Source organism: Monodelphis domestica, chromosome 8 (assembly GCF_027887165.1).
Source record: "Monodelphis domestica isolate mMonDom1 chromosome 8, mMonDom1.pri, whole genome shotgun sequence".
Lineage (NCBI taxonomy): Eukaryota > Metazoa > Chordata > Mammalia > Didelphimorphia > Didelphidae > Monodelphis > Monodelphis domestica.
The window spans coordinates 249,296,502-249,427,526 of NC_077234.1; the positions used below are offsets into that span (position 1 = coordinate 249,296,502).

The 131,025-nt window shown below is 38.7% G+C and overlaps 3 protein-coding genes and 2 long non-coding RNA genes across 18 annotated transcripts; 2 read left to right on the forward strand and 3 right to left on the reverse strand.

Annotated features, from left to right (window-relative positions):
• Nucleotides 1–12,949: 12,949 nt before the first annotated feature.
• Nucleotides 12,950–32,633, reverse strand: LOC103099479 (uncharacterized). 10 transcript variants are annotated; one of them, XM_056807099.1, is made up of 9 exons: nucleotides 32,493–32,627; nucleotides 31,183–31,273; nucleotides 19,801–20,011; nucleotides 18,939–19,075; nucleotides 18,539–18,616; nucleotides 16,988–17,061; nucleotides 16,628–16,735; nucleotides 15,985–16,035; nucleotides 12,950–15,505 (listed from the first exon to the last, which is right to left on the reverse strand). In XM_056807099.1, the coding sequence occupies exons 8-9, from the start codon at nucleotides 16,013–16,015 to the stop codon at nucleotides 12,969–12,971; spliced, it is 2,568 nt and encodes an 855-aa protein (XP_056663077.1). In that variant the 5' UTR covers nucleotides 16,016–16,035; nucleotides 16,628–16,735; nucleotides 16,988–17,061; nucleotides 18,539–18,616; nucleotides 18,939–19,075; nucleotides 19,801–20,011; nucleotides 31,183–31,273; nucleotides 32,493–32,627; the 3' UTR covers nucleotides 12,950–12,968. The 10 variants fall into 10 exon arrangements, with proteins under 10 accessions (XP_056663077.1, XP_056663079.1, XP_056663076.1 ...); XM_056807101.1 differs by lacking the exons at nucleotides 18,539–18,616; nucleotides 18,939–19,075 and adding an exon at nucleotides 16,222–16,329; XM_056807098.1 differs by having other exon boundaries at nucleotides 18,539–19,075.
• A 16-nt stretch (nucleotides 32,634–32,649) lies between these two features.
• Nucleotides 32,650–66,055, forward strand: LOC103100621 (uncharacterized). The gene is made up of 5 exons (XR_001624047.2): nucleotides 32,650–32,912; nucleotides 33,258–33,396; nucleotides 34,813–34,881; nucleotides 43,641–43,750; nucleotides 64,942–66,055. It is a non-coding gene; the product is annotated as an uncharacterized LOC103100621 (long non-coding RNA).
• Nucleotides 45,920–52,049, reverse strand: LOC103100453 (uncharacterized). The gene is made up of 2 exons (XM_007500775.2): nucleotides 51,950–52,049; nucleotides 45,920–49,309 (listed from the first exon to the last, which is right to left on the reverse strand). The coding sequence occupies exon 2, from the start codon at nucleotides 49,295–49,297 to the stop codon at nucleotides 45,944–45,946; it is 3,354 nt and encodes a 1,117-aa protein (XP_007500837.2). The 5' UTR covers nucleotides 49,298–49,309; nucleotides 51,950–52,049; the 3' UTR covers nucleotides 45,920–45,943.
• A 9,369-nt stretch (nucleotides 66,056–75,424) lies between the features above and the next one.
• On the reverse strand, nucleotides 75,425–82,618 carry LOC103098694 (proline-rich protein 36-like). 3 transcript variants are annotated; one of them, XM_007500763.3, is made up of 4 exons: nucleotides 82,500–82,618; nucleotides 78,981–79,075; nucleotides 78,161–78,212; nucleotides 75,425–77,922 (listed from the first exon to the last, which is right to left on the reverse strand). In XM_007500763.3, the coding sequence occupies exons 3-4, from the start codon at nucleotides 78,189–78,191 to the stop codon at nucleotides 75,449–75,451; spliced, it is 2,505 nt and encodes an 834-aa protein (XP_007500825.2). In that variant the 5' UTR covers nucleotides 78,192–78,212; nucleotides 78,981–79,075; nucleotides 82,500–82,618; the 3' UTR covers nucleotides 75,425–75,448. The 3 variants fall into 3 exon arrangements, with proteins under 3 accessions (XP_007500825.2, XP_007500828.2, XP_007500824.2); XM_007500766.3 differs by having other exon boundaries at nucleotides 78,981–79,088; nucleotides 82,500–82,609; XM_007500762.3 differs by lacking the exons at nucleotides 78,981–79,075; nucleotides 82,500–82,618 and having other exon boundaries at nucleotides 78,161–78,344.
• On the forward strand, nucleotides 76,260–102,728 carry LOC103099356 (uncharacterized). Of its 3 annotated transcripts, XR_008913907.1 has the most exons (3): nucleotides 76,260–76,665; nucleotides 80,667–92,312; nucleotides 95,019–96,345. It is a non-coding gene; the product is annotated as an uncharacterized LOC103099356 (long non-coding RNA). The 3 variants fall into 3 exon arrangements; XR_008913906.1 differs by lacking the exons at nucleotides 80,667–92,312; nucleotides 95,019–96,345 and adding an exon at nucleotides 102,103–102,728; XR_471063.2 differs by having other exon boundaries at nucleotides 80,667–96,345.
• Nucleotides 102,729–131,025: the final 28,297 nt, after the last annotated feature.

The window sequence follows — 131,025 nt, forward strand, 5'->3', positions numbered from 1 at the left end:
TCAGTGGATTTTTTTCTATTTCTATTTTCTCCTCTTATTCAAAAATGCCAATGCAATTCTCTCTGATAATTGATTGCAAAATGGTATCTAGGCTCTTTTTTTATTATGACTTCCAGGTAGTTCAATGATTTTTATGTTATCTCTCCAAAAGAGAACAAGAACACCAAAAGGGTAACCTGAGTGCTATGACCAATATTGAAAGCATTGTGTAAGAGAAAATATCACAAGACCTTGGTTCTATAGTCTTATTTTATCTCTACATTGATTCTAAACCTCCAGATTAATTTCACTCTTCTCCAATAGAAGTTACTACATGACCATTTCTCCTTCCATTGTCCCCAACCTATGGTTAATGATTTTGGTTGTGAGAAGAAAGAAAAAAAAAAGAAACATCTGGACTCCTAGTATATCCAACATATAAAACCTTAATCAGTCCATAGAAATATGAATGTTCATAAATCAGAGATGAATTAGAGTAAGACTAGACCTTCTAGAAAACTCTAGATTGAAAGGCAATTCTACTAGGCTTATAGTCTATGTTTGTGCTAATGGAATCTGCCAAAATCATAGTAGATTCCAAGGGTGTGTTGGTAAATGTTTAGTAACTGTGGAAGCCAGGGAGAAGGCACTTGAAACTTTTAAGTTTAATATGCATTATTAATATTTTCTTAACTAAATTAATCAACAAAACAATAAATCTAAACTTGATTTATTTGCCAGATTCTGAGATGTCAATTATCACTCTGAAAATTTAACAAACATCGTTGGTGAGCTAGTTGAAAATAACTTTAAAACATCCCTGAAATACAAAAGTATAAAGAGTTATAAGGGCAAGGGGACCATGGATCTTTGCTCCAGATCAGGAAATGAAGAAAGCCCCCATAATACTTTACCATGAGTTTTCTCCTTGCCTAGACATGCACTTGCCCTAGGATATGCTTCTTCTCCACTGTGGCTACCTTTCTAGTCCCAGGCATGTCCCCTCTCCTAATTCTACTTACTCCATTCCAACAGTATAGAAATATCCTGTCAGCAGGACTCTGACCTAAGTAAGTAAAGTAAACTCAAGCAAGTCTCCCCATTCCTACAACATGGAGATAATCTCAATTGTGCTTGAAGCAAGCTTCCTTTATCCCGTATATCAGTATATATATATATATATATATATATATATATATATATATATATATATATATATATATATATATAGAGAGAGAGAGAGAGAGAGAGAGAGAGAGAGAGAGAGAGAGAGAGAGGGAGAGAGAGAGAGAGAGAGAGAGAGAGAGAGAGAGAGAGAGAGAGAGGGAGAGAGAGAGAGGGAGAGAGGGAGAGAGAGAGAGAGAGAGAGAGAGAGAGAGAGAGAGAGGGAGAGAGAGAGAGAGGGAGGGAGAGAGAGAGAGAGAGGGAGGGAGAGAGAGAGAGAGAGAGAGAGAGAGAGAGAGAGAGAGAGAGAGAGAGAGAGAGAGAGAGAGAGAGAGAGAGAGAGAGAGGGAGAGGTTGCTAGCTACATCTATGGCAGTGATATATGGGAGAACTCAATGCATAGCACTTGACCTCTGTGAAATTTACTCAGTGTTAGCCAACTGTTATACATGCTAATGAAAAGTCACACATTTTGCTGTGGAAGGAACTGATTTATTCAAATAGAACAATTTAAAAGAAAAACATATACCATAGCAGGTTGTCAGGTAGCCAAAAATAGTTCATCTGATCTCATCTAGCAAATATGATAAAATATAGTCATTTATTTATCTGATGCTGCTTCCAGAGTTGTGCTTAATTTATTAGGATTTTTATAAACGCATAACTTTCAGTTAATAAATGTAAAAGTCTTTTGTAATATATAGTCCAAAAAATTACACTGTTGGCCTGCACCTGTCTGTCTGGTTACATCAAAAGGTATCTAACTGCTTAGTTACTTGATCTATTTTGTAAAATGAAAACTTTGTCTGGGGGTGGAAAATGAACATTTGAAAAGGCTAAGCAGGCTCTAATGTGTCCTTTGGTGATCTTAACCTTTCCACCCTTGACTAGTGAGCTCTAAAATTATTCGTCTTCATCTAGGGTCCTGCACATCTCTTGCAAAATTATACTAGGACTAAGTGTTGATGAATAGGTTGGTGACCTCTGGAAAATTGCCAGGACCATTGTATCTAGTCAGAGAGTTATTCCAGTTGCTAATTTTCAGTGTCAGAAAATGTTGGCAAGAATGGTATTCTTGGGGACACTGCTTTGCATGCTTACCATTACCTTTGCTTGTTAAAGAAAGATATCTCTAGTACTTACTTTCAGCTACGGTCAGGATTCCTAAAATAATTTCATATAGACATTCTTACAAGCAGCTTCATGTTGCCTCATAGAGGAAATAAATAGATGAGCTTTTAGGAACTTTCCATTCATTGAAAGGATATTATTGTAAGATAGCAATGAAGAGGATATTAAAGAGCATTTCTGAAAAGTTCCACATAGCAAAATATAATGTGTAATTATAAGTAATGGCTATCTCTATGACTAGGGTAAAATGTTGACCCATTGTTGACAAATTTGGCATTCTATGTGCCTTCTCTGAATCTTCATTCAGGCCATTCCCTACATATGTAACACAGACTTTCTTCATATCATATTGGGTAGAGAACTGATCTGATGGAATGAGGACTTCCTTTCTTTTTGATATGCACTCCATCATCTCTACCTTTTAGAATTCCTAGTTTACTTCAAGTGTCTGCTTAAATGTCACTTCTCTGATGAGATGAATATCTAGGAATCTTCTCTCCTTCCTTCTTACCCTCTTCACCAAGGCTAGACTAATTCCTTCCCTAAGAGGGAAACATAATAAAGGAGCAAGGGAGGTAAAAGCCTGGAACTTTTGAATACTGGAGTAGATAGGGACTAGTGTTATTGACCAGCTGATGTATTGAAAGCTTTGTCTGGCTCCCTGACCCACTTGAAGAGTGACCATCTGGATTGAATCTGCTGACCCAAAGAAACCAGGTAAACTGAAGTCATCCTCCTATTCCCCAGTCCCTTGCCTTATAGCTGCTTGGCATACTGACATCAACTTACGTTTAAATAGTGTGTATTTGTTATCTGCATTTTTTGATGAGTTTTTGCCTCCAGATAAATGCAAGTTTATTTTTTCATTCCAGTCTGAGAAAACAATGGCTACAAAGTTAGTGGGCCATGTCATGACATCAGGCAGAGTGACAAAGAGGAACCTTTGGGCAAATGGCCTTAGATTTAGTCAAAAGCTTGTATAGGTGATCCCTACCCTGAGTCTCTCAAGAGGAGCATCTCAAGGAAGCCATCCTCAAGAATACTCAACTCCCCTACCATTGATACAGTTTCCTGTTTGTCTCGGGAGGTATTGGGGTTTCTGGTCTAAAAGCTTTAAAGATAGAGTTGGACCTTTGGTTTTGGCAGATGTCCCAAGTTCTCAGGAATCATCCCATCCTGCACTGGTGGCCAGATTCCCTCTCCTTATGGGGACAAGGCAGGTGGTGGGTACTAGTGGTACTTTATAATACTAATAAGAGTAATATATCCTTGTAACAATAGTAGCAACAATAACAAGAACAGCTACCATTTAGGTGATGTTTTATGGTTTGCAAAGTCCTTTACAAATTTTATCTCATTATGTCCTCATAACAATATAACAACACTAAGAATTCATTCCATGTCCAACATTCCATCCAACCTAATATCTAACTTCATCATGAAATATCCTTTCTATTGTATGCCTACATAAACCTTCTCTTATTAACTGACAACCTTCTGCACAAAGCCTAGTTGATAATGTTCCCTATATGATATGACTAGTATTCACACATGGGTAAGACATAGGAATCCTGTGACCATATGATGAAATATGTGAAGGAACAACTCATATTTTCAAAGCAACAAGAATGCTGATGTTTTCTGGTGATATCATCACATTGTTTCCATTAAGTCTGCTATGTGAAGGTCTGATAAAGCATGCAATCTCCTCCAGCATATGACAGAGTATTCAGTCCTTCAAGGCATTGATGTTTGGGTGACAGATTCCATCCTGGGATCCACTATTACTGCCCAGAATAATTCCAATAAGCTCAAAATTATAGCCCTAAATTGAGCGACCAGGTTTTTGGAAACCTTAGCTGAGATAGTACTCCTTTCTTTTGAGAGGAAAGAGGAACTCTGACCTCAGACTTTTGGCTTAGATCCCAAAGACTTAAGTTTTGACTAGTTTTGAAAGACAAGGTCCTCATACATCCTATCCCTGGGCTAGGAAACCATGCATCTACTCTCATTTCCATAAAAGAATATTCTGTCTGACCTCTGAATCCTAGTTAGAACATACTTTTCCTCTCTCACAGTCCCCATCAGGAGGCAATCTCTTTTGGAACACAGAACATCCAGTCAGCCAAGTAGTTTCACAGGCATTATCTTTTTTTTTAATTCAGATTCTTGTTCACCAAGGGCAAGAGCAAACCTTGGTACAATTTAGGTTAGAAGATTCCTGTAATTCCTATTTAATCATATGTGTTAAAATTTTATCAGTCAGAAGGCATCTATGTGGTTCTGTGGATAGGGAGCCAGACCTAGAGATGGGAGGTCCTGGGGTTCTGGCAAAGAGGGCTAGTTTTGTTTCTTCATTGCCTATTCCAATTGCTTCAGTTTCCTTCTCTGCTCTTCTTGTTTTATGTAGCATCTCTAGTACCATATTAAATAATAGTGGTGATAATGGGCATTCTTGCTTTACCCCGGATGTTAGGACGAATTTTAGTTTACCATCATTACATATAATGCTTGCTGATGGTTTTTAAAAGATGACGTTCATCAGTTTAAGTAAGGTTCCATTTATTCCACTGTTTTCTAATGGTTTTTTTTTTTATAAAGAATAGGTGCTATATTTTGGCAGATGCTTCTTCTGCATTTATCGAAGTAATCATATTATTTCTGTTGGTTTCATTATGATCTGGTCAATTTTGCTGATGGAGCACTCTTCCAAGCTTGCAGAGTGCTCTTCTCTGGTACTTGGGATAGGCTTGGTTGTTTTCATTTTCTACAGCATGATCCTACTGGCCTGCAGCTATTTTGCCCAGCTAGATTCAGCACTAATATTCTGAAAGGAAAAGGAACTAGAATTACAATAAAGAATAACCTACTTAGCAAAACTGAGGACAAACCTTCTTAGGGTGGTGGGAAGAGGAATAGATATTTAATGATATAAAGGACTTGATTCCAAGTATTCCTTTTTTTTTTAAACCCTTACCTTCTATCTTCAAATCAATACAATGTTTTGGTTCTAAGAAGGAAGAGCAGTAAGGGCTAGGCAATGGGGCTTAAGTGACTTGCCCAGGGTAACACAACTAGAAAGTGTCTAAGACCAGATTTGAACCTAGGACCTCCCTTCTATAGGCCTTTCAAGTATTTCTGATGAAAAAAACAGAGCTGAATAAAAAAACAAATCAAAAAAAACTGACATTCAAACACAAGACTCCAGGGAAACATAAAAAGGCAGTAAGAATCTAGTTGAGTTGTGAAATGGTCCAACTATTCTGGAGAACCATTTGAAGTGATAGTGCAAAAGGCTATAGACGTGTGCCTACCCTTTGTGGTAGCAATACCACTACTAGAATTGGAGTAGTGAGGAAAGCCCTGAGGCAAGGATGGGTTCCCTAGCTAATGCCCACTCTCTGGAAGGTCTGGAAGGAAGAAGAGAGGAGAGGCAAGTAGCCCTATCATGGACTGAGAGCTAAGGAGGGAAACAATATATAGCACCATCGATTTAGAATCAAAAGGTATGTTAGGGGTCACTGAGGCCCAGATAGGGCAAGTGCCTTGCCTAGGTGACAAAGCTCAAAACGGAGCTGAGGCAGGATTTTAACCAACTCTTGCTAAATCCAAGCCCAGGACCTCGTCACTATAGCATGCTGTTGGCAATAGTGGCCAGAGTAAGGAATGTTCTGTCTGAGACTTCAGAGAAAGGGTGAGGAGAGCCAAAGAATAGCTTAGATTGGCAGAACTCACTGAAATTCATATTCTACACCATTTCCTTTACCTAAAGCCAAGATGATACAAAATCAAAGGATCATTTCATGTGAGTGTCTCTATTGGAACATCAGCTTCTTGAGACTTACGATGGAAAATTGTATATCCTTCCAGGCTGCTGAAACTGAAGATGACAGGATGTATCTTTTCTTTTTCTTTATCTTTTTTCTTTGGTTCTCTGTCTCTGTCTCTGTCTCTGTCTCTGTCTCTGTCTCTGTCTGTCTCTGTCTCTCCCTTTGCTGTTTTTTGGGAAATGGTTAATGCATATTTTTACATGACTTCATATTTGTGATGGGTTTTGTATTTTCTTCCTAATGTGGGGGGAGGGAAGATAAGATAATTTGGAACTGAAAATAAAAAACTGAAGAAAAGACAGTTCTAAATTTTAAGAAGAATGTGAACTCTTGAGGTTAGCAATGGTGTATTTGCCTTTCTTTGTATGCCCACAATGCCTGGCATATTGTGGGTGCCCAATAAATGCTTGACTGACTGGCTACCCCTTGAGTGAGGCATTGGGTCTGATGTCAGAGGCTCTACTCCCAGATTCTATTCTGAGGGCATAAAGGCTACTTTCAGAGGCTCTGGTCTTGAGCAGCATGATAGATGGAATTTATTCCTAAGATCACTCTTCCCTTTCTCTAGTCTTTATTCTCTATCCCTTTGCAGCCTATAAATGTGATCAGGAATTCAAATATCTTCCGTGGACAGATGACTCTCAGATTTACGTATCTAGGAGGAATCTTTGACCTGAAGTCAATGTTTTTTTATTCTATACATCTTTAAGTGGATCTCTAATGGGCATCGGAAACTTCAGACATTCAAATCGGAATTCATCTCCCTGACTTCCTCCAATCTGCTCTCCGCCAAACTCCGCTGTGTTCTTTTGAGGGGCATCTTTCCAGTCACACAGATTTAAAACTTTGGACACCTTCAACTCCACTCTCTCCTTCATTTCCGATATCCTATCATTTGCCAAGTCTCATAGGTTCGATCTGCATAGCAATTCTAACAACTCTTAGATCCCCCATACCTATTATTGCAACTACCTCCTAATTATACTAATGGCTTCTTTCATATAGTTATCAAATTATTTTCATAAAGCATGAGTCATGTGAAGAAGAAGAAAGGAAGGAAGGGAGGGAAGAAAAAAGTATGAAGTAAGTACTTAATATGTGTCAGGCACATAGTATATATTTATAAATATTATCTCGTTCCATCTTCATCATATCTTCCGCAGTTTTATAGTTGAGAAAACTGAGATGGAGATTAAATGATCACACAGTTGTAAGAGTTGGAATTCATATCTGAGGGCAGGTCTTCCTGACTTTAGGCCAGCACTCTACCACAGCTACCTCTGTGCCACCGAGTTAGGTGCCTGACCTTCACTATCTCATTCCAGCCTTATCTGTCCAGGTTTATTTGACATCATTCTCTTTCATGAGCTCTGTATTCAGGTCTGACTAGGTTGCTTTTAATTGAAGTCAGCATTCCATATCATTCCCCTGTTTCTTTGTACAAGATAGAACCCATGTATAAAATGCACTCCTTCCTCAATTTCCTGTTATATAACATGGTTTCCTTCAAATTTCAAGTTAAGCCTCCTAAAGAGGCTTGTCTGAGCCTAGTTATTGGATTTTTTCCTCCCTCCCTCCTCAAAGAATCATATGAATACTTATCTGCACAAATTAGTATTCCCTTAGTAAAAAGTAAACTCCTTTAAGATGGGTAATGGTTTTCATTCATGGGTGGATAGCTCCCAGACCTACTACCATGTGCATACTTGGTGAGTTCTTGTTAGATTGGTTTGGAGTACCAATGAAATCGTGGATCCAGGAAGAATTGAAACATTTAAGAAGGAAACTACCTTCTGACAAATGAACTTCAGTGAAAAAGGCCATTTAGTTTGAATAGGGAGTATTTGAAGATATTTAGTTACAGAATAAGATACCTGCATTTCATTTTTATCTAAGAGGATAATAAAAGCTAACATACTTGGACAAGAACATTTTGTCAACTATCATTGCATCTACTTTTCCATCATGTTGCTTTCATAGTAGTAAAGATGAAATCTTTCTTAAATAGATAGTTGAATTAGTGAGATTGTAAGGTGAGTTTATTCTTCATTTCCAAAAAGATATCTATTGATTTTGGACTGAGTAAAATTCTCAGGAAATTATGTATAAAAAACCAATGTGTGCAATGAATAAGATTTCCCCATTAATGTCGGCTACAATTTGGGAGATATATTAGGATGGAAACATTTCAGAGATAAAGATTGGAAAAAAAACTACACTTAATCTAAACATTTGTTTTGATGAATAGCCTTTATCAGTGTGTTGTTTGTACATTTGATTCTTTCACATGGCTGCTGCAAGAATTTCTCAAGCAAACAGCAGCTCATATTTATATAGCACTTCAAAGAACACAAAACAGTGTACATAATCTTGCAGTTGAGCCTCACAACAAAACTGTGAGTTAGATATGACAGGCATTATATCAATTTTCAGGGCAAAAATCTATGAATTAGAGAGATTAAATGACTTGTCCATCATCAGGGAAGTGGTGGTGGTAGGGTTCAAACCATCTTGATTTGAAGTATAGGCAATCACAATAATAAAACCATTCTTTTTAAAGTAGCCACATTAAAATGCTTAACACTATTAACCCTTAACACCATTGGGATTTCTAATTGATTCCATGGAAATCTAATATTTCAGGAGCCACACTGACTCTGCCATTGTTGTATATATTCAACAAAGCATTCCACCTGGGAAACCAACATATGATGTTTGTTCAGTCTCAAAATGCATGCTCTATATAGAAGAATTATAAAGAAATTAATGCATATTTCTTTGCTTCAAGCTCTTCTAAGACTGTGTTAAAGCCCTAGCATTCATTTCCTCCTTTATGTTACATAGATCTATCCTATGTCTTTGATCTTTTATATTATCCTATTTGAATCTATTTTGCTAATTGCACATTCGATCTCTTCATCCTATTGGAGAACCATAAATCTTTCAAAATCTAATTTAAGCAGTGGATATAGCACCAGTCCTGGAGTTAGGAGGACCTGGGTTAGAATCTGGCCTCAGACACTTCCTAGCTGGATTACCATTGGCAAGTCATTTAATATCAATTTTCTAGCCCTTACTGCTCTTCTGCCTTCAATTTAATATTTATTATTTCTAAGGCAGAAGGTAAGGATTAAAAAAAAAAGCAATCTAAGAGCCAGAACAAGGTGTGGAAGTAGAAAAAGCACTCAGCTGAGTTCTCTTAACATTTCTCTCCAAATAACTTTAAAATAATGCCTCTAATTGAATTCCAGAATGACAGTCAACAAAAGGTGAGGAGACATTTTTCCAGTCCAAGAATACAAAAGAGATCTGTGACACAGGGGCACCATAAAAATCAGCCACTCACTTTAAAGATGAGGATAGTGTGGTTCAAGTGAGCTAAGTTACTTACTCATTGTCACATAGCTAAGAACATATGTCCAAACAAATATACTCTGAGATAATGTGTTCTAGGAGAACTTTATATATAAGCATTTTGATATTGAGGCAGAAAATTATAGGATCATAGATTTAAACCTGGAGGAGACCCAAGAGAAGTGATTGAGTGTTTACTATGTCCCAGGCACTGTGCTAAGTACTATGGCTATAAATTCCAAAAGAGAAATATAATCCCTGCCATCAAGAAGCTTAAATTCTAACAATGGAAGCTGGCCCAAGAGGAAAGAGTTTTGGTCTGTAGAGGTACAAAAATGGTGAGTAAATATAAGGTCAGTCAATTGACACATTCTTTCATGAGGTAATAATACTATTGATATAATTACTGTACCCATGAGAAGATATAAATTGGAGTTGGACAAATGAAAAGAAGAAAGGATAAACACCTAGAAAGGAGTGAATGCCTTGAATGGACAGCAGGATGAGATGGAAAGGAAGTGAACTATTCTTGACAAAGAGAACTAACTCATAATCAAATAGGCTGTGCCCTATGGCGCATTAAGGTAACTATATTACTTTCCTAAGGTTTGGGGGCAAGATCATGGAGGTTCAGGTTGCAGAAGTCTAGGTCCAATGTGAGTGTGATTGTTCAAGTGGGGAGAACTGAGGTGGGTACATCAGGCAGAGAGAAAGATGACTTGCATTATGGGATGTGAAGATGAAGTCTATTCATTTGATATTACATAGGAAGTAAGTGGCAAAGACAAAATCTGAATCTAAGTTTTCTAACTCCAAATTCAATGAAATTCATGGACCTTATGAATTTGTATTTGTATATAGAAAGGATAAATGAAACCTTCTAAGAACTCTGTGAGATAAGGTAACTTTGTGGGGGAGGAAAGTGGTTGGTTAAAATACCTGGGACTCAACAACATAGACAAATACTATCTTCAACTGTTGAGGAGATATCATTCTTGGAAAATTATATGAAAGTCAAAAATGAGAATGTTGATACATTAGATCAGTGGGAAATAAGGGGTGAGGTTCCTGTGACCACCAAAAGCTCTAATCTTTTACTAGAGATTGCTGAAAATACACCTTTTTACATATAATCCTTTATAACAAAACATTAATTCTGATAATATGCTCTTTTCCTAACTGAGTATGAAATAACCCAAAAAAATGTGGTACACAAAATAAAACCAATAACATGGAAAACATTTTTTTTCATTAATCATTCCTTAGAATTCTATGACCTATTTGCTAACATGATGGCAAACCTATGGCACAGGTGCCAAAGATGGCACATAGAGCACTCTCTGTTGACAAGAAACCACCTGCCTCCCCAGAGTTGGTAACTTGAAAGGCAGGGGTACTCAGACGGAGCAGCTCCCTTTCCCTTATCCTTCATTCCTTATGACATTTTTTCACATCTCCCATTCCTCTGCACAGTAGCATAATGGGAGCCCACAGAAGGTAAGGTGGGTGGTTCAGAGGCAGCAGAAATGGAGGGGAGCAGAGAGTTTGGACCATTCCCCTCCCCTCTCTACAGTCACTGAGGACATTCCTCGCTTCACCTGCCCCTCCACCCAGCAGCCCAATGGGAGCACTTTTTTCCTTCGCTGTATGGGGTAAGAGGGGGGCAGGACATGCCCAGCACTTCATGTGGGAGGAACAGGGCACACAGTCACTTCAGAGGATGGGCATAACCCTCAGTCTTGGGGGTCAGGACCTGGTAGTCATTTTCTAAGTGGTTTTCCATCAATGTTGAGATGTGCTAACATCTCTTGGAAAGGGGAAAAAATAAAGAAAATGTTCACTTTTCATAACACAAAAAAAATTACTGTACCATTCTTAAAACTAAAGCATTTTTTAAGCTGAAGGGTGTTGAACTATATGCTATACTGCTATAAACCTCTCTACTTTGGTTAGTCACTGCTGTCAGAAAACATGAGCCTGGTGAGGTTTCAACATCATCTTAGAACCCAAACTTGCACCACGCTTTGGAGTCAAAATTGCAACACAAAACTTGAGTTTTATAAGCAAACAATTAAAATATGGAAAAACAATGAATGGGGATTGGGGAAATTAAAAAAACACAATAATGAATGGAAAGAGAAGAAGACCAGTAAAATGTCTTATAGGATACCAGCTGCTCCACAAATTTGTCTGTAGTCTCATTTTTTTCCTCTACTGTGCATAACGAAAAATATGTGCAGTTGCCAATGCAAAAGTGAAAATAAGGCTACCAATGAAATTAGGTGAATGCTTGAAGTCAAGAAAGTTAAATGTGAGAATGCTGAGCATTGAGTGTATAGGATCCAAGCTTACTTATAGTGTTCTTTCCACTTGTCCATCTCTTTGCAACAGAAATCATATTACTCTTTGGACAACCACATAGAGTGAAAAAGCCAAGGAAATAGTCAGCTACCTAAACCATTGGAGAAAATTAGGAGCAATTATACCTTCTTTTGGAACAGAAAGGCATATAGCCACCATTGTTCAGGATAACTATGGCCCTGTGGACCACACCGTCTGTGAGGTTTTCTTTGCAAAGATACTGGAGTGGTTTAGCATTTCTTTCTCCAATGGAATAAGGCAAATAGAGGTTAAGTGACTTATTCAGGGGAAAACAGGGAATAACTATCTAAGACTGGATTGAACGCAGGTCTTTCCAGCTCCAGACTCAACACTCTATCCATTGGGCCACCTAGCTGCCCTGTATTCTGAAAATCCAATTCCTCTTTGAAATGATTAAAATATAGATTAGTACTTTTCTGTTTAATTTCTGTGTGAAGATTCACTCTGGTGTTAATTATTTATACTTGGAAAAGCTTAACTGTGCTTTCAATAACTGCATTTGCATCTCACATATTATGCTACAATAATTAGAAATGTTACCCAGTTCTCAGAGATGTAGACGACTTTGGAAGTTTGTTACTTGCCAGCCTCTGAGTACTCCATAGAGAGGATGTAAACCTGTGCATACAAATACCAGATGAAGTTTCCATCTTTCTGAAGAGCTGGCAGCCAGGATGGATTAGACAATGCAATCCACAGTTTAAGATCTTCACCTTTCTTGTGAAGATAACCTGATCTAAAAAGGTATCCTAACTAAAAGACATTATCTGTCAACAGAGGAATGATAAGTTCATGTCTTGACATAAAAGGAGACCCATGTACATCAAGTCCTTACCGTATCTTATGGGGTGAATCACATACAAGGTATAATCATACTGCTGCACTGGGAAATGTGGGAATAATTCATTCTTCACTAAAGGAATATAAAGGAGAGAGAAAGAGACATGGCAGCTTATTATTCTGCCTGCTTAGAAGAGTGCATTAGTATAATTACATTATGAATCAGTAAAAAAATAAAATCCAAGTTATACCTGTATGTAAAAGTCAACAACTAACTCAGAAGGAAAAACAAAAGATATTTTCCAAAAAATACACCAAAAGTCAATTACTTTAGGAAAGAATGACACTTTAATTTTCCCTCCTCTTCATTTGATATCTCTCCAGAAAAGCTTTGAAAATTCCCCCAGATTCCACTGATTCTTCTTTTCTCTTGGACATTTTTCCTGGTAATAGTTCTGGACTTTTAGTCGTTTTTCTCTGAGGTGACTGATGATGCTGATCATGGCTACAGTCAAGCCATGAGACCAGAAGAGATTCAGAGGGCATAGGTTCTGAACAGGATGATGAAGGAAAAGCAGGTGAATAATATTTGTGGTGGGGCATACCAAAATTTGTGAATGGGAGGTAAATGTCAAGAGATGTCTTTTGTGGGGGAAGTCTGAGGATAAATTTAATACCCATCCTTATATCAGAACCGGGAACAGGTGTTGGAATAGCCAACAGTTGTGCTATTGCTTCTCCATTCATTTTATCCAAATGAGGACAGCCATGTGGAATCCAGGAAGCACAGAGGATACAGACAATATAATTTGAACAGAGGCGGGTTCTATCCTGAAAATGAGTACATTCCTTCATCCTCTTAAGAAGAATTTGCTTTCTAATATCATTTTTTATTTCTTCCTGAGGGATAGAACTTATGATGTTATTCATAGTATTTTTGTGGACAGTACCGCCCTCAACTATATATGGTTTAATATAATTAAAATACCACGAGGATTCTTTATTCTCTGTTGTCTGGGTCTGGTGTTTGGGGACTGACAAAACCTTCATCTGTTTGTCTGGCTGTGGTAAGGCTGTGGCATCATGGTCATGATGTGAAGGGATAGGGTCTCTTGGAGTATCCAGCTGGTCATCAGAGATTGGTGGATTCATTTGTCTATGTTTAGAGCTCAGTGGAGATATTTGCTGAAGGTCTAGTGCTAGGGAAAATGTGTCTGGATCTTTGAGCAATGGAAAATGTGTGGTGCAGTGTTTGGGTGCTTCTGAAGCTTTGATCCATTGTTTGGGGGTTGGAGATGTGACCTGTTGTGTGTTGCCCAGAGGTAGTGTGGATTGATGGTCAGGGTGTGAGTAAGTAGAAGCCTGATTATTGGTATTTTGGGAAGGTGTATCCCAATGTGTGGGGTCTAAAGCAAATGTGGGATAATTTCTGAGTTTTAAAGGAATTTTAGCTCTCTTGTCAGGATCTGGTGTAGCTCTTGTCTGGCAGTTGGAACATGATGAAATTCCATCCTGCTGTTTAGATCTTCGTTCATATTTAATGCTATGGTCAGTGCCTTGTATAAATTTGACTTTGTGGTTTAGTCCTGAAGCAAAATGAACTTGTGATTTAGGACCCATTTTAGCCTCTCTCTGTTGCCATTCGGTATCCAGAGAAGATTTAACCTTCCGGATTGGAGATAATAGAGATTTTGGCCTCTGATCTGGCACAAGTTCATCATTACTTGGGCAATTGGGGCCCAGAGAAAACTCAGTATAGATATTAGAGTCAGGAGGAAACTTAGCTTGGTATTCTTGATCTGGTGGAATTTTGGTCCACCTTAGGTCAGAATCTGGTAAAACTTTAGTCCAACGCTCAGGACCTGGTGGAAGTGAGACTTGGTGGTTAGGGACTAACTTTTTCTCAGTTTCAGGATCCTTTGGTCCTAATGGATATGTCGCCCAATGTTTGGGATCTGAAGCTTTGACCAACTGGTTGAAGTTTAGTCCACCTTTAACACTTTTCTCTTCTTTCCTTTCATCAACCTCTGGTAGAGGACTTGCCCTCTGATGTGTGCCTGGTTCACCACAGGCTTTAGAGCAAGAATCAGAACATGGCACTGGTTTACCTTTGGCTCTGTATTTGTGACTGAATATCTGCAATGGTATTGGAGAGATTATACCCCTTTCATAGTGCCTCAGGGTCTGTGGTACTTTAGACTGAGGATTATAGGATAGAAGTGGAGTAGTTGTGACCTTGGTCCAGTGGTCAAAGGATAGAGAAGGTATACTTTTGACCTTTGTTTTGCTGTCTATATGGGATGTAACTTCATTCTGATAGTTAGGGGATGGGGAAATTGTGGGCCAATAGTTGAGGTGTTGTACATTTTCAGCCCAGTGGTCAAATCCTTGGGGAATCCTAGGAAAGTGTTCTGGGTCCAGTGAAGTCTTGTTCCAGAGGTCAGGGCTAAGTGGAGGAGTTATAGAGTTTTCTGAGCATGGTAAAGCTATAGCACTAGGTGTCCTTGCCCTAAAATCAGGAAATGGCAAGGAAGGAATTGTGCTTCTAGCCCAATGTTTAGTGCGTGATAATTGTGTGGCTGTAGGCTTGGCAGAGCCCAGATGGTCAAGATGGGGTAAGGGTACAGCCATTGGCTGATTCTCAACATGGGATAATTGATTAATTGGCATCTGGTGTTTGCTGCATGATGAGGGAATAGATGTGTTCCTGTGGCCAGGATGGGGCAACACCTTGATTTTGGCTTGGTTTTGTTTTAGACGTGGCATTATCAAAGGCTTGGACTGATGTTCTTGTTCATTTAACAATATGGTCCGATTTGAGGAACATGGTAACGCGTCCATCTTGGCCCGATGAGGAAGGCCTTTTCCAGGGAGTTGGGCTGAGGCTGTTGATGGAGAGATAATGTGAGTGAAGTAAGGAAAAACACATTAGCCAAAGTAAAGGAACACCATGCAAGCACAATTTATGGGCAGAGAAGCTGAGAAGTAGAAAGTGGAATCAATACAAGAAATTCAACTGTAATAATATCTGACATTTCTGTTACAGTTAGCAAAGCACTTTCACATAGGCAAGGTAGGCTAATTTGCCAGAATTCCCTTTTGATAGATGGAAAATTGGAGTTCAGAGAAGTTATGTGAATTGCTCCAAGGTCACATGGCTATTAAATGGCAGAGCTAGAACCAAAACTTTGATCTTCTCATTGTTATGATAAAGCTCTTTCAGTTACAGTTTTTGAAGACCTCTAACTGCATAGAGTAAGTGTCAGATGAGTTACCCCCCAACAATGGGCACATAGGTTCACAAGGAGAGCAGAAACTGAGTGAGAAAATATGAGATGTACACCAAACACTAAGTAGCTCTTACCATTTGGCAAAGTCTTCTGTCTTCTTTTCATTGTGCTGTTGGATGTTTCTCCTTGAGAAAATGTTTTTTAAAAGTATGATCAGATGATGCCTCCCTTTGCTCTCCCATGTACTAAATTCAATTCACTGGGACTGTTCTTTACACCTAGTTGTACTAATCCTAAACAACTTTTTTTAAATTCTATTTCCATTGTTCATATCACTGGTCTTGAAAATATATTTTGAATGATATCCTCACCTTTCCTAAAAATGAGAAATAGGTAAATCTGATTAGTGACCTTCTGTCCATCCTACTTCCATCCTGAATCATCCTTCTTCAAGAAGAACTGGATTTGGTTTTGCTTGGCTCCAAAGGACAGAAGTACAAATTTAGAAGTTACAGAAGGGAAGATTTTCGTTTGATATAAGGAAAATACTAAGATTAGAGCTATCCAAAAGTACAATGGGTAGCCTGAAGAGAGAGGGTAAGTATTACATTATCAATACATATATTTTTGGTTGAGATTCACGGTTTGGGGGATAATTAAAAATAGGATGGAGAAATGTTCATTTCTTCTACCCTTCTATGAAAAAATTCTTCTTAAGAGCCCTGACTCTATTTGTCCCCTCTAGCTCTTCAGCCCCCATTCCAAATTATTTCTCACCAGTAGGAGTTTCAAGCAGAACAGGAAACAGGTTATTCTAGACCTCCAAGGATTAGGAACCAATATCAGCTCAATTCCAATTGATGATGATGGAGATAACAAACTTCCCTAATGCAGGATGATGTATAATGGATTAATGAATTCTCTATAAAAAATAAAGCTGCTGAAAAAAAAATCAACCTGTCTAGAAATACAAGAGTCTCTCATGAGAAGGCTATGGCCTAGGATGAGAAGAAAACAAGAGGAATGCTTCTTCAGACACCTCTACAGGAACTGGGCCCTTGCAGTCTTTGTTCCCAGAATATAGGTGACTTCTATTCACACATTCTTAAAGTACTAGTTTTATTTTTCATTGTTTACCTGTAGCCAGAATTGCTTCATTCATCTGTAAGGGCCTAGCCAGGATAGATTCAGAAATAATACTATTACAGGACCTGCTGGTACATAAAACAATAATAACTTGCATTTATGTATAGCATTTTAAGGTTTTCAAAATACTTTCCCCTCCAATAGATCTGTGTGAGGGTGCGTAAGTACTATCATCCCCATTTTCCACATGATGAAATGATCTTTCAGAGGTTCAGTGACTTGCCAGCTCACAATTGCATGGATAGTATTTGGAAAAGCATTTGAAGCTAGGCTTAGAGAACTATTCACAATGCCATGTTATCCTCCATAATACACAAATAATTATGCTTGGAATATGTATCAAATCCGGACATTTCCTAATGTTCCATATCAACTAGTTTCTCCAAAAGAACCATCCAATGCAATATGATGTTTCCTGGAAAGCACTGAATACTTGAGTTTTTTAAATCCAAATTTGGTTTTTATGCCACTGGAAAGCATCCACTCTATGAGGGGAGGAATTGTGTCCTATTCATCTTTGAATCTCCAATAGCTCCTAGCATAGGACTTTGAGCATTAAGTAAAAAAAAAAAAAAAGAGTTAAATCATTTTTAGTCAGGAAACAGTAGATAGGAGAAACTTTATAAGGACTTCTGTTGAATCTTGGGATAAATGTAAAAGAGAAAAAGAAAAAAACAGCATTGTTTCATGCCTGTGTTTCATGTTTCCTTTTCTGATAGAGAATGGAATTCATATATAAATATTTTCCCCCTAAAATCAAGGAAACATAAAATGGGAATATGAGAAAACATCCAGAAGAAAATTTTCTTTTTCAATGTCCTTTTCTAGAAAATGTCCCATTTGTCACTGTAATCCATTCAATCATAGCAACATCCTATCCTAAAAGTGCTTACGGAGCATTAGAACGGAAATAATTGCTTCAGTAAACTCCATATGTAAACCTAACCTCAGCTATCCATTTGTGAGCCTTTGGGACCAATGGTCATGAGTAAAAGAACCTAAATAACTCAAAGTATCCAACCCATAACCCATTTCTAGCCCAGGTAATTGCAATGAAAAAGCTTCCTTATAAATGGGAACTCCAACATGGCAAGTTATTTATCTGTAACTTATAAAATCATATCCTGTTTTATATCCCCAGGATCTAGAGAAACAAAAGGGAAGGCTTCTAGCAAATCAGATTGTGAAATGAATCATAGGTTTCACCTCCAAAAAAATTGCCATTAAGTTTTCTAATTTACATAATATAATTAACACTATCACAAAATATGGATCTATTTTTTTTAGGATCACAAAGATAGTTTAGGCATCACTAGTCTAAGTCACAGGGTCATCCACCTCAGAATCCTAATGTCCCAATATTATATAGATGTGAAACTGGAAGAGACCCTAAAGTTCATCACATTCAGCCCCTTTGTTTTGTAGATTATGAAACAGGCCTCAGATTCGTTCAGTCTCACCAATCATCAATGACCAAGAACAGACCTAAATCCTATAGAGAGTCCACATGGTTCCCAGTAGATTACCTTAGCCAGGACCTACGTTTTCAAGGAAACAGAAGGGAGCTTCTTTTTAGCTCCTAGTAATTCCATCAGATTCCGAAGGCATGCCCCTGTGGAGCTAGATAAAATATCCTTTTATTCTTCCATTTTTGCACTCTAAGGAAATGTCTATCAAATTTTTCAAGTGGTCTTAATAACTACAATTTTCCTAAACATTCTTCCTCCCAACTCCCAACTAATTAGTTTCCAGTACAAAAAAGGGATTATTACTATTACAAATAATAAGCAACTATGGGGGGGGGGGTCAGTTAGTACCCATTTCCAAAAAATTTACTTTCTTCCTCTTGAGGGAACGGTACCTGAGAGGCTGAGAAAACCAGGTGTTCTTCAGACATCTATTCCATGATTGAGTCTTTAGTCCCCAACCCCAGATTAATTACCTGAGATCCTCCTGGAATTGCAGAGCAACAGCTTTGCATTTAACCATCTACATTCTGTTTCTTCACTTATCTATAGAATGTTAATCAATACAAAAGGTGACTCAGAGAAGATCTATATCCTTCAAGGCTTCGCTCAACTATAGAGTAGAAACATAGAGGCTAATCACCAAAAAGGAAACAAACAAACAAACAAACAAAAAATCTTCACTACCAACACAACCAGAAGGGCAAAGAGGAGAAAAGGACTTCTTTCTGGAGCCCCATATTGTGGCTTAACCCCTAGCTATCTGACTGTGAGGCAAGTCATACTTTGAAATTTTAACAACGTACCACCCACCACCACCACTACTGTACTACTGTTATCTTTGCTGACTCCAATTGCTATAGCTTACTACTACTACATTATTAGTATTGCTGTAAATGCTAGTGCTCAATTCCATATTTCTGGCTTGAGACTGTCTAAAAGCATTTGCATAAATTATCTCATTAAAACTTCACAATAACTTTATGTGCCAATCTTGACCATAAATGTCCCAAAAGTAATTGAATAGTTATCTCAACAGTGTGAGTTAGGCAGATTATAGCCCACACATGCTTTCTAATTCTATGATATACTTGTCCATGCCTTTGAATGAATCCTTCTAGTGAATCCACCCAAAGCTCTGGAGCCCTTCCTCTAGTTCTTTTAATATGCCAGGGGAAGCAGTGCAGAACTCTATCAAACGGAGTCTCTTTTAATAAACCCTCTTACTTACTTTAGTTAGTTATGCATATCATTAACTTTGAATTTCAGGCCACTTGTCATGCAAAAATCATCATTGATCATTTGTCACTATTTGATACACATAAGGAGAACACCTACCATTCTTCTCTGCATTGTCCTTAGGATAGCTTATAATTTTAATTCTTCCAATTCACAGCCATTTAGCAGGGAGAAACTGGTGTTAAAAAGATGGGTTTCAGTGGCACTGAGCAATTGGTGATCATTGAAAGTGCAGAACAATTTTCCAAATGTGATCCTGACTGATCTCTTTCTTCTCAAATCTGAATTCATCATTCCCCATCTATAGCACCTGTGCAAGATATATTTATAGAGATATTTTAGAGATCTATTTATAGATAGAGATAAGTAGGTAGGAAGGTAGGGAGATAGCAAGATAAACAGACAGACAAATGCTTAGATACATAGATAGAGAGACAGACTGACAGATAGATACATAGATACATAGACAGACAGACTGGCAGATACAAAGATACATAGATAGATACATAGATAGACTGACAGATAGATAATAGACAGATAGATATGTAGATTGATACATACATACATAGACAGACTGACTGACAGATAGATACATACATACATACAAACATAGACTGACAGATAGATAATAGATAGATAGATAGATGGATGGATGGATAGATAGATGGATGGATAGATAGATAGATAGATAGATAGATAGATAGATAGATAGATAGATAGATAGATGGATGAATAGATGGATGGATGGATAGATAGATAGATAGATAGATAGATAGATAGATAGATAGATAGATAGATAGATAGATGGATGGATGAATAGATAGATGGATGGATAGATAGATAGATAGATAGATAGATAGATAGATAGATAGATAGATAGATAGATAGATAGATGAATAGATAGATGGATGGATGGATGGATAGATAGATAGATAGATGGATGGATGAATAGATAGATGGATGGATAGATAGATAGATAGATGGATAGATAGATAGATAGATAGATAGATAGATAGATAGATAGATAGATAGATAGACTCTTAATGAGCTTTCTATATCTGGTCCACGTAGTCCAAATATAGGGCTTCTAGACAGTAGAATCAAGTATGGCAAGTGATTCATCTCTTAATCAGATCCTAGCCCATGTCTATACTTAAAGCCTACATGAAAGCAAGGAGGAAGCCTCCAGTCAATCTTCTTATGCTGAGAATATGAAAATCAGGAAGACCCAACTAATACAAAGAAATTTAATATATACCCTTTTGCATCAGTGTAACAAAAAACTGTTTCTGTCAAATTTGAATTTTTTTTGTATGTACATACAGAATTAGACACAGCATTGTTTGTTTGGTTTTTTAAGGCCAGCTATTTTAAGAGTGATTTCCATGCAGTCTTTTAATCTTACTGTGCCAATTCAGGATCTAATAATTATATCTAAGTATAATTGCTATTTTTAAATCTGGTGGTATTTCTATAAAAATGTAGCCTAAAGTATCTTTGTTGCTTAAAAATTGGTGACAAAGTGAAATAAATACAGCAGAGATATAAAGTAATGATGAAGATCAGAATAATACTTTTCTTTTGAATAAAACTTTATGATTTTCAAAGCGCCAAATGTGGCATGGTAGAGCCTATATTTAATTTGTTTTTAAACCCTCACCTTTCATCTTGGAGTCATACTGGCTCCAAGGCAGAAGAGTGCTAAGGGCTAGGCAATGGGGGTCAAATGACTTGCCCAGGGTCACACATCTGGGAAGTGTCTGAGGCCAAATTTGAACCTAAGACGTCCTGTCTCTAGGTCTGACTCTCAATCCACTGAGCCACCCAGCTGCCCCCTTAGTTTTTTTTTTTTTTAAATGAACTCACTGGATCATTTTGGCAAGATGATGAATTAAAAGGTTGATTTTCAGACAGTACATCAAAATAACATGAAATACACCAAATGCAGTAATGAAAATAATAATAAAAGAAAGGTAAGTTTCTCATTTTAACAAAAGAAGGCTATTTTTCTGATCTACTAAATTTATGATTTGTTTTGAGGTAATGATTTATATTTTTTTAAATTTTACTAAAAATCATATTTTTTCAATGATGATTTTCTTCATTCTTTCAATTTAACACTCATATGTTTCTCTTTTTGAAGTATTTCCATGTCAACTAACTATTCAGTTAGTTGACATGGAAATACTTCAAAAAAAAAGAAGAAAATAAGCAAAAAAAGCCAATGCTAATATGATTCTAGGCATAGATGAGGTATTTCATTAAAAGCCAGAAAATAGAAAAAGAATAGGTAGAGGCAAAAGGACCTGATGGGCAAAAGGTCAAAAGTGTTAGGATAAGGAAAGGGGAGAAGAATGATGATCTACAAAAGACTAAAAAATGTGATAGAGGAGGGAACAAAGCTTTTGTCTTCCTCCCCCTCTACAGAAGACCTGGGAAGAATTAAGACACTAATTGTTATACTATATAAATGGAAATAAGATTCTAGAATAATCCAAAATGTAAAAGCAGTAAGGGTAGTAGAGAAGTAAATTAGCCCATCTTGGAAAACATTGCCACAAATTAATATTATCCGAGTGAAGAGAATGGATATTTGGGCAGGGCAAGAGGTATTCTGAATATTTAGGTAGGAAGGAAAGAAGGAAGGAAGAAAGGAAGGAAGGGAGGGAGGAAGGAAGGAAGGGAGGAAAGGAGGAAGGAAGGGGAAGAGGGAGAGAGGGAGGGAGGAAAAGGAATAGTTTAGACCTTATGTCTCTTCTAGATTATTATAATAACAAAGAATGATCTTCCTGCTTTCAGTCTCACCCTGCCTCCAAACTATTCTCTCTATAGCTGCCAGACTAGTATTCCTAAAACAAATCTGATCATACCATGGTCTAATTAAAAATTTCCATTAGCTCCCTATTACTTGTGGGATGGAATATAAGATCCAAAAGATTTTAAATCTTTCATTTTCTATTTTCCACCAAATTTTTTCTAGTCTTTTTTTATATTACTCACCATTATACTCTGTTTCAGTCAAACTGGCCTGGTAACTGTTCCTCGAGCACAACATTCTATTTCCTTCATGTGTGGAATGTTCTTCATCCTCATCTTCACTTCTCAGAATCTCTAGCTTTCTCTAAAACACAGCTCATAAACCTCCACCTCCTACACAAATGCTTTCCTGAATTCCCTAGATTTTAGGACTCGTTCTTGAAATTGCCTTGAATTAATTTTTATATTAATTTTGTAGAGTTGACTTATCTGTGTATGGGTTATAAATCCCCAGAAAAATGGAAACTTCTTGAAAGAAGAGATGTTTTTTTTTTCCTTAGTATCATCATTGCCAAATACATAAACTAAAAGTTTGTTGAACTGAATTAAAAACATAACAGCAAAAATGAGGGGCAGAAACACTTGTTATTTATCAGATTGTTTCAAAAAAGCAAGAATGGCAATTATCATTTTAGGTAAGAAAAAATATAATCTGATAATATCAAGAGTAAGAAATTGAATATGCATTTTGCTTCACAACACAAGGTCAATGAAACAATATCATTATTAAGCACACATATACACACACCCAACAATAGCATTTCTAAGAGAAATTTTAAGCATTTTAAAAGAAATTATCAAATTTCAAAATGGTATAGTTATGTAATGGATTTTAATAGTTATCTTTTACAGTGCATAATTTTTTTAAAATAGATAAATGCAAAATATAGAATTCAATATGTTGTTGGATAATTATATTTGAAAGATTTTAGCAACTTTTCTTTTTTTTAGGATATGAAATAACTTAATATTTAAAAATTCAGAAAAGTCATGTTGTAGGGTATAAAATTACAAATAAATGGGAGAAGGCAAGAAAAACTAAGTAAAACAATAAAACATAGGTAAGTTAAAAAATATAGGAAACATAAACCTAAAGGTAAGCTAAATAGTGTCAAAGAACAAATGATGGAATATATACATATATGTGTTATATTTGTATGAAATTGAAAACATTTGAAAACAAACCAAAATCTATCCTCAAAAAGAAAAAAATCATTTTCTAAAAGCATACATATATTAACAAAATGGTAAAAGAGAATATTAATAAAAGAAGGATGCATTAAAAGAGAAAACTAAAAAGAAAAGATGAAATTAATGTATAAACTAAAATATAAATAATATAACTGATAAGCAACTAAGTTACATTTTGGAAGACAAAGCAAAATTAAATACTAATAATGAAAGATTTTTAAAGGTAGATAATTGTATGCTAACAAAGAATTTTTAAAAATCTGATTATGGATAAAATGGCCAAAATATCAAATGAAAAGATGGTAACAAACCCAACAACAGAAAAAGAAATCAAGGAAGACATTAATGAAATATCTAAGGGGGAAGAAGGGAAAATCCTACTATCAATGGATTTAAGTGGTAAGTAGAATCTACAAAATATATAAAATCAGTTGATTTGTATGCTGCAAAAGTTATTCTCACTAATAGAGAAATAAGACACTATGCCAATATAAGGCCAATATAACAATCTAAAAAGGTATAATGCAGAGAAAGGCAATCACAGAATAATTTCACTAATGTACATAGGTATAAAATTTTTTTCAATAAAAGGAAAGAGATCACATCTATATTATAAAAATCCATTGTTGGATTTATATTGCACTATTGATGATACAACTAGCATAATCTATATGTGCATGGGAAATGTATATATGCATGTATCTGCTGTTCTGGACTTGTGGTTTGTTTGATATAGAGATCCATAAAAAGGAGTTCTATCAATGCAGATCAGCATAATTTTTTCCTCTCCATTATTGTAGTTCACATTTTTCTGAGGCCAGGTTAAGTGATTTGCCGTGTTACACAGTTAATATGTGTTAAAGGCAGGACTAAAAGTTGTCTTCCTGACCACAAAAGGAGCTCTTCAACCAATACACCAGACTGCCTCTTACGAATATAGTAGTTCTCCCTTATCCAAGGTTTCAATTTCTACAGTTTTAGTACCTGAAGACCTGGTGGGAGGAATGGATCAAAGGTATTCTCTCTCTGAGACCAAGGTCTGTCTGTGACAGCAGTCAGGCTTTCACAGTAGAGAGAACCTGTCAACCCTTTCATTTGGAGGGGTTTTTAGGTGCCCATGGAGGAAGATAGGGGTTGCTGTTGAGTTTGGAAGCCACAGGAGTACCAAGATGAAGGGCAGAAGTGGGGAGAGAGAGACCATATGTTAAAGTAAATTAATATAGGTGTTAAAAGATAAAGCAAGAACCATCTGTACAATATTATATTGTATTAATGGTGATGATGTCTTACAGTATATTTAATTTATCAATTGAATTTCATCATATGCATAAGAAAATAATGTTATATATGAGGTCAGCAGGTATATGTGTGGTTTCACTCATCCAAGTTATGTCTTAGAAAGTATCACGATTGTAATAATATAAACAACAAACATCACATATTTTTATCAATGTATGGAGGAAAACTTAACAAGAAGCACATGCCTGCAAAGACTCTATTTTAACAGGTTCTGTACTAGAAGTTTTTTCTATAAGCACAGGAATAAGCAAAGAAATATTAGATGAAGAAATGAGATTAGATAGAGACAGAGACAGAGTCATTGAGAGAGAAGAGAAGAGAAGAGAAGAGAAGAGAAGAGAAGAGAAGAGAAGAGAAGAGAAGAGAAGAGAAGAGAAGAGAAGAGAAGAGAAGAGAGAGAAGAGAAGAGAAGAGAAGAGGAGAGGAGAGGAGAGGAGAGGAGAGGAGAGGAGAGGAGAGGAGAGGAGAGGAGAGGAGAGAAGAGAAGAGAAGAGAAGAGAAGAGAAGAGAAGAGAAGAGAAGAGAAGAGAAGAGAAGAGAAGAGAAGAGAAGAGAGAAGAGAAGAGAAGAGAAGAGAAGAGAAGAGAAGAGAAGAGAAGAGAAGAGAAGAGAAGAGAAGAGAAGAGAAGAGAAGAGAGAGAAGAGAAGAGAAGAGAAGAGAAGAGAAGAGAAGAGAAGAGAAGAGAAGAGAAGAGAAGAGAAGAGAAGAGAAGAGAGAAGAGAATGGAGTACTTGGGAAACCTCAATCTAGAATAAAATATTGTGGTAGGATCAGTGGTTTCCTAATGCATCTTTCCTGACCCTGACATAATTTCCTTAATGTCCATCAGTAAAAAAGTATCTTTCACCTCACTGGGGACCCAATATTGTATTGCTTTAATTGCATGGATCAGGTAACTGTGAGGGCTTACATATGGTCCCTGATTGGGACCAGAGAACCCAATCCTTGGGCAAGCCTTGTCCCCTACTCCAAATAAATCTAATATATCATATCCATTTCCATTAGGAACTTCATCCATTTCCTTGCATATCCCCATCAGGGAGCTGGCTGCAAAAAGAATTCATCTTTATTAGGGCAAATTTTACTAACTCCCCATCTCAGCCACTAAAAAAGGGACAAAGAGCATAACCCTTCAGGAGACTCAAACACATTTAGTTGGCTCAGAAAAAAAGAGGTCTTTAGAGAGTTCTGCTAGGATTTGGAAGTCCAAAGCATCACCAAATCACATCATTCAAAATCCATTGCTCTAAGGACTACCTGGGTTTTAATTTGAACTTCACCTACAACCACCTCAGCTCTGCCCTGACACAGTTCCATCCTGCTCCTTCAGGTGCTGAATGAAGATGAGAAAATTACAATCTCAACCATTCTAAAGTCCATTACAAAAATGTGTGAATCTTGAAATTTCTCAGACTTGTGAATATTAAAAGATTCTCAGACTCTACCTTAGAACATTTGGTTAAGACCATTCCCCATTTTAAACAGTGAAGCTACTTAGATCTAAATGTGAGAACTCTACTTAGATCAAAAATGGGAAGACCTCTACCCCACCCATTCTTAAGACTGCTTTTGGGGAGAAAACTCCTTGCTGAACAATGAAAAATACTTACACCCATACTTAAGCCATGCCTATTTTTAGAATTAATATAAAGGGGTGCTAAGTACCTATTAAAGGTCAGGCAACTTGTAAACTTGCCAAGACAAAAAAGGTGAGAAACTTACTCAGAGATTCTAACCTACTCAGGTATGGATTACTAAAAGGATTAATCTACTCAGCTGTGAATTCAGAATGGGCTGTCCTTTGGAAAACGTCTACTGTGATTGGTAGATGGAAGAACTTAGGGGAGGTGACATAGGAGAAAACCCCCTATATAAGAAAAGGATAGCCTGTTGAGAAGAGAATCTCTTGAGATGAAGAGTCTCTTGAGAGACAGGCTCTAAGGAGGTTGTTGAGAGAAGGACAATCTCTAAAGAGGTCTCTTAAGGGAGGCTGACTCTGGCTGGAACTACCTCTGAGGAGACTCTGTCCCCCTGAATCCTCGCTTGAACAGATCTTATGGTGAATGATTAAGGATTGACTAATATTTTCTTTCAGGGCTTAAGCCTGGGTTGGCCAGGGCTGCCTGGGATGGACTATTTTTTCCTCATTTCTTTCCTTTTTTTCTCTCTCTCTCTTTCTTTAATTCCTATTTGTATTATTAATTAAATTCTCTATAAAACCCAGTTGACTTGGGTATATTCATAATTGGGAATATTTCCCTGGCAACCACCTTATATTTGATTTAAAACAAGACACTGTGGTGAAAACATATTTCCTGTGGTTACAATTTACTCATCCACTCTTTATCTACTACAATTTAAGTCTTCCACCATTTTAACTATTACAGTTTATGGCATTCACTCTTTTAAATGCCACAAATGTTACTGAACCTCATTGGGTTCCTCAGTGCTGCTAGACAATCCTACTCTACCTCCCTATCAACTCACTATCCCACGCTCCCCAACAGTTCTTCCAAACATGTTTCTCCCTTCTCAAATATCACATATGGATTCCTTTCCCTACTTTCTAAGCTGAGAATCTGACCTCAGATTTTACAGAAGAAAACAACTGAGCCATTCAACTTGAGGTCTCTCTTCTCCCTTCTTCCTCATATGTCATGTACCTTTCTTTTCTGCCACTCTCTCCTCCTCCATCTTTGTCTCACAAGATAATGTATCCTTACTTCTTGACAACTCCTCTACTTTAAGTAATCCCATTATCCTATCTCCTTCAACAAATTACTCCTTTTCTCTTTCACTTCTCCATTTTTCCCTCTTTACTGGCTCATTCTCTACTGCCTAAAAATATGCCTATATCTCAACTGTCTTGAAAAAACTATAACTTGATCCTTCCTTCTTTGCTATGGTACTATAATCTTCTGTCCTTCGTAATTGACTCCCCCAAAAGACTATCTCCAACAGGCACTTCTACTTTTTCTCCTAAATCACTTCTTAACCCCCATCTGGCACTGAAACTGCTCTCCAAAGTCTCCAAAGTCATTAATGATCTCTTAATTGTAAAATCCAATGGCTTTTTCTCTATTTACATTCTCCTTGAGCTTTCACACACAAAAAAAGCTTTGACACTTTTGATCTTTCATCCTTAATATTCTCTTCTCTCTAGGTTTTCAAACTCTCCTAGTTTTCCTCCTACCTATCTGGCCACTCTTTCTCTGTTTCCTTTGCTGGATTCTCCTCCAGACCATGCCCTCTAACTATAGATGTCCCTCAGGGTTCTGTCCTGAGCCCTCTTCTCTTCTTCTTCCATACTCTTTCACTTAGAAATCTCATCAGCTCCCAGGGATTTAATTATCATCTCTATGCTGACCATTCTAAAATCTACCCATTCAGCCCCAATTTCTTTGTTGACTTTCAAGCTCACATTTCCAGTTTTCTTTCAGACATCTCAAACTGTATATCCAGTATACATCTTAAAATCAATACATCCAAAACCAAACTCATCTAAATTACCCTAAACCCTTTCTACCTCCTACCTTCCCTATTACTGTAAAAAACACAACCATCTTCCCAGTCCTTCAGGCTTACAATCTAGAAGTTATTCAAGACTTCTATCTTTCATCCCCCATATCCAATTTATTTCCAAGACCTGTAAATCTCACCTTTACAACATCTCTTGAATACATCTGTCTTTTATAAAACTGCCACCACTTTATTGCAGGTTCTCATCACCTCCCACCTGGAATAGCCTGCTGGTAGATCTGCCTGCCTTAAGTTTCTCTCTATTTCAATCTGCCCTCCATTTAGTTGCTGAGATAATTTTCCTAAATCATAAATCTGATCATATCACCCTCCACCCCACCCCTCAATACATTCCAATGCCAGGATCAAATGCAAAATGCTTTGTTTGGCATTCAAAGCTTTTTATAACCTACCCTTCTCCTATCTTTCCAGTCTTCTAACACCTTACTCCAACACATTCTTAGATCCAATAATACTGGCATCCTGGCTTTTCCTTATATAAGGTACTCCATCTAAGCTCTGGGCATTCTCTCTGGCTGCCCATTACCTGGAATGCTCTTCCTCCTCCACTCCAACTATTGACCTCCCCATCCTCCTTTAAGTCTCAACTAAAATCCCACCTTCTATGGAAGCTTGCCCCAACCCCTCTTAGTTCTAATGCTTTCTCCCATATAATTATTTCCTATTTATCCTAATATATTTGGTATATATATTTGTTCATATATGTCTTCTCCATTAGACTTTTGAAAGCAAAGACTGTTTTTTGCCTTCTTTTGTAACCCCAACACTTAGAACAGTAGCTGATACATAAAATAAAATTAATAAATGTTTATTGATTAATTGGTTGGTCCCTGAAAGGTGAGACTTTTGTCCATGGTGTAAAATTCAGTGCCATGTGAATACCTCATTTCATCTCAACATGGAACCTGAATTGAGAGTGCTTAAATTAGAGCCATATTTTTAACAACTCTACAATAGGATTAACATTTAATCAGGTATATTATCCATATTTCTAAAGAGAAAAAAAAAAGAAAGAGGAAACAATAGAAAAGGAAATTCCCTTTAAAAATAACTGAAGGGGGCAGCTGGGTAGCTCAGTGGATTGAGAACCAGGCCTAGAGACTGGAGGTCCTAGGTTCAAATCTGGCCTCAGACACTTCCCAGCTGTGTGACCCTGGGCAAGTCACTTGACCCCCATTGCCTAGCCCTTACCACTCTTCTGCCTTGGAGCCAATACACAGTATTGACTCCAAGATGGAAGGTAAGGGTTTAAAAAAAACTGAAAAAAAAAATAACTGAAAGGGCTGATAGCTAGGTGGCTCAGTGGATTGAGAGCCAGGTCTAGAGGTAGGAGGTACTAGATTCAAATCTAGCCTCAGACACTTCCTAGTTGTGTGACTCCAAGCAAGTCATTTAACTCCCTTTGCGTAGCACTTACCACTTTTCTGCTGTATTGATTCTAAGGTGGAAGGTAAGGGTCTAAAAAAAAAATAAAAATAACTGGAAAATGTATAAAATATTTGGAAGGTGACCTACAAAAACATTCTCAGAACTTATATTAAGTAGAACTACAAAATGTCCTCTACTAAAATTTTTAAAAATTAAATAATTAGAAAAAAGTTATTTATACTAGATTATATAAGTATAATAATCTAAAAGCAAAAGAATTACTATACTATATATGTTAACATATATTTAGTGCTATACCAGTTTACCTAGAAGTTATCTTATAAAACCAAATCAAGCAAGTTTTACAAAATTAATTTAGATGAACAAAATTCTAGCAACTCAAGGGAAACAGATGGGGTGGGAAGGAGCACTGATGATTGGAGCCTAATCATTACTGGATTTCCACATAACATGATGTAAATCCTCAAAATTATTTCATGATGGTCCAAAAATAGAACAGTTTATTAGAGGAATTGAATAAATAAGCAAGATCTAGAATGAATTGAACACAGTACCCCATTTTAAGAAAACCCAAGAACATAAACTGCTAGATAAAGGATTCCTTCTTAGGTCAGAACTATTAGAAAAACTGGAAAGCAGTTTGGTGATTCCTTTCAACAAGCATTTACAGTTTCTACTTCAAAGAGCTTATATATTCTACTGGAAGAACACAACTTTTAGTCAAATAAGGGAAAGCTAAGAAGACCCTAGCACATTGGGTAGATCCATTGTGAGGACAGGCATGAGTAGGCATAGACAAGTGTTACACAGGAAGGGACAATTATGGAAGAGAGTGATCTACATTGGGGGGAAGGGGGAATACCTACATAATTACTTTGAATATTGGAAGTTCTTAAAAATCCTCAAAATGCATTCTATGCATGCACAAGGTTATCTCAGAATCATAGCGGTTTTTAAAAATAATAATAATTTGCAGAGAGAGGCACTTACCTTGTCAAAGACCCAAAATTGACTATCATTTAGAACAACTAAGATTCCAGTTTCTGTTTCTATTTTAAACAATAATTCTAGCAAAAAAAAGGAGTGTATCAATCCAATATGACATCAGTTATTTGTTATAATTTAAAAAAAAAGATAATTCAAAAGCATAATTGTAAGCAAGAGTAAGGTGTTTCTATATATAAAACTGGTAATTTCATAAAATTGAGAAAAACTAGATAACCAAACTCCCAATATTTACAGACCTGAGGATTCAAGTAATGGGTGAATCTCATGTGAAGGGTCCAACCAGCTTCAAGTAACATAGATTGGAGGCTTAGCTCAACAGTGGATTCCCTGTTAAGAGACAAAGCCATGAACAATAGAATAGGTTAGTAAGAATAGGTTGTACCATTCTAGAAAGAAAAATATCAATCCCATCGGATAGTCTCCTGTTGGATTGAATCATTGATAATCACGAATTAACAAGTAGGAAGTTGATTCTGCAAACAGGAAACAACATATGCTGGCAGAACAGGTTTTTCTTATCTTTATACTCTTTGGTATGAGGAAATTCCATAAAACAATAGAAGTAGGGAAGAAAAGGAATGGAAAAAAAGAACAGGAGCTTTAAAAATGCATAATAATAATAATAGCCTTGCATCTTTGCCTTCCTTGCTTTCCCATTTCCTGAAATTTTGCTATACTGTTAAATATCTCTATAAAACAAGATACTGAGGCAACATAGAAAGTACTTATCAGAGGTGTGAGATTTTCTTCATGGTGATCAAGAAAAATAATTAATTAGCTCTTGATCCTTTTAAATCAGGAAGAAGGAGAGGGACAGAGCTAGAAGAAAGATGGGGATTCATCCAAAAGAATCATGCCTACATTCCCCAAATGGACAATATCATAGGTGAAAATGTAGCTAGAATGGTCAGTCAGTGAATGCATACTGCACTTTCAAATATATACTTTTAAAATGATCATGTACCATTCGGTGTTAAGATAAGTTACAAGTTCTCACCCTTGAGTCATTTACAATTTGGAAAGATGAGGTGATGAAATGAGATTCAAAAATCTGAATCACATTGAGTATATAAAAAAACTGATTGAATATTGCAAGCTGTAGGATACAACATGGGGTCAGAAACAAATATAGAAGACCAAGAAATGATACAAGAGGGAACTGATGTGATCATATGTCCTACAGAGAGTAAAGTTTTGAGCTTAGGGTTTAGGATTACTTTCTTAAGAGACAGAGAATAATTTCCCTGAATGAGAGATGAAGATGAACTTAGTCACACTGATTTATATTAGGCATGATTATATTCTGGGTAGTCAACAAAATGCTGCTTTCTACATATGAGCCAACCTATTAACATTTGTATAGTGTTTTGTTTTGTTTTGTTTTTCTGCTTCCAAGTGATTTCACATTTCCCACTGCATTATATTCATGCACAATTTCCAATACAGAGATTGTGAAGGAATTAGAATATCCACTTTATAGATGAGGCAAATGACATAGCTAGCAGGGTAAATGCAGAATCAAAACAAGAGACTGCCAGAGACTCACCTTTCTTCTAGACTATGCTGTCTTTCAAGGGTCTCAATTTATCTGGAGATTAATCTTTCCAGAGAGAGAGAGCTCAAAGGCTACAATCAGATTTTTGGATCTTTGAGAAGATAGGGATAAGGAAGGGACATAATTACATTGGAAGATTACAGTTGGTAGTTGGATTCCATGACTGTTAAAGCCTGGAGAATGTTGAGAATTTTTTATTTTCAGATGAAGGACAGTAATAGCAAAAACAAACCTGAGCTTTGATCCTACTTTGTTGTATTTCCAGGAACATATGATTCCTATGTCCATTCAGTCAATCAGGCAGTTGGTCAGTCATTTAATAAGCACTTATTAACTACCTTCTCTATGCTAGATCTTTGAGATGTAAAGATAGCTCACTAATTCCATATTTGATGAAGGGAATAAAGAAAGGTGATGAGGAAAACTCTTCTTATTTATTACTATTGTTAATTATCATCATGATAACCAATATTTATAGAGAGCTTTACATTTGAAAAGCACTTTACATATATTAATTTTTTCTTTACAAAGATCCTGTGGGGTATTTTAGGTATTGTTTTTATTATTTTAATTGGCGAGATGTAAAGCACTCTAAGGTGTTATTATAAAATTTACTTTTGTTCTTGTCTTAGAAATTTTGTATTCTCTTCAAAGAAACAAGATATCAAGATTGTCAAGATTATCCTTTTCTGAAATGTTAAGTTTTCATGTATATCAAAGAATATAATTAACTCACACTTGATTCTTTTAAATCAGGAAGAGGGAAAGGATTAGAAGGAAGGCTGAGATTCATCTGGAAAAATATTGACTAGATTATTCCCCAAATGGACAATTTCATGGATGAAAATGCATCAATAGTAAAGGGAATAGCATATAAAAGAAAGCAGTCTAAGAAGTAAGTTTGAATAGATTAAAAGAGTTTGTATTCTATATAGTTCGTGGTGCATTAGTCCCTGAAATACTTTTCAGCTCTTAATTCCTCCTTGATTTATCCCACTACCACTGATGAAACCTAGATATTTTCTTCCGATTTCAAAACACCTTCCACAGCTTCATTTTCTTTTCCAAGTCTCTTCTTTATTAGGAAATGGCCATCTCCTTATTACCAAGAATCACATAATTGTACTTTCAGTGGAGAAGGGGAAATGGACAGAGCAGGAAGCATCTTGCATTGTGGGAACCATAAACATATCATTCTCATGATTCAAGTCTTTAGTGAGGAATAAGAGCTGGATTACTTTTGTGGATTTTTCTGTCTCTCTAATGAGTTAAAAAGTAAAAATTCATTATTTAGTCAAAAATTTCTCAAGAGATTTTGAAATAAATTTGAAATAAATACTGTTTAATGAATATTCACAAATATTATATATACACTGACATATGTTTATGTATTTTATTCAGTAATGTTAATATAGTTAATAGAAGATGAAAAGGGATTGCTCATTTCTCTGCATTTTTTCTCATATGTACTCAAAGTTCATTCATTTAATGAATGCTTATTCAGTGCCTATTATATAAAAAGATACTATAAATATGTATTTATTTATATACACAAAAATGAAGGACTTTTAAGGACCTTAAAATATAATAGATAAGAACAGTCCCTGCAGAGAGTGGGATAATGAATCTATTCATGAAGAACACAATTATTTTCCTTGTTACAATTGAGATTGTGTAAGAAATTTGTAGTGGATCTAGTTAGCAAAATTCTGTGACTTTCCCCAGCTCCATTTAGTGTCTACTGAGTGAAAGCAAAGGAAACAAACTGTTGGAGTAATCCAGGGTTGATATTTGGAAAGACATGCATGTTGGCCAAGTAGAGGACTTTCGTTCATTCAATAAGCATTTATTGTTTCTAACATGTGCTAGGCATTGTGCTAAGAACTGGACAAAGGTAGAGGATAATGTAGAGTTGAACTGGTTCCCCAAAGAGTGATAGAGCAGAGAGAAGAATTTAGCTGAGGGGGTGGAATGAATGGAGTTCATATAAGAACAAAAAAGAGTGTTAAAGATTATAATGTATATAGAAAGATAAAATTATAAAATGTTATGAACAGATAAAAAGAAATTTGTTGAGATGATGAAAGTCTTGAGAAAAAACTGGAAAATTATATTGGGAAATGGTCATATTTCAGTCATTTTGTACAGGGAAAATCTAGTGCATCATGTTCTGAAAGTAGGAGTGAATTCTCAAAGGCTAATAATGGTGATAATTCTATAATGATTTAAGGTCTTCAAAAAATCTATATATGGTACCATATTTAATCATTACAAGAATTCAAGACATATTGTCTTTATTTTCTGATTTCAGGAGACCAGTGGAGAACAGAAAAAGTAAACTGAGACTCAAAAAAGGAATTTGACCCATCTCACACAACTAGTAAGTTTCTGAGACAAGATTTAAACCTGGATCTTTGTCTCCAATTTTTTATCCATTATACCATGCTACCTTTTCAGATCTGGAAAGCTTTAAACTAAGACTTGGAAAAAGGGCCTCAGAAGAGCAAACCCCAAAAAGGTGATTTATTACCAGATAGTTGGTCACAACATTATTTCTCTTTGGCCACAATATTTAATTATGTAAGAGCTAACATATGCAGAAGTAAAGAGAGTATTTACACCATCAAAAATCATTAGAACATCAGCTTCTTGAAGACAAGGACTATCTTACATTTATCTTCCAATTTTTATCAGTGTCTGAAACATTAGGCACTCAGTCAGTACATTTTATTCATTGTCATTCTATCACTCACACATCTTTGAATTTCAAATGATTAATTTAATTATTTTATTGTTATGCAAAACACACTTCCATGTTGGTCATTGTTGTAAGATCAAACTCATACATAATCAAAACTCCAAAATAAAACCAAAAATAACCACTTGTGAAAGATGACTCCAACAGATCTTTCTCTGAAGGTGGATAGCATTCCCAGTCATATGTCTTTCAGGATTGTCCCAGATCATTGTATTGCTGAGAGTAGCCAAATTTCCACAGATGATCATCAAATGATTAATTTTTTAAATTTTATTTATTCCTCAAATAAATACTAGGCAGCTTGATTACTGAATTTAGGTGTTATAAAAGCCTTTTTGTTAGTATCAATTCTAAGACAGAAGAGTGGTAAGGATTAGGCAATTGGAGTTAAATGACTTGCCCAGGATCAAACAGCTAGGAAGTTTCTGAAGCCATATTTGAACCCAGGTCTTCTCAACTCCAAGCTTCATGTTTTTATACACTGTGCTATCTAGCTGCCCCAAAGAAGGAAGAGTATGAGGAGGAAGAGGCAGCAGCTTATAGGCCATTATGATCTTTTAAAAAATATATCATTTCCTTCCAGATGTATTTAATAAATGACATTTGAACATTTTTAGAAACTTAGGATAATAGGATGTTGGCTAATGAGCAACTAGCCTATTCTTGAAGTATATGCCTACTTGTCCCACTGGTGATTCAAGTGAAGGCTTCCAAAAATGTAAGATGGCATGTAATGGCATGTTTAGACATCCTCTGTTTCCTGTTGGATTATTGTCTATTGATGAAAAACATTTCAGTTAGGTGCTGAGCTAACATTGAGTATAAGAATAGACTAAATTTTGGAGTGCAAAGAAGAAATACTTTAAGTCTTAGTAAGTATGGGAGAAGATCTATTCTACTGGTCATATGGCTATTGCCACATGGTTCTGCTGCCTCTACCATCCCAATTGTGTTGATCTTTTCCTGATTATAACTTAGTGAGTATTGGAGAAGGACAGACTAGCCTTGTGAGCTTCAAAAGGTCAAAAGAACCATTGGAGGTCCAATAATCAGAATCCACAATAAAGCCTGCCAGTAGCCAATCTCGGTAAAGCACTGGCATATCCCTGAGAATCAACCTACTTGACCCAACCTAGTAGAGAATCATTTTAGGAGCTGTGTTCTTTAAGCAAAGACATATATGCAGCATATAAGACCACCCAGAAGTGGTCTTGAGATGGAGTGAAATGTTTGAAGCAGCCACATTACGTCAAAGCCCATTCTTGAGAGATGATAGTAGGGGAGGATGTGCTCCTGGTGTAGGAAGTTTTTGTATCTCAGTTCTTGCTGTGTCTTCTCAGTAAATTGCAAACGCTAATTAATATTCATTCCATATCAATGATATTGAAGAGATAATTGGTCAAATTAATATTGGAAAATATCAGAAAAGAACAAACCAATAAGGTAACTGAATGAATTATGCTGGGGAAAATCTACTAGATGGGGACTTGTGAACTAGAGAAATAGAGAGATAGTATAGAGAAATATTCATAGTCTAGTATAGTATAGAGAAGAAGAAGAGTAGTATAGAGAAATACTATAGAAAGACGTCCCCAACCCTTGTTAACTCTCTGAGAAGCAGTAGTCTTGCTCTGGAAACCTGACCTACAAATAAGAGTACAGTTCAAGAAAGTAAGGTCAGAGCCTAAGCACAAAGCAAAATTTCAAAATATCATATTTTTCCCTCAAAATAAAAAAGCCAAGCAACTTGAGTACTGAATTTTGATGTTTAAAATTGAGATTTAAATTAAATGTTCATTTAATTTAGTGTTAAATTAAATTGATGTTACATTTGATGTTTAAAAGGAGTAGCTAGGTGGGATAATGCCAAGCATGCAGTCAGGAAGACAGAGGCTCTTAAGGTTGCAGTTGCCTGGTACCTTAGAAAAATTATCCAAAAGACTAACATCTGAACAGAAAGGGAAGGGTGGAGAATTAAATAGATTTCCAACAAGCCTCTATCAAAGAGGATATACACAGTGTAAGAGAAAGAATAACAGTTAAGACATCCAAAAATTCACAAGAGAAAAATAATCCCTAATATTTTGTGTATTTCCTAGCATGAAATAAGTATTAAGTGCTTCTGACTGAATCCAAAAAAGAAGCCAGTGGCATAAAATGCACAAAATTTAGGAAATTAGCAAGATGAGTGAGACATCCTAATGCCAATTAGGACCTAATTTTACCATTTAGGTACTGCTGACACTTGGAAGGATGAGAGTGATGTCCAGAATATGGCTCTGGATAGCTATAACTCATTCAAAAGAAAAGATAAATACAAAGAAGACTGGAGCAAGGTTCATTGTATGAAAAGAAATTTCACTAATATGAAGAAATCCAAGAACCACAGAAGGAAAGCATGGAGAGCATTTAAGTAAAGATCAAAAAGAGAACAGAAATGTGTTTTTTTTTAATCAAAATGATTTTAAATGATTTTAAAATCAAAATATGATACAGTTTCTGTTGTTGTTCAGTCCCTCCTGTCCAAATCTTTGTGAGCCCATTTGTGTTTTTCTTAGCAAAGATCCTTCTCCAGCTCATTTTACAGAGAAGGGAACTAAGGCAAATAGAATTAAGCAATTTGCCCACGGTCACACAGCTATTAAATGTCTGAGGCCAGATTCGAACTCACAAAAATGGGTCTTCCTGACACTAGGCACAGCACTAGGTCTATTGCGCCACCTAGCTGTCCTAGATACTACAAACTACCTGAACAAAGAAGAGGAGTTTGAAAAGAGCCCAAGCCTAGCACAGTAGTAATAGAATCCTTCATTTATCCACACATCTTTTGGTCTTATCTGATAGCAGTGCGGCTAATACCTTCTTCATTTAATCATAATTTAGTGCTTCAAAAAATGAGGAAAGCAGAAAGGAGAAAATCATTTTCTAGATTTGACCTGCTTCGTGGAGCAGAAATGATCTGATAAGAAACGGCCACTCAGTTCTAGAGTATGTGATGCAAAAGAAGAAAGCAAAGAATAATCTGACCAACTTTACGTTTGGGGCAAGAAGTCTTCCAGTAGTTCAGAGGAAAGACAGGGAAGATCTTATAGACTAAGGTTTGACGGGGAAAGCGAACCCGAGCTAGAATGGGAAATTTTCAAGAATAAAATGCTTAATCCAAAAAGTAAGTCTGAAAAGATTGATGTGGATACACAGAAAACTCACCACCCAGGCGAGATTTTCTAAAGATATGTACAGAAGAGGGAAAGATGGGTGAGTAATAGAGGATCAATAAAGGGTCACATCGTTCTATAAGGATAATGTCAGGAATGTAATGCTCAGAATGAACTATGCCTAGAAAGGAAAGCGAAGGAAAACACAAAGTTTGCTTTTTTAAAAAATAGATCATTTTTTAACTAGCTAGAATAAAAAGATACATTAGGGGAAGGGGAGGGTTATAAAAGACACTGAGCCATTGCTCAGAGTAGAGAAAACGTTGATGACTAATGAAGATAAGACCCAGCTGTTCAAATCCTACTCTGCTTCTGTTTTCTTTACTAAGACTGAAAAGGACAGAACAAAATCGCTAATAGAGAATTGATATCCAGAATGGCTAAAGAGCAGAGAGAGCCTGGCTGCCCTTGATGAGTTCAACTCATCTGACCCAGATAAATTACTTCTTCAAGTATTGGCAAAACTGAAGGATATGATTACTAAGCTACAGTCAGTGATATTCAAAAGGTCACGGAGACCATGAGACGGAACACTACAAAGACTGGGGAAGGGCAAATGTCTCCATTTTGGAAAAGGGAAGAAAATGAAATCTGTAAACTCTAAGCCAGTGAGCTGGATTTCAAACTTTGACAAAATGTAGACTGCCTTTATAAGGGACAAATGACAGATACACACTGTCTCACTCGAGCTTGATTTACACTCTGTAAAGGGCTATCCTCTTCCATATTGGAGTTTAGTTTGTGCCTTGGAAAGGTGAACAGATTTTACTTAAATCTCCTAAACATTTCAGAGTGTGAGGAGCTCTCTTGCATACAAAAAGTCCAGACAAACAGCTGAGGTGTGAACAGAAAATAAGTTTATTCTCGGGGTATAAACTGTCTCTGTCCTATTTTTCTACCCATTTTCATGAATGGACCAATAGGAGAGACTTGAAATTTAAAAAACTGGAGAACCTTGGAACCTAATGTTCTTTGGTAATTACTGGACAAAAGAAAGGCCTTTCTGTGCCTAGCTATGGTCCAACCTGAAGAGATGGAAATTTGAGGAACGTGCTGTATGGACATGTTGAGTAAGAACAAGGTCTCTTGTCAAGGGGAACCTGCCCTAAACAAGGGAAAAGGCTAACTCTCAGGAACTTGCTGGAACGATCCTTCTCTCTCTCTACTCCTGTCTGGGAAATAGTAGACAAGAATCAAGCCTACAAAGGGCGTAAAACTGAAGACGCTTCAGTCAGTCCTAAAACAAGGCTCCTGGCTCTTTCTGAAAGAACCTAGTGGAACCGCAACTAAAGATTGTAGTTAAATCTGAAGACGGAGGCAGTGGAAACTACAGCTACCTAGTGAAAAGCCATCCAGATTCAAAGAAACCATCTCCAGAGGAGAGATGTAGAAGACAAAATGAATTAGAATAGGGAAAGCTGTATGAAACTGTATAGAGGGACTCTAGCATTAAAGTTGTTTGGACATATAGAGATGGTGCAAAAAGTGTTTGGACAAATGTGGTGTTGCAGAAACCCTCCCCTGGATATTGGAACCCCAAAGAGGTGCTCTTATGCCTCCTTTCTTCTCTTGCGTTTTCTCAGAGAAACTAGAAATCTTTCCCTCTTGTCATAGAGTCTATTTATTGTTCATCTTTTTAGACATAGTGTCCTTTGCTTTTATAGGGTTAATTACTGGAAATTATAATGGTAGATTTTGGACGTAAGGTTAATTGAGATTAATAAATATCAAAATACCTCAGTATCAATCTCCCTACTCACTTTATTTTTTCTAAATACAAGTTGGGAGGGAACAATTGGGGGAAAGAATACCCAGAGAACTGGACAGCGACAACTAATAATGAAGAGGGAACCACTATTCTCTTTTCTCTACCAAAGGCTATAATAACCTTTGAACTGAAAAGGAGAAAACAAAAATGGCTAATAGGGAGTTGATATTTGAAATTACTAAGTTGATGGAAAGAGAATCTTGCTGCCATTGTAGAATTCAAATCATCTGCCCTAGATAAATTATATCTGACCCTAAGGTGTTTTATTAGAGCATTTTGTCCGTGTGAGGTTTCAGAACTAAAAATTACAGTACTGAAAATCCTTTGACGTCACTTTCCTGAACAGATAAGGAATTGTTTACACTGGTAAACCCATCTAAGCAAAGAGATAGTAGTGGGTTGGGGGAAGTTAATAGGAATCTTGGAATGACTTTTCTTACCACACTTCGCCCATCACTGCTACAAATTATTAAAGTTATGGTTAATGGGCATCAAGGAAAGAAAGCAATGATTACAAGGAAACAGCATGATTTCAGCAAGGACAGACTCTGCCACTAATTTTTTACAGAATAACTAAGCCAGTAGATAGATGTTGTAGATTTACCAAAATCTATCAAATTGTTTAGTAATATCTCAAGCTATTCTTGTGAAAAATATAAAAATATACAAGCTAGACAATATTACAATTAAATAAATTTCCAACTTGTTGAATAACCTGATGAAAAAGGGTAGTTATTAATGATTCAGTGTCAATTTTGAACAAAGACTCCTGTGGTGTATACAAGAAAACTATGCTTGACTTCTCTGCTATTTAATGTTTTCTACTGCCTTCTCTGATTTCCTTAAAGCCTGAGTTAAAATTCCACCTTCAAAGGAATCTGCCTTATGATAAAGACAAAAGAAACTCAGCTATAGTCCACTCTACTCTCAGGGTACCCAACATCCCTTAGAAGCAACCAATTATTCAAGCCATAATTGTGAGAAAGAAAAAATAATTATTTGGTTTTCCTTAGTCAGGAAGTCAGGAATCTTCAATTCAGGTGCACAACCTACTTTCCTTACCTGTTTAATATAAAGGTCTTCTACACCTAGTAGTTTTTCCAATTGACTCTTTTGAGAGCTGCCAGTCAACTCCTAAAAAAAAAAAAACCCAAATAAACAAACAAACAAACAAAAAACACTTCTCCACTTCTCCACATGTGCAAATCTCCTGTCTCACTACATTCACTTTCTTTTTTTTTTAACTGAATTTTTGGGGGGTTTTCCAATTACATGTAGAAGTAATTTTTGACAATTGTTTTCTGGCATTTTGCAATTCAGGTTCTCTCCCTCCCTCCACTCCTCCCTAGATGGTAGTTTGATATGTCTCATCAGTGGCTTTATGCAATACAAATTTCCATATTCTCCATGTTGTGATGAAAAACACATATTATGTATACAAATTTAAAAATTCATGAAAGAAATAAAGGATGGCACACTTGATCTGCAATCAGATTCCAACAGTTCTTTCCATGACTGTGAATAGCATTTTTTGTTTGTTTGTTTGTTTGTTTTTTAAATTATCATGAGTTCCTGGGGGTTATCTTGGAAACTTATTTTGCTAATAATAATTTAGTCTTTCACATTTGATCATTGTATAATATTTCTATTGTTATATACACTGTTTTCCTGGTTCTGCTCATTTCACTTTTCATCAGTTCATTTAAGTCTTTCCAGATTTTTCTGAACTCATCTTGTTCATTTCTTATGACACTATAGTTTTCCATTACAATTATATCACTCAGTTTGTTCAGCCATTTTTCAATTGATAGACACACCCTCAGTTTCCAATTCTTTGCCACTACAAAAAAACCTCTAAAAATATTTTTGGACAGATAGGTCCTTTTCCTTTATTTCTAATCTCTTTGGGATCGAGAGTGGTATGGAGAGCTGGATCAAAAGATACTCATAGTATTACTCTCCAGAATGGATGTATCAATTCACAGTTCTACCAACAATTCATTAGTGTATCAATTTCCCCACACCCCTCCAACACATCATTTTGCTTTTTGGTCACTTTCCATTCTCAGACTGGGTGGTCAAATTTCTCCATTGAGCTATTCTCAATATCTATTGAAAGCTTCTCTCTTCTGTAACAAACACTAAGCTAGCAATAGAAATTGTTTAATTCATTTCTCGGTCTGACTTAATTCTAGTGCCTTCCTTCTGTGGAGCTGCAATTTATCCTATATATATATCATTTGCATATGGTTGTTTGCATAGTGTCTCTCTCATTAGACTTTGAGTTGCTTGAGAACAGATGATCTTTAAGAAATGTTGGTTGCCCAGAATAAACTCATAATTCTATCACAGTTCATAATCCATCAAGACTCCGCTTGGATGCTGAAAGTTTTGTGTAGTCTTCTTGATTCTCCCAGGTGCAAAGTTTTCTCCAGCTCCTCAAATATTTAATCAAAGCACAATATTCCTCCCTCCAACCCTCATTTTACATTATACTTTTGATCTTACAGGAAATAAGGAGTCACTCGAGTTTATTGAGTAGGGGGATGACATGATCAGACCAAACTTTAACAAGATCACTTTGGCAATGGAGAAGAAGATGGATTGGACATGGGGGAGGGCTGAGGTAAAGAGATTAACAAGCAGATCATTGCAATAGTCCAGGCATGAGGTGATAAGGACCTGTACCAACATAATAGCTATGTGAATGGAAAGAAGGGGTCATTTATGAAACAGATTGAGAAAGTAGAAAAGACAAAACTTGGACAGATTGGATACACGGAGTGAGTGCAAGTAAGGAGTTGAGTACGACACCAAGGTTATGAGCCTTGGGTGACTGGAAAGAGGCTGGGGCTCTTTATAGTAATAAAAGGTCAGGGGGATGATTTGAGGAAGAAGATAATGAGTTCTATTAGGGAAATGCAGCATTTGAGATTTCTATGAGATGTGTGGCTTCTTGCCTTGGCTTAAATGATATTTTATATTGGGCCACCATTCCATGATAAAGTGTTTTAATGTCAGTTTTTAATAACTAATCTTTCAAATGAAGATAAGTGTGTGTGTGGTATAGGTTGATAAACCACATATATGTATTAAAAAACAACTGGTAAGCTTATGAAACCCTCTGATAGGACAGACCACCAATGGAAAATTTTGATTAAAAAAAGCCTTGTCATTAATTTGTGTCATCAAATCCCAAACTGATTGATGAATAAAGAAGATCACTGGACACCAAATCAGAATTTGGGTCTAACCAGCTGACACTCCTGGTAATATTTGGTGCCCGCAGCCTCTAGCTTGAACTTGAGGTAAGCCAGCTCCTGCATTTCCCCTGCTGGAGCCTCAAATACCAGCTATATTCATCATACACTACTCATCGAGATTTGTCCCCTTGCCAGGCAATCATCTCAGAGGGAGATACACAGCCTGTGGCTAGATGAAGAGGAAGCCTTGTTATGGAGTCCCACGACAAGATATATTCACTGAGAAGTCTTGGAAAATCAAATTGGTAATTTATTCCTAGTAGAATTTAGTGTTTATACTGCTTAATAGATAATATGAACTGATTTCACATATATATGTTTGATTGCTCTCAATGAGAAATGTACATGGAATTGGTGATCCCATTGTACCAGTTAGCATAGGTCATGATAAATTGGGTTTGCACCTGCACTGGACTGTTAATCTAAAGTTTAATGAACTTCTGCCATACTCTGATAATATCCCCAAATTCTCAAAGTCCCAAGTCACTGCTACTCTAAGAGGGCTGTGGATAGAAATCTATATTACCTTTCATAATGCCTTGTTGAATCTAGGTGGGATTGTTCTAGGGTTCCTTGCTATGGGGAAAAATTATCTCAGAAACTGTACAGTGATAGAGGTGAACAAAAATCCTTTGGAAAAAAATCAATAGGAGGTCAAGTAGGTAGCACAATGGATAGAGCATAAGGCTGGACTTGGGAGTTCTGGGTTCACATCTGATCTCAGACACTGCCAAGTTGTGTGACCCTGGGCGCTTCCTTCCATTTGCCTAGCCTTTGCTACCAAGACAGAAGGAAAGGGTCTGCTAACAAATCAATCTCGGGTACTATGGACAGCTTCCAAGGTTATTAATTCTCCACGAATATTCAAAGTTAAACGTCTCTTGACCCTCCAGCAGGGAATGCTGATTAGCCCTGGTGTCAGAGCAATTAGTCTTTTTCTAATCAGTGCCTGAACTACAGCCACAGATTCCTCTTTCTCTATCCTTTACCAAATGATGTGCTCTCTCTTCTCCAAGAAAAATCATCAATTCCGTATCCTAGTGTGAATCCATGGATTCACTTTGAAATTTTTAGCCTATCAGAAATCTTTATCCCTTTATATCAGGCTGGAGCCTTAGTCTCTACCTATAGCACTGGATGAATTATTATTCATTTTAAATGACAAAACAAAAATTAGGAAGGAAGACATAGACTTAAGTCCTGGTTTTGATGCATAATATTTGGGTTCACTATATGTAAGTTATTGAGTGCCCCCCCAGTAACTCTAAAAATATAATGAATGGATGATTTTCATTGGTGGGCTCCCTCTGCCAGCAAAACTACAAGTCACTAAAAGAAAAACAATTTCACCAAAATCTTCCCCAATTCATTCATTGTAACACTGACTCATTTAATCTTACCACTAATAATTACACGAGATTGGAATTTTGTTTTGTTTTGTTAAACTTTACTCACTGATAAAATTAGGGATTAGTGAACACAATAATTAGTCTTTAATGATCAAATTCATAGAAACAACCTCCCCTGCTTAAATATCTGAAGATCCAGGTGGTGGCAGAACCTCGGAATAACTGCCATCTAGGACCAAATACCTATTTGCAATTGTTGAATTTCTCAAATTGCTCCTTCCCTGAGTGGTTTTCTACAAGGGAAAATGATAATGATTTTAGTCAGAATGTTGCTAAAAGGACCGACTCCCCTGACACTCATGCATCTGGCCCAAACACATTTCAGCAGATAACTGGGAATATATTCAGCAACATGTAACTCATCTTAGCTTGTCCACTACACTTGTTAGGTCCATGAACAAGTTTTTTTACCCAGCCTCCATATCTTTTATAGATGGGTAGGAGGTGAGACGCCATATGTCAGATGAGTTTTCCAACTCTCCTGAGGGATTTGGTACCAGGACTGAGAGGAAATGAGCTCCAAGTTTGGAGATCTTAATAAGGATGGTTTATTTATTATAGGTGAAAAGATTCCATAATTTCTACCTCCTATAAAACTATGGACATAATTTCTTTGGGGGTGAGGGTTTGAGGTAAATAAATCAGTAGAAGAAGAATGGCAAATACCATTAGTGTCTTTACCAAATCATATGAGTAGGGAGAGTAAAATAGAAACTATTCTGAAAGGGGGGGGGGGGGAAGTATGATGGAGAATAGAGGGAATGAAACTTTTCTGCTCCATAAACCATTATTCACTCTGAGTGCAATCTGTCTCCCAGAAGGTTGAAAAGGGGTAGAAATGAAGGGGAGACTATGGAATTTCTTCCTCCTCTAGGAGGGTCCAAAATTAGCTGTCTCATGAACCCATGAGAAAAATCAGGTTACATTGTCTACTGGTATAACTATAACAAATAAATAATACAAAAATCAGGTGTAATTTTTTCAAATATATACACATAAGGCCAATTATTTTAGAAGAGGTTGCTTGCTTTAATGCATTCTTTTATTTTGAAATTTCTCTAGTAGGGTTCTGAAAACTCCAGGAGGTGTCTTTGGTCTTACTTCTATGATGTTATTGCTCTTGAAGGGTATTTTTCTTTCAAATGGCATCTGATTTACAAATTTAGTTTTCTTGTATGGCTGAAAATCATTATTTTGTCTGGACTGAAACATGGTTTCATATAGACTTTGAAAAGCTGGTAGTCTAGGTGGCACAGGCTGTAAAAGAGATAAGGCTGGTGGATGGTATGGTGAGTGGTAAGGTAAATTATAATGGTTTGGGGAGCACTTGATGGGGGATGGCTTTTTTTGGGACACTTGGAGAACAAACTTGATACCCATCTCCTGATTAGACCCAGGTACAGGTATTGGTATAGCCACCAGTTGTGCTCCGCAATGATCTTTAGTAGAATTAGTGTGGATACAGCCATGGGGAATCCAGGAAGCACAAATTAAACAGATTGGATAGGTACATGATAGTCGTGGACCACGCTGAGTCTTAGGACATTTTTTCATCTGCCGTAGGAGAATCTGCTTTTGTACATCAATTTTTATTTTCTCTTGTGGGATGGAATTGATGATGCTGTTCACTACTTTATTAGAGATATTTCCAGTCTCAGTAGAATATGGCTTAAAGTACTTAAAAAACCATGGATCTGCATTTTTCTTTGCCTGGTCCTTAGGAGGGGGGTTGAATACAGTCTTACTGAATTCTGGATGAGGAGATAGTCGATCTAAAGATTCTTGATGGAGATTGGTCAGATTCTTTGCCTCAAGTGGAAATTTGATCAAATTCTCAGGTCCACTTTTAAGGGTAGCCATTGTGCCAGGGCCTAGTATATCACCAGAGTCTTTTTCCTGGATTTCTGTAATCTCAAATTTTTGGTCAGGGCTTGTTAAATATGTAGAGATAGACTCAACTTGATCTTTGGATTTTGGAGAAAGCTCTGGCAGATAACTAGGACCTGGTGGCTCCTTGAACTGGTGATCAGGTCCTGATAGAGTAGGATCCTGATAACTGGGAAGCATTGCATCCTCTTTCTCATCTTCAGGATCTGGTGCATCATCGGCTTGATGTTCAGGACTCAGTTCAGTTGTGGACTTTGGGATAACATCCAATGTAGTCCCAGCCTGCTCATCATCACATTCTGGAGCAGCCTTGACGTGGTCACTGGAGTTCAATAAAGATTCGTCCCTCTCATCCAAGCCCAAATCAGGCTCACAGCATTGGTCAAGACCTGATTCAACTTTGGTCTGGTGGGAAGGTTGTGACTGGGGGCTGGTATTTTGAAGATCATCTAGTGCAGCCTTATCTGAAGCATCTGAAGCAGCTAAGCCTTGGTGGTGAAAGTCCAACAAAGACTCTGTCCCATCATCTAGGTCATGGACAGACGCAGAGAAGCAGGTACCATCCAGGGCATCTTTGGTCTGGTAATTACTCTCTGATAGGACTTCCGTTTGGTCATCATTCGTTATTTCAGATTCAGTCCTATGGTGAGGTTCAGGTAAAGATAAGACTTGACAGTCAGGGTGCAATGGAACCTTGATCTTCTCATCAGGGCCTAATGGAAGTGTGACCTGGTAGTTGGATTCTGATGAACTCTTGGAAAACCAGTCAAGGCATATTGAATCCTGGGCCTCAATGTCTTCATTCTCAGTTATTTGTTCAGAAATTGGTAAAATATTAGTTTGGTGATAAGAACTTATTTCGTCACTAGTCTGGTGGTCAAAATCTGGCTTCCCTTCAATAAAATCGTCAAAATTTAAAGAAAGCATTGTCCTGGGCTTAGGAAGTGGTGGTAATCTCATCTCACAGTTAAAAGTTGGCATAATCTTTACCCTCTCTCTAGGGTTCTGGGAAGCTTTACTCTGTTGTTGGAACCATAGCTGATCTCCAGCGCAGTTGTTGGGACGCAGTAAAATATCAGTCAAGTGGTGATTCTCTGAAGCTGTGCACTGATGCTCACCACCTGACAAGATCGTGTTGTGGTCTTCAGAGTCTAAGAAAGACACATCCTGATCCTCCACATCCAGTAAAGCTTCAGGCTCTTGTTGGCTGTGGTCCTGTTCAGCTACAATGCAGTCAATGAGCTTTGATAAAACCTCATCTGGAGGATCAGGACCAGGGGAAATAGTATGACTCTGTTTGGAGACCGCTGGGACTTCAGACGAAACCTCTGGAGTTGTAGCTTCTGGGGCAGAGGGTGGTAACAAATTGGATGTCCCGTGAATCTTGAGAGGGGGACATTTTGGAATCTCAGCTGGGAGATCAGGGCATGTAGAAATAGCCTCTGCCATTGGTGAGGATACAGCCATGGCCCTTGCCTGTTGATCATGCTCTGATGGTTCCATAATTCTATTTCTGCTCTTTTGCTTGTGGCCTATTAAAGGCGTGTCTTTGGCTCTGGCCTGGGGTTGACTCGGACCTTGATGGGTTGGCACAGCTGTGTCTCCAGTCTTCTCGGTGCGCGGTGAAGATGGAACCTTGGTGGCCTGCTGATGAGAACGTGATGATGTGGTTCTGCTCCTGTGAGGCTGCCGCTGAGGTTTCCCGCAAACGCCCTGGGAAGTGGCCTGTTTGTCCCTACTCTTAGGGCTTGATGACATGTCGGGCGGCTGATTCTGATAGACTAAAGACACCTCGGGGACTTTCACTTGGTAGTTGGGGATGAGTATTGGTATAGCTGCGATCTTGAACTTGTGGTTGGAATATGGTGGCGCTTCCCCTTGGAAGACAGGACAGGGCGGAGACACGGGACTGACGTGATGGTATGCTGGACGCTCAGGTACATGACCACATCCCTGAGCCATCTTGGAGTCTGTGTGAGCCTTGGAATGGGCGTTGTTGACTGGTGGCTCTTGATTTGGAAGATCAACCCTGAGCGAACCTACCTGGTATTGAGGGCACGACAAAGGTACAGCAGTTGTTCTGGGTTTGTAGGCAGGATATGGTAAACGTAGAATTATGGTTCTCGGCCGAGGTTTGGGGCATTGCGGCGTCACGCTCATAGCTGGTTGGTTGAGATGAGGTAAGGAAATGACAGTTGCCTGGTGCTCCGCCTTGCCTAATTGTATCGCTATAGACCGGGGCTTGGGATGCAGGGAGGGCACAACGGAGGTCCAATGCTCAGAACGAGACAATTTAACTTTGGGCTGGCTTCTGACTATAGGTATTGGCACCGCTCTGTGACCTTCCACTAGCAATGGAGCAAAATGATGTTTAGCCCTCGGGACCAGCACCATCTTTTCCTGATGTTGAGGAAACGGGGTCAAGGCTGCTGATGAGAAACTGTATGAGCGAGGACCAGCAAATGCTACACATGATACTACATACCCGGCATACATGAAGAAGGGTAACTGTGGAATGGGGAACAACGAAAGGGAGAAGAGAGACAGTTACTGACAACAATAAGAGCTTGGATTTATGACACTTCATGGCGCTCAAAGTGCTCTTACATATTCTGCTTCCTGGGATACTTAGAACAACCTTGCAGGAGTAAATGGGGCAGTTACCAGTTTCTGAGAAGTTAAACAATTTGCCCAGGGTCATGAAGCTAGTGACTGACAGTGGCAATACATGAAACTTGAGCCTTGTCTTTAGGAAATGAGTTCTCTTTCCCACAATATCTCACTGGTTCTGAAGACCAGCTCCTTGGGAGCAGTAGCAGAAATATGGAAACTATAAACATGGCGCCCCATGAATTCAAAAGGAGAATACTGACTAAAATCAAAGAAATGTATGCCAGAGATACATGAAATGACTCAAAGTCAAGTTCTCAGCATTTGTCAATGTCTTTGATCTCCTCCCATTGATCTAGATGGAGATTTTTCCCTTCAAAAATAATGTCAAAGTAACTCCCCTAAAAGTGACCCAGAAAATGATACTCTGGGAGGCATCTGGGTAGCTCAGTGGATTGAGAGCCAGGACTAGAGCCAGGAGGTCCTAGATTCAAATCTGGCCTCAGACACTTCCCAATTCTGTGATCCTGGGCAAGTCACTTAACCCCATTGCCAAGCCCTCACCACTCTTCTCCCTTGGAACCAATACACAGTATTGATTCCAAGATTGAAGGTAAGGTTTTAAAAAGAAAAAAGAAAAGAAAAGAAAAGAAAAAGAAAAAGAAAATGATACTCTGTCTTCAAAGATAACCCTATCTTGGGGAAAAAAAAAAGCACAAGCCCAAACCAATTCCTCTTGTCCCTCATCCCTGTAATTGCTCATTTATTTAAGATTATAAAATATCCTATAATCTACACAGTTTTCCCACAGTTTTGAAATAGCTAAAGTTGGTTATTGATCTTTCTATACCAGCTCATTCATATCAAGGTATACATAGGCATAAAAAGAAATATTCTAGGGAAATTTTAATCATAATCCTACACCATGTACCAAAGTAATTAAGTTCTATGGGAAAATTTTCTGAGAGATATAATTTCAAGGGATAGCCCTCTTCACTCCCCAGAATTATACCAAGTTTCCCAAAACCAGCTCTAATGTTGTTGGGGTGATCTTGCCACCCCCACCTTGTTTCAACAGGTTCTAAAAGACGTTTATGATTACTTTGAAATTATTCTAAAGATTTAGTGATTGTTCATAGATATTTGGAAACAAAATATATATCATTGAAACAGGACTTGGAAGTTTCATGAACAGATCACCCAGACCTAGGTCCACATATGCTTCTTAACTTTTTGGGAATAGTTAATAAGAATTTGAGGGAACAGTCCAGCAATTAAATCTGATATCTTCTCTCTTTGTCTATCTATCCCCAATCTCACTGCCAGCTTTGTCACTTCACTATAAAATATTTAGCCAAGTAGCAGCATAAAGACATGTCACAGAAATTCCTGGGAAACATTAGATTTCTTGGATGAATCCTATATGCATCCATCAATATTTGTAAGCCTCCACAAACAAAAGCAAAAGTCAAGAAAGCTATTGTCAATAGATGTTTGATCAATCCTCTCTACTCCTAAATGTCAAAATCTATTTGAAATCCAACCTGACTAGAATTCTGTCTCCAATACAATTAAGAGATCATGTGCCCCAAGCACAGAAAAAATCAGTGTGAGATTCCTTTAGAATAAATCCAACAAGACCCAGATTAGAACAATAAAACCTGCCCACACACACACAAAAAAAAAATTGTCATGCTTTCTCATTTCTCATTCAATATTTACTCAAAGCAAAAATTCATTTCTCATGATCTTATTGTGAATTGACACTGAGAAAACAACTGCTAGAACTATTATTTTAGAAGCTTTATTTCCCTGAGTTTTGTCTCATTTCCTGACTCTATTGCCTCTCACCTACTGCCCCTTCTTTCCAAAGCATGCAACATCTCACTTCCCAAAGGTTCTCTCTAATGTAACTTTTTTCTCCATTTTAGAATTTTCTTTTTTCTTCCTTTCTTTTTTATTTTTGTTTATTTCTTCTTTAATGCTGCCATGTTTGACAATCTTAATAAGTATGTATAATTTAAACAGTTCTCATCACCCTTTAAGTAACACAATCCAAGGGTCTAGTTTTGCAAAAGAGTCAGAAGGTAGCTTTCCAGTTTCAAAAAGAACCTTTCAGTATGATATCCTGAACTCTGTTTTCCTACTGTGGAGCTCAGACTTCCAACCTGTTCCTTCTCCTACCCTTGGCCTCAAAAAAATGTTTATCACATCCATCTCTAGGAATTTCCAGAGACTCTAATCACTTCACCCTTAGCCAAAGCCCTGCTCCCAAAGAGCCCTCCTCCAATAAGATAGTTGAGTGTATAGATATAGATATAGATATAGATATAGTTATAGATATAGTTATAGATATAGATATAGATATAGAGTTATAGTTATTGAATATCTCATAGGATGTAAAGTTCAAAAACCAAGATTAGTCAAGTTCTATATGGTTTCCCTCTGTAGGATAAAGCTAAATAACTGGTCAACTCTTCAATAACAATAAAACAACTAAGGGAAAAATCAGTAAGTTTAGGAAAATTTCACTCTTGCCTGAAAAGACTATTTCCTGGAATGAAGAGAAGCCTAGATGAGCTCAGGAAGACACCTATCTACACCAGGTCTGAACTACGGTCATTTATCCTAGTTGGGGGTCCTGAGGTCACCTTGACATCATAGAGCACAGCAGCCCATTGTCAGCATGCAATACCCTAATCCTCTCCAGGGAACCAATCAATGTCAGAGGGACTCAGAAATAACTTTGTCCTATAGATTCTGTTAAAACACAGGATTCAAATTCCCACTCTATGACTGGATAACAAACATGGAATTTCCCATTAGTTTCATCAACTGGAATAAAATACAAGATCTTTCAACACGAGTTTCAGTATCTTTTGAAACATGCACACCTCCTGAGCTTTTAACTCCAGTTTCAGTTACTCTTGTCACACTGAGGAGACATTTTATAACTTACTTCACTTGTAAGTGGAATTTATATTGAAAACAAGTTTTTAAGCACTTACTACATCCAAAATATTATGCTTGATGTTATGATGTGAAAATGATTAGCAATATAGTCTGTTCTTGAGGTTCACAATTCCAGCAGATGGGAAGAAAATGGTACACAAAGGACTATAAGAGAGGCAATGTGGTGAGATAGAAAGAGAACTCACCTTGGAGTCAAGAAAGAACTGGATTTAATTTTTTTTCCTTCACATATTAATTGTATGAACCAGGATGGTGTTACTTAACTTCTTTAAACCTTAGTTTTCTCATCTATAAAATGGGAATTATATCCTCACATTCATGTGAAGGTCAATTGAAATAATTTTTGTAAAGTGCTTTCCAAAGTGGAATGAAACAAGGAAGGAAGGAAGGAATGAAACAAGGAAGGAAGGAAGGAAGGAAGGAAGGAAGAAAGGAAGGAAGGAAGGAAGGAAGGAAGGAAGGAAGGAAGGAAGGAAGGAAGGAAGGAAGGAAGGAAGGAAGGAAGGAAGGAAGGAAGGAAGGAAGGAAGGAAGGAAGGAAGGAAGGAAGGAAGGAAGGAAGGAAGGAAGGAAGGAAGGAAAATGGGTCAAGGAAAAAAGAAACAAAGAAAGAGAGGAGAGAAAGGTTAGGAAGAAGAAAAGGGATGAAGGGAAGGAGTGAAAGAAGGGAGAAAAGAAGGAAGGAGGAAAGAGAGGATCATTTGCAAGAATAAACCCCAAAACTTGAAATCATTTTAGAAAAGAATGTTAGTTCATTTAGTAGAGGAGAGCAAGCCAGAAAGGAGATGTTCCTTCCAGACTCTGGAAGGTTTATATTGTATAGGATTTAGACAAAGGAACCTGTACATAAATCACAAAATAAAGCAGTTTTGTTGAAAGGGCAACTTGAAGATTGTTATGGATAAATCTAGTAAATGTAAATATCCAATAAAATTTGGACAAAGTCAAAACACAAGGGAATCCAAAACATAAGATTGAGTGGGCAAAGAACAGGATCTAGGAGTAGGATCCCAAAACAAGAATGTTTTGCATTCAAGATCTAGGATCAAGGGGAACTCAAAATTTCTTGAAGCCATTTCTGGACAGCTATAAAAGTCAGGATTCTATTCTGTGTTCAAACAATCTCTGGTAAGATTTAAACAGCATAATTATTAATAAATTTTCTGGATAATATGATAAATTATAAAAAATAATCCACAGAAGAAAACAAAGGTCAATATCATTATATATCAGCATTATGCTCTTCCTAGTAAGGTAAGAGAATTAAATCCACAAACCCCATTACACATCTAGTAAATAGAACTAAATAGGGCCAGATAGTATAGTACAGGAGATTGTTAAAGGAAGTGATTTAGGAAACTGTTATTTGGACCAAAAAGAAGGATGTGACTGGTGAAGTGAAATGACAGGAATTTTGGAAGAGAATGAATGTCCATTTATTCTTATAAATCAAGATAAATGAGGATGGAAATATTAGACGTAGATTGACATGTGCCCTGCCTTAAAGTACTTAAAGACAAACTAGGCATGGCCACTAAGGTTTTTCAGATAATGAGGGATAGGAAGAATTCAATAATTAAATTCTGATAATAGACACATCATTCTAAAAAGAAAAAAAAATAAAATGAAATGTTGTTAGATGGTACACATTTATAAAGGGCATTCAAATGACAGAAAGAAGAATTTTCCAGTGACTGTATAATTCCATCAAGGGATAGAACAAACAAATATTAGTGGACTTTTAAAAAATTATGTTGAAGACAAAAAGTCCAAAAATAGAAAAGTTCACTAACTGAGTGGATAAAAAAAAAAATAACAGATGATGGTCAAAAGTCAGAAGTAATGTGTTTTTGTTTTCTCGACCAAGGAAAATGATAATGGGAAGAACATGACAAAAATATTTAATAAGATATTAAAAAAAGATGATTAAAGAAATTGGAGAATACCTGATTATGCTAAATTAACTAAATTAACCTGATTATGATAAACTCTATCCCAGATTATTGAAAGAATATAAATTTGATTGCTATGATTTTATATTTAATAATTAATGAGAAATGAGTAAGATATAAGAGGAATGAAATCAGACCAACACTGTACTAATTTTCAAAATTAATAAAATAATACAAGCTAACCTTCTAAAGTATTTTTTTAAACCCTTAACTTCTGTCTTAGAATCAATACTATGTGTTCGTTCCAAGGCAGAAGAATGGTAAGGGCTAGGCAATGGGGGTTAAGTGACTTGCCCAGGGTCACACAGCTGGGAAGTGTCTGAGGGCAGATTTGAACCTAGGACCTCCCATCTCTAGGCCTGGCTCTCAGCTGCCCCCTAAGGCATATTTTTAAAAAGATGGTTTACTTCCACTTCTGTGAGCTAAGATGGCAGAGTAAGGAGTGCTCTGGGCTTGCCAAACCTACCTCTAAATAATCCCAAAAAACAAAACCTCCTCAAAACAAATCCTGGAGCAACAGAACCAGCAGAAACAGATGGGTGAAGCAGTGCTCCAGTTCAGAACAGTGTAGAGGGACTGCAAAAATGGCCCATGTGGTCCAGCATCACAGGGCAGAATTCAGGTGTGATCCAGTACAAATGGCAGGAGGAGAAGCATAATTAGGTTCAATCCAGTCTCAGCTGGATAAAGAGAAAAGCAACTTGATACAGTGCAGGCGGCAGTGGGATGAGCCCAACTCGGTCCAGCCACAGTGTGAGATCTCTAGGAAAGAATTCTAACCTTTTTATCAGTGATTTGGATTAAGATTTATTATTATATTAAGAATAATGTTTCAGAATTATAAATATCCTCTTTCCATGTAGAAATACAAACATTTGGAAATTGAGTCCCTTAAATTTTCTCTTTCTTATTTACCATTTTAGACTTCTTTTGGGTCTTATGTTTGGACTTCAAATTTTTATTATACATCATCAAAATTTAAAAATAGGAATAGCAATCATGATAGCAGACAAAGCTAAAGTAAAAACTGATCTGATTAAAAGAAATAAGGACTGAAATTACATCTTGCTAAAAGGTACTATAAGCAATTAAATAATATCAATACTAAACATTTATGAACCAAATGGTATAGCATTCAGATTTTTAAAAGAGAAACTATTGGAGCTGAAGGAGGAAATAGATAGTGAAACTATACCAGTAGGGGACCTCAACCTTCCCCTATCAGAATTAGATAAATCAGACCAAAAAAATAAATAAATAAGAAAGAAGTAAGAGAAGTGAATGAAGCATTAGAAAAAATATTTAATAGATATTTGGAGAAAATGAAATAGGAATAAAAAGGAATATACCGACTTTTAAGGAACATGCTACATATTCAAAGATCAAGGGCAACTGGATGGCTCAATGGCTTGAGAGTCAGGTCTAGAGATGGGAGGTCCTAGGTTCAAATCTGGCCTCAGACACTTCCCAGCTGTGTGACCCTGGACAAGTCACTTAACCCCCATTGCCTCGCCCTTACCACTCTTCTGCCTTGGAGCCAATATGCAGTATTGACTCTAAGATGGAAGGTAAGGGTTTAAAAAAAAAAAGATCAACCATGTACTAGGGCATGAAAACATTGCAAACAAATGCAGAAAAACAGAAATAATAAATGAAACTTTTTCAGATCATAGCATGATAAAAATCATAATTAATAAGGGTTCATGGAGAGGGAAATTTTAATTATATTTAATTAATTAATTTAGAATATTTTTCCATGGTTACATGATTCATATTCTTTCTCTCCCCTCCCATAGTCAATGAGTAATTACACTGGGTTTTACATGTGTCATTGATCAAGACTTATTTCCATATTATAAATATTTGCAATAGAGTGATCATTTAGAGTCAGTCCACATTCCCAATCCTAAACCTATCAAGCCATGTGATCAAGAAGTTGTTTTTCTTCTATTTTTCTACTGCCACAGTTCTTTCTCTGGATGTGGATAGCGCTCTTTCTCATAAGTCCCTCAGAATCATCCTGGATCATTGCATTGCTGCTAGTAGAGAAGTCAGTTACATTCGATTGTGCTACAATGTATCCATCTCTGTGTATAATGTTCTCCTGGTTCTGCTCCTCTCGCTCTGCATCACTTCCTGGAGGTTGTTCCAGTTCACATGGAATTCCTCCACTTCATTTTTTCTTTGAGCACAATAGTATTCCATCACCAACAGATACCATAATTTGTTCAGTCATTCACCAATTGAAGGGCATCCCCTCATTTTCCAATTTTTTGCACCACAAAGAGCGCAGCTATGAATATTCTTGTACAGATCTTTTTCCTTATTATCTTGTTAGGATGCAAACCCAGCATTTCTATGGCTGGATCAAAGGGCAGGCAATCCTTTAAAGCCCTTTGAGCATAGTTCCAAATTGCCTTCCAAAATGGTTGGATCAATTCACAACTCTACCAACAATACATTAATGTCCCAATTTTGCCACATCCTCCCAACATTAATTACTTTCCTTTGCTGTCATGTTAACCAATCTGCTAGTTGTGAGGTGCTACCTCATTGTTTTGATTTGCATTTCTCTGATTATAAGAGATTTAGAACATATTTTCATGTTTATTGATAGTTTTGATTTCTTTATCCAAAAATTTCCTATTCATGTCCCTTGCCCATTTATCAGTTGAGGAATGGCTTGATTTTTTGTACAATTGATTTAGCTCTTTAAATTTTAGTAATTAGACTTTTGTCAGAGTTTGGGTTATGAAGATTTCTTCCCAATTTGTTACTTTCCTTCTGATTTTGGCTGCATTGGGTTTTTTGGTACCTTTTGTCTATTCCACTAATCTACTCTTCTGTCTCATAGCCAATACCATATTGTTTTGATGACCACTGTTTTATAGTACAGTTTAATTTCTGGTACTGCTAGGTCCCCATCCTTCATATTTTTTTTTCATTATTTCCCTTGATATTCTTCATCTTTTGTTCTTCCAAATGAACTTTGTTAGAGTTTTTTTCTAATTTAGCAAAAGTTTTTTGGTAGTTTGATAGGTCTGGCACTGAATAAGTAAGTTAATTTGGATAGGATTGTCATTTTTATTATGTTAGCTCATCCTACCCATGAGCAATAAATTTTGGAAAATCATACTATTTAATTTCCAATTTTTTTATTTGCCCTGGATAGAGGCAGGTTCCAACTCAAGTTATTTAATTGAGCTCTTTCTCAGCTTCAGGAAAATGTTTCCTTCACCTCTCCTTCCCAAACTGGAAGACCTGTCAGTTGGAAACTAAATAACCTAATTCTTCTGATAGATAATATAAAGTATTTGGGAATCTATTTGTCAAGACAAATTTAGGAATATTATGTACATAATTACAAAACACTTTTCATACAAATAAAATTAGATGTAAAAAACTGGAAAAACATTCATTGTTTATGGATAGGATGAGCTAATATAATAAAAATGACAATCCTACCCAAATTAATCTACTTATTCAGTACCATACCTATTAAACTACCAAGAAAAATTTTTATAGAAATAGAAAAATTACAAAAAAGTTCATTTGGAAGAACAAAAGATCAAGAATATCAAGGGAACTAATGAAAAAATGGAAAGGATGGAAACCTAGCAGTACCAGATCTTAAACTGTAATACAAAGCAGTAATCATCAAAACAATATGGTACTGGCTAATAGACAGAAGGGTGGATTAATGGAATAGACTAGAGGGAAATGACCTCAGCAAGGTAGTGTTAGTAAAACCCAGAGATCCCGGATTTGGGGGGGAAAAAACTTCCCATTGGACAAAAACTTCAGGAATAAGTGGAAAACAGTATGGGAAAAATTGAGTTTAGATCAACATCTCACATCCTAAACCAAGATAAATTCAAAATAGGTAAATGAATTAAATATGAAGAGTGAAATCATAACTAAATCAGGTTAACATAGAATAGTATACTGCTCTGATCTGTGGGAAAGGAAGGAATTTAAGACCAAGCAAGAGATAGAGGACAATACATAATGTAAAATGAATAATTTTGATCATATTAACTTTAAAAGGTTTTGTAAAAGCTGATGTAACCAAAACTAGAAAGGAAGCAACAAACTGGGGGAAAAAATTATAACAAAAATTAGGCCTAATTTCCCAAATATATCGAAGCAGCTGGCAAATTCACATTCACCATGCCGCCACCACCTTTGCCAAATATATAAGGAACTAAGTCAAATGTACAACAAATCAAGCCATTCCCCAATTGACAAATTGGGGTTTTCAGATGAAGAAATCAAAACTACCAATAATCACATGAAAAAAAATGTTCTAAATCCCTACTGATTAAAGAAATGCAAATCAAAACAACTCTGAGGTACCACCTTATACCTAGTAGATTGGCTAACATGACAGTAAAAGAAAGTAATAAATGTTGAAGGGGATGTGGCAAAATTGGGACACTAATGCATTGCTGGTGGAGTTGTGAATTGAACCAACCATTCTGGAAGACAATTTGGAATTATACCCAAAGGGATTTAAAAAATTGCAAGCTCTTTAATTCAGCAATAACGCTACTGGATTTGTATCCCAAAGAGTTAAAAAAAAATGTTTGTACAAAAATATTCATAGTTGTGCTTTTTGTAGTGACAAAAAATTGGAAAAGGAGGGGGTGTCCCTCGACTGGGGAATGGCTAAACAAATTGTGGTATCTGATGGTGATGGAATACTATTGTGCTCTAAGTAATCATGAACTGCTTGATTTCAATATGAACTCAAAAGACCTCCATGAACTGATGCAGAGTGAAAGGAGTAGAACCAGGAGGACATTGTACACAGAGACTGATACATTGTGGAATAATCAAATGTAGACTCTGCTACTTATAACAATGCAATGGTCAAGAACAATCCCATGGAATTTATGAAAAAAGAATGCTGTCCACATCTAGAAAAAGAATTATGGAAGTAGACACACAGAAGGAAAATATGTGATTTATCACTTAGATAGATTTGGGGTTGTGGTTTTTAAAAGATGACTATTACAAATATGAATAATAGGGAAATAGGTTTTGAATAATAAGACATGTATAAACCAGTGGAATTGCTTGTCAACTCCAGTAGGGGGAGAGGAAAGAGGAGAGAGAGAGAACATGAATCATGTAACCATGTAACCATGTAACTATGTAACCACGGGAAAATATTCTAAAAAATAAAATCAAATAATGTGAGAAAAAAAGAAGTGCTTGTTCAGTTAGTTGTTGGTTGGTTATTGTTCTTTATACTAAAAAAGGACCAAGATGGCACCACTATATATCAGAGACCATTTACAGTGTATCTGACTGTGACTGATTGAATCAATATAAGCTCTGAAAGCTCTATCACAGATGGGCACAAATAGTGTGTGTGAATATTTGGAAAGAAAACATCTAAATTTGTGTCTCACTTTTTTTTTAATCTTTTGTTTTAGAATTGATACAAAGAATCGATTCTACAACAGAAGAGTGATAAAGGCTAGGAAATTAGGGGCAAGTGACCTGCCTTAGATGACACATTTAGGAAGTGTATGAGGCCAGATTTGAACCTATGATGTCCCATTTCCAGGCCCGGCAACCCATCCACTGAACCACATAGATGCCTACATGTGTTTCTTGATGTTACTGCAATTCTGCTTTGTTCACAAAGCACAGCATCTTCTTTGATGTGAACACTCCATGCAAGACAATCCTGTCCCAATGTCTTGCTTTCTCTAACCTCCATATGAGAGATTGCCTTCGGTGAGTTTCCTCTAAAATAGCTTTTTAGGGAAAAAAATAAATTAAAAAATAAATAAAATAAAATAAAATAGCCTTTTAGGCAAATAGATGTTTAGCATTCAAACAACATGGCCAGGTCATCAAAGTTGCACTCCAGTAGAGTTTGACTGCTTGGAAGTTCCACTTGAGAAAGAGCCTCAGAGTCCAGTACATTATCTTCCCAGGTGACCTTCCTAAGACAGTTCCAATGGAAGTGATTCAATTTCCTGGCATGGCAGTGGGACAATCTCCAGGTTTCACAGGCACACAGCACAATGGTTCTGGTGGGGAACCTAATACCTTTTCTCTCCCACACTTTGCTTCCGAGTCTCCAGAATGCTGAGCTAGCTCTGGCAAAACATGCATCAGCTTTGTAATCGATATGAACATTCCTGGAAAACATACTGCCAGTGTAAGTGAACTTCTCCACAGCATTCAGGGAAAACATAACATTCTTTCACATATTCAATCAAAGAAACATTAGTCAGGTTTTTGTTTTTTTTTTCTCTATTGTTTCTAGATTTTTTTGTAGCATTTGGGGGAACTCCACAAAGGATACCGGGATCCCCTAAACATTTCTGCCTCAGGTTCTAGATATGCTCATGAGCCTTCCTCCACATAATCACTCCATCATAGGAGATTCCGTTTATGGTTTGCTGGTCAATTGGCAGGCATGACTAATTAAAAGGAAAGACCTTTAATGATATAACATAATAAGAAAAGTAGCCATAAAACATTTTTCTCATAAGTCGGGCTTCTTTTCCACAAATACATAACCAATATGAAAGATTAAAATATTTAAGGCTTACATTTAGATAGGCACATATACAGGGAACAAGTCATCTGTTTCTTCTTTCTTCCTGCTTGTTTCTTACAGCCTTAACTAAAATGAACATTTTTCTCTCCAAAAAGAAAGTTCTTGACTGAGGTATCAGAGCAAAAGGCACTTCCTTTAATAGTGCCATCAAGATTCAGTCTATTTTTTTCACCTCTATTTCTTAGTCACCAAGAATAAGACCTCTCTCGGGAGGCTTCTGACTTAGGGTCAGAAATACTCTATTACTTCTTGTTTCATTTTTTAATGTTCAAACTACACAGCGTTAGCACCTATTTTAGAGGCTGCAGTCCTAATAAACCACTAACAGTTAGGGTTCAGGAATCACATTTTCTCCACCTCAAATACTTTCTCTCTCACATGCAAACGAGTGAGAAAGGGTTAAATCATGAAACGAAGCCTAAGTTCAAGGTCATTGTCCTTTCTGGAGCAAATCACAGCCCTAGACAATTATATATGTATACAAATACATATAAATGCACAGATTTGTGTAGGTATATCTACATGCAGTTACTTAAACATGAAGGTTAAATAGCTGGGCTAAGTATACTATTTTCATGAAAGTATTGGAGTTGATGTGAAAGTTCTCAAATTTCTCTGCCAAGTGAGACAGGTAAACAATTAAGCAATTATCTTTTCTCTGTTCTGAAATGGATAACCATAAGTTATACTGCTGGCATCTCAATTGATAATTCTTATACTAACCCAAAAGGTGTGAACAGCACAAGTTTTCATTATCTTTTTGGAAAACGCAGCAGATCATCGATAGTCTGGCTACAAGAGACACATTTACAATAACTATTACTAAAGTTACTGTAAAATATTGTTTTCATACTTAAATGATACAAGTAGAAAAACAAATCATTTTGTGATTCATTGAAATGTCATACGAAAAATGATCTGATTTTTCAAATACATGATTTCTAGCTCTTAAATGTGTCACAGTTATGGACATTTGTGAATTGAGAGAAAAATTTAATGATCTTTTTAAAAGACTAAAGTAGAATTTGGTTTCTAGTTCTTATAAATATGATGTCAGTGTTTTCCATTCTATTTTCAAAAATGAAAGACATGTATAAATCAATGCTGGAAAGTTGCCCCAGATTTTAGGGGGGCAAAGAGAAGGGATAGTGGAGTCCAGACCTATGATATTATTGTTGATGTAGGGAACTTCAATGAAGGGACTCCCTCTCCCAATACAAATTGGTACCTAGCTGGTAACTCAGTCTTATAGTGCTGCCTGGAATCAAGGGGAGCTTAATTGACTTGCACAGAGTCAACATCTACTTGAAACCAGGCTGCTCTCTCTCTCTCTCTCTCTGGTTTTTTTTCAATGTGGCAATGACTGATTTATTTTATTTTTTTTTTTTTAAGTTTTATTTCATTAGTCAATTTAGAACATTATTCCTTGGTCACAAGAATAATATTCTTTCCCTCCCCTGCTCCACCCCCTTCCAGTAACCAACATACAATTCCACTGGGTTTTACATGTATCTTTGGTCAAAAACTTTTTTTCATGCTGTTGATGTTTACTCTAGGATAATCATTTAGGGTCTACATCCCCAATCATATCCCCATCAACCCATGTAATCAAGTAGTTGTTTTTCTTCTGTGTTTCTATTTCCACAGTTTTTCCTCTGGATGTGGATAGTGTTCTTTCTTATAGATCCCTCTGGGTTGTTCAGGATCACTGCATTGGCACTAATGGAGAAGTCTATTACATTCGATTGTACCACAGTACAAACTCCTGGTTCTACTCCTCTCAGTCTGCATCAAGTCCTGGAGGTTGTTCCAGTTCGCATGAGATTCCTCCAGTTCATTATTCCTTTGAGCACAATACTATTCCATCCCCAGCATATACCACAATTTGTTCAGCCATTCCCCAATTGAAGGGCATCCCCTCATTTTCCAATTTTTGGCCACCACAAAGAGCACAGCTATGAATATTCTTGTACAAGTCTTTTTCCTTATTATCTCTTTGGGGTACAGACCCAGCAGTGCTGTGGCTGGATCAAAGGGCAGACAGTCTTTTATCGCCCTTTGGGCATAGTTTCAAATTGCCCTCTAGAATGGTTGGATCAATTCACAACTCCAATAGCAATGAATTTGCCACATCCCCTCCAGCATTCATTACTTTCCTTGCTGTCATGTTAGCCAATCTGCTAGGTGTGAGGTGATACCTCAGAGTTGTTTTGATTTGCATCTCTCTGATTATAAGAGATTTAGAACACTTTTTCATGTCATTATTAATACTTTTCATTTCTTTATCTGAAAATTGCCTATTCATGTCCCTTGCCCATTTATCAATTGGAGAATGGTTTGATTTTTTTGTATAATTGATTTAGCTCTTTGTAAATTTGAGTAATTAGATCTTTGTCAGAAATTTTTGTTTTGAAGATTGTTTCCCAATTTGTTGCTTCCCTTCTAATTTTGGTTGCATTGGTTTTCTTTGTACAAAAACTTTTTAATTTGATGTAATCAAAATTATTGATTTTACATTTTGTGATTTTTTTTCTAACTCTTGCTTGGTTTTGAAATCTTTCCTTTCCCAAAGATCTGACATGTATACTAGTCTGTATTCCCCTAATTTACTTATAGTTTCCTTCTTTATTTTCAAATCATTCACCCATTCTGAGTTTGTCTTGGTGTAGGGTATGAGGTGTTGATCCAAACCTAATCTCTCCCCCACTGTCTTCCAATTTTCCCAGCAGTTTTTATCAAATAGTGGATTTTTGTCCCAAAAGCTGGGGGCTTTAGTTTTGTCATAGACTGTCTTGCTGAGGTCACTTACCCCAAGTCTATTCCACTGATCCTCCTTTCTGTCTCTTAGATAGTACTATATTATTTTGATGACCACTGCTTTATAGTATAGTTTGAGATCTGGTACCGCAAGACCAGATCTGTAAAATATCTGGCAAAGGAAATGGCCAACCACTCCAGTAACCTTGCCAAAAAAATCCCAAATGGGGTAATGAAGAATTGAACATAACTGAAAAACAAATCAATAATTCTCTGGGTCAGGCATGTACAAGTGGGATGATAGTCTTCATCTGCTATTCACCTCCAAAGAGAACTAATAAATTGAGTGGATATTGAAACACAGTTCCAAAAAATATCCTTATTCTTCTTGCCTTTTTTTGTAACATGACTCATAAATGTTTTGTACGACTTCATTTATTTAAAAAAGGTGCATAGTAGATACATGGATTCACTGATAATGCCCAGGAACGAGCTTAAGAGTACTATTAAAAATATTCTTTGTTAGGTCTGACCCTGGTCAGTCCAGTGTTTTCTGGCTTTGGACTGAAATGAAATGAGACATTCATATGCTATATAACAAACACAGAAATGAAAATTTTATGTACTATGATTTAGCTGAATGTAATGTCCCTTGATTATCCATTTTCCACGGTGCCACCACTTAGAAGGGTTTGTTGATGCACACAACATCAGGGAGTTCATCAAACTGAGATGTGCTGGATCCTCATAGATTACTTTTTATGTCAACAAATCATGATTTAGGCTCTTGGACAAATTATCAAAAATTTTCCCTTTTTTAGGGAAAAATCAATCTAACTTTTGCTTGTCCAACCACTAATTTCAGTCGTAAAATCCAGTCTTATTGTGAAGGAAGAGATTTCCTAGGTAATATGAAATCCTACAATTGTTCCCTTTATCCAGAGAAGGGAGATTTCTTGAGCAAGATCAACCTAGGGAGTTACCTCAAAAGTTATCTCAAAAGTTACCCTAGATATGAAAGTTTAGTGACCCTTCCTTTTTTCAGGGAACTTCTTAAGTAACATAAAAAAGATTATTTATTGGGTCTCTCACAGCTGGAGAAGTAAGGTTCTAAAGACACATATGGGAGGAGGGGGGGAACCTTGGCTTTGCTCCTCTCTATTACCTCTTTTCTATTTCTGTTCTATGTCTACTGGGCAGATCTGATTGGATCAAGGTTGCCTCTCCAACAACTCAAAAGCATGTTTTGTTTTTTTTTCCTTTCAGGTAAATTCCCAAATCACAGGATGGCAAGATGATGACACTAAGACTGGAGCAACATGGCAGAGAAGGGACACTAAGACTATGTAGGATCTTGTGGTAAAGAAGGATATACCAGAATGCCAAAGTGGTATTTCAATGACAACCCCAAGTTTAGTTCCCTTGTGAGATCAGTTCAGAGACAGGTGGCACTAATTCTTGAGGATACTGTCAACTTGAAATCTGGAGACCCCAAGTGTGCCCTTGTCCCATGAGAATTCACCCCAATGGCTCAGGGGTTTCAGAATTAAAGTCCTAGGTAATCCTAGTTTAGGTGGGGCTAGCTGCCAAGTGAATACTCTTTTTGGCTTAGTAGTTTCTCCCATTGTATCAAAGTCCTCTTCCAGGAAGTCCAGCCCTCCGCTGAGCTTTTCCCTTTTACATCCATTGTAAAGCATCAGCCTCTCCTTGATAATCCTGTCTTGGACTTCTCATTTCCTTGTAGCCATTGTAAAGCCAATCAATCATTCTTCCTGGTCCCCAGTTCCGCAGGAGGTATATAAGTTCCCCAAATTCTATTGTCCTCTAGAGAACTCATCTAATGTGGTGCATTCTCCCAGGGATACATTCCAGAGTCCCCAGGGAATAGGCCCTGTGTAGTTTTGGCACTGAGCTCTGCATAGGGGCCAATTACTGGACCTTTCCTTCTCCTGATTAAAGACTTGGTTTTTCTGACTACTTTAGTAGTTCGGTGTTTTTCCCAAGTTAACAATACAGAACTTTGGGAGAGTGGTATCACCAGAAAGGGATACAAAGTGGGTTAATAGCCATTAATCTCAAGCTCTTTGCATCTTTCTATGGGATAAAATAAAAATGTCTTTGTCCCAGATACCATTTATTACCTTATTTGCTTCTGTGGAGATGGAAGCAAAGGAAGGGAGATCCCCATTAACTGTATGTGGTAGTTTTCCCAGTGTTTTTAGGACTAACTGGAGACTTATTGATGTTTCAAGTCAATTTGTATGGCCTTATGTTAGATACCCAGGGCATGATAAAAAATGGAAAGAACAAATGAAAAGGAGGCAGGTGTGTTTATTTATCTCAGTCTGAGGAAGGCGGCAATAAGTACCGGCTTATTTAAGGCAGCCGTTGAACCTTCTTGTTGGTTTCTTCCGCCTGTTCCACTGAAGCAGTCTTCACATGCTGGGTGAGCAAAGCCCTGGTTCACCAGGGGTCGATGACCTGATGGCTACGCTTACGGGGTTTAGCCAGCCTGTAGAAGCCGTTGCCGGGGGTGTGGCCGCTGCCGCATGCGAGCAGCTACTGGGAGCCACAAGTGAGAGCTGGGTGTCAGGTGGGGGTCAGAGGCTGGAGAGCTGCCCTGGGAGGGCATGACAAGCCCTCCATACCAGAGATATTACTCCTCCCTGAGCACCCCATACACAGGAAGAGGGTGGACGGGGTCAGGATAGATGAGTGTGCACAAAGCTACTTGTGCATGAAGGAGATTTAAGTGAAAGAGTCGGTGCACAGAGACAGTCCCACTCTCTCGGCGTTGGAAGCCTGGGTCCAGTGGCATGAAAGTCGTTACACCTGGAGACTTCCTCAGCTGCATTGGATGGCCGTGTTGTCTTTTGTGCTCCATCACGCCCTGAGCACTCCACAGTGCTTTGCTGCGTTGCCATCTCAAATCAGCGAGAGAGTGGGACTGTCTCTGTGCATCGACTTTTCCACTTAAATCTCTTTCACGCACAAGTATCTTTGTGCACACTCATCTATTCCAACCCCGTCCACCCTCTTCAAGACCTGTGGCGATGGGGGAGTGATGACGCAACAGGTGGAGGTGACCACTGGCAGTTGTAGTCATGATCCTGCACGTAGGCGGCCCACGGACCAGTGGTCGCTCGGCCCTGTGGGCAGCAGGGACGTTCGGCAGCATCCTGGGCGACTGAGCAGCCCTCTCTAGGACAGCACGGCTCACCCTAATCAAGGGAGGGGACTAGAAAAGGTGTCCCAAACATTGTCTGCCCTACAAACATCCGGTCAGCTCACCGCGGCTGGCGGGTCATCCCCTTAAGCGGTCAAAACCAAAGAAAACAAAACACAAAGAAACTCCTACTAGGAGCCTGGAACATCAGGACATTACTTGACAGAGAGAACACCCCAAGACCTGAGAGAAGAACAGCTCTAATCGGTAAAGAACTGGCACAATATAACATCGACATCGCAGCCTTAAGTGAAACACGCTTACCAGAAGAGGGATCACTCAGCGAACCCACCACTGGATACACCTTTTTCTGGAAAGGCAGAGCCTCAAATGAAGACAGAGTCCACGGTGTTGGCCTGGCCATCAAGACCAGTTTGCTCAAACAGCTGCCAGACTTGCCTGTGGGCATCAGCGAGAGGCTCATGAAGATCTGTTTGCCTCTCAGCAAAGACCGGTATGCCACAATCATCAGCGCATATGCCCCAACACTGACCAGCACAGAGGAGACCATCGAGCAGTTCTACTCTGACCTGAGTGCTGTCCTGCACTCAGTGCCCACCAATGACAAGCTGATACTACTGGGAGATTTCAACGCCCACTTTGGCCAGGACCATGAAAGATGGAAAGGAGTGCTCGGCAAACACGGCGTGGGTAAAATGAACAACAACGGCCTACTGCTACTCAGCAAATGCTCAGAGTTTGAACTCACCATCACGAACACTGTGTTCAGAATGGCGAACAAATATAAAACAACGTGGATGCACCCGCGATCAAAACAGTGGCATCTCATTGACTACATCATTGTACACCGGCAAGACATCCAGGATGTAAAGATCACCAGAGCCATGAGAGGAGCTGAATGCTGGACAGACAGATTGATTAGAGCAACTCTTCAAATGCGCATTGTGCCTCACCATCCAAAACGCGCCCAGACAGTTCACGCATTTTACAACATGAGTCGTCTTAGAGATCCATCTTATTTGCAAACATTCCAGTCCTGCCTGGACAACAAGCTATCTGCCAAGGGACCACTCACTGGAAGCTCAACCGAGAAATGGAACCAGTTCAGAGACGCAGTGAAGGAAACATCAAAGGCAGTCCTAGGCCCCAAACAATGCAACCACCAGGACTCATTCAATGAGAACAACACTGCTATTGAAGACCTGTTGAGCAAAAAGAACAAAGCCTTTATGGAATGGCAAAATAACCCAGACTCTGCTCCTAAAAAGGACAGATTCAAGTCTCTCCAAGCCACGGCACAGTGTGATATCAGGAAGATGCAAGACCAATGGTGGGAAAAAAAGGCAGAAGAAATCCAGTGGTTTGCTGATACAAAAAACTACAAACAATTTTTCAGTGCCCTCAAGACTGTCTATGGGCCATTGAAACCCACCACCACTCCCTTGCTATCCTCTGACGGTGACACTCTCGTAAAAGATAAAAAAGGCATCAGCAACAGGTGGAAAGAACACTTCAGTCAGTTTCTCAATTGACCCTCTTCAGTTGACCAAAGCACCCTTGACCAGATCCCACAAAACCGCACCATTGAACAACTTGACATCCCTCCTTCAACAGAGGAAGTCCAAAAAGCCATTCAACAAATGAGTGCAGGCAAGGCACCCGGTAAAGACGGGATCCCAACTGAGGTGTACAAGGCCTTCAATGGAAAGGAGCTCCAGGCATTCCACATAGTGCTGACCAGTATATGGGAAGAGGAAGACATGCCCCCAGAACTCAGAGATGCCTCCATCGTAGCCCTATACAAGAACAAAGGCTCACGAGCAGCCTGTGACAACTACAGAGGCATCTCACTACTCTCCACTGCTGGAAAGATCCTCGCCCGTGTTATACTCAACAGACTCCTGTCATCTGTCTCAGAACAGAACCTGCCTGAATCACAATGTGGCTTCCGACCAGATCACAGCACCATCGACATGGTCTTCGCGGTGAGGCAAATGCACGAAAAATGCCTTGAGCAGAACCTGAGTCTCTACATTGTCTTCATAGACCTGACAAAGGTGTTCGACACAGTGAACAGAGATGCATTGTGGGTGATCCTCAGCAAGCTCGGCTGCCCAGCAAAATTCGTCAAACTGATCCAGCTCTTTCATGTCGACATGACAGGGGAAGTCCTATCTGGTGGAGAGACTTCCGATCACTTCAACATTTCCAATGGCGTGAAACAACGCTGTGTCCTCGCTCTGGTACTATTCAACCTATTTTTCACCCAAGTATTACGACATGCTGTGATGGATCTAGACCTGGGCGTCTACATCAAATACCGACTGGATGGCTCACTATTCCACCTTCGCCGCCTGACTGCAAAAACAAAGACAACAGAGAGACTCATCCTGGAAGCTCTCTTCGCAGATGACTGTGCTCTCATGGCCCACCAAGAAAATCATCTCCAAACCATTGTGGACAGGTTCTCCACCACAACAAAACTGTTTGGCCTGACGATCAGCCTCAGCAAAACAGAGGTGCTGTTCCAACCTGCACCAGGGAGGCCAATGAACCAGCCGTGCATTACAATCGACAGCATTCAGCTTTCTAACGTCAACACCTTCAAGTACCTGGGCAGCACCATCGCCAACGACGGGTCCCTAGACCACGAGATCGATGCCAGGATCCAAAAGGCCAGCCAGGCACTCCGGCGGCTGCGCTGCAAAGTCCTCCAACACAGCGGTGTAAGCACTGCGACGAAGCTCAAAGTGTACAACGCAGGGTCCTCAGCTCGCTCCTGTACGGTGTGAGACATGGACGCTGTACCGGAAGCACATGAAGCAGCCGGAGCAATTCCACCAACGCTCCCTCCGGTCAATCATGAGGATCCGATGGCAGGACCGAATCACCAACCAGGAAGTCCTCGACAGAGCCAACTCCACCAGCATCGAAGTCCTGGTCCTCAAAGCCCAGCTACGATGGTCTGGACACGTCCTCCGCATGGACCCACCGCGAATACCAAGACAGGTATTCTATGGGGAACTGTCAGCTGGACTCAGGAAACAAGGCCGACCAAAGAAAAGATTCAAGGATCAGCTAAAGTCCAACTTGAAGTGGGCTGGCATGACACCAAAGCAACTAGAACTCGCTGCCTCTGACAGAAGCAGCTGGCGAACCCACATTCACCAGGCCGCCACCACCTTTGAAGATGAGCGACGTCGACGTCTTGCCGCTGTGCGTGAACGCCGACACCAGGCCACAGCCGCACCTCCCGTAACAACTGGCGTCCCAGGCCCCGTGTGCCACAGACTGTGTGCCTCAGCCTTTGGACTCCAAAGCCATAGGAGGGTACACCATAGATGAAACTGCACAAAGACAGTCGTCATTCTTGGTCACCCAGAGACGACCACTACTATTTAAGGCAGCACCTAGCACACAGTAAACCATTAATGCTGCCTGATTGGTTCGTGCTGGAGGAACACTACCTGAACTCTGAGATGAGGAAGGTGCAAAAAGAATCCATTCTCCTTAACTCCGCTAGGTATAAGGGCTGGGAAGAGGAATAAGAAAATAAGTCCTAAATAAGAGTTCTCAGACGGTTCTTTTCTTTCCTAACTAGCTGTGGTGGCAGCAATAGTGGCAAAAAGCAGCAACAAATGGCAATTTGGAGGCAGATGACAGTAGCAGCATGGTAGAGTTTAAACAGATGGCAATTAAACCCCTAGACAGCAGCAGGATGAAAGAAAAGCATCAAATGGGGGTGGGGGTGGCTTGGAAATTGAGGGGACCTTGGAAATTTCTAAGTTTACGCTCTTTTAGCACTTATTAAAAATATATGTGATCGTAGAACTCAATCATTTAAAATATAAGGCTTTATTCAGAGAAATGTCTCAGGTCAGGTGCCCCAAAGGATTACAGAGAAAATACAGGGCACTGCCTCAAGTTGTTGACCCAACACAAATGCCCCAAAATTCACAGAAAAAAATCCCTTACTTATAGGAGAATCCCAATGTAATCAAGTCTCCCAGAAGGGATTATACCATTTTACAATAGTTGGAGACAGTGTTGAATAATTTTACAAAGACTTTACAATGAACACATTCAAACTTATTAACATCTTCAAGAAATTGAGAATAACTTCACAATGGATGCATCCAAACAAATCAATATTTTAAAGAAATGACCAGGAAGTTGGAGACAGATGCAAAGAAGGGAGTAGCTCCCCTGGATTATCTGGGAGGGCCTGCAAAGATACAATAGGGGAGTCTTCTAGGACAAAAGGATACTCAAGATTGGTCCTCAGCCTGGGACAATTCCCAGACAGGGTCCCTTAGGGCTGCAAAGCTTTGATAGGAATGGGGGGGGGGGGGGAGGAGGCATCAAGTTTTAGATAGTAACAACTTTTAATAACTTGAGAATAAAACACTAATTTCACACTCCACACACTTGGAAGCCAAGTGGTAGCAATAAGGGAATCCTGGCAATACCCAAGGAGCTACAAAGGCTGAACCAGTGGCAGCATTGAAGACCTCAGGTAGGAGAGGTTTTCTCACATGCAAAGTTAGGGCAGGTCAATTGGAAATGTGGAGACCCCAATTCTGCCCTTTGTCCCAAGAGAATTCACCCCCAGGGAGATCTCAGATTTAGCAGTTTCTGACTGAACAATAGAAACTTTAAAGTACTTGATAATCCCAGTTTAGGTGGGACTAGCAGACCTTAACAAATGCTAAGTATCCTTTTAGTCTTGGAAATTTCTGGTAGTATATCAGATCCACTCCTAAGAAGAACAACACCATCCTTTTAGAATCCATTGTAAGTAGATACCCCAGCCTCTGGCTAAGAGTTTTTTCCCAAGCCTTATTGCATCCTATCAGTGTAAATTGGACTTCTCATTTCCTTGTAGCCATGGTAATGTCAATCAATCATACTTCCCTGTCCTTGGTTTCCCAAATGATTTATAAGTTCCCCAAATTCTCTTGTTCTTTGGAGGATCATCTAGTGGGGCGATCCTCTCAGAGATACTGCTCCCAAAGTCCCAGAGCCTTTTGGCTTTGTGTGGTTTTTCTATATGGCTGTGGAATGCTTTCCTGATTAACATTTGGTTTTGTCTGACCACTTTAGTAGTTCTGTGTTTTTCAAGGTTAACAAGCAGTTGATCCTCAACTCAAAACTTTTATATCCACCGAGTTGAATTTTTTCTTTTCTTTTCTCTTTTTTTTACCTTTACCTTTGGCATGGGCATCGTACCCCTAAAAACTCAGGCAAACTATGATCAGGGAAATGCCTTGGCTCCCTTACACCCTTGGACTCCCAACAGGAAACCTCTGACCCTGAGAGGATTACCCTCCTTTGATTATCCCATTGATTTGAGATGGACAAAGACACACCTCATCCATCTGTCCTCCAAATCAGAACCACCTCACGCCTTCAGGCAAACCTCCTCCCCCAACCCCTGGCTCCAGAGTCAAGTCCTCACTGCTGTAAAAGACTATAAAAACCCCAGAATTGAGACATTCTGGGTCTTGCTGTCCTCCTAAGGAGCAGCTCTTCTAGCCAAGCTGTTCCACCTAGGAGGCAGGCTTCCAACTATGCTGCTTCCTGGTCAGATTCAATATTACTTTCCAAATTAATAAATTTCTCTATTTTTAAGCCAAGTTTTCAAGTCTTGCATTCTTGCAAAAGGCATCCTTCCTGAACCCCAGGGGTTCACCTCTGAACCCCATGACACCTTCAGTCTTAGTATAAGTTCTTAGAAGAGTAGCAAGAGCTAGGCAATCAGGGTGAAATGACTTGCCCTGGGTCACACAGCTAAAAAGAGATCAAATTTGAAACCAGATCCACCCAACCCCAAGCCTGACCTATTTATCTACTGTGCTACCTAGCTGCCCTGCAGAGTTGAATTTTCAAGGGATTTTACTCCTCCCCACTGGCACTGTGGGAGATTGCCTTCATCTTATTTCACATTTATCAAACAAAGAAGGAAACCAAAGAGACAAAAAGCAGCCTTTGGATGAAAGGAGCTTACTTTTAGTGAAGGATGTGTACCCAAATAAAATAGAATTTAAGGATTTAAAGAGCAAAACTACTAGTGCTACAAGAAGACAACATCTAGATTCAGCCTTAAAAATAGTATTACAAAAAGTTAGGATGGAGAGGGAATGTATTCCAGGAATTACAATGGACATTATAAACAAGTGACTAGGTCTCCAAGGGTTAAGGAATGTGAGCGAAGAATGGAAAGATTAGGAGGAGCTGAATTGTGGACAGTCTTAAAATTATGTTAAGAATTTATTTTTTGCCTTAAGCCAATTAAGGACAAATGCAAGTGTTTGAAAGAATGAGCTATCTCAGGAAGCTAGTAATGGTAGCTGTGTGGAGGGACTGGAAAGGAGATACTTTGAAAGAAAGGACACCAATTAGAAAGACATTATCGTAGTCTAAGAAGGGATGAAAAAGGGCTTACCTTGGGAGGTAAGTTAGTGAAGAAAAAGGATTGTATATGAAATCTAAAATGTAAAATCTGGAAGACTAGGCAATGGAATGGGTTGAAAGGGAAGTCAAGTATGATTTCAGTGTTTTAAAACTGGGAAGATTGGTGGTGACTTCCATAAAAACAGTGAAGTTTAGAGAATACTGGATTTAACTATTTTAAATGTGCTGATTTAGAGTTTCCAATGTGACATTCAGATAATGATATACAAATTGGGCATGTGAAAGCACTACCAAAAAATGCACATTTGCATAAAAATTAGTAGAGATCCCTGCAGCAGATGACAAAGCTAAGAAAAATCATCAAACAATGTAATTTTTTAATATTCATACACAAGATATTCAAATTATAGTCAGCAGTCATTCTATCAAGAAATATTCATTTGTAATTCAAGAGATCCAAGATAGTGAGGAGAGGGGAATGAGGCTGGAATTGAATGAATGGTTGATGACTTCAGCAGAACCATCTCTGTTCTATCTCTTAACCAGGCAGGTCTAAAGAGAGAACAAGGATGGAAGTAGCCATAACTCTAATTGACATCTGCTTACACCTCTTACCTAACTGTACCTATTTCACTTTGCATGCCTAATGATTTAGTCTTTTGTTGTTTTGCTTATAGGAGAAATCATCACTGGATGTGTAATACCATTTGAATTATTTCACTTCTTCATATTGTGAACTTTAAATTACTCTACCCTACTTAAAGTTGTAATCTTCCGATTGAACAATGAAGGTACTTAGTTCTCACCTTACAGTGAAGCTAGAACTTTAAGCTATTTTTAGACCTTAATACAAAAAGATGTTAAGTAACTATAAAGGTTAAATTAATTACAAAAAGTCAAGTATCTTAATACAAAAAGATGTTAAGTAACTATAGAGGCTAAATTAATCACAAAAAGGTCAAGTAACTAACAAAAGGTGAACTTAACAAAGAAGTATTAAGTAACTCAAAAGATATAATCTAATCAAAAAAGATGAGAACTAAAAGTATGAGAAGTCCTGGAGAAAGCCTTTAATGTGATTAGTGGCTACAAGCTATTGTCCATTTCGGTGGTGAGTTTCTGGCTGAGTTTCCTCCTTTACTTTCCAACTTTATCCTCTTAGAAGCCTCTAAGCTTCTTCAGACACCTAGAGGCGGGGATTTTCAACTCCCCCTGGCATAGGCCAGGCAGGAGAAATCCTACATCCTCTTCCCTCCTTCTCCTTAAATTTCTTCCCTCTATATTAATTAAATTACCATAAAATTCCAGACTGACTTGGGTATTTTATTTGGGAATTCCCCTGGCGACCAAATTTAAGTCACAACTCTAAAATCATCTTTACTATATGGCTGGTGGCCCAGATAGATTTATGGATTCCCTGTGCTTTGAAAAGGCCAACCTAATCTATGAAATTCTCTGACCTTCCAAATTGCATCTCCTTTGGCTGCATTTTTATATTAGAGGAATGATTCTGAGGCTAATCAGAAAAACTACCTTGTCAATGAGGTAGCGTCTGAACACATTTAGAATTACAATGAAGAAAACACTCATTTTAGTATGTCTGATATCCCTTTTGGGGTGACTTGAGAAACCAGTCACTTTTCCATTTTCCTAATACCTATAGTACCAAGACTGAGAGAGAAGGTTCTATAACTTGTGACTTTAGCAGAGAAATGCTTTACATACCACAGCCAAAAGAATTGCATCGTAATTTTTATCTCCTTTAGCATTATGAACAATTTTTTTAAAGGAGATATGGTGTAGGATTGGGAAGGTCAATAAGCAGGATGAGTAGCATAAATTCTTACCAACCCCTTAGGGAAAGACAAAAGGGGAGCTAGAGCACACCAACTAAATACCCTATTGATAAAATAGTTTTGGAGACAGGTAGAATTTGATGCTTCTAAGCAATTTGATATCTATTCAGTGTGACTACAGTTGCTATGGTTGTAGGCAATGGAGACCACAGAGGCTCATTTATGTTTAGAGAGATTCATAACTAGCTACTTCATAAATCCAAAGGAAAAAAAGTAGAATTCATTCATTTCCCATCTGATTGCAAGAAATCACAAAATAAGACATGAGTTTCAGAAATACACAGAAACCTAATTATTTTAGAGGAGGATGGGTTCTTTAATTTGCAGTTCTCTTATTTTTCAGTCTGTCTAATAGAGATCTTACAACATCCTCATTCCTTCTTGCTCCTTGTGTGGGGGTACTGAAATTCATGGACATTTTTTCTTTGAACTGTTGCTTATTTTCATATGTTTTTCTCCCACATGGCCGATCACCCTTAGCAAGTATAAAATTGAGCCAGGTCATCCTTTTAGGTAAATGATGATCAATTTGTGATTTAAGGGACATAGTGTGAGGACAAGAAGATGAAGTTGGAGATGTAAAGTATGAAGGGTCCCAAATGTTTCCTGTCTTTGGCTGGGGAACTTGGAGGACATATTTAATACCCATTTCATCCTTACTATTAGGCAAAGGACTTGGCATGACCACTAATTGTGCTCTATAAGGATCTTTTGTTCCATTTATATGAGGACAACCATATGGAATCCAAGAGGCACAAGCTAAACAGATAGTGTAACTAGATGATAAATGTGAGCCAGGCTGAGTATTATGATATCCCCTCATTCGCCTCAGGAGAATCTGCTTTTGGATATCACTTTTTATTTTCTCCCGCGGAATGGAATTGATGATATCATTGAAAAATTCCTTAGAGATCGTCCCAACACCCTCAGTCGGGTGTGCTGCATGGACATGTGTGAAATACTTTGAAGACTCTCTCTGGACTTTGTGGACCTTGTGGTGGAGGCCAGGTGGAAAAGTCTTAACAGGGCTGTGAAAATGGGAGGTCACTTTGACTTGGTCTTTCAGGTTTGACGGGGATCTCCAACGGCTAAATCCTGGAAATGGAGTGGACTGTTGGCCGGGCTTTCCTGAATTCTCAGGCTCTCTTCCCCGATCTATCAGAGGGGCGCCTTGATAAGCCGCGCGGCAGTCAGGACTGAGTCTGAGCATATCTGGAGGCTGAGGAGCCAGATGAAGCTCCGGGGGGTGGTCGGAATCTGAAGCTGTAGAGCCCTGGTGGCCGTCTGGCGCGGTCTGCTCATCCCACTGGGGAGAAGCCAGAGAAGGCTGGTCTTGGTGGTCGGGATCGTCGTCAGCCTGGATTGTCTGGCCCGGGCTCGATGAAGGAATGGGCCGGGGTTCTAAGTTCCGAGTGGAATGTGAGGTGTCCTCGGTCTGGTCCGCCTCATCGGGCCGGGCAGCGCCTGTGAGAGCCTCGTCCTGCTCAGGAGTTCCTGGCACAGCCTCCGCTGAGGAGCTGGGAGGGGATGGAGGTACGTCCGTAGGCTTGCGTTCCAGCGGAGTCTCCTTGGCGGGGTTCGGACCTCCTTCGGGGGCCTCGGGATGCTCCTTGACCTCGCTCTCTGGACCCGGTCCAGGCTCGCGCGGGCAGGCGGCGTCTGGTGGGGCTTTCTCCTGTTGGCGAAGGTCCGCCGTGCCATTCCCTCTGAGCTCTGAGCTCTGTGGCGTCGCAGCGAGCTCCTGGTCAGGGCCTGGTTGAGGGGCGACCCAGTAACTGAAGTGCAAGACTTCAGTGGGGTGCTCCGGACCCACTAAGCGCCTCGCCTGTTGCTCGGGGACCAGGAGGACCTCGGCCAGGCTGTAGGCTCCTGGCAGAGCCGCGGGCTGCTGCTGGGGGAGCCTGGAGGGAACGAGGGCCCCCCGGAGCCAGCTGTAGTGGGGCACCAGCGGGCTCTCGCTCAGAGGCGGACGCGGGTAGTGAAAGGGCGCCGAGGCGGCCCTGATCCAGTCGGGGTCGTGGCTGGCCGGGTGCGTGGCCACTGGAGTCAGCACAGTCATGGCCATGGGAGTCAAGGGCACGGGGGGACCTGCGGGTGGCACCGTGAGAGGCCTGACCTGCTGGAGGGATTGTGATGACACCCCGCTTGTGATCTCAGGGTAGCTGCCGGGGGAGGGGAGCGGAAGGGCTGGCATCTTGGGCCGTTGGGGGAGGCACCGGAGCCGGGGCGTCACGGCCCAGTCCCAGGGCCGAGAGCCCAGCGAAGGCTGGCCGCCGAGGCACGGCAAGGCCCCCGAGCTCCCCCTGGCCCAGGAGTCGGGCAGGGACGGAGATTGGGGCCAGGCCCCGAGGAGTGGCTGGGCCTCGCATTGGATCTGACAACCTTGGGGAATCTTAGGAAGGTGGTCCGGTCCGGACGGGCTCTTGAGGAGGGGGCGCTCGGGAGCCAGGGGTGCCTGGGGCCAGCGAGTGAGGCCGAACAGCGGGGTGGCCCAGTACTCCGGGCACGCCGAGGCGATGACCGCGGCCTTGCCCCAGGGCCTGGCGCGGGGGGCCTCCAGGTGGGGCAGCAGCACGGCCGCCGCCTCCCTGGGGCCCGCCGAGGGCGTCGCGGTGCTCCTGCAGCGAGGGTTGCCCGGCAGTCTGACCTGCGCCGGGCTCGTCTTGGCCCTGGACAGGGCGTCCTCGCTGATGGACGGCACCGAGTGCTGGGGGTAGCACGGCAGCAGCACCATCTTGGACGGGCGGGGGAGGCCCCTGGCAGCGAGGCCCGGCGCTTTGGTGGGCGACACTGCGGACGGGGACAAGGAGAGGCCGTTAGAGTCTGTGGGGAAGAGCAGGCAGAGGGGCCCAGCGCAGGGAGAGCCAGCCCGGGACAGCCTCACGCCTCGGAGGGGCTCCTTTTACCCCCCTCCCGCTGAGGAGGAAGCCTGAGGCCAGCTCCTGCTCCGGCCACCCGAGTGGCGGAAAGTTCAGTGAGGGGTCTCTCCCGGGGCGGGGGCTCCTGAGGCCACAAAGTCAAAGCTCACCGTTTGAAAACGTCTTCTGCCTTCTCCCCATTGGTCTGTTGGAGGCGTCCCTCTGAGAATGGCAAGAGAGATGGAGAATCTGGGTGACCTCATCAAGCAGGCCAGGATCTGCAGGTCTGGGGCTCCCCGCCAGGGGAGGCCCAGCACCGCCAGAACTGTGCCCGAGCATCCTCCCACAGACAGCGAAAGGCAAGATGGGCTAGAGACCTCTGGAAGATTTACTCCTCACTCTCACTAAAAGCAGCTCTAAGAATCATTTGTGTGCTAATTTATTAGTGAAGTGAGAGGGAAAATGACCACATAGAGCTTCGTGGTGGTCATCCAAAGCTCGTTTTAACAAGAATAAGATAATTTTACTGTAGAGGAGAGTCTTCCCCACAGACATATCCATTGTTCCAAATCAAGCCTCTTACAAAAGCCTTTCTGGTATGAATGTAAATGAAATGGAATCAATGGCCCTTTGGAACTAGATGGGCAAAAATTTGGAGAACCATAAAAACTAGGACTGAGAAATGCCTTTTTTCATAGGGTCAGAGATAGTGCTTGAAGGACTCTTGGAGGTCATCCTACTCTTCCTGATTGATAAATAAGAAAACTGAGGCACAGAGAAATCCTATGACCTACACGGGATTTCACAGTGAATATAATTGAGGTGGGATTGGAAACTAGTTCTTACTAGATTCCAGATCCAGCAAGGAACCCTCTACATCACCACGTTGCCTCAATCTAGGCATCTTCTAAACCTTTTCCGCACACAAAATGTCATAGTAATCCACATTACATTTCCACTATCCCATTCCTGTCTTAAAGGGCTTCTTACCAGTATCAAGAAGAGCAGGACACTGAGCCAATCCAAATGGTCTTCCAGATTATAAATTTCTTCAATAGAAGGCAGCTAAAGGGTTAATGAGTCCCCTATGAAAATAAACTGATCAATAGGAGTTTGTCCACAAAGAGTCCTTTCTCCTAAGAGGCCATTGTCCCAGCAACATTTGATGTGCCCTTAGAAAACTACAGCAGGACTGAATCCTCTCATCTTTAGTCCCAAAAAGGGTTGCTAAAGTGACTCTTACATCATAGAGTAGCATCTATCCATTGTCCATCTGCAGACAGTTTACTTACCAACCTCTATAGTATCTATTTAATTCACGGGAAATTTGAACTTCTTGACATTTCTGTGATGGAATGCTTCATAGCAAAACTCAGAATGTCTTGTAGGCACAGCTAGATATCTTCCCAAATCTGCAGAAAGCTTTCTGACATAAAATGACTGAATCCTTATCTCTTACCTCCCGGAAAGTGCAAAGCCCTTGAATCCTTCCCAAGAGCCTTAATTTCTGTGCCTCCTAAAGGGCAGGCACCACTCATTCCCATGATATTCCCCAACATGCATCTGTTCTCAGACTCTACCTCTGCCATTGAACACATTTCCATGTTTTATAGGAAATCGTTTATAAATTTGATGAAGATTTTCTACCAACCAGTAAAGGTCTTCACTACCCCCATTATAATTTGTTACCATACTAGACCTATTATAATACCAGAGTTTTAAGGGGAAAAGAAGAGAATTCCAGAGTTTCAAGGGGGGAAAAAAGTAAGTGAAGTCAAATCTAAATCCTCTTAGTTCACTAATCCTAGGAATAAGTCTCAGGACTGCTCACATTTTATTTGGAAAAATGTATGCCTTTTGTTATTTGCATTCCCCACCTCACCCTTGTAACGGGCCAATAAAACTCAATAATAAAGAAAAACAATTAAGTGAAATTGACAAACAGAGGGATCAAGTCTGACAATATATTCAATATTCTACACATGTAGCCCTGGGTCTGGAATCAGAGGACTCAGATTCAAAGGCCAACTTGGCTACTAATAGCTCATGTGACCTTGGCCAAGTCATCATTTTCCTCATCTATAAAATAAAGGAGGAAGAAAAATGGGACAGGTGACCTTTAAGGAAACTTTTATTTTATATTTATAACTACTTAGATCCTATGAGCTGACATTTTACCTTTTTTGCACCCAGCAAATATTCTGTAAACATTTGCTGAATAAACAGTCAATTCATTTTCATCTACTTCACTGGATATGTTAAGTATATTATGTAGTTCTGTGGAACATTGTATGCATGTAAAGTAAAAAAGAAAAATGTTATTTAATTAAAAAGTTTTTTTCTTTTTGTTGGGGAACTGAATCCATCTTACCTTGGATTTAGGGAATGAGATTAAATAGAATTAATTACAATGAACTGTAGGTTCAGCAGGATCTCCCTCTCTCTTGCCTTGTCTAGGAAATGCCCAGTTTGTCACTCTATAAAATCCACAAGATCTTATTCACATAGATTTTCATCAGGAAATGGATCTTTTAATTATCTAGTTGGAAACCATCTTTAACCCTTTGACATCGAGGCTAGGAAAGAGTAAATTACTTCCCTAAAAATAATGAGTCCCTAAAAATAATGAGTCATGAGTTCAGATCCTCTGACTTGTATAATACCATATTCTTTCAGAAATACCAAGTTTGCCTCTGAAAACAGTAGAAAAACTGATGCTAGTCACAGATGAACATTGGAAAGTAACGATTATCCCTTGGAAAAGCCTGCCTTGCATAAAGATTAAAATGTAAGTCATGTAGAGGAGATCATCCTTCAACTTTAACTGGTTGAAATGCAAGACCACCCTGTAGGAAAAATCAGCATAATAACTAATTTATCCTTCAAAATCAGCTACCAAAACAAATAGTGGATTCATGTGCCTCCTGCTCAGAAGAAATCAAAGATCTTCTGGGAAATCCAGTAGCATCCAATTGTGGCAATCAGGCATAAACCCTCCAGGAAAATTGCCACATGATTTCTCCTTGGTAGATCATAAGTAAATAGTTGATAAAATTGGAGACCTCCTTCCCCATAATCAGAGTGTAAACTGTAACTGAGAGCATCAGGACAAGCCATTTGGGGGGGTTTCCTTTCCCTAAGGGATTTGTTTTACCCCTAATGCCAGTGGATTGACCAATTGACTCTTTCCCTGCACACATTCCGTGCATGTTTACTCACCTACTTAAAACCACTTTAAAATGTGCGTCAATTGTTTGCAAGTCGTCTCTCCCATTAGAATGTGAGCTCCTTGAGGGTCCAATACTGAAATTGCATTTTTGCCTTTCTTTGAACCCCTACTACCTAGCATAGTGTTTGCATGGAGTGTTTGCACTTAATTACTTGTAAAAGAAAAAGTGTGTCTGTGTGTGTGTGTGTGTGTGTCTGTGTGTGTGTGTCTGTGTCTGTGTGTCTGTGTGTGTGTGTCTGTGTGTGTGTCTGTGTGTGTGTGTGTCTGTGTGTGTGTGTCTGTGTCTGTGTGTCTGTGTGTGTGTGTCTGTGTGTGTGTCTGTGTGTGTGTCTGTGTGTGTGTGTGTCTGTGTCTGTGTGTCTGTGTGTGTGTGTGTCTGTGTGTGTGTCTGTGTGTGTCTGTGTGTCTGTGTGTGTGTCTGTGTGTGTGTCTATGTGTGTGTCTGTGTGTGTGTCTGTGTGTGTGTCTGTGTGTGTGTCTGTGTGTGTGTGTGTCAGTGTGTGTGTGTCTGTGTGTGTGTGTGTCTGTGTGTCTGTGTGTGTGTGTGTGTCTGTGTGTGTGTCTGTGTGTGTCTGTGTGTCTGTGTGTGTCTGTGTGTGTGTCTATGTGTGTGTCTGTGTGTGTGTCTGTGTGTGTGTCTGTGTGTGTGTCTGTGTGTGTGTCTGTGTGTGTGTGTGTCAGTGTGTGTGTGTCTGTGTGTGTGTGTGTCTGTGTGTGTGTGTGTGTGTGTCCCTGCGCTTGATCCCTTGATCCTCCCTGGGTTATATTAAACCATGTCGAGTAATAGAAAAACAAATTCAAAAGTTACTGCTCATCATCCAGGAACATTCCACACAGAATGCCCCTGATTCTTGCCTTATAATCACATGAGCACAAACTGAGAATTGGACAGGTCCTGAGAGGCCATCCAGTCCAACCCCATCTGTTTACACATAAGGGAAATGAACCCCAGAAGGCAAATGACTAGTCCATAGTCACACAGATAGTGACACTTCCATGATTTGAACTTATTCCAAATTGGGATCCCTTAGAACTGTACATCTGGATACATTTTGAGATTTCTTTGGTTCAGGTGTACAGAAGAGTCAAAAGGAGGCTAGTACAAGAAGCTGGAAATTGAAGCTTTGCCTGAGATAGCTCGAGTGCTTTGAAGGAAAACTTCTACCTTTGATTTCTCCAATTCTTGGCCCCAACAGAATGTAACATTTGTCCCTAAAGAGCTCAAGCAACCTAAATTCCCGCCTCCCTTCCATTTCTCTGGCTCCAAAAGGAACTCTTACCAATAAGTAATCCCAAAAGAACAGCAAACAGAGTGTATCAGATGTTTCTAAGGTCAGAAAGCCCATTGACTCCAACCTCGGTGGCAATGTTTCTCCCCTGTAGGAAAGATGAATTTCATAAAAAAATTTTAAAAAAAACAGAAAAATACTAGTCCTATACAAATGAATATAGATGCTATTCTTTAGGCACATACCTGTATAGAAAGTTTGACTTTTTGGTCCCTTATCTCAATAAGTGCCCTTAATATTACTCTGACATCATAGAGCATTGGCTGTTTTGTACAAAACTTTCAACTTTGAACAGCTGTTCAAGTGACCTCACGTTTCTAGGCAGCCACTTGGCACAAAGGGGCCTTAAGAAAGGTTTTATGAAAAATTCTGGGAGGAGTCTGAGATTATGGATTCCAATTCTCCCTAAAAGAGATCTTAGAAGCCACTTCAATCAATCCTCTTGTTTTAATAGGGTGTATGGACCATGGACAGCCTGTTTTGGGCTGACAACATGCATTGGCTCAAAGCTCAAGGACTTGAATTCTTCAGAAGGACTTAATTATTGTCTTATTGTCACTCAACAGGTGAAACCTGTTCAATCTCTCTTTTTTTTAAACCCTCACCTTCCCTCTTGGAATCAATATGTATTGGTTCCAAGGCAGAAGAGTGGTAAGGGCTAGGCAATGGGGGTTAAGTGACTTGCCCAGGTCCTACAGCTAGGAAATGTGTAAGGCCAGATTTGAACCCAGGACCTCCCATCTCTAGGTCTGGCTCTCAATCCACTGAGCTACCCAACTGCCCCCTCAATCTCTTTTTTAAAAAACCACTTTGAGCCAGTGTAATTAGCCAAACAAAAGGAGGCATGACAGCTCTATGAATGTTCTGTGGTCTGTACTATACTAATAAAGAAGAGCTAAAGAGATCATGCCTTTCCCTAGGTTGTACAAGCAGAAAGTGGCAGAGGCTGGATTTGAAAGGAGTCTTCTAAATGAAAACCAAGCCCACTTTCCATTGTATTACTCCTTCATCTCTTCACATAATACAAACAATTCTATCTTGTAGCTACAGCCAGTTGAATTTATGATGATCCATACAAATTAGAAGCTTTCATATGTCTTGCAAAAGAAGAATTCTTGTAAATCGCCAACCACCTGAGGTACTACTAATAGTAAGTTGCAGTAGGTCATAAGGCGATTTCTGGGGATTTTGGACATATAGCTGAGGTTTAAAAAGAGTCTTTAAATACCATTACCTTTTACAAATCGGTTTACCAAAGCCATTCCAACGGTTCATATTTCTTACAAAACAAAGTTCAAAGTCTTTGCTTTCACATTCAAAGCCTTCCCTAATCCTACTGCTAATTTACTTTCAAGCCCAATCTCATTCTGTTCTTTCCAAAATGCTCTACTCTTATCTAAACTGCACACACTTGACATTCCTTCTCTGTATTCACCTACAATTTTTTAACTTTTATGTCTCTTTTCACATGGTTGCCTATATTTGGAATGTTCTAGACCATTGACACTAGTTCCAGAACCACCAGCACCACCTCCTTTGAATTTCTTCCTCTTTAAAGCTGAAATAAAATCTCATTTTATCTCTGGAACATCTTTCATGATCATGGGCATATCAATAATAATTTTTTACCTTTTAATATCACATACTATTTTATCTCTACATTTCCAACATGTTCCAAAATTAATTTTTTACTTTTTTTAAACCCTTACCTTCCGTCTTGGAGTCAATACTGTGTATTGGCTCCAAGGCAGAAGAGTGGTAAGGGCTAGGCAATGAGGGTTAAGTGACTTACCCAGGGTCACAAAGCTAAGAAGTGGATTATTTTTTATTTTTTTAGTCAATTTAGAATATTATTCCTTGGTTACAAGAATCATATTCTTTCCCTCCCTTCCCTCCCCTCACCCTTCCCATAGCTGATGCTCAATTCCACTGGGTATTACATGTGTCCTTGATCAGAACATATTTCCATGTTGTTGATGTTTACATTAGAATGTTCATTTAGAGTCTACATCCCCAATCATATCCCCTTGACCCATGTAATCAAGCAGGTGTTTTTCTTTAGTGTTTCTACTCCCACAGTGTTTCCTCTGAATGTGGATAGTGTTCTTTCTCATAGATCCCTCCAAGTTGTTCAGGATCACTGCATTGCCACTAATGGAAAAGTCTATTACATTCAATTGTACCACAGTGTTTCAGTCTCTGTGTACAATGTTCTACTGGTTCTGCTCCTTTCGCTCTGCATCACTTCCTGGAGGTCATTCCAGTCCCCATGGAATTCCTCACCTTTATTATTCCATTGAGCACAATAGTATTCTATCACCAACATATACCACAATTTGTTCAGCCATTCCCCAATTGAAGGGCATCCTCTTATTTTCCAATTTTTTTTTTACTGTAAAATGAAATCTTTATTTTTTAAATTTTTTTATTTGAACTTATTTACTCAACTTAGAACATTATTCCTTGGATATATTAATCATATTATTTCCCTTTCTTCTCTCCACCCACCCTTCCTACAGCCAACATGCAATTTCATTAGGTATTAATTGTGTCCTTGATCAGAACCTATATCCATGTTTTTGGTGTTTGCATTAGGATGTTCATTTAGAGTCTACATCCCCTCAACCCACGTATTCAAGCAGTTCTTTTCCTTCAGTGTTTCTACTCTCAACAGTTTTTTCTCTGAATGTGGATAGTGTTCTTTCTCATAGATCCCTCTGGGTTATTCAGGATCACTGCATTGCCACAAAGGAGAAGTCCATTACATTCGATTGTACCACAGTGTATCAGTCTCTGTGTACAATGTAATCCTGGTTCTGCTCCTCTCACTTTGCATCAATTCCTGGAGGTTGTTCTAGTCCCCATGGAATTCCTCCAGTTAATTATTCCTTTGAGCACAATAGTATTCCATCACCAACATACACCACAATTTGTTCAGCCATTCCTCAATTGAAGGGCATCCCCTCATCATCCAATTTTTTGCCACTACAAAGTGCAGGTATGAATATTCTTGTACAAGTCTTTTTCCTTATTATCTCTTTGGGGTACAAACCCAGCAGTGCTATGGCTAGATCAAAGGGCAGACAGTCTTTTAGCGCCCTTTGGGCATACTTCCAAATTGCCCTCCAGAATGGTTAGATCAATGCACAACTCCACCAGCAATGCATTCATGTCCCAACTTTACCACATTTCCTCCAGCATTCATTACTTTCCTTTGTGTCATGTTAGCCAATCTGCTAGGTGTGAGGTGATACCTCAGAATTGTTTTGATTTGCATCTCTCTGATTAGAAGAGATTTAGAACACTTTTTCATGTGCTTATTAATACTTTTCATTTCTTTATCTGAAAATTGCCCATTCATGTCGATAGCCCATTTATCAATTGGAGAATGGTTTGACTTTTTAGACAATTGATTTAACTCTTTACAAATTTGAGTAATTAGACCTTTGTCTGAGGTTTTTGTTGTGAAGATTGTTTCTCAATTTGTTGCTTCCCTTCTAATTTTGGTTGCATGGCTTTTGTTTGTACAAAACCTTTTTAATTTGATGTAATCAAAATTAATGATTTTACATTTTGTGATTTTTTTCTAGCTCTTGCTTGGTTTTAAAATCTTTCCATTTCCAAAGATCTGACATGTATACTATTCTGTGTTCACTTAATTTACTTAAAATTTCCTTCTTTATATTCAAGTCATTCACCCATTCTGAGTTCATCATGGAGTAGGGTGTGAGATGCTGATCTAAACCTAATCTCTCCCATACTGTCTTCCAATTATCCCAGCAGTTTTTATTAAATAGTGGATTTTGGTTCCAAAAGCTGGATCTTTGGCCTTATCCTAGACTGTCTTGCTGAGGTCATTTACCCCAAGTCTATTTCACTGATCCTCCTTTCTGTCTCTTAGCCAGTACCATATTGTTTTGATGACCACTGCTTTATAGTATAGTTTTAGATCTGGTACTTCAAGGCCATCTTCCTTCACATTTTTTTCTTTATTTCCTTGGATATCCTTGATCTTTGTTCTTCCAAATGAACTTTGTTATGTTTTTTTTTTTTCTAATTCAGTAAAAAAGTTTTTTGGTGGTTCAATGGGTATGGCACTAAATAAGTAAATTAATTTGAGTAGGATGGACATTGTTACTATGTTAGCTCATCTTACCCATGAGTAGTTAATGTTTTTCCAGTTGTTTAGATCTAGTTTTAATTGTGTGGAGAGTGTTTTGTAGTTGTGTTCATATAGTTCCAGTGTTTGTCTCAGCAGATAGATTCCCAATTATTTTATTTTGTCTAAGGTGATTTCAAATAGAATTTCTTTTTCTAACTCTTGCTGCTGAGATGTGTTGGAAATCTATAGAAATGCTGATGACTTATGCGGGTTTATTTTGTATCCTGCAACTTTGCTAAAGTTGTTGATTATTTCGACTAACTTTTCAGTTGATTCTCTACGATTCTTTTAGTAGACCATCATATCATCTGCAAAGAGTGGTAGATTGGTCTCCTCATTGCCAATTTTAATACCTTCAATTTCTTTTTCTTCTCTAATTGCTACTGCTAGTGTTTCTAGTACAATGTTAAATAATTGAAGTGATTATGAACATCCTTGTTTCACTTCTGATCTTATTGGGAAGGCTTAAGTTTATCCTCATTGCAGATGAATGTTTGCTGGTGGTTTTAGATAAATACTATTTATTATTTTTAGGAAAGGCCCTTCAATTCCTATGCTTTCTAGTGTTTTCAATAGGAATGAGTGTTGTATTTTGTCAAAGACTTTTTCTGAGTCTATTGAGATCAATCATGTGATTTTTGTTGGTTTGCTTGTTAATATGGTCCATTAGGTGGATGGTTTTCCTAATATTGAACCATCCTTGCATTCCTGGTATAAATCCTACCTGGTCATAGTGAATAACCCTCATGATCACTTGCTGGAGTCTTTTTGCTATTTAAGATTTTTGCATCTATGTTCCTTAACGAGATTAGTCTGTACTTTTCATTCTCTGTTTTTGACCTGCCTGATTTTGGAATCAGTATCATATTGGTGTCATAAGAGGAATTTGGTAGGACTCCTTTTCTTATTCTGTCAAATAGATTGTATAATATTGGGATTAGTTGTTTTTTGAATGTTTGACAGAATTCATTTGTGAACCCATCTGGTCCTTGGAATTTTTTCTTAGGTAGTTCTTTAATGGCTTGTTCTCTTTTTCTGATAGCGGGTTGCTTAAGTTGTGTATTTTTTACTCTGTTAGATTAGGCAATTTATTTTTGTAAATATTCATCCATATCATCTAGATTGTCATATTTGTTGCCATATAATTGGGCAAAATAGTTTTTAATGATTGCCTTAATTTCCTCTTCATTAGAGGTGAGGTCTCCCTTTTCATCTTGGATACTGTCAATTTGGTTTTCTTCTTTCCTTTTTTTAATTAGATTGACCAGTACTTTGTCTATTTTATTTGTTTTTTCAAAGTACCAGGTTCTAGTCTTATTTATTAATTCAATAGTTCTTTGACTTTCAATTTCATTAATTTCTCCTTTGATGTTTAGGATCTCTAATTTAGTCTTCATCTGAGGATTTTTAATTTGTTCACTTTCTAGTTTTTTTAATTTGCATGTCCAAATCATTGACCTCTGCACTCCCTAATTTGTTAATATATGAACTCAAGGATATAATTTTCCCCCTGAGTACTGTGTTGGCTGCATCCCATAGATTCTGAAAAGATGTCTCATTGTTGTCATTTTCTTCAATGAAATTATTAATTATTTCTATGATTTGTTCTTTAACTAACTAATTTTGGAAAATTGTATTGTTTAATTTCCAATTAATTTTTGATTTGCCTCTCCATGTACTCTTACTAATTATTATTTTCATTGCATTATGGTCTGAGAATGTTGCATTTATTATTTCTGCTCTTTTGTACTTGCTTGCAATGTTTTTATGCCCTAGTAAATAGTTAATCGTTGTGAATGTACCATATACTGCTGAAAAGAAGATGTATTCCTTTTGTCTCTATTTTTCTCCAAATATATACTAACTCTAATTTTTCTAAGATTTCATTCACTTTGCTTACCTCTTTCTTATTTATTTTTTGGTTTCATTTATTTAGTTCTGATTGAGGAAGGTTTAGGTCTCCCACTACTATAGTTTTTCTTTCTATTTCATCCTTGAGCTCCACTAGTTTCTCCTTTAGAAATTTGGATGCTATGCCATTTGGTGCATACATGTTGAGTATGGATATTTCCTCATTGTCTATACAGCCTTTTATCAGGATGTAATTACCTTCCCTATCTCTTTTAACTAGATCTATTTTTACTTTGGCTTTGTCAAATATCATGATTGCAGTTCCTGCCTTTATCATTTGATGCCAAATAGATTTGGCTCCATCCTCTTATTTTTACCCTATGTGTGTCTACCTAACTCATGCAGATTTCTTGTAGACAGCATATGGTAGGGTTTTGGTTTCTAACCCAGTCTGCTATTCACTTGCTTTTTATGGGTGAGTTCATTCCATTCACATTCAGAGTTATGATTACCAGCTGTGTATTTCCCAGCATTTTGATTTCCATTCTTAGTCCTGCCCTTTCTTTACTTCCCTTTCTAACCCCCTTCTTATTTCCTTCTTATTTTCTTTACAGTCTTTTTAAACTACCCCCCCCACATCCTCTCTCTCCCTTGTATTGCTTCCCTCCCCACCAGTCCATTTGTTACACTTCTACTTCCTTATAGAGCACAAATCAAGTCTCTGCCCCCAATGTATTTGATTGTTCTTTCCTCTGAGTCAATTTCAATGCACATAAGAGTTGACTATTTTCTATGTCCAACCTTTTTACCCTTCAAGTGTATTGATGTTCTCCCCCCCATGTGTTTATTTGTGACATATACATTTACCCCATTTTGTTTCTTTTCCTATTTATGTTAGTATTGACCTCTTTTTAACCCTAGTTGTATACACACACACACACACACATATATGTATATTATATATATATACATATATATATATGCATGCATATATCTCTATACGTATTTATGTCTTGGCATTTCCTCCTATACAGTTTGTCACTGTTCCCTCTAAGTATAAGTTTTCTAGCTACCCAGGTGATAATAACAATTTTTAAAAAATAAAATCCTTACCTTCTATCTTGGAATCAATACTGTTTATTGGTTCCAGGGCAGAATAATGGTAAGGGCTAGGCAATGTGGGTTAAGTAAGTGACTTGCCCAGGGTCACACAGCTGTGAAGTACCTGAGGACAGATTTCAACCCAGTATGTCCCATCTCTATGTCTGGCTCTCAATCCACTCAACTACCAAGCTGCCCCTGATAATAAAAAATTTTAGGAGTTAACCATGTCCTCTTTTCTTATAGGGATACATAGCATTTTTACTTAGTGTGTCCCTTAAAAAATGTTTTTTTTGTTGTTGTTTTTCTTTTTCTTTTTTCCCCTTTATTAATTACCTTTTGATGATTCTCTTGAGTTCTCTGTTTGGGGATCAAATTTTCTGTTTAGGTCTGGTCTTTTCTTTACAAATGGTTGGAATTCTTCTATTTTATTAAGTGACCATACTTTCCCCTGTAAAAATATAGTCAGTGTTGCTGGGTAGTTGATTCTTGGTTGTAGACCTAGTTCCCTTGATTTCTGGAATATCATATTCCATGCCATTCGATCCTTCAGTGTAGATTCAGCCAGATCCTGTGTTATCCTCACTGTAGTTCCATGGTATCTAAATTACTTCTTCTTAGCAGCTTGTAATATCTTTTCCTTGGTCTAATAGTTCTTGAATTTAGCTATAACATTCCTGGGTGTTGTCAGTTGGGGATTAAGTACAGGAGGTGATCTGTGGATTCTTTCAATCTCAACTTTTCCTTCTTGTTCTAGAATGTTGGGGTAGTTTTCTTGGGTAATTCCCTGTAGTATAGTGTCCAGGCTTTTTCTTTTGTCTTGGTTTTCCGGTAGGCCAGTGATTCTTAAGTTGTCTCTCCTGGAATGATTTTCTAAATCTTCTGTTTTGTAAATGAGGTGTTTCATATTTTCCTGAATTTCTTCATTCTTTTTATTTTTTTTAAATAGTTTCCTGCTGCCTTGTGACATTGATTGCTTCTAATTGTTGTATTCTGGCTTTTAAAGACTGGATTTCATCCCTGGCTTTTTGGTCATCCTTCTCCTGCTGGTCTGATTTTCTTCGGAGGTCATCTTTCATCTTCTTTGCCTCATCTTTCATTTTCCTTGCCTCATCTTTCATTTTCTTTGCTTCATCTTTCATCTCCTTTGTCTCATTTTCAAGCTGATTAATTTTGGCTTTCAAGAAACTATTTTCTGTTTTGTAAAAATTAAATTATTCTCTAGTAATAAAAATATTATGTCTTAAGAGGTTTATTAAGGATTATTGGAAAAATCAAGGAATAAAGAAAGTACACAAAGGCCGAGCAGAGAGCATTGAAGAGCATAGAAGAGGCCAGGTAGGCATTACTGCAAGTTTAAATACTAATTGTGATCTCACCCAGGTGGAGATGCAGGTGAGATTATAGGGAATTCTGGGAAATACCAAAGACTTCTGGGGATTAAAGTCTAGGGTTCAAATCTCCATTTTACAGTTTCCAGATAACTTATCTTGCTTTTTAAGTTTTTTTTTCCAAGTTGTCCTCAGTCTCTCTTAATTGTGTTTTGAATTGTATTTTGAGTTCTTTCAAAGCTTGTGTCCAATTTGATGGAATTTCTGTGTTTTTGCTTGGTGTTCTTTGATCCTCCTCTGTTACATTTGCTCTTTGTTCATTTCCAGGATAGAAGCTGTCGGTTGTAATTTCTTTTTTCTTTTTCTGTTCTTTACTCATTTTTACCCCTTCTCCTCCCCCTCCCACCCCCCGCCATATTTGCCTGTACTCTTGGTCCTTTCATTATGTGCTGGATCTGTGGGTCTGGGCTTTTCTGTCAGCCTTCACCCTTGGAGCTTAGTGAGCAAATCTCTCAGAGCAGTCTTTGAAGGATGGGTGTTGGAGCTTGAGTTTCCCTGCCCTCTGAAGGCTTGATGAGATTAAACCCAGTAGAGTTGGACTTGCAGGGCTGGATATGCCTTGAGGCCAAAACCTCAGGAAGGGGAAGGGGGGGCAATATGGAGTGTCCCTGCTGCTGCTAGTAAGCTGCCAGCTCTGAACTTCTTCTCCAACTGTTTCCCCACCACCTGTGTTCAAAGCTCTGAGCCTAGAGCAGCTTTGCGCACAAGGTGTACTCCCTCCAGACTAGCACCCTTGCCCACCCAGAGGTTCCAGCCACCACTGGAGGCTCAGAGCTCTATGTGGGAGAGTGTTCCTTTGAACTTCCTTCTTCCTTCCCCCTAAACCTGAGTGTTCTCGAATTCAGGCTTTTTTTTGGGGGGGGGTACCTTTTAAGTTGAGTACAGCAGGAGGGTTCCTTGGCTCTGTCTGTTGTTAGATTTGGTTTTCAGTCCCCTGGGAGAATTTAGTTTTTAATTGGTAAGGAAGGGTTTTCAGAGGTCTGAACTTTCACTGCCTCTACACCTCCATCTTGATTCAGCCTCCTTCCAAAATTATTTTGTGCTAAATGTATTTATGTATCTTGTTATATCATCCATCCACTAAACTATAAGTTCCATGAATGTAAGGACTATATTTTATTTTCACTTTGCCTAGGTAACAACTATATAGCTCAATGGATAAGTTGTTGGACCTTGAGTCAGGAAGACCTGAGTTCAAATCTGGTCTCAGATACTTCCCATCTGTATGACTGGGAGTAAATCAATTAACCTTTGATTTCCTGACAAAAAGATGCTTTGGATTCACTAGGGTCGGAAATGGTAAGTGTGATAAAGAATGGAAAGGTTTGTAATCCTATTTTAACATAAGCCACTCTACTATCCTTTGCCAAGAAAATCCCATAAAATAGCTATGGTCCATGAGGTCATGAAGAGTCAGATGTGACTGACTCAGCACCATCCCTGCCAGCATCTAATGAAGTGCTTTGCACAAACTAGGCACTATAAAATGCACATCAATCTCCATACCATGTTACCTTTATTCCTACAATCATCCCCATCTCCCTGGCTCCAGGAACCTTCAACTTCAACCTGATACACTGGACTTTGGCAAGTGGGCTTTAGCTTGATCTTGCCTGGAATTAGGTTTACGTACCTTTTTCCATCCATCTCTATACCATGATATACCACTGTACCACTTCTACCCTCTCTCACTTTCCAGGTCCCTTTTATGAGTTACCTTAGCCCATTACAATGTAAGCTCCTTGAAGGCTTATTTGTATTTTTGCCCTCTGCATTAACTCTTTTACCCTCAGTGTCTGCCACATAGTAAGCACTTAATAAATGTTATATCTACCTAGACATCTATAATAATAGATAGCATTTACATATTATTTGAAGATCACTTTATTCCTATTATCTCATTGATATATAATACAAATAACAACAACCTTGTGAGGTAGGCTATTATCCCCAATTTATAAATTAAGAAACTAAGGCTAAGAGAAGTTACATGACTTTCTCAGAGTCATTTAGAGCTAACTAAATCCTATTAAGCCCAGCACTCTATACATTAAGCTATTTCATTGCCTCTCTGCCTATGTTCATTTCTCACTTTACCAACTAAAGAGTAGTTTCTGCATATTATTTCATTTCACTCATGAATATGTTTTAAAACAATTTATTATCATATTTTTATAAGCCAAAATAAGAATGCAACTGAGCCTGGGGCATTTTGCTTCCCTTTGGAAAGATTTTGGAATCTACAGATGAGTAGGAGAAACTGAGTTCTCAACATGTCAACATGTCACTGAATTCCAAAGTCTTTCCAGAAGATTATTTGGCATCTTTCCTTACCTCATGTAGAACCTCAATACCATGCCATGGTTAGCATTCTCTCTACCAATTAGGAGTCATATCCACATTTGCAGCAACATGCATAATATACCAGGTTTTGTTCAAAGCCTAGTTATAGAAGCACACCATTGTTATTAAATGGCTAAGATCATAAAGATTATAATTTACAGAACTAAGACTCAAACTCAAACCCAGGTCTTTGGGATCCAAATCCAGGTGATTTAAACAATTATCCTAGCTTGAGGTCATTGATGTATAAGATCAGGTTCTCAGTTTCTTATTCAGCAGGTACACCGGGGGGAATCTTCTGCTAGAACATCAAGTTTTACAAACCTCATACCAAATGTGGAGGGGAGGTCCTTATGACTTCATTTCTATGTTTCACTTTGCTGAAATTCCAAGATCTTATAGGTGTGGAAGAGGCATGCATGCAAAGGACAGAAGCTGGAGATAGGTCAGCTGTCAATCAAAGGAAAAGTCCATTTTTGAATATTTCCAGGAAAAGCAGTTTGGAGCCTAGCCAATGGGGATTGGTTTTGAGGGTTTTGGGCTGATGGTGGATAGTAACTTGGAAAATATTATTAAGAAAATGTTTGAGGAATTTATCAAGGCAAAGGGGCTAGACCAGATTAAGTATAAGAACAATGGTCAGACTGATAGTTCACCCAAAGAGAAAGAGAGAAAGGCAAAGAAAACAAAGGTTAATGGGAAAGGAAATGACAGTGATAAGGACACTAAATCTGATAGGGAATTTGTTATCAAAGACTTTAACATCAAGTTATAGTTGAGAACTGAAACAGGTTATCCATATCTCTCAACCTTCAACCTAAACAATCTCTACCAGGGGAAGGAAGAGAGGGAGGGTATACCATGAAGATATTACCTCATAGTTTCAGATACTTCACAAGAAACAACAAAATGATCATGTCATCAATGAAGATACATAAAAATGACATCTGATAAAAAAAATAAACCCTAGTCATGAGTAGCAACACGAGTAGACTAGGAAAATAATCAACAAAAAATAACAGTCCCTATGGAAAACAAAGGAAAGCACACATGAGAGTACTCATCAACAAAAATTACAGACGAGAGTGTTGCACGTGTTAAAATAACAGTAAAGCACCCCTGAAACAAATAGATCAGTTCCAGAAAGAAATATGGCCAGGAACACATACAAAAGGAAAATATGCATTTAAAAGTTTAGTAACCATGGAAAAATCTCTACATATTCTATACAAACTCTCTGCCTACAATAGCAACAGCAATGTAACAAAATTATTTCAAATGAATACATAACTCCAAACCAAACAAAATACATTATATCCAAATTCTATCTCCAAGACATAACTAAAGAAAAAAAATTTCAAACATCAAAAAGATAAGAAAACTTCAAATTCATATACCCACCTGAAGATTAACACAAGTAAAGCTTACTTCCATGCATGAAGATGAACACATGTAAAGCTTACTTCCACTTATGAAGATAAATACATGTAATGCTTACTTCCATGCATGAAGAATAATTGATGATTTCTGACAAGCACTCATGAAGAACTCATAACTTACTTCCATGCACAATGATAATTTCAATCTTACATACATGCACATGTAAAAACCTTACATGCATGCATGTTCATGATTTTTCCAGTCTGTTCTTCATTGTTCCAGTTTGTTCCTGAAATGAAGAACATAGGACTACAATCAAGAGTGACAGCAGACAAGAGTGGTATGCTGACCAGATGAAGGACACACAGTTTCTACAATCAAGATCAAAGGACATGGAAGGGCATTGAAAGCTTGGACTTATGATCATGACATTATGTGTGTAGTAGTCTCTCGGTAACCGAGGATGACGATTGACTTTGTGCGTTTTTGTGCACAGACACCTGTGCATGAAGATTTAAGTGGAAAAGTCGATGCACAGAGACAGTCCCACTCTCTCGGGTTGGAAGCCTGGGTCCAGTGGCACGAAAAGTCGTTACACCTGGAGACTTCCTCAGCTGCATTGGATGTGCTCCAACATGCCCTGAGCACTCCACAGTGCTTTGCTGCATCGCCATCTCAGCCGTTGAACCTTCTTGTTGGTTTCTTCCGCCTGTTCCGCCGAAACAGTCTTCACATGCTGGGTGAGCAAAGCCCTAGTTCACCACAGGTCAATGACCACCCGATGGCTACCCTCACAAGGTTTAGCCGGCCTGTTGAAGCCATTGCCCGGGGTGTGGCCACTGCCGCATGCTAGCAGCTACTGGGAGCCACAAGTGAGATCTGGGTGTCAGGTGAGGATCAGAGGCTGGAGAGCTGCCCTAGGAGGGCATGACAAGCCCTCCATACCAAAGATATTACTCCTCCCTGAGCACCCCATACACCCCAGAGGTTATGTAAGAATGCATCATACATGTTAACATCACATATATGCATACACATGCTAGATAGAAATATAATGTAGGAAGATATCTCATGGAATAGGTAAGTATACAACATACACATAGTTGCAAAACACAAAAGTCACACTAATATATAAATTTCTGTGGAAAATGCAAACAGACAAAGATATTTCTTTGAGTTTGCACAGAAATCTAAAGCAATGTATTATGGATGTACATATGTAAATCTATATAGAAACAACTTATGTACATATGTAGATACTAATGTACTAACATGCTAACTATGTTAGAATAATTTATTAATGTTCTAATGATTAACTATAGGGACAGTTTAGAAAATTTGTTAAAGAATTAGGGAAGTAGGGACAGACAAAAAACTACTTAAGTATAGAAGTTAGATTACATTATGATTTTAGGTCAGCAATTGTTAGTAATAGAAAAATTTTACTTAGTTGAATTTATAAACATTAGTAGATAAGACAATTGCATATTCAAAAATGCTATTGAAATTGTTGGAATTGTTTAAAATTGGTTCATGATTTATTATTATGTCAAAACCATGTTCATGTAAATTCCTATTACCTAAACCATTTTCCTATACCAAAACTTAGCATAGAACTAGACAGTCAGAATAACTAAGATAAGATTAGGATTTGTTATTTTGGGAGGGTAAAGGAATATTTAATATAGTACAGGATTAAAAATTAGATAGTTAGAAATAGAACATAATATATCTAAAAGGTAAGTATCATTAAAAATTGCTGGGTGCAATCTTTTTTAAGACAAAAAGGGAGGAACTGTGGAAGAAGCATGCATGCAAAGGACAGAAGCTGAAGATGGGTCAGCTGTCAAAGGAAAAGTCCATTTTGGAATGTTACCTGGAAAAACAGTTTGGAGCCAAGCCAACAGTGACTTTTTCTGGGCTTTTGGGCTGATGGTGGTGACTTTGAAGGAAGAAGCTGGGTTTATCTCTGGGACTTGGAATAATCAATTTGGAGGTGACCAGGCTGATTTGAAGGCAGAAGAAGAAGGACAATAGTCCATATATATCTCTCTCTGACTTGCTCTGTTTCATGCTAGTGACTGAATTGCCATTTCTCTCAATATCCTCCAACCTAAGGCTCCCTGTAGATAATAGGGAAACCTCAAACCCTCTTCCCTTCATCTTCTATCTTTCCTGTTTTCCCCAATAAACCCTTACTTGAGATAAGGAAGAGAAAAGAGTATTTTCTATGAAACTTCATAGCTCACCCTGAGTGACTTAGGAGGCTGAAGAAGAAAGGGGGAGGGGAAACAGAGGGGAGGAAAGGAGGCTGGAAGAGGGAGGAAGGGAGATATATAGAGAGGAGAGTAAGCAAAGGAAGATAACTACCTGATCCATTAGTTATCATTTATCCATCAAATATACCCTCAAATATCATCTATTACATAGGAATACCACAATTCCAAACCCACACTCACCCTAAAATTAGGAATTATCCACAACCAAATCTTATAACCAAATTTAACCCCTGAAACAGTTTATCCTTTTCAAATGTGATACTAGAATAGACCATATCTTATACTCTAAGAACTGTAGTAGTATAAGGAGTCCACATTAGGTTTAGTGCTATTTTTATTAAAAATAAAATGTATCATTTACATATCCCAAAAGTAACTAAAGATGAGACTATCAAGAATCATGAAATTTATGCTAACAGTCCCACCAGTTACTCCAGTCCTGAATTCAATGACTTTCCTAAAAAGTTATAGTATCCTCATTGACCATCTCAAGGCTCAGTTTGCAAATGCTAATATACTCTCCCACTTGCCTCCCAACCCTGAAGATGGCTTTTGAAAGAAATGGGTTCATAATTATTTTTTTAACTAAGAAAATCAGTGGTTTTCTTCTTTTGGAAAATCTTTGAATGCAGAGCCAAGGTGGCAGCTTAGGATCACATAAACCTAAAGCCATAACCTCTTCAACAATCCTTCTAAATCAATATTTATATTGTGCTTCAAAGAAAAAGTAAATCCAAACCCAACAAGAAGTAGTCATGAGACTCTCCTACTGAAAACAAGTTGAAAGGCACAGTCTCTAGTTTTACTGGAAAAGGGAGAGGCACCCTCCCCCACCCAGCACTCTGAAACTTGTGATAAGACCAGTTTGACTGTGTGACCCCCAGCCCAGAGATGGCAACTTCTAGGCTTCACCTCTGCCCTACCACCCATGGCCCAGGGCTCTGAGAAAAGACCAAGCCTGCCCTATGTGAGACCCTGGCAGAGACGATAGCCATGAGGGTTCATCTCTGACCCACCACAAGTGGTTCAGGGATATAATAAGGACTGGCTTGGAGGAGGGAGACAAGAGGGGTCCACCTGCCTAGATGCCCCTGGTCCACTGGCTACTGTGAAAAATTTGCCCCAGGGAAGGGCAGCTCAGCAGGTTAGCTCAACCAATTGAATCTAGTTTACCAGCAAAGGATTGAGAAAAGAGATGATTTGGGCTCAGGGAAGAACAGCCCAAATACTCTGGTTCAGTAAATCAACAGAGGGGCAAGTCTAAATAATTCATAGGGTAGAAGAGGAGGAGGGGAATAAAATGAGAGAGAGAGACACACACACAATTGAAAGTTTCTATGGGAGTAAGGACCAGAGAACAGAATCAATGAATGAGGACATGGCCTAGGAAACATCGACCAAAGTCTCAAAAAAATATGAAATTGGATGCAGGCTATAGAGGAGCTCCAAAAAAGAGGAATTTAAAAATCAAATAAGACAGGGTGATGAAAAATGTCAAAAGGAAAGTAGTAGCCTGAAAAGTAAAATATGGCAGCTGGAAACATTGAAAGCCAGAATTGACCTGCTGAAAAATGATGCAAAAAAAAAAAATGGAAGAAGAGAAGAATGACTTGAAAGGAAGAATGGACCAAAAGGAAAAGAAGAATCAAAAGGCCAAGGAAGAAATAGTCTTTAAAAATTAGAACTGGGCAATTAGAAACTAATGACTTAATGAGACACCAAGACATAATAAAACAAAATAAGAATGAAAAAATTAAAGATGATATGAGACACCTCCATAAGAAAACAACTGACTTGGAGAATAGATCCAGGAGAGACAATTGAAAGAAATTCTTTATCTATGCTAGTGATGGGCAACCTTTTGAGACTGGTGTGTCAAAATTTGCCAAAAAAAAACAAGCATAACTTAGGTGGTGTGTCACCACCCAAAAACAAAACAAAAAAACCCATAAATTTGCAATATTTATAGTTTAAATAACAAAAATGTATAATTATAATACATAATTGTATTTAATGAACCAACAACTAATCATTTAACTTACCTACTTAGTGACTTCTTTGTTCATCTGTCAGTCAGTTTCTTTTGTTTGTCTTGATATTTAACTTGTGTGGGGTGCTGTGAACTAAGATAAGTGAGGGGGAGGGAAAATGCTTTAAATAACCTGCCCATTACTGAATTTTTGTTGCTGAATTTCATTGCCTAAATCTTCAGTTCAAGGTTGGTATTTTGTACACTTCAAGCCCAAGCAAGCACTACTAACTCCATCTGTCAATCTGTTTCTTTTGTTGGTTTTGATATTATTTAACGCTGAGAATAAGGTCTCACAAAAGGATGTAGAGGGGAAAATTGTGAGTAAAGCCATTGCTATATTTTTCAGAGGGGTATATGTGGTGCTCAGGGAGGAGTAATATCTTTGGTATGGAGGGCTTGTCGTATGCGCCTAGGGCAGCTCTCCAGCCTCTGACCCTCACCTGACACCCAGCTCTCACTTGTGGCTCCCAGTAGCTGCTAGCATGAGGCAGCGGCCACACCCTGGGCAACGGCTTCGACAAGCCGGCCAAACCTTGTGAGGGTAGCCATCGGGTCGACGACCCCTGGTGAACCAGGGCTTTGCTCACCCAGCATGTGAAGACTGCTTCGGCCGAACAGATGGAAGAGACCAACGGCTGAGATGGCGACGCAGCAAAGCACTGTGGAGTGCTCAGGGCGTGTTGGAGCACAAAAGACAACACGGCCATCCAATGCAGCTGAGGAAGTCTCCAGGTGTAATGACCTTTCGTGCCACTGGACCCAGGCTTCCAACGCCGAGAGAATGGGACTGTCTCTGTGCATCGACTTTTCCACTTAAATCTTCATGCACAAGTGTCTTTGTGCACAAAAACGCACAAAGTCAATCATCATCCTCGGTTACTGAGAAACTACTACCATATTTTTCAGAATGCTAAAAGTGTCTGGTAATCAGTTCCATGCACTCCTCCATTGCATGTGGGCTGGAGCACCACCCAGTCTTCTGCTGGTCCAGCCCCACCCCAGCTGGCTGGTCCTGGGGTGCTGCAAGAGCAGTGACTGCCACCCATCAGCCAGCCAGCCTGTGCACTTCTCCTCCTTGATCCCTTGGGAGTCTCACAAGCCCCATCTGCCTGGTTGTCACCATCCACTGTTTGCCCCCCACCCTCGTGGCCAGCATGTGGAGCAATGTTCCTTCCCCCCAGGATGGGCTAGGCCATGGGCAGAGCTGTGGGCACATGGCTCCCCAGGCAGCTTCCAGGCCCCAAGGCACAAGCCCACATGTGCCTGTGTGTCATAAAAAATGGCTATGTGTGTCAGTGCTGATACGTGTGTTATAGGTTCACCATCACAGATCTATGCCATGCCTAATAATTGAGAGTCTCCCACCTGGGCACTCTCTTTTTGCTTTACACTATCTCACTTTATCTCATCACCTCCAGTTATCATCTACATGCAGACAACACTTTATTTCTAGCCTTAAACTCTTTATGAGACACAGAACCAAGTGTCCCTCATAGCCAGCTATCTTCTAGAAGTCATATGAGTGTCTTAAATTCAACATATCCAAAAAAACCCTCATTACTTCCCACCCCAAGTCTTCCCCTTTTTCAAACCTCACTGTTACAATTGAAGATAAGAGATTTGAAACCTCAGCATCCTCCTCTTGTAGTCACATCTTACTGTGTCCTACACATCTATTCCATTGCCAAGTCCTATCATGTCTACTTCTCCAAAATCTCATGCTAAATCCCATTTTTAGCATCTATACAGTCATAAACCTTGTTCAGGCTCTCATCAACACTTGCCTAGACTGTAGCTATAGCCTTCTCACTAATCTTCTCAAGTCTTTCCTTACTCATCTGTATTCCACTTAGCTACCTGTTTGGTTTTTCATAATCTGGTTCTATCTTTCCAGTCTTTTACCCTCTACACACACTATATGATCCAGCTACATTGATCTCCTTCTTATTGTTCCTTGCATACAACACTCCCTCTTCCATCCTTGTGTCTTACTTAGCCTGAAGTCAAGGAAGATCTAGTTCAAATCTTACCTCTGACGCTTACTAGGTGTGTGATCCTCGATGAGTCACAGCCTCATAGAGTAATGATGAGGATAAGTAGAGAAAAGTAATGATAAGCCCTTGGCATAGAGCCTCCAAAAGTGAGCATTACTTAAGTTGGCTTTTATTTATATGAACCTAATTATTTACTAGTTGTCTGCCTCATTAGAATGCGAGCCATTTGAAAGCAGGAATGGTTTTTGCTTTTTTGGGTGTGTCCAAAGAGGTACAAGAAGGTACAGTGACTGAAACATACAGAGTAAGATTATAATAAATGCTTATTGACTAAAGTTGATTGGAATCTCAGATATATAAATAATCCTCCTCAATTGACAGAAACAGTCAAACAAGATAAAGTACACATGATGCTTATTTAACATAGCAAAAATGATAAGGATTTTGTACTACCCCACAGGACACACCACCAATTATTCTTTTTGGGGTGCTGGGTTCACAATCCTGAAGCTTCTGTTCTAGAAAGTTTGGGGGGGGAAATAAAGGTGAAAGGTTTAATGAACAGAACATCTGATGGTCTTCAGACCATGAAAAGTGGAGGTAAGAAATGATGTCAGTCCAGAAATGCTCTCTTTACGAGTCAGTATACTGTGGACTGCCTTTGCTACAATTAATGGGATGCCACTTAGCTCCTTGAAGTAGCTGAATATTATGAGTTATGTGGGAAGAAGAGTGAGTAAATTGAATAGATCAGGTCAGGCAGATCTGGTTTTGTTTGTCTTTAAAATTCTGGTATCACAAAGCAGCAAGTTGTTAGGCAATGGCTAACATGAAAGTGCTGGCTAAAACAAATGGGAAATATGTGTATGAGGTAGAGAAATTTCTGTAGCTTGAACATATTGATCAGTATCATCCTAATTATCTGGGAATCAAATAGTAGCTCTCTTTCTAATGCAAGTAGAGTGAAAAAGTTGGTTTAAGTCACATGCATGGATGCTGTTTTATGCCATAAGCCAAGAAACCAAGTTCAATAATTCCTTAACTCCTCTCTCTTCTAACAGAACTAAAAATCAACAAAGTAAAAGAATGAGCCACTCTAAAAGCAATAACAACAGAGAAGGAACATTTTTTTTTCTACTAATAAGTGAGAGTAAAGGAAAAAGTCTATAACCTCAGCAGCAATAAGGAGCTCTTGGATAGTGCTGCGATGAGGCAGGAACACCTGAGGAAGGCTTTAGTTCTCTTACTACAGTTTCCTTCTTCACCATAAGAAATCTGTTTACTGTCGGGAAGACCAATGAAGGCAATGGCCTGACTTCCTGAACCAAGGACTGGGGCTGAAGTAGATCAAATGAGAAGTGGAGAGAATGAGTAGAGGGAACGCACAACCTTCAGTATTCCACAGCAACTATCCAAACTTCCCTTCATCAGGGCAAGACAGAAGATGATCTACCAGGTTCTTCAATTAGGAAAACTGAGCTTCATTTTTAAAACATAGTCATGTATTTCTCTCCTCAAATAGTAGTTCTACCTTGTCACAAAATCAAAAGCTCCAAAAAAATTTCTCATCAAATAATCTCTAGTTAAGTTTCCCTTATTTTATACTCAAGAGATGATTTAGAAGAGTTGATTTTTTTAACCCAAGTCTAGGACTTTACTTTTATCCCCATTAAATCCCATCTTTTTAGATATGGCCTGTCATTCCAAATTGTCAAGATCTTCCAGCTTTGTGCCATTTGCAAATATGATAAAATACATAGGGGAAAGTATTTTTCTTTGCTTATAAATGTAGCAGAACTTAGCTACCTATAGTTCTTTCTCATTTAAAGTAAAAGACAATATCCTTCATATTATCATTTTCAACTGTGTCTTAGTTGTCTAGGTAAGGACAAAATATACGTTAATCACTCTCTCTTGTTAGTTTTTAGATAAAGCCTCTGAGAATACCTGAGAATACAATGCGGCTCCATTTCCTTCTCTCATTAATCTGTTCTCTTTCACTATTATCTTTGTAACTCTCCCTACTGATTGGTATAAAATGCCCTATGGGAGGACAAGGTGGAGTTTTTCACTGGCAAGAGCTTCAGTTCTCAGCCAACCTCCCTTTTGGGGAGCTCTTCAAGGGAGCCTTTTTCTTCTTCATGCTTAGCATGGAGTTGCCTTCCAGCTTCTAGAGAGGTGATGGAAAGGGCCAACCTCCCACTCCTCTCATGACTGAACTGTCAAGTCGTGAGAGGAGTGGATCAGTCTCTGTAGATCCCTATTTTCAGGTTTCTACTCTGAAGGACACCCCAATTTTACCCCTGCCCTTTGAGAAGTCCCAGTACCAGTCACACCTGTTTGGGGCTGAACTCTAGACCTTAAACTGTTTGGGGACCCTCATCTGGGTGGGATTAACAAATACAGTCCCAATGTTGACTGCCTTTATTTGTTTTAGAAGCTTCTCCCATCACTGTATTAAACTCCTCTCTCAGGAAGTCCAGCTCTGAGTTTGACCCTTTCCTATGTAATTGTTATAGTTGACCTGTCCCTGCTGCCCCTGAGGCTGGCCGCAACCTCTTTGCAGCCCGCTTGCAGTTTGTCTATGCAAGGTTGCTGTACCAAGTTCTCCAGAGGGTATAAAAGATCCCCAAGTTCTGTCCCTCTTCTGAACTGGCATCTAGTGTGGTATCTCCCCCAGGGATGCGGAGCCTGAGCAGCCAGAGCTTTCAGCTCTGTGTGGATTTTGAGCATTTAACTCTGTGTCGAAGCCTAAAGATTGTACTGGAATCCCTATCCTTATTAAAAACTTGGTTTACCTGCATATTAAATAATTCTGTGTTATTCCAAGTTAACAGGAGATATCAGGGATTTAGGAGTAATCTGGGACCTTCTGTCTTGGTTGAGCTGAGTTATAACACTACCAATAGGAAAGCTCTTAGAGGGCAGCTGGGTAACTCAGTGGATTGAGAGCCAGGCCTAGAGATGGGAGGTCCCAGGTTCAAATTTGGCGTCAGACACTTCCCATTCAAAAACAGATGCCCCAAGAACAACCCTTGACAAATAAACATAGAGCCCATGAATCCAACAAAATCGCACAAGAAGAAATAGAGACACTGAACAGAGACAGTGAAACTGAAATAGAATAATGCCCAAGACAGATAGTATAAATTTGGGTTAGTTAGATCAGGGAGGATTAGTGTAGCCTGTGAAACACAGGAGAAGTGGTTCCTTGTGGAACCTGGGAGTTTATTTGGGTGGATTTAGAATCCCTTAGAATTATTAAACCTATATACAAATTTCAATCTCAAACCTAGACTAAAATATCATTAACCTCTACAATCAACCACGTAGGAATAGAATAATCGCCTTGCAATCACACATTAAGAAATATAACTAGTAAAAACACCGATGAAAAGCAACTGCTTGACTACAGGAGCTGAGAGGAAATGACTGAGGAGAGACTCTAAATGAACACTCTAGTGCAAATACCAACAACATGGAGATGGGTTCGAACCAAGAACACATGTGAAACCCAGTGGAATTGTGCACCGGCTATGGGAGAAGTGGTGGGAGGGGGCCAGGGGGAGGAAAAGATAATGATCATTGTTTCCAATGAATAATGTTTATAAATAACCAAATAAAATAATGTTTAAAAAGTCAAAAAAAAAAAAGAAATATAACTACATTCATTACATTAAAAAAAAAATCTCACTTGCACTCATGAGGATGGCACAAACATCCTATATAAAGTTTCACCCACATGCATCAAAATATTCACTCTTAAATGCATGCATATGTTAATCTTACACACACACATGTTCCTGTAGTTCCGGATACCTGGAATCGTCTTTCAAGGTAAGACGACAGACAAGTATGTATCCTGTAAAGGAGAAGGCACCCAGCACCTGTGACAAACTTCTAACAACACCAAAGGATGGAAAATACACGGACTACTGGAAAAAACTTTGAGTCAAAGGCATTATGGGAAATGAACTTTGGGAAAATGGGTTATGTAAGAGTATTTGCCTATCACATTAACTTCACATATAGGGAGGTACATCCACATATACATTGGAATAAATATGCATCCACCACGACATATTTAGAACACAAACAAATTTCACATTGACATTAGGGATTGTGCCGTAAATAAGGATAGTCCATAACTTGAATATCTGTAAATAAATCTCTACTACTTGAAGATATATATGTATTTAAATAACGTGACATATGTAAATGTATAAAATAGTAGACATGTATACACACACACACACATATATATATATATATATATAACAATAATTATCTAATCCAGTAATATAGATAGAAAGGAGAAGTTAAAAAACTAACTGTTAATAGACAGGGACAGAGTAGTTTATGGTGGAAAAGGAAATGTTGTAACTAGAGAGGTAACATAGGGACAGATTAAATCAGATTTCATTGGATACAAGTTAATATATATATATATATATACCTGTAAATGTTATGAGTTGTTACATTGGAATTAGCATTATATAAGTCATAGGATAGTTCAGTTTTACTTAATATATAAATTTTATGTTGATTGCAATAAGAATAACTTTTGTATTAAGAAATTGTTATATTGTAAAAACTTTTTTTGGCACATAATCTTAACCCTCTTCCCACAACTCAGTCTTAGCATAAAATAGGAACTTAGATTGACAAATAGATTAGGATAAGATTATTATTTTGGGAGGGGGAGGATAGATGGGAATAATAAGTAGCATAGATAGATTAGAATAGACATAGAAGATAAGTAACTGGTGTGGACCAAGGTGGCACCATGCAAACAACAGGAAATGGAGGATTTGTGACAGAGGCTGGCACTAGAGAAAAAGTGCCAGACTGAAGAGTATATGAAATTGATCACCTCGACAGGGGAGGGGACCCAGGAGTGAATTTCCTGAGGAGAGAAGACTCAGGCTGGAGAGCAGGGAGGGTCTCTCCATCTCAAAGAGAGAAGGTGGATAAAGACTTTCTCCTGAGGGTTACCTACTTTTCCTGCTGGTGCCTGGAAATCTTTCCCCCCCAACACTTCTCAACTGAAGGGATTTTCTGAAGAGAAACCTGAGCAGACTTTACCTCAGCTCCTGTTGCCCAGGGGTGAGTCTACCTGACTTTCTCTCAGGGGGCTCAGGCTGCTAAGGCCTGAGTTCCCCCCCAAACTTGAGGAAGGAAGGGAAAGGGTTTAGATAGAGACAGGGACCCCCTTTCCCCACTTTCCTTTCCCCATTCTTCTCTGCCCGTTATTCCTTTTGTATTACCTGATTGAGTTATCATTAAAAAGTTATCTGTTCCCCAAGCTGAGTGTGAGTGAACGGATTAAGGGGAGCCCTTTTGGGTGTTGAGTAGTGGAGGGGGGACAAGAGGGACAAGAGTGAATTGGGGAGAGCAGCTTTAGCTAAGGAGGGAAGGCAGAAGGGGGGGAAATCTTGAAAACCCCCTCTCCTCTCTCTGAGTCAACCCTTACATCTGCTGTCTCCCCCATACCCATCTTTGTGGAAGGGGGGTTCTCCTCTCTTTCCCCCTCTCCATACAAAAGACCCAAGCCTCCCTCGGGGTACATTCCTGTCTCCTCTCTTTATTTTTTTTAAAACATGGGCAAGTCACTATGGGGGTCAGATGGCTAAATTCTGCCAATTATCCAAGTACTTCCAAGTACATGGTCCATAATTTGAAAACATATAGCCAGAAACCATCCTTTGGGAAGGTTAAGATTAAATTATTCTGAGGATTGTTTCTTAATTTATGATTATTCAATAAATTAAAAGAGCAGGTCAGAGAAAGAAAAGGCACCAGTCACAAATGGTTAACTCCCCCCTTCACAAGCCTGCTCCCATAGGGAACACTTGTCTGAACTCCCACTCACCTCGCCCCCTCCTGTCACTATGATTTGAAGCACTAGAATGAGTTATATTCAAACTCAATATGGAATTCTCCCCATTTAAAACCCAGATCTTAGAATACCCAGAAACAGAATCGGGGTTCAGACCAGTGCTAAATTCTCACATCAAAAGAGGGGAAGACTCATCAGAGTGGGGCCTTTTACCAAACCCATGACCAAAAAGGCAGGAACTTGGACAAAAAGAAATTCAAGTTCAAGAGTCCAAGAGTTTGTTTAACCATGCTGACCGGCTGAATCACATCTAGACTAGAACACAAGGAGTCCCTGCTGGTACCACGTATCTGAGGTCAAAAGCAGTGGGGGATGGAGTAGGAACTTTGAATTTTGACAGGACTTCCAAATATGTCAGCCTGAATTTCTAAAAGGCTACCAACATAGCAGTAATAAAGGGTCTTTAATCAAGGTGAGGAGGTTGCAATTTGGGATCACCACACCGTACTGGGGTAGAGGAGTACCCAAAAGGGGCAGAGAGTAGTCTAATAGTCTAATGGGAGGCAAAGCCCAGAGAATCTGTTAGGCATTTTGACAAGAGTAACCTAGTATCTCCTCTATACTGGGGCTTCATCAAGGTACCATAATTGCTCCTCCAGGAAATAGTCCAACTTTCAAGGTTATCCACTTACGTTACTTTTAACAATACTTCCTAAGTCATTTCCCACTTCTGGGAACTACCTATCTCCCTAAATGGAGGAGGTAATAACCCCTTATTACGCTATATGTTGTTGTTGCTCTTGTTCAATTTTCAGTCACGTCCAGCTCTTTGTGACCCCATTTGGGATTTTCTTGGCAGAGATACTGAAGTAATTTTTCATTTCCTTTTCAAGCTCATTTTACAGATGATGAAACTGAGACAGAGTTACGTGATTTGTCCAAATTCACACAGCTAGAAAGTGTCTAACAAGCATTTTAAAAATAAAGAGTCTGAGGCCAGATTTGAAATCAGGAAGATGATTCCTGATTCCATGTCTGAATTCTGCCTACTCCATCACCTGGCTGCCCAGAGTGAGTGCCCACACACATGCCCACACATAGGGAGATTTATTTGGACTTTCGTGACTCTTCAAAAGGACAGTGTTGCAAGGAATAGTGGAACAAGCATTATATTTGCAGTCAAAGAGGCTTTTACTACCTAAATGACCTTTGTTAACATCTCTAGGCTTCATTTTTCCTTATTTATAAAATGTTTCTTCTGAAGGCTCTATGTTGGGCAGGGAGTCAGGAGAGGCTATTGACTTTCATTTCCCCTCCTAGCCCTATTCCTATCTTCCTTTGGATTTCAAAACTAGTACCCTAAGTATCTTCATTTCCTACATAGTCTATCTATCTCTTCTCACCTCCCTTTTGTGTATTTTCTTCACCCACCCACTAGAATGTACGCACCTTTATTTTTGTTTATACTTGTACCCCCAACACTTAGCACAGTGCTGGCTTATAATGAACATCTAATTCATGCTTATTTTATTACCATTGCAAGTAATAATGAAATGAAGAAGTTTAACCAGATCTCTAAGCTTTCTTCCAGTTCTGAATCATATGATCCTATTATTTCCAAGAAGCCTTAAGAGCAACTCAATTCCTTCCTTGAATTACAGTGGCTCTGTTCCTTGAAAGATGAACACTTCTGGTCAACTCTCTTCTCTACCCTGCATGCTAAGGTCTATTTTCACTTTGCATTGCCTCCAGACTAATGGATAGATAATTAGATCCAATCCTATATCAGGAAAAAAAAAGTCCCTTTGTTTCTTTCAGTCATTCAGTACTTCTAGGTAATATTACTAATGATATGGGAATTTTCTTACTGACTTTCCCAGAGTATTAAAACAAAGAATTCAAGAAACAGGTCATGGTTGAGTTGACGATGAATTAGTTCTGCCTTTTTCTCAGAACTCAGTTAAAGAGGACAATCAAACTTAAAAAAGCCTCAAGCCACCATAGTTTCTGACAATTGAGTCTTTTCCAAACAGAACCTAGCTATGGCTCCCCATTTCCAAGAATCTATGTTAGCACCCATCTTTCTGTACTTCAATGGAAGTCCACGTACTGCAATTTCCTGTCTGCCTCTATCAAAAACCCATTATAATAATTACTTTGTTACTTATGGGTTGTTTTGTTTTGTTTTTCAGGTTGACACCAGATAGTGATGAAGTAGGTCTCAGATACTCCTCTGTTTTCTTTAAATTGATTTTGTACCAATATTGAATCAATAACATCAAAATCTGGTAGAACTTAGAGTTTACCTATTCCAATAATTTCATTTTTTTAAGATAAGAAAACAGAGGCCCAGGGAAGGGAGTGACTTGGGTCAAGGGAAACACATACCAGAGTCAAGTTTCCAACTCAGGTCTGATGACTTTAAACTCTGTATTCTTTTCCATTGTATCCATTGTCTGAAAATGCTAGATGCAGTAAAGACGGTAGTTTTCAAGAATGAAAGTTACTGGTAGAGTCCCATAAATTCATACATTCTTATGTCCGTAGCTTTATGAATTTATGAGACACAGAGTTCCCCCACCAATCTCAAAAATTCATCTATTTATGAGACCTAATAAATAGATCTCTTTTCTTCAGATTAAGATTAAAATTTCCGGGAGACTGGATATTAGCTTATAATTATTTATTAGATAGTAAAGTGGGTTAGAGAAAGAAAAAGCACATACTCACATGGCTTGTCACCTAACTAAGCTGAGCTCACTGTGAGTTCCATTCACTGTCACTGCTTCCTAGCCAAGAGACAGCACACTTCCTTGATAATTTAAACCCCCAATAAAATGATTTTTTCTGGGTCTCCCTAGATGGACAGACTTGACTCCACTCTAGGTCAGAGTCCAATCTTCAGCTTCCAGGAGTCATGAAGGATAAGAGGCAAGCTTCTTCCTGGCTGCCATGTTCTTTATCTTAAAGACCAAAATGGATTTTCAGAACTTTCCTTTTAAAAAGTAAAGAGGAGGGGGAAACTAGATGACTCACTGGATTGAGAGTCAGGCCTAGAGACAGGAGATTCTGGGTTCAAATCTGGCCTCAGACACTTCCTAGCTGTGTGACCCTGGGCAAGTCACTCAATCCCTTTTGCCTAGCCCTAACTTCTCTTCTGCCTTAGAACCAATACACAGATTCCAAGATGGAAGGTAAGGTTTAAAAAAAAAAGTAAAATACAAATTTATGTTAAATTCACATAAAGCAAATCTTGTTGTTTTTTTTTTTGCTTATTCAGTGAATCTCAGCCAACCTAGCATACTTTTAATCTGCTTAAACACAAAAACTTTGACCTGGGAAAAAGGTCAGTTGTATTCCCAAATCACTTCCTGGAACAATATTATTATCAAGTCATATGGAGAATTCATTGAATTGAAACCTAAGTAACATGGCCACCATATTACAATGTTGCCAAAAAGAGAATGTTTAGGTCTGTGAAAGAGATGAGATTAAAAAGGTAAAAAAAAGAAAAAAACCTTCTTATGATTTTAAAATTTTTAATTGTTAAGTCACCACCACCCCTTGTTAGTTCTATAAATAAGAACTGAATGAATTCTGACAATCCAGTGGTATATTTTATCATCAAATAACTTTCAGTGAGTTAACATATTATATAAGAAAAAACTCTGGCTTCAGAGTCAAAATAAGCCAGTTTCAAGCCCTGCCTCTGACCCAGATAGACCCCCAGTGATTTTGGACAAAGCACTTAACCTCTCAGTTCCTTAGTAACTACATCTCTGAAATTCTCCTTGGAACTGCTGATCAATTTGCATTGGTAGAGGGAATCCCTTTATTATGAAAGCAAGGAAGGGAGGGCTCAGAAGGGATGGATGGATGAGGGATAGAAATATGACTAAAGTTCTCAAATGTACTCTTTCTAGTTGTTTCTGCCTCCATTCTCCAAGATGAGCAAAATCTCTCCTTTTTGAAATTAGTTTCCTCTATCTCAATCTTCTTATTCAGTCAGTTAGTCAAAAAGCATTATTAGACATTTCCACTTGGGTCAGACACTCTTCTACGCAATGTCTACTACATGTTCTAATAATACAAAGAAAGATACAAGTAGGGGGCAGCTAGATGGCTCATAGGAGCCATGGGATGTCTGGCCTCAGACACCTCCCAGCTGTGTGACCCCTGGGCAAATCATTTAACCCCCATTGCCTAGCCCTTACCTCTCTTCTGTCTTGGAACCAATACACAGTATTGATTCCAAGAAGGAAGGTAAGGGTTAAAAAAGAGAGAGAAATGCAAGTAGTCCTGGCTGAAGGGTTTCAGTTATAACAAATCATGAAGATATTAAAGATGTATTCAAAAGCTAACTTTAGTGAGTTCGTGAACCAGACTTATGGATATATTTCTAATATTTCACATGACTGATTTCTGAATCCTTAAATTGGAGGGGGCTTAAATGTTGTTGAACTTAAAAATTAAGCTTCTATTATGATCTGCAGTCTGAAAGCTAGCAGACAACTTGTAAAGGTCCTTTGAAATGTCAAAAACTTACACTTAACATCTGAAAAAGTGGTCAAACTCTGAATAGGTCTGGACGGGTTCAGGGAAGGAGAAGATCTGACTAAAGTCAGGAAGGACTTTCAAATGAGCTCCTTTCCTGGCCACCTGGCTAAACAATTGTGTTGCTACTCAGCCCTTTATCTTGTAATTGGACGCTTATATTGTGTTGATACTTTGGCTGTTCCCCTTGTTTGATTGACATCCCCCAAGTCCCCCTATGCTAAAAATCTATAATAAACAGTGCAGTGGGTCAGACACTCTCTCTGTGTGCTGGCCTGCTGACACTACACTGAAGATCTCTCTCTGTATCTTTTGTCTGTTCAACCCACGTCTCTTCTTCCCTAGTCCTTAAACTTTTACCCCTTGCTCCCCAGTCTTTAGCTTCCCTCCATAGGTGATTAAAGCCCACACAAGAACTTTTTGTAGTGGCTGGTTCTGTTACACTAGCTTTGAAGGAGCTCATGTTCTAATAGTGATAACATACAAATGACATGGGTGCATGTCTGTGTATTTGTGTATGTATGGTAATGGATGGCAAATTGGAGGTATTTTCAGTGCAGATGCAAAAAATATAAGAGAAGTGATCAAGAAAGCCTCTTGAAGAAGTTGTCTTGAAGGAAAGCCAGGGAAGCTGAGAGGGAAAGATGAGGAGGCAAAGGCATTCCAGGCATGGTATAAAGTCTGTGAAAAGGGACAACTTCTTGAAATGAAGGTTTATGTGCAAGACACCATAAGAAGGCCAGGCCAGCTGGATCACAGAACCTATGGACTAAAGTGTAAGACAACTGGCAAAGTAAGAAAGGTCTTAGTTGTGAAGCCTTTTAAATGCCCAACAGAGGATTTCACATCTGATCCTATACATAATAGGGAACAATACTGGGAATGGACTGAATAGGGATTCCAATTTTAAGAAAATAAATTAAAAAGAAAAGTACTTTCACAATTAAGGGAAGATTAGGTTAGAGTGTGAGAGATGAGAAAGGGAGAAGAGTTAGAAGGCTGTCACAATAGTCGGGATGAGAGCTGACAAAGCCCTACACCAGAATGGTGACTATGTGGACAAAAAGATACTTCTATAAGAGATGTGAATGAAGAAACAATAAGGCTTATTCCCCAACTGATAAATGGGCAAGAGACATGAATAGGTGGTTTTAGATAATGAAATCAACACTATAAGTACATGAAAAAGTGCTCTAAATCTCTCATAATTAGAGAACTGCAAATCAAAAAGATTCTGAGTTATCACCTCACACATAGCAGGTTGGCTAACATGACAGCAGAGGAAACTAGTGAATGCTGGAGGGGATGCAGCAAAGTTGGGACACTAAAGCATTGCTGGTAGAGTTGTGAATTGATCCCACCATTCTGGAGGGCAATTTGGAACTATGCCCAAAGGGTGCTAAAAGACTGTCTGCCCTTTGATCCAGCCATAGCACATACCCCCCAAAAGATAATAAGGAAAAAGACTTGTACAAAAATATTTATAGCCACGTTCTTTGTGGTGGCAAAAAACTGGAAAATGAGGGGATGCCCTTCGATTGGGGAATGGCTGAGCAAATTGTGGTGTATGTTGGTGATGGAATACTATTGTGCTTAAAGGAATAATAAACTGGAGGGATTCCATGTGAACTGGAACAACCTCCAGGAATTGATGCAGAGCGAAAGGAGCAGAACCAGGACAACATTGTACAGAGACTGATACACTGTGGCACAATAAAATGTAATGGACTTCTCCATTAGTGGCAATGCAGTGATCCAGGACAATTCTGAGGGACTTATGAGAAAAGATGTTTTCCACACACAGAGAAAGAACAGTGGGAGTAGAGACTCAGAGGAAGAAACATTTCCTTAATCACATGGTTCAATTGGGGATATGATTGGGGATGTAGACTCTAAATGATCACTCTATTGCAAATATTAATAATATGGAAATAGGTCTTGATCAATTATACGTGTAAAACCCAGTAGAATTGCTAGTTGGCTATAGGAGGGAGAAGGGAAGAGGGGAGAGAATGAATACGAATCATGTAACTATGGAAAAATATTTTAAATTAATTAATTTAATTATTTTTTTTTAAAAAGGAAGAAGGCTTGCTACACTGGATATGTGGAATGAGAGTGGCCAGAAGAATGAACCGGTACTCTCAAAATAGAGAAAGGTTTGAGAATAAAGATAATGAGTTCTATTTTAGACATGTTGAGTTTGAGATGGACAAAAGGCACATTGGTGATATGAGTGTGGAACTCAGAAGAGAGCTAAGGGCTGGCAAATCATCTGTATTAGAGATGTTTGACCCTGAAATCATCCATATGGAGATGATAATTGAACTGATGAGAGATGATGAGATAAGTAAGATAACATGGATAAAAAAAGTGAAAACAAGAGCTTTGGGAGACAGAGTCGCTGATTATATAGCAACTCACTCAGTCAGCCCACATGGAATCCAGAGCCATCCCATAGCTTCATATTCCGTCTCTTCACCTAGACACCTTGGCTTCTCTGCTCACAGCCACTGGGACTCAGAATTACCTACATCTTCTAAGACAACCCTGATCTTTTGCTGGGGGGAGGGGAGTAACATTCTTCCTCATGATGAGAATTTCAAAACCCTTTGCAAAATCACTTGAGATCCATTTGATATATGCAAATAGATGCCACAAATTCAAGATGAATTTCGTAATGAATGATTATCCCAACATGAAAAGTATTCATTCCATTGTATTACTTAAATCATATCCACATTAACTTCACGCATAGTGCAATATACAGCTTCACATGCCAGTGAGTAAATGTCTAAATAACAGCTAGGACAAGTTATATCCACAAATGGAGATGGTAGTTATAATAAACAAATATTCACACAACAAAGCTAACAATCAAAATAATGAATAAATAAGCATCTATTAAGTGATAGCTATGTGCAATGCATTATGCCGAGTGCTAGGGATCCAAACAGAATCCCAAGAAAATCCTGGTTCTCAAGGAGCTCACATTCCATTGTGGATATTTTTCAGTTACATTTTAAACAGAAATACCTGTAGGGCAAGGGTACAATACAATAGCAAAGTATATGTGAAGTGACCAGTTAGTCAATCCCAAGGATGAAACAATGACCAACAGTGCCACACACAGGAGGGAGTTTATTAAACAAACTGCAGTTTGGGCTCGGCACTCTAACAATGGCTGGAGCCCTGAGTCGGGGGCTTGAAGGTTTTTTAATACATTGGAGTGAGCAGGACATTCTAGGGTTGGGATCCTTATCAGCTCCTGGCACATTCCAGGGTGTGGTAACTGCAGGGGCTCCAGGGGTGAGGGGCTCAGGGAAGGGAATAGGAACTGGTTCTTCATAAGCTAATTTTTCTTAAAGGTCATTTCAATTAATGATACCATATCACTTCCTGATATTGAACTTGGTAGCAAGAACTCTCTTTTCTAGGTCTTTAGTTATAGCTACTGAGGATGTAGCACCTACAGAGCAACTTGCCAAGCCACATCTCCACAACGGTTATGCATTACGCTAACATCTCAAGATTTTGCTCTTGCTACAACATTTTGATCAGCTGCAAAATGCTCCTGAAAAGGGGATGGGCAACAACAAACCCCTGCAAGGTGCAAAGACTCAGACTGGGAAGGTCTTAGATGTGGTGTGGTCATGTTAGATTTAAAATAGTTTTGAACGTTAAATAGTTGTAGATAAGAGAGTGGGAGCCATAAACTGTGATAATTAAAATGTTTGGGAGCAAGGGAAATATATATATCAATTATGACCACTGAAATATGTTTCTAGTGTGTCTTGGTTTTATATAAATATAAGATGGTCGCCAGGGAATATATTCCCAATTTATGAATATGCCCAAGCCAACTAGGTTTTATAGAGAAATTTAATTTATAATACACTGATTAATCAATAGAAAAAGAGAGAAAGTAAGAAAGGAATAAGAATGAAGGGTCTCAAGCCAATAAGGCCTAGATCTCAGTCCTAAGAGATAAATCAGTCAGTTGGTTTTATCACTCACCCAAGATCTCTCTAGGTAAGGCTTCTCATGCCAACCTCCGGCTCCACCTTCAAGAAAGCCTCCTTTCAAGAAATGTTTCCAGAGAATTCTCCTCCTGACTCCTCCTGAGTTCTCCTTCCACAGCCTCCTTCAAGACCTCTCCAGGAGCTCTCCCTCCAGGACCTCTCTCCTCTCAGACCTCCTTCAGAGCAAGCCCTCTTCTCAGACCTCCTTCAGAGCAACCCTCTTCCTCAGACCTCCTTCAGAGCAAACCTCCTCCCAGACCTCCTTCAGAGCAAACTTCCTCCTCCAGTCCTCAGACCCCGCTCTCTTTTAAGGAAACCATCTAAGTTCCCTCCCCTCAGTTCTCACATCTACCAATCACTGTCAATGTCTCCCCTGTGCCAATGGTGGCTCTAGCTTAACCCAGGACTGCCCAGAGGTCTCTCCCCTTTGCATATGTCTGTTGAAGGTCATATTCTCAAATAATTAAATCTTGATCTTTGCTGCAGCCCTTCCTAAATCCTGTTACTCTGAGTAGGGTGGAGATTGTAGTTTCCAAGACCTGGTTCTGTCATTCCAAGTATCTCTATTGTATCAATTCTAAAATCAATCATGACTCAAAGAACTTCCTGTTCTATGCTTAAGCATAGGTCAAAGCCCTTTCCATTGTTTAGCAAAAGGTTTCTGTCCTAAAGTAGACTTAAGTAGGGAGGAGAAGGATCCTCCCATGCCAAGGAGTTTCATATTCCAATAGAGTTCTTACTATCAGTAGGAAATTTCCCAATGGGGAAATTTCCAACATTCATAAGTCTAAGAAATTTTAAGGTTTACAGTCAGGTAAAACAAGGCATATAATTAACAAAAGTCAAGCTTTCCCTATTCCTACTGCCATAGAAATGTTTCAAATCCTTTTGGGATTACTGGGATATTAGAGGGATGTCATCAGCTATTTTGCTCAATGTTTTTATCTGCTCCTGTTTATCTTTATATATATATATACATTATATATATAAACATATATATGTATGTATGTATGTATGGCCTTATAAAGAAGGGAGCTGAGTCGAAATAGTAAAATGAACAAGCCCACCTTCTTTAAAGCTAAGGCACTTGTGGCACAAATGAGTGCACTAAATGCTGAAGACCCTGATTTCTCATATTAATTAGATGTTGCCATGTTTACTGAGGGATTTGACCAGCCTCTTTGCAACACCCAGCCAGAAGCAGAGCAGTCTTTTGGGTTCCAATCACAACTATTCAAAGGAATTAAAAGGCCATATGTGGTACTTTGCTAGAAAAAACAATATTTTCTGCTTTTCTAGCTTTGCAAAAGATTCTTCTATGTTGCCTCCTCAAATATCAATGCCCACAAAGGGATAGATTGACAGCACTTCCACAAAGCCCATTTTCATGGTTGTGCAAGACCCTACACTGACTCACCTAGGGCATCATAGCTCGCTGTCCAACAGCCTTCTAAGTACTAAATTATTACTAGTCACAGTTTGTTTGTTTGTTTGCTTATTGAATTAGATTTGTCAACTTCTCTATTGCATTATTATTCCTTACTTTGGTCCTATTGGAGACAAGAGAAGCCATGGATAGACTGGGCGCACTGTTCGGCATATGGAGAAAGCCACAAATGCTGAATCTGTATTTTTATGCTTGTCCTTGGTCATGAAGGAGCACCCTGGAGTGTTGAAGCACTAAGAGGCAACGACTGTTGTAACTAAGAGATTTTTGTTAATGAAACTAAGGCCATGCAATGTGTTTAATGTTTTATTATACTTGTCATTTTATATTCTGTACGTCTCTGATTACAGCCTGGGGGGAGAGGGGGTCCTCTTGGCTTTCTCAACAGTGTTCTTCAAGAACCCCCCCCCCCAAGTTATAAGAATTGATATGCAACTGCAAAGTTATACCAAAGCATGTCTCTTTCAACCAAAAACCAGTGTATATACACCACAAAAGGGACCAGATCATGAGCCTGGTTCCAAAGAAGGCACTACAATGCAACAGAGCAGAGTTTCTTCTATCACCATATTACAATACACCACTATCTATATATGCCTAATTCCCTTTCAAAATATGGGCTGTTAAATGATAAATCTTGATAGCTGGAGACATTATAAAATATATTTCCCTCTTCTTAATAGAGAGGTAAAGTACGACCAGTGAGAGATGTTGCATATTATGATGTAAGGAAGAGAGATCCAGGCAGGGGGTTGCAATGAGAAGCCAAGCTGAAGGAGAGATCAGCTGAAGAGCAGCAGAGGAGGGGCAGAGAGACAAGCTCCAACTGTCAACCATCTTCCAGCCTGGGAGGTGGAGGAGGAAGCGAGGTTTTCCTGGAAGCTGAGAAAGAGCCCATCGTTTGGGACCTGTCATTCCTTCTGGGACCCCAAATACCTCCACTAGGACTCGTCAAGAACTACCCGAATTCTCAAGGGGGCTTTGGATTTGGATTCACGCTGGCCAGAGCCATCCAGATCTTTCCCTGAGATTTCTCTCTCCCTGACCTGTTCCTGGACTCCTGAATTAAAAGCCAGTTAGCTGAGGAATAGGGTTCAACCAGCAGCTGGCCAGAAGAGGGTTCAAGTCACTCAGCCATGAACCCCAAGAACTTGGGGGGGCAGTCTACCATAGGGGACCAGTGTTAGGGTTTCCTACCTCCCACTTTTCTTGCCTGACACCCCTACTTCTCCTTTCCTGTATGAGCATAAATAAATTGTTTATTACTTTAGAATTAGGCCTGGCTGGTTTCTGACACTACGAAAGGGGACAGAAGATTTGGGGAGAATCACATCTCTCCCCAAAGGGGAAGGTTAGCTCTGGATCCCAGGGATCCAAACTGCCTAAGCCAAGGAACAACATCTCTCCTTGATAGTGGGGTGACCCCAGGTTTCTGAAGGGAAGTGACAGTGGGTGTCCTCCATCTCCCAGAACTATCCTCTGAGGAGACATAGTCCCTTTTGTCAGGGGGACAAGACTTGGCTGCCTGCCTCTCTCTCAGAAAAGAGAGGGGAAGAAGAATTTTCCCTCTCTCCCCCCCATTTCCCTCTCTCCTTTCATTTCCCTGCACCTCCCAATCTTTCTGTTACTATATGTTGTAGCATTTGTTCATTGAATGAATGAATTTTATTTAGCTTTTTCTTCATTTCCAGGGAAGGTCCATGGGAGTGGAGTACATCAGGAAATAAATATGATGTAAGAAATGGAAGTATCAATGAAGCTTTAAAAACTGTGTGCTGTCAGGAACACATAAAGCCGAACTATTTAAAGGAATACAGTGCTCTAATGGGAATTATTTCTCTCAGTCTTGTATCAGGACAGTCCGGAAAGCTCTGTTTCAAAATCCCCTTCTCAGACTTTCACCAGGCATTGCACTCCCAATGTGAGACATGCCTGCATAGGTAAAAGGAAGCGTTAGAATCTCTCCTTGGAGAAGTGCTAATTGCAGTACTTTAGGACATGAAAATGAGGTAAGATATTACCATCCAACTCTCTCGTCAACGGAAAAAAGTTTAACGTGAAGTCACTCAATGACGAGGGAGAAAGGGGGCTCTTCTTAAATAGCTTCCAGCCCTACCACATTCTTAGCGAGAGAAAGAAAGCCATAAAAGGGGTTCTGCAGAGAGGAAATTTCCCCATTGCATTAATGGCTTCACTTTAAGGCGGCTGCCAGCCATCTTGGCAGCTTGCAGTTTTCCTTCATTGTCTAGTACTGCAGCCATTTTGTTTCTTTTATCTGTTTTTACTTCTCAACTACAAAAAGAAAAACAATGTTTATCTCATTTGCCCTAGATAAAAATGCTTCCTCCACCGAGGATGTTGTAAGGCTTACCACATGAAACATTTAGAGGTGCTTTATAAAGTGATGGCTCAGCTGACTATGGCAGTCAATGCTCTCTCTCCATTGGGAAAATGACATTTTCACTCAAGTCTGCCAGCATTTTTAATTCAGTGTCAGCTTTCCTTCTAAATGTTCCATTCCTTTGGGAAAGACAACATTTCTATGGGATTTCCTATAGAAACCCGACTACAGGAAAGTTCAAAGATCCGCCAAGTCAGAAAATAGAGTCGGAGGAGGTCGCGTTGTCGTCCAGGGATCTTCACATGAAATAGGCTTCGAGTTCGCCCAATTGGCCACGTGGCGCTGTGGCGCCATCTTGGCTCAAGTTTGCATTTTAAGATGGTGCAGAGTTGCCTTTTGGAAAGCACCAAAGCAGCTACTGATTGAGTGGAGGCATAAAAGAGCCCAATAATCTTGACTCCTCTCTGCCTTTCCAGCTGAGAATCACCAAAGGACTTTGTTCAGGTGACTTCCTAAAAGAAGGCCCAGCAGCTGGTCCTGTTCCCAGGTGTATCCTGTAGCTCTCCCAAGGCTTGCCTTCACGTGGCTGTAAATCCCTGGTATTTAATTAAAGCACACGTCCTGCTTGGGGAATTCTAAACTTAGGCATGAACTGCTTCTCGTTATTGTTCTTTTCTGATCTTGGCTGAACAAGGACCATCTCAGGACTACTGTGGCCAGCCTTGGAGGTGGCCTTGTGAAGTTCTAGAGGCCTAAAGGTGCTGTTGGGTCAGAAGAGAATGACAGCAAGGAAGGAATTCCTAGCAATTGCCCTTGGCAAGAACACCCACTGGCCAGAGCTCTGGGCTAAGCCTCCAAAGGTTACCAGCAAATATACAAAGAAATGTTCAAGTAATGCGAAGTCAGGTGAAGTAAAAAGTGCTTGATGAGGTTCTAATTCCAGATGCTCAGCAGATTGTGTCATTCTAAACTAAGTTATTGGATTCTATTTCAGTGTGGATAGAATTTGTGGGTGTGCTAGAGCAGCTTGCCTTTCCTATACCTGATTCATAGCATCCATTACGTATTCTTTTATGCACGTTGTAGGGAAATCCTTTCTCCATGAGAGCTCTAGGTTACACTCTGAGTAAATCATGCCAGAGCACTAAGGGGAGGTCTAACGAGCTGAAGAAGATGAGAATTGCTTTTTTGTTTGGGGTTTTTTCCCCTTGGTGGATAGTAGAAACCCAGAAAGGATGTAACAAGGAAATGGCTACTTCCCTGCAGCAAAACTGTTTACAGGAGTACTCCTTTTTAGAAATAACTGAACTGGTGGCAAGTAGGTTGTTCAGTGGATTGAGAACCAGGCCAAAAAACAAGGGGACCCTGGGTTCAAATCTGAACTCAGGCACTTCCTAGCCATATTACCCTGAACAAGTCATTTAACCCCCAATGCCTAGCCCTTAGTGCTCTTCTGATTTGGAACCAATATATAGTATTGATCCTAAGACAGAAGATAAAGATTTTTTTAAAAAGAAGGAAGAAAGAACTGAACAGAATACTCTGCCAAGAGGAAATATTAAACTATATTATCATATTTTTATTTTCCACTTAAGCAGGGAAGACTTGACAGTGTCATAATTATAGTTTGGTTAGGATTGCAATCTGTTCCCAAAGTCTTCAACTATTTCTTCATTCTAACCAAATAATCTGTTTTATATTCCAATGACAAAATCACTTTTGGAAAACAATATGGATGGCTTAAAGAATAGTACTGCTCTTTGAGTTAAGTGGACCTTAGTTCAAATCCTGCCTCTATCACTTATCAGATTTATGGCCCAATCAAGTTTTTCTTAGGCTCAGATTCTTATCTGTAAAATGGTGATGATGGTAGTGCCTCTCTCACAGGATTATTGTAAGGACCAAGATTTTGATTTTTTTTTTTTTTAATGTGGGGAGCCAAGAATTGCTGAATTTGCAAAGAATCCTGACATTTGTTGTCTTCTTCTGGCACTAATGATCTGACCTTTCAAGATCTCCTAAGCAATCAGTTCACAAATAAACAAGGGCTAAAGGCAATTATAAAAGAGAAAATAGATCATTTCAGTCACTTGCCAGAACAAAATCAATGTATGTGAGGTTAGAAGTGAGGCAGATGATTGAGGGGAAAGTTTCATAAAATGTCTCAGACAAATTTCTGCAATAAGTACCCAGATTTGTGTTGAATATTGTCAAGCAATCTAAGAATAATATGATAATCTTATAGATAAAATTCAAAATAATGTGATAACATACTCAGATGATTTGAGTATTTTGGGTTTCAGTAGTCAACCTAGAGCTTAAAAATCACATATAGGGGACAGCTGGGTAGCTCAGTGGATTGAGAACCAGGCCTAGAGATGGAAGGTTCTCAGTTCAAATCTTACCTCAGATACTTCCTAGCTGTGTGACCCTGGGCAAGTCACTTAACCCCCATTGCCTAGCCCTTATCACTCTTCTGCCTTAGAAATGATATAATAGATTCTAAGACTGAAGGTAAGGGTTTTTAAAAAATCACATATACAACATGAAATCTTCCTAGAATGCATATCAAATTGATTCTCAAGAGATAAAAGTCTAAATGATATACTGTCTATATGTAAACAATGAAATGGGTACCAAGAGAATCTTTCAAATAATTCATACCTATCCTATTAAAAAAAAAACCCTCTTTGAAGTAGCCAGAAAAAAATCAGGTAATAGTGAATAGTTGTTGCTGGCTCTTCCTACCCCCACCTTACACACACATACCTAATTATAAAAAATAATTATAATTTTGGCTGTCGAGTACAGAAGATAATAAATAAATGAGAACATTAGATAAGCAAATACTTTAGATAAGTTACTAAAAGTGAATTATAATTAAATATGCACTACCCTTTTATGAATAAGATTCAGGAAGTAATAGTGAAAACAAGTAATCAGAGTAAATGAATGTCAGTAGAAATATTTAACCTGCAAATAATTTGCCTTGCTAATTACTCTTTTATTTATCCTACATTACTGGGGGGGTGGGGGAACAAGGAATTAAACATGTGACCTTCAATTATTATACACAAATATTAAAATAGCAGTGATGCTTTTCCTTTCAAAATTTCTTTGGTATCAAAAAAATAAGAGAAACTGGATATCAAAGGTGTATTCTAAGCACATAACCTCAGAGTTAGAGGGCTATTCTGGTGCCATCTACTTAAATTTACATCTGAAAAGAATCCTCCTCTATAATGTTCCTAACAAGTAGTCTTCTGATCATACTAAAGCATCATAGAGTATTGGGACAATCAAAAATGCTGAGAGTCACAGTTCTGGGTATTAAATTAATTCTCTTAGTAACAAGGCTCCAAAATCCAGCCACATGGATCCAAAATGCAATTTTGGAAGCCCATTATTCAGTCCTCCCTTAGATGTCCCAAGAATCTCTAATTGACAAAGAGTCAATGAGGAGGTAATCCATCATCCTCTTCATCCCTCTCCAATTCTTTGAGTGATGGTGAACAATCACATACCTAGTCCCATGCCCCCAATGTCTAGAAGGAGAAATAAAGTTCTGTCCAGTTAGGAGTGACTTCTTCCATTGTTTCTTCCTAGAAGATCCAAGGATTCTATTCTGCTGCTTGGAGACCCACCTGCCCTAAACTAGTTCCTACTTACCAGGCAAGATAAAATCCATAATTTCACTTTTTTATCTATTAACCTACAATAGAAGATCTTCTAGGTTGTAGCATTCCCTGAATTTCATAAGAACAAAGGAATGAGTAGGAAGGTTGGAGGAACAGATCTGAGTCTCAATTTAAAACCCCAAAATAGAAATAATTCAATATATTAGAAATAAATCCCTTAAGATAGCACACAACCCTTAGGAAAACCTGGATCCAAATGCCACCTTTAACATTTGCTTGTTGAGAATCAACTATGGGCAAGTCGTTGAATCTCTCTCCAAACCTGAGTGTCCTCTTCTTTAAGCGTGGACCCTCATAGTATCCACCTTGCATTTATTCTGAGAACCAAAGAAGATAGTGTATGTAGAACATGTTGTACATTCGAAAGCCTTCTATGTCAGCAATTCTTTTTTCTTCTTTTTAAAATAACAGAAATTCTAAAAGACCTCTAGTAAAGAGAAACTACTACTTCTCCAGGTAGATTATTCTGTTTTTTGCTTATCTATTCATTAGATAATTTTCTCTTTCAATTGAACCTAAATATTTCTACAAATTCTGTTTTCAGGAGTCAAAGAAAACAATCCTAATCTCTCTTCCATTTGATAGCTTTTCAGTTAGTTGAGGACATTTAATAAAAACATTTTTTAAAAAAGGAAATTTTTTTGTATGCAAAAAGCAACAGTGCTATAGATGAGAATGGGAAATGTTATCCTGATTTTCAAAAATACAAAATTTTAACTACAGACCAATACTCTTGTGTGCATTTTATAAGTTCCTGGAGTCCATGGACTGTATCTGCTTATGAAAAAAACAAAACTCCTCCTCATCCTAAGAAGGGGAGGAAATAAAATCAACTATGTCAACAAGCATTTAATAAGTCCCAACTATGTTTAAGGTACTCTGAGAAGCTCTAGGAATACAAAGAGAAGCCAAAACACAGTTCCTTCTCTGAAGCAGACCACAGAATATTGGGAAGATCAATATGCAAACAACTACATACATCAAAAACATATATGGGGGAAGGGAGCTGGGGAGCTCAGTGGATTGAGAGTCAGGCCTAGAGATGGAAGGTCCTGGGTTCAAGTCTGGCCTCAGACACTTCCCAGCTTTTGTGACCCTGGGCAAGTCACTTGACCCCCATTGCCTAGCCCTTAACACTCTTCAGCCTTGGAACCAATACACAGTATTGATTCCAACACAGAAGGTAAGGGCTTAAGAAAAACAAAACATATATAAGATGCTGGAAACTTTTTCTATATCAATGGTACTCATCTCTGATACATAAGAATACTCTGCCTCCTGCATTCCTAAAATGTGCCAGTAACTAGTTACATTGTCAAAAAAGAGGCGGGGGAGGGTGAATCTATCAAGAAATATTCTTAATGAAGTCATGCTAGTTCTTTGTTGTTATTATATTCCTTTCTAAATGCTCAAACACCTTTAGTACTGCGCATATACCTTTACTGATAGGTTTCAAAGTATAATAGAAATCAGCATCAAGGTTATTGGAAATCTGTTAGGAATTCCTGCAATGGAGTCAAGAATTTTTTCCGGATGTGGGGCTGGAGGAGCTTAGACAAACTGCATGCTACATTTTTCAAGCTGATAGAGATAAGCATGCAGAAGAAAAGAATGACCTCATAGAGGACCTTACAAAAACAACTCAAAAGAGGCTAACCAGAAATGAAGGGAAAGTGAAATTAAAGACGTGAAAGCTGTAGCAAACCTTAGATCCTATAAACCAAGGACAGACTATGCACCCAGGCAACAAAGAGCAAACCCACTGAGATGTTACCTGTGTAACAAATTTGGGCACTTCATGACAGAATGCCACTGTAGGGGACAATTCTCTGGGCAGGCAAACAGAAAGAATAGAGGATTTTATTACAATAACAATTGCTGGAGGCAAAACTCTTATGGATACAACGATAGAAACAACAGGTTTACCACATACCAGACACAGGAACAAACTAACTGTTGTTCACATAGCTGTTGCCATGGATCCCAGCAAGCTCCTGATTTATACACTGTGCAAGATTATATTAAAAATGGAGCCAGACCTAAATTCTCATAGGTGGCAGGGGCAAATGGCCAAACAAAAAGGGGTATGTTCATTATAAAGGTGTACTCAGCAATGCACAGAGCAAAAAACAAGGCAACAGGAATTAGCTAATGGAGCACATGATAGAAGCATCGTAATACAAACTAACAACAATACAGTAAGTACTGAGTGTAAGGAAGAAGAACAAATAAATACAGAAACAACACTAACTAGTGTGAGCAATGAAGCAACAGTAAGCTGTGAAGAAGAAAACAGATTCAAAAGCAATAAGATCAAGTGTGAAACAATGAAGCAAAAGGAAGCTGTGGGGAAATTACTAAATCCTGGGAAGACAACAGCAGTATGAAATTCTGGCAGTGCAAAGAAGTGCAATCAAATAGAGAGGTGGACTTTGATGAACAGGCGTTACAGATCAAGTTCCCCGACCCAACCATGTTGGCCCCTATTAAAGAGAAACACTTGCCATCAAATAGATTGGAGCCTCACATGTCATTAAAAGTGGGGGAACAAATCTATGACCTCCTAGTGGACACAGGTGCAAGCAAGTCTGTGTTGGAAACACCTCCTGAGGGGTCAATGGAAGTTATAAGAGCTACAGGTAGACCTCAGAGAGTAGCAAAATTATAGCCAAAGGTGGTATCCTTGGGTCCCCTGTCTGTGGACTATGAGCTTCTCCTCATGCCTTCCTGCCCTATGAACTTATTGGATAGGGATTTGTTGTGCAAATTCAGGGCAATATCTAGTGCACACCCTCTGGAAATATATCACTTCATCTTCCAGAGGAATCTTTGAAAGCATTTCCAATTCTTAGATTCAGTAGAGACAGAGGGGGATACAGGATCAGTTTACCCATTCCTAAAGATCTCTGGTCTGTGTCTTCTACAGACATGGGATTATTAAAGTCAGGGTGAGGATAAAAGGTGAACCTCCTCCTTGCATACCATAATACAGACTTAGCAAAAAAGGCTATAGAGGGAATAAAACCAATTGTTGAATCCCTAATACAACAAAGGATAACAGTACCATGATACTCTGAATTTAATACTCCAATACTTTCAATTTAAAAAATCAAACATAGATGAAAAGTCTACAAATTCATTCAAGATTTAAGAGCTGTGAATTACTATGTTATTAAAAGCCATCCTGTAAAACCAATCCCAGCAACTATCATCTCCTCAATCCCAAGTCATGCTAGATATTTCACTGTGGTAGACTTATGTTCAGCTTTCTTTTCAATCCCAATTCATGAGGATTACCAAAAGATATTTGCATTCACCTGGAATGGGTCCGAATGGACCTAGACTTGTTTGTCACAAGCTTATTTGGAAAGCCCTTCCATCTTCTCCCAAATCCTTAATAAAGACCTCAAAACAATCAAATTTAAGGAGAACAAACTAGTGCATTTCATGGATGACATCCTGCTAGCTTCCCTGAATGCAAAAGTTTGTCTTAGGGACAACAAATTTCTTTTGTGTGAATTATATAAGCAAGGACATAAGGTTTCCAAAGCAAAACTACAGGGGTACTTGCCAAGGGTTGAGTATTTAGGGTTCATATTTGGGGGGGGGGGTTCTAGAAGTATTACCCAGAAGAAAATTGCAAATATCCAAAAACTGAGTGTACCTAAAACTAATAAGCAGCTCAGAGCAATTCTTAGGACAATGGGATTCTGTTGTCAATGGATCCCTGGGTACATTGAGATAAATAAGTGTCTTACTGATTTGACTAGAAACGCAGAAACTGAACCTTTAAAGCTCAAACCAGAATATCTGCAAGCCATTGCAAATCTAAAAGAATCTATACTTTCTGCTCTAGCACTTGGGATTCCAAACTATTCAAAACCATTTCAGTTATTTGTAAATTAGTGCAAAGGGATAGTGTCTGGTGTGCTAACACAGATACTATGACAAAATTACTATCCTATAGGCTATTACAGTTGTCAGCTTGACCCAATAGCTTCATGAACAGTTCCTTGTTTGTGAGGAGTAGCAGCTACAGCAGTGATAGTGTAAAACTCAGCTGATTTAGTTTTGGGGTGCCCTTTGACAGTATATTGTTCCCACAAAATTGATGCACTTATGAGAAAATTTCATACTTAAGCTTTTTCTGACTAGAGAATTTCCAGGTAAAAAATAATTCCTTTGGGTAATGAAAGCATACAGCTAAAGAGGTATAGTGTGTTAAATCCAGCAACACTACTACCAGACTTACCAATGAATGGGGAACCATTGCATGAATGTGAAAAAGTGGTTAAACTGGTAGACCAACCAAGGCACAATTTAAAAGATACGCCTATTCGAAATCCCAACTTGGTACTTTTTACCAATGGGTCTTCATACATGCACAATGGTATCAGATACATGGGAGCTGCAGTAATCATGGAGTTTGAGACTCTATGGTATGCCTCACTACCCAAAAACATAAGTCCCTTAGAGGCTGAGCTGATTACATTGAAGCAAGCCTGCATTCTTGCGGATGGCAAAGTGGCTAATATAGACTCTCGATATGTGTTTTTGATCTGCCATGCAAGGTTCAATTTGAAAATATAATGGGTTCATAATAGCAGGAGGAAAGCAAATAGCGCATGCAGAAATAATAACAGTTGCTAGCAACTATCCAAAAGCCAAAACAGATAGCTATGATACACTGCTGAGGACATACTTTTAGTAGATACCTGGTGTCAAAAGGAAATTATAGGACTGATGTAATAGCAAAATATGCAGCCCAAAAAGTTCCATTTTATATCATGAATCTTTCCATCATAGAGTCAACAGATCTCCAAAAAGCATATCTGAACTCTGAGATTCAAACATGGAAAGAAAAGTTTGGAACTAGAGAAGCAAATGGCATGTGGGTCACAGACACTGGAAAACCAATCTTGCCAAATGAGTTTCACAACCATATATGTTAAGCAATCCATAAGAAAGAACAGTTTGGCACTCAGACATTAGTGGACACAATAAAACAAACTTGGATTGCCCCAGGAATTAGTACCATTGCAAGCAGGGTCTGAACTAGCTGTTCTATCTGTTAAAGATTAAATTTAGGTAGCATTTAGAAAGAAAGATTTAGAAAGAAGACCCCTAGCATACTCTCCATTTGAAAATTTGTAGATAAACTACATTAGCATGCCAAAGGCAGGGAAATACAAGTTTTGCTTGGTATTGGTGGATAAGTTAATGTGGCCTGAAGCATTTCCATCTACTACAAACACAGCAGGCTTTGTAGTAAAAGTATTGCTAAGGTAGATTATTCTTAGATTTGGGATTCCATTCTCCATAGACTTGAACAAGGGATCACACTTTACGCATGAAGTGTTAAAGAAAGTGTATGAAAATGTAGGTATAACAGCAAAATTTCATGTGTCCTATCACCCACAGAGCTCTGGACAAGTTGAAATGTTCAATAGAGTGATAAAGACAATGGTGGGAAAACTTTGTACAGAGACTCATCTCAAATGGCCAGATATTCTTTCAATACCAGTGTTTTACCTAAGAACTAGACCTCAAGTTGATTTACATACATTACCATATGAAATGTTATATGGTCATCTACTGTTGCAAGTCAAAACTTGCAAAACTGCTTATGCCTCAAAGTTAGGACGGGATATGCAAATTGATTCCTACATAGTTGCTTTGTAAGAAAGGATAAAAGAACTTTATGCCATGGGAGTATGAGTCTAGTCTGGTCCTCTGGATTATTCCTTGCACAACATTAAGCCAGGTGATTAAATGTTAAGAATGTTAAGAACTTTGCAAAAACATCAGCCACACAACAAACTTACCCCATAATTTTAACTTCACATTCAGCAATTAAAGTCCTAGCCGGAGATTCGTGGTTTCATTGATCGCACATAAAACTAGCTCACAGGGAAGAAGGAGAAGGAGAAATAGATATGTAAGAAGAAGAAGAAGAAGAAAAAGAAGAAGAGATAGCAAGCAGGTATATATAGGAGAGCATCAGTCAGGAAGTTCAGTGAGAAGAGTCAGAAAAAAAGTAGCTGACCTGAAGCAGGGTAACAGGGTAAGAGAGACTTTACACAAGTATTCTACACAGAAGAGGAGCAGATGGTTAATGGACACATGACAGTGAGATACTGCATCATTTATAACATGCACATTTCCACTTTAGTTCCATGCAACACCACATAATACTATCAAGGATTATGAAGACAGAAGAGAGTCAACAGGCAACATAAGAGTTTGGTAGGTATGGTGACATCCAACATGCACGTAATTAGGAGATATTACTCACTAACTGCTAAAAGATCTTCATTAAGCAAAGGTATCCATAGAGATAAATGGATACAATTAGGTACTGGTTAGGATAACAGTGGAATAGCTATATACATTAGTTTCAATAAGGTCTTACCTAAATAGAAGGTTTGATTTGAGATATTCTGTTTAGGTAACATCAGACAACATATAGGCATACATAGAGAGATTAGGGTTTAAGATTCACAAAAGGGTTATGGTTTGCAGTACACATTACACACACGTGTAAATAGTTATGTACATACATGTAAATAATTTGTAACATAGTTTGAGATGACATTATAATATAGTGAGTATGCATACGTGTACATACATACATAGTTTGTATATGGTTTGTATATGTTTCTGGATATTTTATAATAGTTCTGTACATTTGTATGTTAGATTGTCCATAGTTGCTATATTGCAAAAGTTTTTTACAAATCTATATGTATGTATATATATATAACATATATGCATGTAATATATGTATATGTATAAAGATTATGTAAAATAGATATGTACATAGTTAAACTGTTGCAATAGTTTAAATCTTAAAATAGGATATTCAGTTTCAAAGTTCTATGTAGACAGTTTTGTTTTCTGTAAAAGCAATAGGATTTTGGCATAAGAAGAGTTTGTTTTGAATTGTCCAACTTAGATTTTTTAAATGCATTTTGCATAAGTTTTCTTTTTAGTCAGATAGATTTTGGTGTTTATAAAAACTTATGCTACATTTTTTTGTAATTTTTCTATTTTCACATTTTTATATTACTATAATATTTTAGGTAAGATTGTTTTGTGTATTAGGTTAGCATCGGTTGTTTGGTCTTTTTTACCAATTATTTTTGCAAAAGTTTTTTGTATTTGCATTTTGAATTTTTGGATTTTTATTGCATTCTTTTATACTTTGCATTTTGAATTTGTACTTCAGAATTTTTATTGCTTGTTTTGTTGTTGCAAATGTTTGCATTTTGTTTTGATCTTTGTAACTGTTTTGGTAAATCCCTTTCCTTTCTTTTCCTTATTTATACTCCTTAGCATAAGGTAGTAAGACTAGGATAAGGTAAGTGAGTGTAGGCTTGTTTGTTATTTTGGGTAAGAATACTAGCATAGGATCACAATAAGGGGAATTTATGTTTTATCGGTGAACAAATACCAAAACATTTTTTCAAAATGATTTTTGGTTTTGTTCAAAGGGTGGATTGTAGTATGGGACGAAGAGAAATGGGTTTGCAACATGTGAAAGAGAGAAATTTTACAAAGAGAGAACTGGCCGCATGCTAAGAACGAAGGGACAAGAGTTCTAGAATACAGAGAAGGGATAAAAAGTGGGAGCATTTAGACTTCCTGTCTCTTGGGCTGTCTAGAGCTGGAATTCCACCTCCCTCCCTCTTCTTTCTCTCTCTCTCTTTCTCTGAAGCTGAAGAGATTTGGTTCCTATCCCCTGGAGCTGAATTTCTTTATTTCTATTGTTCCTGCCTGGAGAAACCCCTTTCTTGCTGTGAAATCATAAGTGTTCCTGCTTCCTGAAAGTGCCTGTCTACTCAGAAGAGCTTTGACCAGCTAGCCTGCCCAAACTGTCTATGTGGGGAAGGCCAGAAGCCAACTCCAGCCTGACCCTACTAGGGTTGAACTCTGCCATGAAGGGTTCACCCTGAAGCTACTCAGAAGACCTGTTTCATCTGACAAAGTAATCTGGGAGGATTTAGTAGTGTCCGGTTAGCCAGTCAACCCTGGGAATTTAGACAGACAGGTCAAGGCCTAGGGAGTGTGGAAGCAAAAGAAG

What these genes read in the sequence shown, in the direction of transcription:
- LOC103100453 (XM_007500775.2), bottom strand. Translation starts at nt 49,297, where the DNA reads ATGTATGCCGGGTATGTAGTATCATGTGTAGCATTTGCTGGTCCTCGC.
- LOC103099479 (XM_056807095.1), bottom strand. Translation starts at nt 16,015, where the DNA reads ATGAAAAGAAGACAGAAGACTTTGCCAAATG. An exon ending in ACAGAAGACTTTGCCAAATG is followed by an intron (nt 15,506 to 15,984) that starts GTAAGAGCTACT and finishes CTCCATCAACAG; the next exon opens with CCTCAGCCCAACTCCCTGGA.
- LOC103098694 (XM_007500762.3), bottom strand. Translation starts at nt 78,329, where the DNA reads ATGCTCGGGCACAGTTCTGGCGGTGCTGGGCCTCCCCTGGCGGGGAGC. An exon ending in GCAGAAGACGTTTTCAAACG is followed by an intron (nt 77,923 to 78,160) that starts GTGAGCTTTGAC and finishes CCCCGTCCGCAG; the next exon opens with TGTCGCCCACCAAAGCGCCG.